This window comes from Centroberyx affinis, unplaced genomic scaffold (assembly GCF_046629955.1).
Source record: "Centroberyx affinis isolate AG114_WGS23_722 - 3 ecotype Tasmania unplaced genomic scaffold, CSIRO-AGI_Caff_v1 ptg001273l_1, whole genome shotgun sequence".
Classification (NCBI taxonomy): domain Eukaryota; kingdom Metazoa; phylum Chordata; class Actinopteri; order Beryciformes; family Berycidae; genus Centroberyx; species Centroberyx affinis.
Window position 1 is genome coordinate 441,631 of NW_027279782.1, and position 121,242 is coordinate 562,872.

Here is a 121,242-nt window from a genome sequence, read left to right on the forward strand (position 1 = left end):
GGACTGAGCCTTATATGGTACGCACTCTACTCAGTGAGCCACCAGGGCGCCCCATCAGTTTAACTTTTTACACAAATGCCCATACTTTATCAAAATGTGTGCGCGCTTTTTAAAGTGTGCTCAATTTAGTTTGTTCAAAAAGTTTCAAATTGAATTCACTGAATTAGTTGAATTTACTTGATTGTACTTGATTTAGTTTAATTAGCCAGATATTTTGTTGAATAAAGATATATTTATTTGAATGAGGCTTTTGATAAAGTATAATGGATAGAGATTTGTTGATCAAGTTTTACTTAAAAAGTTAGGACAAGTTATCAAGGCATTAAGGCATTCCCCGCTTGTGATCTAAAGTGTCACTGTTATTAAGACACAATTGACAAGGACACTCAGAGCTAATGGGCTATACAGTCATCAATATGTAGACTTGAGGGATGTTATAGAAAGTTGATCAGTTGCAAGGATTTGTATTGGTCAGCAATTTGCAGTTCTCCATCTCCAGATCACAGAGAAGTGGTTGGTGCAGCTGGACTGACTCTATATATTAATGTATAACAACTACAACCCACTTCTGTTAGGTAGGTGAGGAGCAGATCAGGTACAATAATATCTCATTCGATTTCACTACAGTCAACAACTCATTTAACTTTTAATAACATCTAATTACACTTCAATAACATTCCATTTCACCTCAATATCATCTCAGTACATTGAAGATCAATATATATTTTAACCTGACCAAAATAGCATGCAACAACCATCACTGTTGTTGTCAATAACTTAGCTGAAGTCAGGCTAACCAGCAGCTATATAGCTACGACTGGTAAGACAGACGTTAACGCATGACATCCACACAGAACTGTACAGCTAGTGCAGCACAGATAGAGCTGGTAGGGATTATGTTTCCTGTTGAAAGACAGTTCAGCTGGGTTGAGAGGCTTGAACCTCGGTCCTCCAGTTACTCACTATTACCCCGACATGACACCTACTCTCACGCCTTTACCTAGTCCACAACATAACACACAATAACATCAGACCTCACCAAGCTCTCCAATAGGCAAATGGGACAGTTGACCCTTCTGGCTTGAGCAGTTCAAAGACTAAATTTTACCAACAATGAGCAAAAATAAACTGTAAAGAAAAAACAGACAATTGTTTTCCTCAGTGATCTCATCTGTCTTTTGAACCAGCACAGGAACTTAGTGACTGTTTAACACCTGAATGAAAGAAATGAAAGTATAAAATACAACTGTAGACGAGTTGCTATTTCTATACTTTTATTTGAACTGGGAATCAGCCTTTTTCATAATTAACCACTGTATAAAATCTCCTAGCTAAGCATTTTTGGCAGAAACATTCTTGCAAGTAATTTTGATGAGGGACAAAGACAAACTGACAAAAAATACCAAAACATTAACACAAAATATCAGAAAACCATTATAATTACAAAAGGTACATTCAATTTTCAAGACTTGAAACCTGCTTTCACTTCAAAAGGTGGGAGCAGCAGTGGGTCCCCCTGAGTTTAACTGTAAATGACCCACAGCGCCCCACCTTTGCAGCTGAAGCCATCTGAGCCTTAACAGAACATTATGTTACTGCAGAAGGGACAACAGAGCAAGTCAGCTCATACACAAACCAAGCTCTACATCTCATCCCTTTAAATTCACAGAAAGGAATATAATTCCAACATAACACCATTCATGAGATAAAACAGACACAGGTCAACTCACGGACATTGAGGACCCAAGTGTATTGCATCTGCATCTATCGTAATAAAAAAAAAATTAAAATAAAAACCTGAGGTAGCGATTATGTACCTGAATGGACTAGTAAAGTCCAGCGGTCACCTGTAGTAATATTATGACATGAAAACATGAACAGTTGCAGTTTTTATACAGTGGGAGGTCAGTATCTTGTCATTGCTCATGCTGCACATATTAACCGCTTCAAAACATCACTTGAATGCAGAGTTTTGGTTTCGAAGATTTTAATATAAAGCGAGCATGAGCGCAAAGAAAAGCGCTGGTTTCAGATTCTGGCACTACTGATACAGGATGGTCGACTCCCCCCTCAAATATTTAGCTGCACATCTGCAACAAATGGGACTTTCATGTCAAATATTAATATATTTTAGAATTCATGTTAAAATGAAAAGTTGGTACTATGGTAAAAGCAGGATGCATGTGATTCCACTGTGGTAATAATAACCCAATCTCTCAAGGTTAATAAAATGAAAAAAAAAAAAAAAGAAATCTAATTGAGTTTATGGGAAATAAATGATGATCAATCACAAGCACAGTGTACCATTTCCATCTTGGTTTGTCGTCTAGTAGAAACACATTACATGGTTATCAAATGACAAATAGTGTAGGTATGAGAACACTGAAAATGACAAAATATCACACAAAGATAGGATGCATTTTAACGGATCTCTTGCCAATATGCAACGGTGACCTCAAAAATCTTTGGTTTACATTGTTTGCTTTTGAAAAGAAAGTTAAACTGATTGTGTCGCTTTTCATGCCAACAGCCGCCCCAATAGTTCCCCTGATTGAATCCTCTCGAGAATCCTCTGATTGAAAATACAGCAATGTGCAAATGTTTACGCATCCACTGACTTTTTGCACTCCTTGAGAAGCTATTCTATTTTATTTCAGAACTATTTTAAATGGAACATGTTCAAAACCTACAACTACAATCTGAACATGAACTTAAATTAACAAATAAAATGAACAAATGTTTGCGAGTGTTTCATTTAATTTTATACCTTAACATACATTTCTAGAATTTGCTTTCCGTAAAAATCCCAAATACTTAAGTTTTAAATTATTTTGTTAATTATTTTTTACTCATTAACAAGACGAGTAAAAAAAAATCAAGGGATGCACATTTACACACGACTGCACTGTTGCAACAGATTGAGAATCAATATAATTTACTGTATATAACTCCATATAATTTTCACCTACAATGTACAGACCTATTTGCAACAGTCACATTTTTCGAGGACATCTACAACAGGATAATTTGGTTAGCGTGCATGAAACTGATTATAATTGTCACTTCTTTATCCATCATTAAGTGCCTGGGAATCCTGTGGGCACTTTTCTCTGAGTCAACCCGCATCACAACTCGTTTGGTCACGGGACAAGGCCACTAACGTGCAAGGCTTTGTTTCAGGAGCAGCATCTTAACTGATCTGCAAGGCCATGTTTCATCTTTGGTCTAATGCATAAGATTATCTCACATTCCTCATTCACCTTTTGCCAGAGATCAGTTGAGAAGTTAAAAGAAATCAGGGAGCAAACAACTCTTTGGATAATAGCATCAGTCACCGCTGCACATTGGCTGATAATACAAAACTACTTGACAGACAAGTGCTAATCTTTATCTACTCTACAGTAAAGCATAAACTACTTGGAACAAAAGTAACTACAATGTGTACTCAGTAGCACATATCTTCTAACAAAAATATAGATTTTTCAGAGGTAAAATGTCTTATGGTGTTCATTCAATTCTTCACTTTCGTCTCTGATTAAACACTTCCATTGCTTTTCAACAATCATACTTCATAAGTGTTGCATCCGTTGCATGTGGAGCTTCTCCCTCAGAAAGATTAGACTTTGGTATTAGCATCTGGGGGAAGCTTTCCACATTAAGACCAATCATAAAGCTTAAGGTTTTCTGTACCAACATGCCAATTCAAGCACTTTCGGGATGTATTCTTGCATGAATACAAAGGAAGAAGTCAACAAACAAAATAGAGCCTGTTGCACAACAGACATCATTTGAACTGAAATTAAACTAAAGAGGTTTTTTTCATCTAAGAGGAGGGCAGCACAAACATCTTAACCACTGGCACACAATTTCAGAGATACATTCATAGCATATCTACTAGGCAATTACGCACTAGAACAGTTTAGCACTGAGAAGATACCCTGTCAGTTTACCATGTAACATTACATGACTTTTCAATGTACTAAACCTTGTTCCCTGAGTTTAGGAAAATAATAACACAATAAAATAATTTGTTAAACGAGGTAGTATAAAACAGGAATTGCAAGGGCAGCTGCACATTGACATACAAAAAAAAGTAGACATTCACCATTTTCCAATACCATTACTCTATAATGGATAAAATGAAAAGTACAATCCTTAATAATACTGGCTCAATATTACCTCAGCAACATCTGAGGAGGAACATAACTGTTATGTGCATCTTGTATCCCTCAATCCACACAACTAGCTTTAAGTGAAAGCTGCAGCGCCCTTACAACCCAAATATTCAGAACAAAGGAGGAAAGACAAAAAAATGGGATGGCAATCAGAAAAAGCCATCAGGAAGTATCAAATGTTATGTAACTGAAACAACCCATCACATAACGTAGGTATAAGTAGTTATTAAATATACAGTGGAAGTTTACCCAGAGGCAAACCGAGGTAGATAATCAGCAAAAGGACTCACACTTCACTTTTGCTCCAGTGATAAACTCTCTTAAATAATGTCAGAAATGTAACAGTCACTTTTCACATTTTTGACAATCTTTTTAAACATTCATGGTGGGTGAGATTTTTTTTTTTTTTCAAAAACATACACACAAATAAAGAGGAAAAAAAAACCCAGAAACAACATTCATTGAAAGAAGAAAGAAATCCTGTGAACCCCTGCCTGCGTCTGCTGGCGTCCTGTTCATTGTCTGTTAGAACAATAGAGGATAAAGGTGAAGACAGTCTCTCTCTCTGTTTCTTTCTCCCTTGCTTTCACACAGACTCTCACACTGACACTCAAGGCCACGGTATACTTGCTGCGGAAATGAATATCGGCAGGTTCGTATGGACAAAAGGACACTTTTGCGGAAAAAAACGAAGCTTATGTGCACAGGTTTACTGGCTGAACTCAAATTCTTCGTACTGCATGACCCTCGCAAATTGGTCTAAAATATCACGTGACTGGTCATGTTACCAGCTGGAAAAGTTTGGAAAAGTTTGGCAATGAGCCGGAAAATTTCCTTTTCCGGCTCATTGCCTTTGTTTACATCTCCACGCTAACATCTCATGGTCATGGACTCTTTCAAAAGGAATCGTTTGGAGGCTCGGATTGCTGAGTTTGTTAGAGGAAATCTGCACCTTTATCACTGACCAGCCATTGTTATTGTTGTTGTTGTTGTTATCTGAGTTTTTGTCACAACAACTTCCAGGTTCCCTAGGTTACGGTTACCTCTTAATCTTCATGTACCTTCACTGTAAATAAACAATACAAAGCTGCAGTGAGTAAACACAGATTTCTATGAGGTGATGTGTTCGACTGCATTTCTGTTTCGGGCAAGTTCAACTTCGGTGTAAGTATACCGGCATCTTTTTACACACACACACACACACACACACACACTCACGCACACTCACGCACACTCACGCACACTCACGCACACTCACGCACACTCACGCACACACACTTAGAGAGAAAGTGCAGACTGGGAACTGCTCTGGGCTTCGTGATGATGGCGTCCGTTCTCACTTTGCGACTTCAGCTCGCTTTCCTGTTCGTTCTCTTCAGCGGAGCCGCTGCAGTCCGAGCCCTCGCTGTCCTCCGCTCTCAGAGACGGGGGCCGGCTGCTGGGACCGGAGGACAGGTTGGTCATCTCCGTCTCGTCGTGAGAGTAGCGGCCCGAGTCGCCCGTCTCGTGGCTGCCCTCGCTGCTGGAAGAGCCCTCCGTGTCGCCGGGGGGCCGGAGCAGGACCTGCAGGGTGCCGGGCTGGCCCGGAGACGTGGACAGCTCCTCCTCATAACACAACACTGTGCTGCCCGGCGGGTAGGAGGCCGCTCCGTGTCTCATGCTCTGCACCACAGATAAAGTGTTCGTTCAGTTAATATTAACTTTTTAGCAGTATAATGACCGGTTTATTTAGCTGCAACCTAACTTGACGTCATTCCCACAGAACAAAGATCTTAATGTCAACATCCTCATTTGTCAGCGTGTGCCAGTTTGCAAATACTGGGTAAACAATGCATTGTGGGATAATTTCAAACCAACCAAATTATAAACTACTGATGACAATTCAGGAGGCTGAAGGACTCATCATTCTCAATCTTACCTGCATCATTTGAGCATTCCTTTTCTCCTCATTGCTGAAGGAAAACCACTTCTTTCTCTTCTCAGTGTTGGGGTGAACAGGTCCAAGACAATTGATCATTAGATTTGTTCCTCCCTACGAATGAAGAAGTATGAAAAGGTATGAGCCTTAAATAAAACTGACCACATTATACTTCATAACATATGGTGTCAAATGTACGTTTCTCTGTAAGATTGATAGTGGGGCTTTACTTGTCTTCTCTCTTTCTACATGGTTCTGATGTGCTTACATACTGTAGTAAGTGTTAAGGTTTAGTACCTTGGCGTCAATATAATGGTCTCTACTCATCATGGGCACCATCACATCAGCGTTCTCCGCCTGTCCCTCAGAGCCCAGATGACCTGCAGCGGTGGCGGAGGCGTTCGCTCCTCGTCTGTGCATTTTAACAGCTGAAAATTTCCTGGAGGGAAACAAGCATGACAACATTGAAGACAGAGGATACTCAAGAAAAAATTATACATTTTGTCTTGTCACCCCTATGAAGAACAGTGCGCACTACTATCACTGTGTGGACAGATAATTACCTGTTTTTGCCTCTACAGACAATGATGAAAGCGCAGATGATGATGCAGATCAGGGCGATGCAAACTCCCACGATGATCCCTGTCATTGACTTTTGGTCCAGGTGGTAGAAGCCATCAGAGAAGACTGCAAAGTATGAAGTCAATATTGTCAGATAAACCCATATTATTATTATATAACAGTCTATAGTGTATAGCAGTGAGTATTCTGACTCCCATCACAAGATGTCAAACAATGCTGGCATGATAATGTTGAATAACTATACTGTAAGTAAAAAACTTTAAAAAGTAAAAATTCCCCCATGTGATGGCTGTGAGCAGATACCCGGCCCTGGAGACTTGGTCGTCACTGACCTGTGGTGTGCAGGGAGCCGTGGGAGAGTCTGGGAACGTGACCCGAGGATAAACCATCATCTCGCATCGCCAGCTCCACCGTATGAGAAAACGGTCCGTCGCCCATCTCGTTGGATGCAGAAACTTTCACCAAGTAAACCTGGCCGGGCTTCAGGTTCTCCAGCAGCGCCATGGTGATGCCCCCTGTCAATGAGATTTAGCTGTGCTGTTGAACTACGCATTTTTCATATGCTTCTAAATAGGTTTTACATTTTTAAAACCTTATTTATTGTGTTTTTCAAACAAGATGACTGTGGCCATGAAGACACATGGAAAATAAACTCTTGCTCTAAATTACTCTGAGACACTCTGTAGTACATGGTTTGGGTAAATGAGAAAATAAACAAGAGTCATGAGTTAAATTAAGAGGTAGACACATATTAAAGATATAAGATCTGGTGATAGAGTGTGGTGATAGTTAGGGATTTTCTGGTGATATTTAAGATTGTGGAAGATTTGGCAACATACTAAAGTTGACAGCTGAACTGAATATAGTGACAATATGTCCAAATACTTTTAAACACCCTGAAACGGGGCATGATCATGAGTTCATTTAATATGGCTGAAAATCCCCTGGAACTGAAACTAACAATTGTGTCATTTCACATCCAAAATAATAAGAATATGTGTAAAAAAAAGTATGTTGCCGTCCAAACACTTACACACCTCTGACTTTTTTCATCCTAGCATAGTTAAGCTGACCATTGAAGAACAGGGTTTTGTAATGCGGTGAAAAAATAAACATAAAAACAATCCTCATGGGTGTGAGGGTCTATTTGTGACCAGCCTCTCAGGGCAGAGCAGGGGGTCAGGGATCAGAGCCATACACATTCCCCTGTCCAGTACCACCCAGCCTCCTCACCGCCGTGGCCCCAGCAGTAACTGTCAGAGGGGGGAAGCTCGATTTAAGTGATAGGGGGCTGGGGCAGGGCAGGGGGGGCTTTGTGAACAGCTTCACTTTTGACCCCTTCACCAGAGGCAAAGGAGGAAAGATTGGGTGTCCTGTGTTTCCTGGGGTCATCTGCTCTTAATAACACCTATGCTGCCTACAATCTGTGGCTACACATGAACAAGAAACCAACAACTGCTTTTTAGTTACTGCCACACATCGGCTTTTGAGGGGAAAACGTGCTTTACCAAGAAGTGGTTTGTTTTTTTGGCGGTGGGAAAGAACATCTGCTGCTACTTTTGGGCATTTTGATGTGTTGTTTTTGTGAGTGCTGTGCATTAACTTTTTTTCTAACTATTTAGCCTTAATCCCAGCAAACATAACACATCTACAATTTATGTCTCTGTGAGTCCATTCAGTTGTGTGGAGTAAGAGTAATACTATGCTTAAACTATAGAACAATACAATTCCCACTGATTATACAAACTCAGATTGGCCACTTCACACATCTTATAGTCTACATGCAGAGTAACCATTTGCAATTATGGTCTCAACTGTAGAAAGTCCTGCAGTAAAATCCACAGTGGAAACATATTCAAAAATATCTACCATCATTTTGGCCCTGTAGGAGATATAACCCAAGGGTTATTTCCAAACATGATTTAAGGTAAAACTCTTTTTACAACTAGATGACTATGATGAGCAGCTTGGTACACAACAGTAGAACATAAAGCTCAACTGTACTCGCTCTTCCAGGTAGAATAAGGTCAATAGAAAGTTAAATCAAACTCTTTCTTTTAACCACACAAGAAGTCCACACTGTTCTTTCATTAGTGAGACAAAAGGAGTGTGTTCGGCTTATCTAGCACCAGCCAGGAAACACAAAGAGTGCAGAACTGGAGGATGAAATGAGTGACTGATTTCCAATGGTCCATTTATCTGGGAGAGGGACAGCTGTTTTGGGCCTGGCCCCCTGTAGACCAGTAGCTTATAGCTTGCAGCTCCTCTTTCTGTATGCCTCTCTTTCCCCACTCCTCCTTACCTTCTCTTTGCAGGATTTGCCATTCGCCAGCGACCCAGGCCTTCCTGGAGGCGTACAGGATGGTGTAACGTGTCACAGCTAAGTTGGGCTCGTCCGGGAGCTTCCATGATACTAGTGCTGTGTCTTCTTCAATAAGAGTCACTTTCACACTGGAGGGGGGCAGTGTGGGGGCTGGGATGGAGTGGAGGAAAAGACCAAAATCAAATAAAAATAACCAAAAAAGATACATACCATAAACACCACAACAGAGTATAAGGTGCCTTTTCAAAACACTGAGGAGCTTAAGGGAAATTACTACTGGTACAACGTAATAGATTAAACTAAAGCAGTGGCTCTCAACCTTTATTAGCCAAGCTCCCCATTTAGCTAAATGTTATATAACCAAGTGAAATTTCACATACACTTAAAAATGCAGGTATCTTTTGATGCTGTATCTATCTATATAAAATACCAACATACAAATATCATCACTGTCAGATGAATACCTTGTCTCTCCAGAATTTTCAGTAACTAAGAAAAACAACCTTGTTTTCAGCTTGACAATCATGCATTTCTTGACATTATCCAATGGGTTTTGATAAGCCAAAGAGGTCAGAGAATTTTCTTAACTCATAGTAGAACATGTAAAGCTTCATTTGAGGTTCACACATGAAAATCATCTAAATTGGAGTTACGAGGTTTTTATGCAACAAAAGCAATATATGATGACATAATATCATCATTCTTCACTTCCAGCAAGAGTCTAAGTCCAAACTAAATTATCATTGTGTAGTTCAATCTTTGTATTTAACACATAGTCAAACACACTTCATACACAACATGTGAGATTGAAATCATATATTTAGACTATTTAGTACTTAGACTTATTTAGATTTAGAGATGCTCACCTTCAGGGAAAGTGTTCTGATACACCACAGGGCTCCAGGGGCTGGACAGCTGGTCGAGGTGGAGGCGGATGGCAAACTCATACCTGGTGTTTGGCTCCAGATCTCGCACCAGGAGGCTCTGCTCACTCCTGCAAGAGAAAGCAATAACAGAGGCTTAACCTCAAGGATTTGCCCAGCAGATGGAGTTGTGGAACCATGCTGACACTGAAAAAAAACATGCCACTGGTGATCTGAAAACTTTCCCCAACAACTGTTTGCTGCCAAGAGGTAACTTGTGCTATTCTTGTGACTGATTATGTTGTAAAGTGTGGGAAACAGTGTAGATGAGGCGATTGAAGAGGGTACAGCTGACTTTGGGCTGTATTAGACAACGTTGCTGCTTAAGTGTCAATATTACTGCTAATAATATATCACTGCATTAATATAATGGCTGAAATGCAGCATGAAAACTAGCCATCATACAGTAAGCTACACAACAAGCACAGTTGAATGAACACAAGGTAATAAATCTAACTTCCCTTCCCCTGCCCCCCTGCCTTGAAAAGGAAAGGAATTCAGACTCTGTGCAGTTAAAAAGTGAAAAGTGGCCACTGTAATTTGTCAAGAGGAAGCACTCACGTCTGCAGGTAGAGCACCAGGGACGCGTTCTGCAGGCCTACAGGGTTGCAGCGGATGGTGAAGTTGACCGTTTGGCTGGAAGTGAAAGCCGGTCGGCCCCAGTGGAGAAACACGGCGGTTGAGCTGTTGGTCTTGGCGTACACATGGTGAGGAGGCGGTGGAGGAGGCACCAGGCGATCTCTAACGGCTGAGAGATACAGAGAGAGTAATGTTCAAGTCACCGGATTTAGAAAGACAGAAATAACATTATGCCTCAGGTGCATACACTGTTGCTGGTGTACATTTTATTCCAAGAAATATGTCTTTTCAAGTGTTTTGTAGGACCTACAGACACATCCAGGGGTGCTGATAGTCTGGTCTGCTTGGTAGCCATCTCCGATCAAATTGTAAGCCAGGAGCTTCACATGGTACTTCTTCCTTGGGTCTACAATCAGAAAAAGAGAGGAGATTAAATGTTAATATAAATCACATCATAGACAAATGAAAAACCCCGCTTGCTGTAAAATTCAGTCTTTGTGGGGTCTCAGATCTAGACCTCAATAAATATAGACATAGACTTAAGTGGACCACCATTCTGTATTTAATGTAGTAATTCACTGTGGACCATAACACCAAGACAGATGCAATGTGATTTCTTCAACCAACAGGAGGTGGGGCTACTAGATAAAAGGGACCTGGACTGTGGCTGTGGGGTCAGTGAGGTTTGGGGTTTGACGGTGTGGTGGGAAAGAGAGGTAAGGCACTGCGGCAGATGCTCGGTGCTGCTGTGAGTCCTTTGGTCAGTTTCTGCTCCACTCAGGGCAGCAAGACAGAGGACCTCCACTATCCATCACCCTGTCACCCAGCCTTTTCATTGCAAATCAGATGGCCTTCCCCCTGCCCCAGTCAGGCTGCTGGTCAGTGGTCAGTGGCCACTCCTATTCAGCTCCAGAACCTGGGGGTTAAATCGACGGACAAAACCTCCTGGGAAGGACAGCGCTGTCGGTCAACAGCAGTTGCCAGCATCAGTGACCCTAAAGACCCCGTGTTGAACAAAAGCCATCTGAACAAATGTTCCTTTTTGCCTCTAAAAGAATTAGAATCAGGGTTCAAGTATTGCATACAGTATTGACTGAATATCTGTAGACTTTTCTGCGACTTCCTCACTCAATAATACAATTTCATGCCATGACATGAAAAGACAAGATACACTGAAACCTAGGCAAGACAGACAAACCCACTAGACATAATGGCCAGCAGAAAGGAGCTGATGTTTACCGGCTATAAAGCCTATCGATGGATTACGTTCCACCTCTGTAAAGGACACCCTGAAAGTCCTCATTATATAATAATAAGCTTTTGGGAACAGTATAGCTGTTAGTTACTGGGGTTGGTGTGCTTCTCCACTCTGTAAGCTTATACAGCACAGCAGGACTGACACAGGGAAACAAATGCAAACCGTTTCTCCAACCGCTTTACTTTCTCTCATTCTTCAAGATGAAAATCATTTATGCACTTGAACCTATTATAACATTTGACTAATTTTTTGCGCCAAAAAGTTTAAGTGTGTTAGGAGGCAGAGGAAAGGTGAGCGGTTTTTGGATTTGGTAGTGGGGCCACTTTCAATTTTTGTTATTCTGATATGGAAATTACGTTTGATGCATGTTTCTGTTTATTAATATCTGAAATATAAGTTATTACGAGTGTTACCCCTAAACTGTTTGTGCTTACTAGCAAGCTAATGACAACTGTCAAGCTGTTTAACAAATTGCATCTGTAGACTCCTGGCTCTGGAAACACACAGAAATGGAAAACTCAAGTACCAGTATTTGTGTTTTGCACAACTGAACACAAAAGCAACCCTCTTAATATTATTATAGTACTATCTGGGCTCTAAAAACAGCTACTGAGGGGCTTGAGGGAAGTGGGAGACCACAGGAGGGGGGTCGGTAAGAGAAGATTAAGAGGGGTGGAGCTGAGCTGCGTGGACCCCCGGCCCCGAGGAGCTTCAGTGGAGCCAGTCCAGGCCAGCAGGTCAGGCCGAGATAAAACTCTGAAAGAATCTGAGGTCATGGGTGTGGAATATGAGATGAGCCCCTTTTTTCTGCTCAGGATCCTCCCTGTAGCCTAAACCTGAATGTTTATACACAATTACTACTAGGAGACTGGGAGAAAAACTGCATGTGGAAAAGTGTGCAATAATTAATTGATATAAATTTGAATTGCTGGAATTTAATTGCTGATAATATATGCAATTGTATGCAAATATGCAAAAGGAGGAAAATTTCTCTCGGCATAGTATTGATCGATGTCTAGCATCAGAATAAAGAGAAGTCATCATCTCTACTGATGAGACGCAAACAAAAACAGGTCTTTACATATAATGTCAACTTTATTCTCCACAGTCAAGCGGGTTCTGGACATTGCCTGGGCTTTTGTAATGCCTCAGTGTCCACCTCTAAAGAGGCGCAGGCAGAGTCCCTCAGTATGCACCTCTACCCAGCCCCACAACACAATGGGCCTGCCGTAATTATGCGGGAGAGGGGCTGTGAGAGGGGGGAAGCTGTGACATCTGGGCCACGACCTTTGACATGGAATCTGGGCAAGCTAAATCCTGCAAAAGGAGGGGTTATTGGCCTCTCTGTGAAGGGGGAGGGTCAAGCTGAGGAAGTGAGTGGAAAAACAGGGAAACACCAAGAGCCAAAATAAAATGGCACTTAATAGGTGATGACACAGCATGCTAATAAAAGAAAATGGAGAGTGAGAACTTAGGAGAATATTTCCATGGACAATTTTATACTCGGTATTACACTTCATTAGCAACGGACCACAGCGCTGCAGCTCTCTCAAACATACCTGAGGCTACTGCTACTAATTACTAACTAACTAATTTACTGCATTATATAAAGTGACCAAATAATATCTTCTGTGCGGTTTGTAAGCATCCATAAACAGTAACAACAACTTAAAAGAGATGTGTCCAGTCCATTGAACACCCAATCTCTATCAAAGATAAGAACATGGTGATTAACCACATTCAATAGTATGCAATAATCATTGGGTGTGGATACAACTGGCTAAATGTTATGAAATTACAGGAATACATGTTTCTATTAGACACTGATATAGCATTGGAATTAGACAGAGAAATAAAATATAAAAGTGTGCCACTATTACTTTTTAAACCTGCACTCTGCTTTAGTTGCCTTCAGTAAAGACATTTTCCTGTCATTCCCATAGGGATAAATCTTACAAGGCTTTGCTCCCATAAATAATGCCAGTTTGTATTAAAGGGAATTTTTTGAGCTGTTTGTGGTCACCTGATTTTTACAGCCAACATGCAGATCCTGTTGGCCCCCGAGGTTTTGTTCTCCCCTGTGAAAGGCCCCCCAGGCCGCGGCAGGCAGGGCCTGAACAGGGGCCATAAATGTCAACTCCCACTCTGACCCACACACCAGCATCTATCATCTCTCGCTCTTCCCCCTTCTTTCTCTGCCTCTCACTCACACAAAATCGGCACACAGACACAAACACACACAGGCAAGTAACCACAAAATGACCTTTCAAATGACGGCCAGAATACAAATCTAGTTTTCACACCAAGCAGGCTCTGCCCAGTGTTTAATCAGAGGAAACAGCGCTGGACGAGCCGCATGTCAGCCTACAGCTACAAGATAAATCTACAGTTGTGTGCACACAGCTCTGGTGCCAACAGGTATGAAAGGTATTTTGGCCCCGGCGACGACTACATGTTCTTCTAATGGGCCATGAGAAGAATACACATGCGTGGAAAGGTCACAGTATTTCAACACCATGTCATTTATACACACAACTGGAGCCCCTCGAACACATTCCTCTCTTTCAGGGTGTGCTTTCAATCTTGCGGATGGTCATAAGTGGTAATTTAACAGCCGGCTCGGAGCGAGTCTTTCTGCACCTTTACACAGAGATGAATCAGCAGCGTCCAGTTTTGTCACAGTCGGTACTTTAAAGATCAATGTTATTGGCAACAAAAATATAGGCTGGTGTGTGCAACATCAGGCAGAGTGAATCTAAGTAGATGAAATGTGTAAAGATCACCTGCTTAGGAATTATCTAGAAACAAGTGCAGGAGGATAGCAGCATGTACACAAATCACAAATTGACAGCTCTTTTCATAGGTTTAACTTTGATCCTCTTTCCTGCTCATTCATATCATATCATATCATTGTTGCTGGTGTTAAAACGAAGCTTGTGCAGTGAAAATCTTGTTAAGCTAATCCCCTTTCCACTGTCTTTCCATTCAGGTCATAGCAGACTAGGGATAGCTCATTTCTAAGTAAACATCAGCATTAGAAAACTCATTAATTGATGTGAACACCTAAATAAGAAGTCTTATTAGAGGCAATTACTGTTGAGTTTATTAGGCTTTAAACAGTCAAATGGTTCATATGACACCTCCTGTGAATTTCTTTACATCACTATTATATCAAGGAATATGAACCAGAACAAGGATTTGAGTAATTACAATATTTCTGACAATAATAGTAATACCGATTATTAATAATACAGCTCAGAGTCATCAGAAAGTAAGTAATTGGTAGAAAGCTTTAAAGCAGTTAAGTCAGATTCCTTGTAAACAGCAACGTTTCTCTGCCACATGGGAGGTCAGATGCTGCTCTACACACCTCTCTCCTCGTGGAGAGTGCTGCAGCTAACTCACCAGGAAAGATGGCAGAGCTGCAACATAGTGAGCCCACAAGAAACCCTCATTGTTTGGCCCCGGCTCAGTTGGTGAGAGGTTGCATTTCCTTTGACTCTTGGCTAATAAACTATCTTTGTGGCCCTCAAAGCCAAACACAATGAGAGTCTTTGATGTCAATGCTCCTCCAGCAACTCTGCTCAAAGCAGTCATAAAACACATAATAAATCTCCCTCCACAATAACAGCTTCCCTCTCTTCAAAACATGGCCCTGCAATGCTGCTTTATCAAAGAGGAACAAAAAGATCATTTAGTTTTGTTTTTTAACCCAAGCTGTATTTTTGATGCTTCTTGATTCCTTTACTTATTTTGTTGACTGGCTTCATATTTATCTGCTTACCGCACCTGTGATTGTTCCCTGCTACCATTCATTCAATATCCAATGCAATCTGATGAGGAACTAAGAGTGTGAACAAACTACTATAGATATGTTCTTTCCTGAACTACAGTATCACCATTCATGTCAATAAATTTTGGCCTCTAGCAAAATGAAAATGAATACAATTAAATAATAAAGGAAAAATAAAATTAATAAAACACAGATGCTACAAAACCTAATAGACATTTCTCAGTTAATCTAATTTTTTAACCGTCTTAAGACATCATTACACTGGAACCTCGAGCAGTTGTAAGTTATTATAATTTTACTATTGTTATCAGTAGTACTATTATTATTAGTAGTAGTAGTAATACTAGTAGTAGTGTTAGTAGCATTGGTAGTAGTGCCTCAAACGACTGAACTGAATAAAAAATGGCTGCAGAAGTGAGAGTAACACGTATAGTAATTTATACCGCCTCCTCTCCTTTCTTTCGGACTTTCTTTCTAATCCCGTTCTAGTCCCAAGCTTCCTGATTTACAAGTCAGCTGCTGACCACCTGGCCGACCTCCTCTGGCCACAGATGGTCAGTTGTCCACTGCGTTGGCCTGGGACTGCTTTCCACTCTCAAACATGGCAAAATGAATCTGACCTGAAGGCCAGAGGAGCCGCGATATACCCAACACCATCCAGCAGCTGTTGAATAGACACACACTGAAATCCTGCGCAAAGGTTGGGAGGTCATGGCAGTGGGTGGGGTGTTGGCTCGTCCCCGGCCTAATGAACCTCTGCATGCCACATGAAAAGACTTGAGCCAATTAATCACTCATGAGCTCGGCTGTCAATGGATGCTGCTGCTGGTTGTTATCTTATTTGCCCACCCCAAAGTTGTGAGCCAAACATTTTAGGCTAACCGGTGAAGATATCAGTTTTAAAAATAAATTCCTAGGGGTGTCTCACACTCATTTGTACAGACAGGTACATGTTCATTCATTCAAACTAGTATCAAACTGTTAAATGGTAGTTGCTATCGTTGAAATCATATTTTATTTTGGTTGACAAAAAGGAGGAAGTGAATCACAATATCTGTCCCAATCACTTTTGTTAAAGTGTGTAATTTCTCTGTTTGACTATTTTGCTAAAACCCAGCATTATGGCAAATCTCACCAGAAAAAGAAACAAAAAGCTCATTACATGTGGACTACTGTACTTGCCAGGTAAACTGTTTATACACTGTAATATTTGGGCTCAAATCCACCTATGTTTCCATATTTCTCTCTTTCTCCTCCTCCATAGCTTCTCTGCAACTAAATGTGAACTATATGGCACTTGACCCATAATCACCATGAGACCACCATTAAACATAACCAGCTATGCTAATGAGGTCATGAAGTAAGCTAATTAATGCATTAATTAGCAAATATTTCTAATTAATATGTACTTTGTATCTTAAAGCATGAAAGAGTTACAGTGGTTTCTTGAAATTCCTCATTAACATGCACATTTATGTAGCAAGGTTCTCCAAAAATCTACTCCGATCATCTACCCTGGTGTCTACACAGACAGACACACAGATGCCACCATAATAATAAAACCAAATGAGTACCCCAAATGAGCTGAAACAAAACTCACCAAGGCCTCCAATGGTGTGTCTGTTATCGAAGGCTCGCAGCTGGATCGCAGCGTTCTCAGGCTGGCTCTCCTCATGGTAGAAGAGTCTGTAGCCTTGGACGCTGGCTGAGTTTCTGACTGCCAGCTGCCAGCGGACGATGATGGTGGTGCAGTTTAAGGGCTCCAACTGCAGCTCAGGAGCCAGAGGAACTACAGAGAGGCAAAAGTCAGAAAAAGATTTGAGTTTGTCTGATGTTCAGATGGTGCATTATCCTACAGTGACATATATGAATATTTTCTAAATGTAATTCCATTAACTCCTCATTCGATTATGAGATACAGCAGAAATATAACACATACAACCTTTATCTGCACCCCTCTTAGTCAATTTAGAACCTTGGAGCAAAGCAAATCAGTATATAAAAAGTGAATAGAACAATGAAAACTACTCAAACAAGAGTTCAAAGATATTGTTCTGCTATCTGTACCATGTGATTTAAAGTCTGAATCAAATACAAGACAGTTAATCATCACTGCAGCACTAATTGCTGGCCTTGTTCTTAGAAAACAGGAATCTCTTCCCCAGGGTTGCAGGATTTATCTGATGGACATAAGAGGCTCCTGTCCAGGAGTTTCCCATCAGAGGTCCAACTTCCCTCAGATCTCTTACCAGCTGCTTCACACTCAGCATTAGGGACCAGATAGAGTCACTAGTGATGAAACAAATTCACAGGTTTTTAGTTTTACTGAGGGAATGAAGCTTAAATTCCTGTGTCCTTTTAAAATGGAGACAGAGAGCAATAGGGATAGGCAGGAAAAACGAATCCTCCCCTCCCCCACCCCAAAGCCTCAGATGTAGCTCTAAACAGCCATATTCTCCTTCCCACCCGGAGGCCTGGGTCCCCCTTTTTATGACCCATGACTGAAGCCATTCCAATGTTACTGACAGTGCAGGGCAAAGGTCGCGGAGTAACAAACGCAATGCCTTAACAAGATTATTAGAGCAAGCTCTTCTCCCGGCGCTCTCTCATGGTCCAAATAGAGCTGAGAAGAAGAAAGGTTCAGTGACAATTCAGCCTCCTGGGTCAACTGTGTCTCTGTGTAGAGGTTAATATGTTTTCTATGTTCCTGCAAGGCAGACTGATCTCACCTTGGACGGTTCGTTTAGTGGAAGATTGTGGACGGTTTGTTTTGTGGATTTACATGAATGCAGAGAGGGGCGGTATCTTCACTGCATTACAATACTGCTGACAACGGAACCATGTAGTCTTCATAGGCTACCAATGCCACTATGTGCTTGTATGTGTATTACTGTGACAAACATGATGAGACATGTCAGATACAACAGAGATACTCATTCTGAACCTGTGTGTGCCTTAAGGATTTTTCATAAAGAAGAGAGCCAATAACTAATTAAACACCACAACATCAGCTGAAAAAAACATAATTCAAGTAAGTTTGATTGTATCTTTGTGATTACATGCTTCACTTCTGTCTGAGAAATCATAAAGCTGACACTTTCCGGTGTTGTACCTTGAGCGCTGGAGGCCTTTGGAGTGCGGTGGGACGTCCAGACGGACTGTTCACCCCACCCCACGCTGGTGGCGGCGGCAATACGCAGCAGGTAGATTGTGTCGGGCTGCAGGTTTTCCAGGAGATGCTGGGTCTTCTCTCCAGGCAGCTCCATCTGCGTGACGGCATGCTCGGCGCTGGTGCGGTAGGACAGGCGGTATCCTGAGACCCGGCCGCGACTCAGCTTGTCCGGGAGCGGCTGCCAGGACACCTGGATGTTGGTGGGGCTGCGGCTGGTGAGGCTGAGCTCAGGGGCGCGGAGGGGAACTAAGGACGGACAGGACAGGACAGGACGGATAAGTCCAACAGAAATCCAGTATGATCATGTCGCCAGATTACACTCTGAAAAACTAAAAACTTCCCTGAGTCAAATAAAACAGAAAAGTTACCCTGAAGGTCCTGACTTGTGCTTGTAATAGATATCACCTCTCAAGGTACAACATGCAGGGGAGGCAAACTGTGGGGAGCCGGGGTGAGGGAGTATGGGACTGGGAGGCTACTACTTCTTTTTTATTTTTTTTAAAAGGTAACTTGGGTAAGATTTTTCTAAATGTCAAATACATAGTGATAACTCTCTATATCCAATAGGCCCTGCTTCAGCTGGTATATTCAGGGCTGTGATCAGGAACATAATAGTAAGGAAAAGCATGACAACAGTGATCTCCCATTAAAATGAATGGGAGTTGTGCATCTAAAAAACATGCTTGAGAAAAGCTTGAGAAAAGCCCTTAAAAATACAATCTGTGTATATTAATTTCTTCTGTCTCTGATGCTTTGGAAGAAGACAAACTGAGCCTGACAACTCCAGGATTTGGCCAAATGCCGGACACAAAGCAGATCATGGGGGCTTCTGTTTGTATTGCCAACAGTCTTGGATTTTACTAGCATCAGACTGTGCTACAACTATTTAAAGTGACATATTCATATGATAATCTGACATGTAGTATCTTTAACATTCAGCTAATCAAAAGACATTCCATTCAGTTCCCCCTTATTAGATTTTGTCTCAAGCTTCTTTAGCACACGTATTAAAGCTGACCCCAAGTCTGCCCTGTGAGCACAACAGCACATGTAATATTGTTTAATAACTTGAGTCACAGAGAACAGACATGGCAGCCTTTGACCCACAAGCCAAGACCATGGGCAAATGAGGTTTCTCTGAAATTCAAAAACACACACCATGCGCACAAATTCTTTCATAATCCATTCCGTACTCAGTAACACACGAGGAATGATTCGGCAGAGCAGAACGCAGAGCAATCAGACAGCCAGCAGACACCTGAAGGAGGTTTTATAGAAGGGAAACCTCCACCAGATCCACTTAAGTCAACAACGCAGCTCATTCACTGCAGTTAAAACACGCTGTAAACAAAGTCCGCTGAGCCTCCATTAGGGCAATATATGGTCTAACAAGAGTGTTTAAAGATCAATATAAGCCCCATTCCCCCTTTACTTATCCATCTCAAACTCTACTTATGATCTTTTTCAGATTATTGTTCATGGTGGGACGGATGACAATATTGTTGTTTATGGCCTGTGTTGGGTGCGTGGCTCACCGTCCTCGAGCGTGTGCTGGAACACATGGTCCGACATGCGACTGGCTCCCATGGGCATGTAGGCCACGATGTAGAAGGTGTAGTTGCGAGCGGGCTCCAAGTCATCAATAATGTAGCGAGTGGTATCGTTGCCAATGACAACTTGATATTCCTCGTTGTTCAAGCCTGGACAAACAACAAAAAAAAGGAGTTAAAATAGTCAGAGCATGAATCTTGTGTTCATGGGCTGCTGTTACATATCAAAATAAGCCAAACCAACAGTACTTGTTGCTGAGTAATTACTATTTTCTACATCATATCTGATGGATTGTGATATGAATTAAATTCAGGTTCGTTTATATTCTGACCTTTTCCACCTTTAGAGAGAAATTAGAGCATATTCTGGTGTAATTGCCAGTTTGGGGCCATAAAAATACTGAAACTGGGAGATTAATATCCTGCCTGTGATACTGTCAAGGAAAGAAAATCAATGTTTATACTGTTGTTGTTGCATAAAATTTCTTTTAGTGTGAATGTTTTTTTTAATTGAATATGTACGCTGCCCGTTATATGATTGATGCTGGTGGCCAAATTCATCCAAGTGTAGAAACAATTTTCACCAAATCAGACGAGGTAAAGGGAGATGTGGACATATTTTGAAAAACGCCATAAAATTCACCTCAGGTCAAATACAATTTTGCCTTCAGTCCAAAATATTATTAATACAAAATCATGTCATTACATGGTTTTACACAGCTTCTGTCTTCACCTACTGTAGCTGTGTGGGGTGCATAGAAATGGCAGAAATGTTTATATTTGTTCAAACAAACTGAAATACACTTTCTCCAGTTGACATTTTAATCTCCAAGCCAAATCTCACAGCAATTTCTCACATCGCCTACTGGCTGATGGTTCTCTAATTAGTGCAGATTAGGAAAGTCGCACAAAAGATGTAATTGTATCCCGGGTACAAAGAATTGCGCAGGCTGATTTCTGACCTGGTAAACAAGATCCTTGAGGGTAAACAGAAAAGCTTTGTCCCTGGTCTGAATGCCTCAGTAAGCCTCCCTGAAAAGTGTAACAAAGCCTGCCTTCCTGTCCAGCTCACACTCTCCCACTGCCCTCACAGAATATACACGTTTGGATTAGCACACTCCATCACACAGGCTAATTAGTTCCTCCTTTCATTACAGCCTCCATTTAGTGCCAAGCTTCCCTGTCTGCGTCCTCAGGTGCAGAATGTACTGCCTGTGACTCCTGTCAATGTCAATGAACAGCCATTCTCTCAGACTGGGACCAGGGAGAATGTGTCACTACATCTTAATCAAAAGCAGAAAATCCTTGACAGATGCCAGTCATTCAAGGACAAAACAGAGAGAATTTGTTGAACTTGTTCTCCTTTTTTGTCTGCTTCCTTATCCCTACAAAATCCAGCAGGTGTTCCTTTTGCTGCTTGAATTCTGTACATGTCGCCTCCCCAACAGAGGTCATTGGCATTATAATGAAGCACAGTGCTTGAACGCACAGGTTGAAATTGTTTCTGTTTGTTCGAATGTGACTCTTGTTGTCAACAGCAAAAGTTCCCAGGAAAGCTGAAAGGCTTAAAGGCTTTTTTGCTGCTACACTACATCCCTTGTGCTTTGGTGAATAGTTTGCCCTGCATCCTGCATTTTATCAATTAAAGGGGATCCTGCATATTAAAACTCCCTCCATGGGGCTTCGGTCTGTGGAGGACCATTCCTGTTTGTAGAGAGAAAGCCCTGTTCTTATTTTGGTGGAGTAATCACTTTTTTCCCTTGACCTCTGCCCACCAGCACACTATTGACAACAGATGGTCAGATTCCCACATTCCACTTTCGGGGCAAGAAGGAAGTGGGAGCAAAAAAAAAAAAGTTCCTGAGGCCAAAAAGTCCATTAACATAAAATGTCTCAATATATTAATTATTTCCTGCCACTAGAGATAAAACCGTCCGTGTGTCATAAAAGGACAAATGAAGGTGTTGCTTTTGTCGGGTGAAAACCTTGTATCTCCAAAATATCAACTTTTCAGGAGCTAAAAGAGCCTTGTTTTTAGCCTAACGACTATGTATTTTTCAGGTTATCCAATGAGTTTCGAAAGAGTTTCATAAGCCCAAGGGTCGCAGAAATGTCTTAATCGAAAGAGGGGCATGTAATCCAACTGAAGTTAAAACAAAAATCACAACAACGAAAACCGAGTTACCAAGTTTTCATCCAACATCGACAATATGATCTCTGTGTTTGTTCCCATATCGCTCACCTTCAGCCTTCATGTAGTGCACCGAGTAGGCGATGACTTTATCCGAGTTGTAGAGCGGCCTCTCCCAGGCCAGCAGGATGGCGGAGCTGGACACGGTGTCGGCCCGGATGTTCCTGGGTGCGCTGGGCCGGTCCTCTGACATCACCACGATGAGCCGCGCCATGGACAGCACCGATCCCTGCTCGTTCTCCGCCTGGCACTGATAGATGGCATCATCTTCAGGGATGATCTGGTTGATGACCAGTTTGCTGTGGGACACACACACACACACACACAGATGATGAGTACACACACAGATGGCTTCACCTTGAGGCTCCTTTACTGGTGCTTAGTCGTTTAGATCCATCATTGCGTTTAACAAGCGTAGAGAGTTGGATGAGAATTGCGAGCAAATTACAGGGAAACCAACTGAAACTCCATTTGCACTGTTGTAAATTATTCAGTTTCCTTTCTACTGTGGGGAGAGGCTGATGCATTATTTATTGAAATCGTTTTACATTGGCAAATTAAGACTATTAAACTTGTGTCTAACGGGTAAACGAGTTAGGTTTCCTGTTTTAATTATCTCTCCGCATATAGAAGTGTATAGGCTTGAGAGCAAGGGATTTATGGATCAACAAAAGTAAGAGAAAGACACAGTATTGACTTAAGACTTCAGACCTGTTGTACATCTTGATTCGGCCGTTGGAATGAACTTTCTCTCCGTTCTTCAGCCAAGTGATTTGGGGAACGGGAACTCCTTCAGCCTGGCACACAAAGCGGGCGGTGCCGGCCCGTGGGCGGGTCAGGCTCTCTGGCCACTCCACCAAGGAAGGAGGAGCTTGAGAAAGAAGCATCAAAACCATGAGAAACACATACAATAGTGTCATTACGGACTAAATGATGACTCATAACTGGTAATCCATAAACAGAACATATAAATCCAAGCGACTGTATGTTTTTACCAAGCACAGTGATGTTAGCCGAAGCGATGGTATAGTTTCGAGTGCCAGGAGTAGTGGCTCTACACATATAAACTCCTCCATGCTGCGGCTTGATGTCCGTGATGATGAGGTTGCCATTTCCCAGCACTTTGGTGTTGTAAACGTCAATAGACTTGCTGTCGGCTCGGCTCCAGGAGATGAGCGGGCGGGGATTCCCCGTGGCCATGCACTCCAGGACGGCGCTCTGGTGCAGCGACACTGTGATGTTCTGCGGCCCGGCGATGATGCGCGGCCTCTGGGGGAGTTTGGGGATGGGAGCTGCAGCAGGAGAGGAGCGGGGGATGGCTTTAATGCATGTGACATGATGTGACCACAATTATATATTCAAGTGAAAATTCATGCTAAACACAAATCATTCTGCTGCTGTCGCTTCACCCAACAAACTAACTTTTCAACAGACTATCAGCAAAATATCTACCACTGCTTCGGAGATACAGACTGGTTCATTACTTTACTGTAATACTGTAATATCAACTGTCATGGGGAAATACAAAACAAGATCTCATGATACAAGTGACAGAATGCTCATAATGTCCTCCGCACATTCTGATGTAAACAACCAAATCCAACAGGGAGTTTGTGATAGAATTAGGAAAAAGCTTGTTGATATGGGACGCAGTCGCTCATTTATAATGTTAGCTACACTGCTAAACTGTGTGTTGATGCTCTCTAAAAGGTATATTCATTGACGGGGAGCTAGGTGACACACCTGGGGTGACGGTGAGGGTGGCTTCAGTGCTCCGGCGGCGGTTGGCGATGTTGGTGGCCGTGCAGCGGTAATTCCCTGCGTCCGCCTGCTGCACCCCTTGGATCTGAAGAACGCCACTGGGCAGGACTGTGATTCTGGACAACACAATAACAAAAAAATATATGAAGCAACTTTTATCACCGGCATTATAAATACAAATCAAATGTTTCTAACAACTGATAAAACTGCGTATTTTAAAACAGAAACACACAATGTACTGTATGTTTACAGCTCTGAAATAGTTGATAGAGTTGTCAGTTGAAATCAACAGAGTGCATACCTTTCAGTGGCGAGAGGTAATGTGACCCGGTTGAACTCCCAAGTGATGATGGGAGGAGGGTGTGCTGTAATTTTGCAGGAAAACCTGGCGACTGAGCCTTCTGTCACCACTATGGACGTTGGCTGGATTGTAAAGGAGGAGATACCTGCGGCAAACAGGACAGAGTCAATTTTAGAACAAACAATATGGATATTTCATGTTTTGTATAACTACAGCGAAAATGGCATGATTTTCTAATATTTCTGTTTTGCAATGTTTTTCTGATATCTGAATGTTTTTCCATCCAGCTGTATCTGCAGTACATCTCATATCGTGTTACATACTGTAGCCCAATAAATCCATTTTGATTATCATTACTATTAATGGTAAAATTTACTACATTTCTGTTCATGCACATGATCCTGTTTTTAATGTTAGGACTTGAAGAGTTCAAACTTTATAAGGTATTTTTCTGAACTGACAAACACATAATCACAAAAATACTCAGTTTCCCATCAACAGGAAATCAAACCTCTTACTAAAGACCATACTAACAATAGCAGACCATTACCTTACCTGAGTAGTAATGAATGTTTTATTATTACTTAACTCATTTGTAAACAAAGATGTATAAATTCCACTGTCGAAACAAACTCTCTCTCTCTCTCTCTTAGCTACTTACAACCAAGACAGGATTACTATTTTTATCCTTCAGATGTTGTCAGTTTAAGATAGAGTGAAAGGAGAAAGGAGACTCCTTTCACGTGAGATGTCCCTTTGTTTTGAAAGCTGGTGTTGTGTTTCTCTCAACGTGACCCGACTCCGACTACAACACATTAAAGTCTGAGCCAAGACATGAAATCAGTAGAAAGCCCCTCAAATCTGCCACAAAGTCAGAGTTAGAGAGACATCTCATCAATCAGCAAGGCAACATGTTTGAGGATAAGATGAACCATATTTATGCTATTATATCATTAATATCAAAACATATGAATAACATTCAAGCAAAATACATTTTATTGAATGTAGAGCAGCAGTTCAGTCCATGCAAGCAAAGGAGAAAAAACAAATTCCTTGCTTTGGAAATTATTGATGAGAAAATAATATGTGGCTAATTCTGAGTGAGCCATCCAATGGATGATAACGCTAATTTCTTACAGATGACGTTTCTGAATTATCTCTACGCCTCTGCACATACATTGATGTATTTCATAATGTCATCCATCTCAGTCAGATCCAGTGGCTCTCAGAAAACAGAGATGCCTGTTACCTAAAGCTACAGAGCTGCTGAGAGCTGCAGGAAGGTGATGATTGGAGCGGAGGAGCAACATCCTGCAAGGATAGAGAGGATAGAGTTTCCCTGAAACTGACCGGGCGTCAGTGACCAGCTGAACGGCAAGCAAACTAAGCCCAGCATGAATAATAATAAGGCCTGTTATGGTGAGACAAATAGCCAACACTGCTGCCAACACTGCCTACTTTTTAGAATGGTTTAAGTTGTTTTTCTCTTTAGTAAATGCCCTCTACAACAACGTTTCCCCCCCAGGCAGTAAAATTCCTAAAAGCCATTAAGGTCGCCCACTGCTGGACCATCCCCCATCTCAGCTAAAGAAGCTTCAGGTCAATAATTTGTTAAAAGAAATCAATTGCACTGCTGCTCTTGATACAAACCAAATACTGAGAAAAACAAAATATTAACAAAAAGCCCCAGAGCTAGATGACATCGAATTACTTATCATACATCAACAAATCAAATCATCCCTGGCACAATATGGGGCAAACAAACAGTATTCTGGGTTTTCCAGTCAATCAGAAAAAAAGTTATATAACATTATTCAAGCGAATTACATTATTCCTAGTTTTTGTTCTCAAGATACAAAGTCACTGCTTGTTTTCAGGATGAAACTATCACCTCTTAAGCAATGGATGAACAAACAGACTGTGTTGCTCTTTGACCTCCATGCACACATCCAGTGCTCTTCTGCTGCGATGAGCCTTCAGCACTCAGCAGTGAAGAAACGGAAAGGAAGTGGGACATCAAGGTGAAACCAACCTACTGCCAGCTGTCTGCCAACATATTCAAGGTGTCGAAATAGTAAAAAGCAGAATGTAAAGCTAATAAGCCAGCGAGTTTAAATATTTCCTGACTGAGCAGCTAAAAACACACAAAAAAAGCCAATAAAATGTGTTTTACCAGAAATGCCCTTCTGGTATAAATCAATTTTAAGAAAAATTTAAGGAATTTCACAAACCCTAAGTAAAAAAAACATCAGCCAAGGCAGACTACCTCTGATTTCTTCAAACAGATCATATTTCACACAGCGTTCAGCCAGGATATCTCACAACATTATAGTCTCCACACTCCAACTACAAAAGACAACATGCAGCGTTAATCTCTGCTTTCGAGAAACGGCTAGAGGAAATCCCAGCCCCGTCATAAACACACAGCGGTGTCTATGAGAGCCTTGATGGATGGCTGCATGTAAATTGTGTTGCCAGGTGTTGTGGTGCTAAACAGCAGGAAAGTGCTGACTGCCAAGCAAAACATTCAGTGAATCATCACCGCTGCACACTGACAGCACTTCGCCTCCTCGAAGGTGGAGAGCTGAATTCTCTCTTACAAATGAAGCTGCACACTGATGTTTCTGGAGGAAAAGCGTCCTCATTTTTCCAGTGGCCAAGAAGGGAAAGATGGTTTCAGATGCTGAGATAAAATTAAAAAAGATGAAATTGGAATTCTTAACCTACATGCTACATATGACACTGATAGCTCTCCTAACCGATTTGAAAAGCCTTTCTTGTCTCACGTATTAAACTTAAGATATTGATCAATTATAATGGACTAGATGGCTATAGAAGTCTATTTTATAACAGCTGCTGGACCACTTTCTTTTTCTTGTTATTGGGGAACATGGGACCTGATCAGGCGGTGGCTAGATGAGACGAATAGGAATGACGACCCTGTTTATTAATACTTATCATCAATGTTGTTAACTGTAGCTGTTTGCTACAATGCGAGGAAAAACCCACCATCTCACTTCTTGCATTTAGACAAATTGTCTTCGGGGCCAAATCCTTTGGCTGAGTCCCTTTGCTATGGATGTGTTTAATCAAATTAGTTTTGAGCTGTTAGGCCTCTTGTGTTGCAGGCCCAGTCCACCGCTGTACTGTGGACGTTTGATGTGAAGAGAGAAGTGGGGGTGGGCCTGCACCCCCCACCCCCCACCCCAGGGTTCACACAGGCTCTTAAAAAAATGCCACTAATGTGCTGAAGTGATATGGCTAGAAGGTACAAGAGATGAGCTGCACTGATCCTCTGCTGCTCTACTTTGCCTTTCCATTCAGTCAAATGATGCTGGATTGACAAACAGCGAGATCATCATTGATTATTGATAAACTACTAAGACTAGGTTGAAAATCTATAACTGCATGGGTTTGTCAAGCATTGGCCAGAGCACTCACAGCTGAAAATAGATGGAGATTGACCTTCTGCTTTGAGTGATGATGTTTGCCAAGGGGCATCTAATGTTCCTTTATGAAATAATCAAGACGAACACTTCAAGGAGAAAAGCTCTTTGATCTGTATAGTCATCTGTATTCACCCACTGTCCATATCTTATGAATTAAAAAATAAAAATTTGAACTTTCACCATCAGTTTGTGTTTTCCTTTCCCTTTCTTCTACCAAATACACACACTTAACATTATATAACAGGCCATTTTGGCCAGTTTGTTTCCAGTGAGGGGTAAATACCTCAGCCTATATTTTCCCAAAGAGCATGAAAAAACAGTTCCGACCATCTGCCCTTCCCAGCAACCTCACCTCTCACCTCTGACCTCCACAAATCCTGGCTAGCACACAACTCAGGCAGAGTCCTGCATGACCACCCCAGAATGCACTGCAGCTCGCTGCTCCCCAGCAAACTGCCAATCAATCACTCAGGACCTTCTCCAACTGGGAGCAGAGCGCTGACTTTCTACTGCATTTAGATGCCGTTCTGCAAACCTCTCCAACATATTTTTTCTCCTGCTGCATCTCAGACATCTGCCAGTTGTTGATACAAGAAACAAAACTGATGTGTTTTTATACATGCAGTCCAGCTGCTGCAAAGCATTATACCACTGCTACAAAGGACTGTAAACATAATAAAGCTGTAAGCTGCCCTGATTGTCTACAAATGGCACAGGCTTTCCCCCTCTCTCCCAGTCTGTTAGACAGCAGAAGCAAGGGAAGCATCAACCTTTTCTCAAAGCATAACAGCTGAAGGTTGAATCCCAATATTAAAGGTCCTGCATGCTTGGCTTATGCATTTTTGTCCAGCCAAGTCCATCAGGCAGATCCCAGAGTTCACTGTGCAAACTACAGAAATACAAACGTGATTATCATGTCCATCCCATTTTGCCTATACTAAGTGAGCATAATCCCACAGAATCAACATAAATTTACCATCAGCATAAACAGATGAGCTGACCCTAGAGTCCCAGCAGAACCAGAGGAGTTTGACTTCTCGCCCCTCCAGCAGCAGATGTGCCTGCTGCTGCCAGCAGCTCGACAAGCTGAAGGTCAGTGGACAGGTCACGGCTCAACAAAGGTTCCCTTACAAATATCAGGAGGCAGTTCAGCCCCCTTTCCTCCTGTTACTCCGGCCACTTACTCGCCCACTACCGAAAGATTGACTCTTGTTGATTTTTTTTTAGATACTGTGCTCCACTAAACAGGTGTGTTGCACTGTAACTGAGACTCTTGCTTTGTAAGACTGCTTCAATTGGTAAAAAAACATACATTACATTGGCTTAAGTTGTGGCATGTGATAGCACAATACAGTCAGTGTAAAGTTTTTTCTTCATCTCAATTGCCCATTTAGTAGGGCTGGGCGATATGGACCAAAAATCAAATCTCGGTATTTTTAGGCTGAATGGCGATACACAATATATATCTCGGTATTTTCTAGAAGTGGGCTAAATGTTCAGTTGTAAGTAGGGCTGGGCGATATGGACAAAATCAAATATCACAATATTTTTGACCAAATACCTCGATATCGATATTGCGACAATACTGTAGGGATGACTATTGGTGCTTTCACAAAATATTTACACAATGAGATTTTTGATAAATAATCATCAGTAATGTGGATATAATGACTAAGTGGGTAAAGGCAAATAATAGAACAGCTTGAACAGTCTGGTAAGTTCAGAAAATGACATCACTTTACTGTAATGCAGCCTTTAAAACCAGGAAAAGACAACACTTATGCCATATCACGATATTACGATATCCAAAATCTAAGACGATATCTAGTCTCATATCACGATATCGATATAATATTGATATATTGCCCAGCCCTACCATTTAGCTTGTTAACTCACATCTCCAAGTCTGTATTTTGGTATTAGTTTGAGCTGACAATTCAGCTCCCATTGATTCCAATGCACAATAATTTAAAGTTTTTCTGTGCATGGGCATTCAATCAGTCCAGATACTTGTGTTTCTGCCATTGAAAATAACACTGTATGAGGAAAAATGCACCTCATTGCAAATCTCATATAATCTTCTACAGCATGATCCCACAAAACACATCAACTCTCCCATCAAACATTCGCATCCCTGTCATAGCACATCTTACAAACCCTTCTGAAATGTCTAAGATAAGACCCATAGCCCCAAATATATCCTCAGTGCCAGAAAACTGCCAGGACATTCTCCTCTAGCAAATTAATCAGTTCTTTTTTCAAGCTAACGTCAGGAGTTGTGAGTCCCTGCTGAGCTGCAGCCAACATCACACTGCACTGCACTTGGACCATCCGAAGTCATGCTTGGCATGGGGCAGCTGGTCTCCACCTCATCATAACTGCAGTCAGTATCATCCAGAGTCGAAGGCACGCTCACCTCAACCTTGTTTCAACACTCTGGATGATAGGAGCCATTTGTGTTCAGTTGGTAAGCTGTCTGGATGGCAGTGAGGGCCCCCAAGGGTCCAATCTTTTTGGGGAGACATTAAGATTGATCATCTTCTACTGATCCCGCAGGCTGCATGCTACATTGATGGCATTCAGCATTGACAGGCCCGTGCAAAACCTTGTTCATCCTTTTATTCGTTGCACATTATGTAAACATATCTGATTATGTGAAATGAGTCTCTATATGAGAAACAACGCTTTCCAACTGCATTTATGAAAAATATTGACACTGAAAAGTTTTACAAATATACACTTTGCAAGACGAATATGGTCTTTATTTTCTCCATTTATCAACTTATACATTTTCACCTTATGACAGATCCTTCTCCTCTAAACTGGAATGCATTAGGGCTGCAACTAACGATTATTTTCATTGTCGATTAATCTGACGATTATTTTCTCGATTAATCGATTAGTTGTTTGGTCTATAAAATGTCAGAAAATTGTGAAAAATGTGGATCAGTGTTTCCCAAAGCCCAAGATGACGTCCTCAAACGTCTTGTTTTGTCCACAACCCAAAGATATTCAGTTTACTGTCATAGAGGAGTAAAGAAACCAGAAAATATTCACATTTAAGAAGCTGGAATCAGAGAATATTGACTTATTTTTCTTAAAAAATTACTCAAACCGATTAATCGATTATCAAAATAGTTGGCGATTAATTTAATAGTTGACAACTAAACGATTAATCGATTAATCGTTGCAGCTCTAGAATGCATCACATCCCAAAATCAGTTTCATTTGCATGCGCTCTTAAAGCACTTTGCAGAGTTCCTAATTAATGGAATAGAGGCAACAGAGCACAAATTAGCTGAGTGATGAGTCCTTTAAAATGTTCAGTGACCCCACCAACATTAATAAGGGGTTCTGAAAAAAAAGAAGGCTGATAAGCAAGAAGAAGAATGTGAAGCTGAAAAGCCCCACAAATCAATCACTGGCCGGGTGGCAGATGTACTGCAGCTCCACACAGGCTGCAGGACAGTCAAGTGACCACTGGCCTGGCTAAACAAAGAGCTATTCCCATGAGCAGCGTGACCTCTCGCAGCACCGGGCGGTGGGGGAGTGGGGTTAGAAGGGGGCATTCATCCCCTCCTCCAATCCCTTATCTTCCAACAAAGTTTTCCAATCATTCAGCAGCAGTCCTCCACTCACCAGAGACAGTGGCTTCATTGTTTCTAATCTCTGTATCAGAACATCGGGCTGAAGAAGTCAATCTGCAAATAGGTACATTCTGCTCTATAATTAGCATTTCATTCTTTGCTACTCCATATGAGCGAAACAATTTGATTGGGGAGAACAAAATAAAACTTGTTATAGTAGTACAACATGCCTATTAAGAGATGCTCATGAAAACAAAGTAGACATACTGATTGGAACCATTAAAGTGACTGATAAAAATAGAGGAATGTCCAGCATTATTGTAGGGAAGATTTAAGCCCTGCGCTCTGTCTCAGAGCCGTCCATCTATTGAACAGTTTAAAGAAACCTTTGACCTCTGGGACTGCCGTTCAAGGGAACCATGGTAACCTTTCGTGTCCAGCAGAGGCGAAAAACAAGATTCCAGGCCTTGAGTTATTTCACTTAAGGGTATTTCATTCATTCACGTCACATCTCATACTGTGCTAAGTTTGCTTTCTTCTTATTGTGGCTTCTAATTGTGCCGAGCCACTGCAACTCAGATGCATTCCTTAGCAACCTAAAATAACGCTGTGGTCCTGTCTTGGCTGCATATGGACAGAGTTAATAGCAACAGCTTATTCAAATAACTCCTTCAAGGCTCTTTATGCTCTTTGGTTAATATTTCTACTATTACAGTGAAAGAGCACTCAGTGTAACAATAATACTACAGCCTAGGACAGTCAAGTCAGTGTCTGTGAGAATGACCAACTCCCTCCCAAACTAGAAACAAGCAAAACAAGATGCTAATCTGTTAAGCCATTACAAAGTACAGCCTGCAGGTCTTCCATTGACATTCAATGGGATGTTACTTGCTATCTCAAAGTTATCTTTTCTACTCTCTGTAGATTGTAGGTTGTAGGACAAACTATTTATTCCATTTTTGTCTACGTAAGACAGTGGTGAATGTTCACTAATACTAAGACACAAATTACATATGCCGACATGCAACGCTCTCTGTAACATCCAACCATTTTATACAGTATATGTGGGTCACATGTCATATTATCTTTGTCAGATGAAAACCTCGTTTGGTGATTTTCATGTCTTAACTTCAACTGAAGGATTAACAACGTTACGCCCCCTTGGGTGTTTGAAACCCTTTCAAAACCCCACTGGACAAACTGAAAAACAGATAACTGTCAAGCTAAAAACAAGGCTGTGTTTCTTAGCTCCTGAAAAGTTGACATTTTGGAGATACAAAGTTTCCACCCGACACCAGCAATGTCTTACTTTGAGAAGAGTTAATGGTTAGAGCATTGGTCAACATATTTTTTTCATTTTATTGGGTAGCCATTTTGCACCGATTCATCTCAACTATAGGCTTTTACTGCACCATAACAAATACACTGTACATCCCACCGCATCTGATTGAAATGCCACGCTAAACTTTCAGTTCATTTTCAGTGGTTGATGACAAAGCCACTGGTCAGAAACAGATTGGTCTAGAAGATGACGGCTTCAAAGTAAGTGTTCACCACAAAACAAGCACTTGGTTAAACTGCCGAAATGCAGCAATAACACACAGCAAGAGTAAGCTTACCATTCCATTATGTTAGCACCAAGCTAGCTTATGTAGCTAATGCTAGGCAAAATACAATCGCAAATACAGTCTGCTGCACCAATGGGAACGCACCTCAAATCATTAAGTCACACTGGTGCGCTGTAAATGAAGCCAAGGCTGGGCTGTACTTCAACGCAGGCAGAGCATCAACTTCCTTATAGAGTGACCACACTTCCTGGTTTTCCAGGGACAGTCCCCAGAATTGGTGTTTTTTCCCAGACTGATATGTCTTTCTTATTTCCTCCTATTCACTGCATTAGTATTACCAATGGAGGTCTGGTGGTTGGTCATTTTTACCTCAGGACCATGGGAATTTTATCCCGTCTGGGACAAACATGTGAGTGATTTTCTCTGGCTACACCGGCAGCAATTCTGTCTGAAATTACCTACTGTACTGTATGAGTTAACTCTGACATCCTGGGGTCATTTTAATTTAATGTTCAATAGCTTATAGTGCCTCAGGTTGTTGAACAGTCAGGGTCAGGTTACACCATTAGCGAACCCAAGATTGAGCCATAACTCTGTTGGTATAGAAGAGGTATAAGTTGATGGAAAAGACATTGATATAGCTTCACGATTCCTCCTGTATGTTCATGCTAGGGTTGGGCGATATGTTAAAATTTTCCAACCGGCCACTGTCAGCCCATCAACCGGCGATTGCTGATATATTTGCGCAGGTGTGTGCGCACCTGCGTATTTGAAAAAGAGTCCGATGGCGTGAGATGGAGGACGCCTCCCTCCGCTTGCAGCCTCCAAATGAACAAACAGGTGGGGATAACATATTATGCTATTAAATGATCAGGGTGCACAACTGCACATACAGCTTTTGGTCTCGTTCTCAAATATGATTTATGAATTGATGTTGCTTTTCAGCACCAATTGATCGGACAGCAACCACTAAAGACGACTTAATTGTCATTTAGTCACTCACTGCCCTGTTTTGTGAAAGACTTGTCGGAAATCAGTGCAACAAGAACGTGCATAATATGGCCCAACTCCAACCAGTTCCTATTCGTGCACGCATTGAATTGCGCTTTACAGGTTAATTATTTACCATTAAATTAGACCATTAAATTAGCAAAATAAAATGTCAAAAATCGCCCAAAAAAATCAAATCGCCAATAGCCGATATATTTGTCCGATCACCCAACCCTAGTTCATGCCTTGTGTACCTGTGATCGCATGGGTCAAGAGGCCTGAAAGGAGCCAGCTCAGGAGGCAATCTTTCTATTGAAATCCCCATCAATCTGAAGACTATTGACAGAGTTCACGTGATGAGGCTCATGTGTCACATGCCTATTCAAGGCCAAATCCCCTCTCACCTTTGTGCTTTAGCAACCCAGTGTTTAAGGTTACCCATCACATTCATTAAAGACTCACTAGCAGCTTCAACATACAACCATCTGCACTTAAGACCGAAAGACAGTACAACTCATAAAAGGTGCAATTCCTACATTTGAGACAAAAAACAACAAATCAATTGCCATTCCCTTTCTTTCCCTTAATCGTGTTTTATAAAGAACTGAGCCAAAGGAAAGGACTTGGTAGCATGAGTGATAGTGAGGGATCTCTAACAGGGCCAGAGGTGAGAAGAGGCTGTGGACAGGAGGCACTAAAGTTCCCCACATATTGCTCTATCAATCTCCCTGCTGAGGGATTTAACACGTGAAAACATCTTGGGCCAGAAAAACAGAGCTCCATATGAAGTCTTTCCTCAAACCCACCTAAGACAAATGACCATACATCATCAAAAGTACAGGGCAGATTTACATACAATAGGTTATAAAAGACAAACATGAAGATAGGTGTTGTGGCTTTTACATCAATATTAAACTTAGAGTCACTCTCTGATCTACCGTGTAGCATTAACATAATTAGCCTTGCAGTAGTGAATAGGCCCAGCTGTTCTGTCCACTGATATCTGGACCAACAATTGCCCCCAAAGAAACCCTTTTTCTTCTGGGGCATGGGGGGCAAAGTGGACAAAAAGGGTCAGAGTGAAAAGCTTTTCACTCTTTCGCCAGAGTAGTGAAGCAGAAAACAATTGTGCAGAGCCTCCAGCCCCTACTACACTGGTAAGACCTGCAATAAAGTTTGGTCATTTAGACACTCAGGGTAAGGCTGTGGTATTAGGTAACGGCAATTCACATTTGTGTGTGTGTGTGTTTGTGTGTGTGTGTGTGTGTGTGTGCATGCTATTCTCAGCAACCCCCACTGCTACCTTTGTTTCCTTCAACTGAGCATTTCTCAGGTATGTGCAAATTTTATGAGCTTCCAGATAGACCCTCAAGCAGGTCTAAGTGCCATTTTAAAACAAACTAGTAAACTCTACTGGCAGCCTTTATCACCTCTTAAGTTCAAACTATAAAGCTGGTAAACCACTCAATTAATAAAACTACGCACACTTACAACGTCCAGTAAATATCTGACGTGGATCACAGCAGAAATGCATGTCAATAAGTGGTGAAAGTGTAATTTTAGAATAATTCAGATTATTCTGAATTCAGTTATTTCAAGTATCTCGCCAACTGTTATAAAACCTGTGTGTTTTATGCCATTATGTTTCATAAAGCCAAACCTCCCTGACAATTATTTGAAAAGAGCTGGCAACACTATGTATTCTGCTCCTGTTCCTGACTCTGTGGGGTTTCAGAGGCAACCATTTATTTATATAAAAGCAGTGTTTTTCTACTAATTTAATCAAAGTGCACATGGGTAGAATCCATCCTGGGGAAAAGCAGACAATCTCATCTCTCAACATCTACTTGGATCTACTCAACATCAGGATCACATCAGAGGAGGAATGCATTCCAAGTAAGGCAATCACCCACGAGGCTATTAGGGAGCATTTGCTGTGATCAGTGACGTTTTTACACAGCGCGGATCACAGAACAGGACATGGAAAATAGTTACAATATTTCTGGTGCATTAAATTAAGAGGAAATTTCACCATCCTGCAGGGAATGTTAAAAACTTGTAGGTGGGAATGGATGGGGGGAGGGGAGCAGAATAGGGTAACATCTTTTCTGCAAAAGTGGCACAGAAAGAAGCACGGCCTGGGGGGAGGTGGGGGGTGACACTCAGGAATAAGGTCCCAAAAGACCAACTCTGCCTGAAGCGACCCTACTCCCCCGTAAGAGAATAGGCCAACTCTCACTGCACTGGAGGAAAAAGCATTCCAAAAGAACAATTATAATAATAGAACCTCCAACAATCAGGGAGCAATAACATGAAAGCCCGGGCCGGTGAATAGGGGTCATCTGTTCTTTAGCGTCGGAGAACTGCTATCCTGGCCAGCTCCTGACCTTTCAGATCTGCAGCTCCTTCATTAACACACCAATGGGCATATTCTCCGTCCAAATAGTATCTTTTTTTTTTGGGCTCTAACTTTGAAGACTTTATCCCCCTTCCCCCACTGCTACCACTAAAGCCTTGAAAAGCTTCTCTTCCTCCCCCATTAGCTGGATTAAAGAAGCTAAGATGCCCAAAATGCAACACTGAGCAGTGAAAAAAAAACAAAAAAACGAGGATGATCCATCCAGGGAGATTTGAAACTTGATACACACACCCAACACACACAGCTTTAGACTGTTAAATGTCCACTTCCGCTGATTACTGCGTCAACAAACGTTAGCGCAGACAACTAGAATACAAGACATTTAACTCTACCTGAACACAAGTAGAGCTACTCATCATCTCACATCACACTTCATCCTCCATACTGTTACTTTCCCAACATGATTCCAGCATGCTACTCACTTGCGATTGTAAGACGGGCTTTCTGGCTCAGGATTGCTCCATACTTGTTCTGAGCGAGGCACTGATAAAACCCTTCATCTGATTTGTCTCCTCTTCTGCTCTCCACCTCCGAAATATAAAGGGAGCCATTGGAGAGAAGGTAGACTCGATCGTTCTCCGCTAGGTTTACTCCATTCTTGAGCCATCTGACGTCGATGGGCGCCTCTCCATGCGCCTGACAGTCCAAGACAACGGCGTCTTTCCGCATGACGGTGATATCATGGGGCTCCTTGATAAAAAATAACTCACTAAAACAAAAAACACCTGTGGAAAGAGAGAGGATAACAGTCAGAGTCGAGAACGTGAGGTGTTTGGTTATCAGCATGGGGCCGACTGTGAGGCTAGAGGAATATTGAACTGATGGGACTCCAGCAAAGCCCATATCCACATTGGTCTAATTACAGGCTTAAAAGTGATTTAAAAAGTGAGTTCATGAACAGTCATCAGCAATATACAGTAAGCTGATACAGGAATGAGCAGTCGCTTTCTTCTGACAGTCAAATCACTTGCAAATAGTCCTGCTGAACAACACTGGTGGGTATGGCTGCTCCAGGGCGGCTAATATCAGTGGTTTAGTGTTTCTAAACTCAAATGGGTGCAAGTGTGACACAAATTAAATGGCTCTACTATGGTGAAATAGGCTTGGTGCCCTGCCAGCAGGAGGTCTACTGTCCTGAGCTACAGTAATCACATTGGAGCTCCCAAATGTCTTTCTACTGCACTTTAATCCAATTACTTATGGCTAATAAAGTCACAGGCTGAAGGTGAAACAGCTGATCCCATTACTCCCTTTAAACAGAAATGTATTACTGAACTCTCAGCATGACATTTATGTAATGCTTCATTAATGCGACCTTTGTGGAGTGAATAGAGAACTGGTATGTCATTCCTAACTGGCTACACTTAGAGATATCATCAGAATACATTAAGCTGCTTGATTTCTGATTCAACAGCCTGACAGCCTAAAACTGTATGCAATGTTTTCATAAGGATGCAATGTTTTCTTAACCAGGGTTTGCTGCCCCAAAAGCAAGGCATGGGTCCATCCTAAAAGGTCGTGGAAACATGTGTCCTATGGGCGCCATGCAGCACCTACACCAACTCTATGGTGATATGTATTGATAATGTATACATGAATATCGATAGGCTATATTTGGTTTTGTTGGAATGATACACTACTTATCTCTCATGCAAAGCCTTTTACACTGCAGTTAGACGACCAGAGGAAACTGTAGCTCTTAGAAAAGACTGTCCCCTTTCTTCCTCTTACTTCAATTTACTCGACTCTACTCTACTCTAGTCTACCCCTCATCTTTTTTGGCCTTACCATGGCCGTTAGCAATGCCATATACAAAAACACTCAACCTTGGATACTTGCAGCACCTTAATATCACATCAGCTATAACACTTAACCGATACCTGATTTCTGTTATAGGAGCGTGGGAAATACTGCTAGTTAGTGCAGGAGGACGCGTCTTTTTAGACTTTTTAAACTGGGAAAACCACTGCTGAAAAATATACGACAGTAGCCTACGGTAAGAATTTGGGGGAAAGCAGCTATTTTGCTTGGTTTAAGAGTTAAGTCACAGTAGGCTACAATAAAAATAGTATACATGATGCGCAGCATATTGCTGAGTTAAGTCCACCTGCAAAGACATCAGCGCATTTCATGGGGAAAAAAATCCACTTCAATGAGTTGCGCTGAATAAGGTTTACTGTATTATTATAAAACTCAAAGGAGGTTCTTCAATAATGATACTTTGTAGGCTACTACAGTCTGTTGAGGTCCGTATTCATGCTGTAAAAATGTAGGCTATAAGATGATTTCCAGTAGCACACGAGCATCTATGACAGTGCCTGGTTCAGTTCATTTATACAGAAAACGTAATAAAACTACACAGCACAGATAAGTTTTGCATTGAACTCACTGGCTACAAATCTGGAGGCAGCTAGTCCCACAGTCATGCACACTGATGTGGCTGCTAGTGTTTTAACTTCCTCACAAAATTGAGTGAAAACGCTCCTTACCTGAGATTGGAAGAAAAACCACAAAAAACAGCAAACGCTGATATAATTTCCTTTTGACAGGCGCCATTTATATGAATTGTCCGTGCATGCTAGTCTCTCATGGTTGTCTCCTGCAGATGAACTGCACCGCTCTGCTGACCGCGACTGACGCTCACAGCAGCAGGGATTAGAGTTTTCCGGTGCCTGGACTTTCATCACCAATCAAACTGCGCGTGTCGGCTCGTTACTTTGAAGAAGGGAAACGCAGTTTTTGGACCCTCGCGCCACCTAGCTGCAAGTCAGCGAAGGAGGCGCTCAGTTATTCTGCTGTGTGCAATAGGTGTGTGTGTGAACTGGTCATTTCCATTGATGCAGAGGAGGGCGAGCCCACCTGAACTCAGTCTACACAGCTTTTCATTTGCAGAATACAGTTTACACAACTATTTAGGCTGTCATGAAACTTTAAGACATACATAGTAGTGTCAAACTGATGTAAATTATGTGAATATATGGGTCTTTTGAGAAAAATAATGAATAAATGCTTTTCTTAAAATATTGTTAGTTGTGTTTCTTGAAATGATCACTGGCTGGAGGTGATAGTTACATGTCTGGTATAAATAAACTTGAGTAATCAATGTCACAGTAGTGGTTGAACAATCTTTTGCAAACTTTTAGTCTATTTTGAAAATAAAAAACAGTCATCAACAATTCTAAGGTTTCACTGTTCATTCATAAGTTCAGTTCACTTACTGTCTCAGTGGTATCAGAGGATGAACTTTGCTGCATTTTAATCAGGGAGGTTATGATGTCAGTAAATCTAGATGCCTCAGTCTGTGAACATGGTGCAAAAGCTTGAAAATCAGTTCAATTTAGGAATAAATTAAAATAATGAAGTTCCTCCAAAAAAGAACATATACATTTACTGCATGATAGATACTGTAACTCATTATCCTGGGTGAATGAGGGATACAATGTATATTGAAAGCAGGTGTTTCTGTGCTGCTGATGAATGTGTGGCTCCAGAGTATCCCATCATGCTTAGAGTCATGCAGCCACATTCCTGTTAGTGACTGCTTTGATGGGAACTGCTCAAGGTCCTGATGGGAATCATCGACAAGGGGGTAGCTGCAGTTGAAATGTGACGACCCTCTGTTGGTCTGAGTTACAAGTCAAAACAGACACGCTATTCTGTGTCAGTTGATATCAAATAACAAAGAGCAGACAGTTTCATTGATAGTACACTGAAAACCTCACAGACACGGATACAGTGGTCAGGGTGCAGTGAGTGAACTTAAGACGATACATTCAATCAGCAAATGTCCAGTCATGCTGACAATTGTTTCTTAGTTGAATCCAGTGTTTATTATCCAGTGTTTTGCTTGTGAGAAGGTTTCTAGTTTCTTTTTTCCATGTTTCACAAAACAAAAAGTTAGCAGAACCGTTTAATGCACAAGAAGTGGTTACTGCTAGATGTGCCAAACTTTCACCTTTACTGTGTTTCTAATGTAAAGTACTGAAGGAACGGATTGAGCTGGAATCTAACTTTCATCATGGTATTCATTATTTTCATTTTCATCAGAAATAGACCTATGATTCACCTAACATACATACATAAAAGTCTCTAACCTGTAACTTTATTCAAACAACATGAAGGCTTTCTAAAGAGATAACTCAAATGCAGTGCATGCTGGGAAGTCTGCTAATAAGCTAACAATGTTTCTGATATGATCAGTTTAGTAAATGCTTGGTAAGATGTTCCTTCAACTCGTAATTTTAAGTCACAAGTCATTAACTTGTGATTATTAGTTCTGAAGCAATTGTAAGTTTAAACTGAAAGACAAATCTATATACACTGTGTTAATGATTAAAGATGAATTGGTTTCCCAAAATGCACTATTAGTTTCTACAGTTTATGGATGTGGCTTCTACTAGGACTACAGTGACTCCATCCACACAACATTACTGAATGGAGTTACTGAATAGTTTAATGAGCATGAAAACAATGCAAATCATACAGTATGCTCTTCTCAGTCATCGGCTCTGAACCCAAATTAACTGGAGACTCGGGACATCACTGATCACATCACTCATTGTAAGTCACTCTAAAAGCATCAGTGAAATACCTAAAATGTAAATGTACTTAGCTTTACTCTGACACTGTGTTTTTACCAAACTGCTATCTACTTCACAATGGAAGAAGTTAAATTACATAAAAAAATCTACCTTGCCAAACTACAATACCACTGTAGAAATGAGTTCAGCTCTCCCCAAACAACATTGTGAAAAATGATTGTGACTGGACACGGAATATCAAAACTCTCATTATCTGTAGCTGAACATTCACATATTCACTAATAGTGGGACCTCAGAATTAATAAGAACTGCATGACAGTGCAGGTGTCCTTATACAGTGACATTATCCTCTTGCTATTCTAGCAATGAGTTTTCACTTTTAAAACAGTAGTTATATTGATAAAGGGAGATCCATTTGAATCAGTTTGAACATATGTGGCCTGATCAAAATGTCTCCCCCACTGTCATAGAGCGACTGCATACCAAATGGTGCTATGGATTGAAAAAAATAAATAAATAATGGAAATGAGTTAGTCTCTTGTCCTTTGAACAGGGGCCTGCAATTACAAGGAAGCACTGATGGGAGCAGGACAGCTGCTGTGTAAATGTAGATATTGATCCAATGTCCATCTCTTATTGTGGAGAGAGAGACCCCCCCCCCCCCCCCCCCCCCCCCCTCTGGACCCTTATTCAGCAGCAGGACCGAGGTCCAGCTGTGATGTCCATCCGGTCAAAAAAAACACACACAAAAAAAAAAAACCCACACACACACACAACGCTGATATGGCCATGGGAAAAGGAGTAAACTTCAATACAGGTTATCCATGCAATGGAGAAAAAAAATACTCATGAGCTTGGTGGATGTATCACTGTTTTTGAGGTTGTTAACAGTCAACATTATAATATATAATGTGTTTATATTCAAAATACTATACATACATTTTGGAAAATAATTATTATCTGATGTTCAACATTAAATATTTCTAAAATATAGAGGATTCAATGCTCAAAAGCTTGAACTACCTAAAATGCTTAACCATGATTTTATTTTAAATGTTGGACTATCAATCTCTTTGTAAGAGTAGGTGTAACTTTGTCAAATTGTGGGAATCTCATTTTCAAACAAACCAGGTTCAATTATCCAGTCAAATTTCATGTAGGATCTTACAGTATCAGTGGGATTGAGTATTGACTCGCCTGTGTTCGACTGGTATCTAATTGAAAAAGATTTCAGTATGAATGCAAATGTTAAATCTTTATCGGCTCTCAAATTTTGAACACCTTCCCACATTAATCCCATGTAAGAACTGCCTCAAGATATTTTGATTGATGAAAAAAGTCAAACCTCTTGTAATACATGCTATTACAGCGACTACATTGTCTGCCATAGTAACCTTTTACACAAGCAACATTGATTGGCCATTGTCTAATTAAGTTTCCTGTAAAATAATTGCTTTTCGAAGCCAGATAATTGAATGCAGCCTTGGCTTATGTCATGGTTTCTGGTCTTACATAACGTGAGAAAGTGAGTGCCTGGCCTCCTTTATGGGGCCTGCTCACTGGTGGAGGGGGCGCTCTCCAGGGTGTTTTTATCAGGACTTCAGTTTCGGCACCTGCCAATATGGCACAGTTTGTGGGTGGAGTGATGATCTGCCTGCAGATGAACTCGGGTCAAGCTCCGAGGCCAGATCAATGGAGTAAAAGTCATTATCAGGTTATGAATGTTGGGAAGGCTGTGGGCAAAGGAGGTCCGGCTCCCCCAGGACCTTCTGCCATTGGCTGAGGCTCGTGTCGTCCAGCTACCACACATGCCCATCCCCGCTGACCCCAACAGTGTCCAAAAGGCCGGCCTGGACCGTGCGTAACCTTTCCACTGACCCCTGTGGAGGGGGGGGGGGGGGGGGGTCTTTAGCCGGCACAGTGGGGGGTTGGGGGAAACATCAGGACGGTGGCTGTTCAGCTGAATCATGGAAAAGGTCCAACACAGAGAAGAGACCTCAAACACGATGATGACCCTCCTCTTGTTAGCAGTCAACACTGCATTTACAAGTATGCCCCATCTTGTAGGTTAAAAAGTACTCAAAAAAACATAGATTATTATTGGGCGACGCTAGGACTAGGAAACTAGGACTAGGAGACAAGTCCTAGTTTCTAGGGAATCAGATTAGCCCAAAATAAAACAGGCTAATTGACTTCCTAGTTCTTCAAAATATTACGCAATCCAGACATCTATAATTTAACATTAATGCCATGATGACACCTATGAATAAAGTAGACAATGGTTGTAAGTAAAAATGTTAAATAATATAATAAGTAAAATAATACAATATCACAAGAATCAATGTAGCTACATTACACAAATTAATTATTTCTTCAGTTGTTAGATGAAATATTGGATAATTCCCTTGTGGGCAGGAGGGATTTGATGACTCAGTGTTTCATCTCCCCCCTCTGGAACAGTTTAGTATTACAAAGATCTGTGTTAGTGCAAGCCATGAGAAATTGCTTGATCCTACAGTGCTAATGGAAAGGGGAAAAACCCCTACATTGAATCTAACAAGCTCAACCTGAAATGCTGGAAACAAGATGTAAATATAAATTTTCACACAAAAAAAGTGTAAACCGTTGTTTATCACAAATAACATAATAATCCTGAATTCAGACAAACTAAAAAGAAACAAAAACAGTGACAGAACAAATACACTTCATGAACAAGTGAATACAACAATAGCAGTATAACTGTAATAGATGAAGACACTGGGGATATTTGTTTTTCCATCTTTATTTTTCTAAATATACTGATTCAATTTGGTGTGCAATTAGGACATCAAACTGGGATTTCACAACTTAGGTTTATTCCATCCTTTAAATTGTATGTATGTTGCATGTATGTTGTTGTAATGCACTTATAGGTGTCATAATTCAGTTCTACAATAACAAAATTTGATATATCACAAATTAAGTGTTGATCTATCCATTATTCTTCAGTGGACAATATTACATATATAACAGTACTTCCATTCAAAGATTAGGACATCTGAAAAGGTTATTATGCGACACAATCAAATTCTACAATACATTACAAATGAAGGCCTCATTATTTAATTTTAAATATAAATGAAAGGAGAGAATGTGCTTATTTTCAGCAATGTTCACATGTAAACATTTAAACAAATGTGCACTTGAAGCAGAGGATCTTTTCTTTAAACAGCCATTTAAGCAGTCTGCAGTTGATAGATTTAGACAAAGTAAGACTTATCTATATTAACAAAGTGCTTCACTTTATAAAAGCATTAGTATAAAATTGTGTTCTTAGTGACAAGAAACAGCCCATAATATTTTCCTTCGTCAACAACCTGTAAACATGGCAGGTAGTGTAAACATATGTTTTACCATTCGTAAAATAAGAAATTAATTCTTAAAACACTACTGCTTAAGTACAGTTAATTTCCTACAAAGGTATTAGGCAAAAATCGATTACTAAAGAAGACTAATTTTGAAAACAGAGATGATTCATTTGTACACAATTTGAGCTACCACCAATAGAGCAACTTTAAAGGTGCGCTCTTAAAAACAGAGCACTGTACTGCAATTAGACACCCATGATGAGTAGAACAAAACAAAATGATTTCACTCACTGAAAAAAGATCCATAATATTCAGCATGTGCCAACTGTAGGTTTGGGTCAGTCTGCCTGATAATAGGTTTTTCTGTAAGCTACTGAACAGGAGATATACTATATAGTCCATTCCTCTGATACATATACAGTTAATATTGTACTTACTTATGATATGAGTATGAGTAGCTACTGATCCTAGCTGAACAATAAAAATAACTCTATAATGTAGAGGTGCACCAACAACCATTTTCGCCAATTTGACTACTTTCAGTGACAACAATTTTGACAACAATGCTTTACCATTTTCTAGAATAGTGAAACAATATTTGCATGTGCAATAAAGTTGTGTAATTACTGAGAACCTCAATAATCAAGTGATATCCATCTCATTTCAATATATACAATAATGCATAGTTCATCAGTATTTCAGCACAATCAAATAACACTGAGCATGTAGTCACTTCTTCATATCTGTGGACTGCACAGATGTGAAGTATAATTAGTTTAGCCTTGTACTGGTCCTGGTATTGGTACATCACTACTATAATGTATTGATACACTTGGTTAAAGTATCATCACTCAAAATGTATACAATGTGCACACATCATGCTACGAAATGCTTTCAGTGTGCATTTATTTGCGTTTTCTTGCATCAGGACTATTTTCTAACATATTGGAATGGAAAATGTAAATTTATGAAGGTATAAAATTTAAATAACAGAAAGAAAACTCAATTTAAATGTCAGAAGAAAAAAAAAATCTCCCCACTTGTTTCATTAAGGTTGAACTGCCAACCTGCCATTCATATTTTGCTGCTTAAAACAATGAACTTCATATATAACGTGGACTTCATCTTTTGATTCTTGTTATCTTTGAACAACACTTCCTTGCAAAATTGTTCCAATTGTAAGGACGATAATTCATTTTTTCCTTTCAATCTTCAAGCACTGAGCTCATACTATGAAAAAGTTCACTGTGTGCTTTAGTATTTAGTCTTCACTCTGTAGTGAAGGGACTTGTTGATGGCTTTGTACCCCAACTACAATGTAAAGAGGAAATCTCTGAAATACCTGATATGAGAAGCACAATTTTTCCCTGAAGCGATCCAGCCCAAATTAAACGGGGAAGATTTTTTTTTAAATTAGATGTTTGTTATATATATTTTGTGAATTCACATACATTTCTATAATCTTTTCATTTGATAGAATAGACTTCTTCATATAGACTTCAGGCTAAAAACACACAACTGCATCTTGAAACTAGTTTTAGCAGGACAAGGAGTAAATACATTTTTGAGCGACTTAACATAAAGGATCATACAACGCGGCGTAAGAAAACCTGATTTGTAAACTTGAGAAAACAAGGAGAGATTAGATATCTCAATCACTCCAGATTCAGTTTGTCCATGTGTGCCGAAGAGTAGAGCAAAGGGAAGGCTGTGTGACGGTCCTTCATCTGTCACATGGCTGGCAGGTAAGGCCTGTGTCTGATGCACAGCTTTTCTCTCGACAGCTTCGCCGCATCATTCTGCTCGGCTTCACTTTGATAGCAGTCAGGTCAACTCAAACCCTGATGTCGCACCCGCACTAATCCACCCCGTCAAAGCCTTGCGCGTTCTCTATGGCAATGTGAAGTTTCTCCCTCAGCTCTTCAAAGGACTCATAAGGGGGCAGGTCCAGCCGATTGAAGCTTTAGGAGGTGAAAGGAAAGACAGCGAGTGAATTCAGGTCAAAAATCACATCTAGAGAAGGGATTTGCACATTTGCAGGGATATTTTACGGAGATTGTCCGTAAAATATTGAAATGTGCCATTGAAATAATTGCAGTTGGAACTAAATATGTGGTGCTCAAATGGCAGAGTAAGAGCTATAACTTATTATAACTGTAGAGCAGCCACTAGAGGGCTTCAACCCTCCACACTCTCTGGCGTCGTTTTGTGCTCATCCTCAGGTAGCTGCTTTTGGTAGCAATTATGTCATTATCAAAGCCACACAAAAACCCAGCGTGAACAAACTTCAATAAAGTAAAAGACAATCTTGTTTAGTGTAAGGTATGTGGAGCAGAGTTGTTGTACGATGGGTTCACCTCAACAATGCTGAATCATCTCAGAAAGCAAGTGATTGTTTTTGTCCATAATCTGCTTTAGTCTTTTAAAATTTCAGCACACGCTGAATAGCTGACTGAGAAAATGCACTTGTGCACAATCCCAACTGTGAGGAATATTCAGGAAAAGTCCCTTAAGTGCTCACCATGTGTGGGCTCGGGGCAGTTTGTCGCGTGTTCCCCACTGCTCGATGGTGAACAGCTGCGGCCCGTTAGACCCTGGAACAACAAACAAGATGAGAGTGGGAAAAAAAAAAAATCATAGTGTTTGATTTAAACTGTAATAAATTTGCATGGATCCAAAAAAAAGCAGTTAAAGCCAAGTGTCCCATACTGTGACGTATAGAGGAAAATGATCTGATGTACAGTGGATAGTGAACTCATACAGAAATAAGATAACTCATTTGGACATAAAATGTAATGGACCAGGCTGAACATACTCTCATTATTGATGCAGTACTTGGGATGATTGGTTAATGGCTGACTTGCATATCTGGACCCAAAAATAGAAGTAATATGAAACACAAAAACACACAATTTGCCCATGTGCTTTATGTTACACTTTCCAACAATAAACCCTACATATAGGTCATAATATCAATTAGCCGAACCTCTCTGCAAAGCTAGAAACTATTGAGAAAAACTCACCATAGAGTTCAGCAAAGCCATTCATGGGCACCCTGGATGTTCCCGTCACAAACTGTAGAAGCCGGATTCGCTTTTCGGCGTCCATCAGCAGCACAGTCTATGACAAAAACAAACAAACAAAAACACACACACAAGCACATTAAAGCCCTTCTTAATGGAACAGAAAACACTTTAAAGTTTACAGCCCAATTGATTCCACACCACAGATTAGCTTGTTGGCTCCTGAAATGGAAAGTTGTCTTACTTTCCAGAACCACTGGATGACTGGCTGGTTGGAGCAGTAGCCGTTCTTATACTTGGTGTTCTCCCTCCAGTCGTTCACATCCACGTCTCCAAGACCGCACATTAGCAGCTGGGGGGGGGGAGGGCAGACAGACAGATCATCAACATCACTCATCTCAATGGAAAGAATCTGATCCAGCTCCAGTTAGGAGTGATGGGGCTGAAAACTCACCTCGAGCTCATTCTCATCAAAGATCTTGACAAGATCCTGGGGTATCAACTCATAGAAACCCTAAGACACAAGAGAAAAGTGTGCCAGATTTTTATATTCATTCTTTAAATTCAGATTACAACTATGTTACACACAAAAATAAATTAAGAAATTATTTACCTCCTTGAAGGCTGTCATCTGCTTCTGTATCCGGTTCACAAACCTCCACTGCATGACCAGACTGCCAAGCAAAAACAACAGATTAGTGTACAAACTGTTACATTTGATTAAAATGTGCATTCTCTTTGTTTGAGCTAGGAACGCTGCTGCTGCTTACTGGATATATTCCTTCTTGTTTTCGTCAGTGACAACAATCTCCGTGCCGCCCGGCTTCAGTTCATGCTGGTGTGTCTGAACGGGAAGCATGGGATACGTCATATTAATGACACAGATAACCACGTAGCATCGAGCTGAAAGGCGACGAGGTAAAGAAAAGACGTTGAGCGAACCTGTCCAAACAGCTCCTCGTCAATGGTGAACCTCAAATCCAAGTCTGTCGGGTCATTTTCCAAAATCCACATCAAAGAGTTGAAATACTCGCTGTCCTGGAAAGACGATTGTTAAACACCATTAATATTTATAGGTACCAGAATAGCTGTAATTTGTAGTGTTTGATTGACAGTGACACCTATATTATTTTACATGAGAGTGTAACCCAGACACTCACCACAGACTCCATGTCCTGCAGAGTGATGGGCTTCTGCAGCATCATCTTGTAGAAAGGCCGAATGAAGAAGGCTTTGAGGGAAGCAAACAGATGTCAGAATCTATAAAATCCCACAATCCAATCTGATCCCCCTGCCCTTCCCACTGCACTTCAAAAATATTTTATTAACAGCAATTATAAATACATTTAATGAGTGGAATGTGATCAGTAAGCACTCACCGTCGAGCAGCTTGCCGTGATATACAGCCATGCCTGCCACACGGCCAATGAACTTGAAGTAGGACAGGTGGTCCTCGTTACATAAACCTGAGTTAGGGTTGATCTGCAATGTGTAGTTGTCCCTGAAACACATACATCATATCATATGGTAATTATGGTAGAGGCACAAGTATAAACCTTTTGCTTCCTGCCCATAGATGCTTAGCACGTTTTTAGGTGGATTTAAATCGCAACCATTATAAGACAACATACACCACTGAATTCTGTGGTTGTGAACTAGCTAAGAAAGATTAGCAAATAAATGACTTAAATCTGTACTTCCATTCATGTTTATCACAAATTAGGCAGCATTATTTGCACCATGGAGAAAAGGATTCCTCTTTTTGAGATGGCAATGGGTCAACATCTACATAAAATAGGCAGTAATATGTGTATCTGGACTTAATGTTTATCTTTCCAGACCTGTATAGGAACCCTGCAGGCAGAGTGTCAGTCCTGAATGTCTTGAATGGGAATGTTTTTATATATTGTTTCACAATTAATTAGAGCACCAAGACGTTTTCCTCTAAACGTTTATGTCAATGAAGAGAAGGAGGAACATCTGGGCAAAACAAAGCTGTTCTGGATCTCTGATCTTACACAACTCTGTGTGATCCATTCCAGACTCCCTCTGATTGCTTCCATGATGTTTAACACTGTTAGAGGAGGTTAAAAACAAACAAAAACAAAACTATTTGGACTCACGTGGCAGAATACTCAAACAGTCCATAGTAAGGGTTGAACATCTCCTTGGAGATGAGGAAGAACCACTCCCTGGCCACACCTCCATAGTCCAGGCCTTTCTCTCCCTCAAACTCCACCCACAGCCGCGCCTTGAGGAAGTCGGCCCTCTTAACGGACAGGATGCGTCGGTACGAATCCTCCAGCACCGCGTTCCGCCTCAGCTTCATCTCAAAGCGGTTGGGGATGTCGGCCTGGGGAAAAATGCATTACTGAGATTCATGTAGAAAAGTTTTATGATCACCTACAGATTAAATGAATATGGCATGCTTGAGGTATGAGAGGTTTTAGCACTGTCTAGAGAAACACACTGTAACAACGTGACACCAGAGGTAAAAGCAACACTATCCAGTCCTAGTGATTCAAGAATAGTTCTAAGAATAGTTCTGTCAAAATATTTGCAAGTTTAGAGGTAGTTATAAACATTTCATCCTTATTTATAGCCTTCTTTTGAAGGCGTTCAGCTCACCGGTTTCTTCAGCTTCTTCCGGAAGTAGTCATACTTCTGTTTATAATCTCTGGAATAAGGCACTGCCTGTAATTGACAGGGGATAGTTTCCAGTGACCACAAATCAATTTCAACCATGTGACCTATGGTCAATTATGCATATTTATGGGAAACTTCAATACAATCTATACTCACTGGTCCAGTTATAGCCGAGTTCTGTAATCTGGGATCATCCCATTGTGTGGTCCTGGTGTCTAAGAAATACAGGACAACATAAGTTATTCATTAATAATGAAAGCCATTCATTACCACACATGTGTCCAAGATGTATTTTCAGTATTATATGTCATACGCACTGTGATCTATGTAGAATATCCTCCCATCACTGTGGACCCTCTCCTCCCAGCCAGGCTAGGGAAATTACAAATACTGTATGTCACCAGAGTAAGATGCTGTAGGTTTCTCCTCTGTAACAGTGCAATAGTTGTCCAATTCTTCAATGGGTTGGCTTTTCATATCAAATATGATTTACTATCATCATTTATGCTATATTACAGCATACATAAATAAAATAACCACAGCCATTTTGCCTGATGTCTTAGACATTAGTGTTGATAAATGCTTTTCAATTGATTTTTGTTCCAGGAAATAATATAATTGATGGATTTACCGGCAAAGGGCCAAGATCAGCTGGGTCGAGTGAGGGTCTCCTCCTCATGTGCACAGGAATCTTTAACCTGGGATCTTCCTGTTTAGAGGCAGGCAAACAGGAAGTGTTTCAGACAAACAGGACACGTTTAAATTGATGACACAGAGAACGGTGGTGAAGCAAGTGAATGGTAAAGACTATGCTTTTCAATAATAATTATGAGCAAAGCGAGCAACAACCAAGCCACCATATGTAAACTACCTTCCCACTAAAATATTAAAAGGCAAATAAAGGACTATTGTAGAGGTCTTCATGGGTCACCCAAATAAAGTTTCCACATTGTTCTGAAAAATACTTTTCTATCTCGGAAAAAAGAACGTCAACCAGGACCAGAGCAGATTAGGGAATCACAAGACCCGAACGCAGTAACCAGACTGGGTCTACTCTGTCCTGGACAGTTCCTAATGCAGACACAAGACAAAAAGGCTTTGCATGCCTCAGTGTCTAAAGCTAAGCTGCCAATGTACTGCATAGCTACTGGCCAGCAACACAACAACTTATTTTGCTTAGAGGTTAGATCCTTGGTGTTTGGGAGGAGAGAATAAACCTGGAGACCTTGAGTCTGTTGCTTTCTCACCCAGGTAGTAGTCTTTGTGTTGTGGTCGATGAAAAAGGGTCTTCCGCTGGGAGAGCTGCGAACCTCCCAACCAGCAGGCATAAAGCCACATTCGTATGTTGGCTCTGGGCATGGGGAGTGCTGGGGAGACTCCTCGGGGGACATGGGGGGGTGGTACACTGTGGGGCTCTGGGACAAAACACTCTGCGCTGCTGCCTCTGAGGTCGTCTGTCCAACGGAAAAATATATGACCAGGCAATACTGGTTTGGACCAACTGACTGGATTGCATACAGATGCATAATGGATAGATTTGGATAGAAGAATGTGAATAATAGTGCCATAACTAAACATGTTCTGGAAGAATTCACTTTAAGAATTGCCATGCAGAGAGTGCATACCGCTTGCCCCCGTCAACTAGAGTGAAAAAGACACCGCTGTCTACCTGAACGAGGGGTCGTGTCCATGTAGTGGTTTGGCTGTTGTGGTTGACATAGTAACGTCTTCCTTTACTGTCCTGCTTCTCCTCCCAGCCTGGAGGGAGCCCAACTGAGGTTGGTAGCAGCTATTGAATAGTAGAAAAAGGAAATAAAGTAATCAATACTGAAAACCTCAAGCTCTTTAAGTTACATTATAGCCCACAAAGGGCTATTGTGGGCTATAATGTTTCTGACAAAGGGCTATGTCAGAAAGTAAAGCTACTGCCTTACTTTCTGACAACAGGAATTGATGGAAACTGTGATGCCTACATGATAAAAGATAAGCTGAAGAATCTTGAACGTGGAGAAGAGTATACTGTAACAATAAGAAGCTCCGAGACAGGGCTGGTGAAAGCTAGTTGGGAAGGGTTTCATCAGGGAGTGAGATACACACCACAGGATTAACAGGATGTTCCTCTCCTGTAGAGGTCTGCGCACTTCCTCTGTGACTGGAATGGCTTGAATTACTAGCATGATCCTGCAGCAGAGGGGAAGGATATGTCAAACACAACAATCATTACCGGGCCATCTCTTACTGATGGCTGGTTCATGTTAATCTCATTATGTATTATATAATCACAGCAGGAAATTATTCACCGTCTGGGAGGTGCGTTGCTCGCCAGGTGTGGCCCCTGATACTTGGATGTTTCCCAGGTCCTCGCAGAAAGCGTGGAACTCCAGCGGTGGAGGAGATGAGAGCTGGTTACTGCTGTGGTAGAAGGTGGAGTCATCTTCTGTTATGATCTCCCAGCTCTACAGGGCAAGACAGAAAAGACTCATGAAGCACACTTGGTGGGATCTCGCGATGGCAGGATAGAAGTTTGATGTAAAAACAACACTTCTGCCAAATTACTCAGCTTAACTAAACATCTTGACCGGGGTAGAAAGTGCACTTAAAAAAGATATCATTTTTAAAAATCTGTTTGTCTCCTTTGGGACAATGCAAATTTGTGTTACTTTCCAACACAGCATATGTTAATGACAATACATTTTTAACATATTCAAATATTTAAACGCTGAGAACACACATCCAAGGAAAGTGCAGGTCAACAGGTCCAGTTAAATACAAAAGAAATCTAGCAGACCGAACACTTATCTCTTGCAAAAGAATTAAACAATTTATTGGACAAGACTATCAACATTTATTCATACAACGTTTCAGCCTCTGTTCTCATCAGGGTGCAGGTGAATGCATTTTAATTGAACATATGTTGTTTTTAACATATGTGAGGTATGTTAATCCAGCAAGTCAGAATTACCTCAGGAGACTCTCGCCTGTCGTTCTCATCGTGGTCTGAGATCTGTCTGCGAGTAATGAACGCATGCTGGGCCTCCATGTTAATGTCCTGTCTTCTTTGTGTCTCCACCTCACTGTCTCTGTGCAGGGGACACAGACACACACACACACACACACACACACACACACACACACAGACAAATATTTAACCAAAAGCAAGAGGCCCTCCCCATGTGCTCACATATTATAATGACACACTGCTTAATGAAGGTAAATATTGAAACTGCACTGCAGAGTGGGAAGCGGTCTTACTGTATGGTGGGTCTGTGCCACTGTGTGGTTCTGCTCTCATGGTTGACGTAGTAGGTTCTCCCCAGGTTGTCCTGCCGCTCCTCCCAGCCAGGGGGCAGGGCAGGCAGCTGGTGGTTGTGCCTGGGACCTGACATGTCCTGGCCCTCCAGAAACTCCCAACCAGGCTGTAGAACATAAGACAAATGTTTCACAACCCAGCACAGGCAGCGTGGACACAATATCCTATTGCCTTAAGTCAAAGGAGACTTGGCTGCTGGTTAGAAAACTCACTGGCTATCATGCGGACTAGAGCTCTGAGTCGGCTCCAGATCATTCTAAAGAGGTTGTCAGCATATTCCTCAAAGGCCATGGGACCACAGTGGGACAAATATAGGCTGGCCTTATGGACATGGTGTTTTAAGCCAAGGCTTACATTAAAAATCCATGCTCAGAAAGAACTCATGTTATTCCTATGATCTTGAATAGTTGAAACTGTTGCTATTGGTGAAAACAAGTGACACTAAAGCTCAAATACATTTTATAAGACAATCTCTAATTACTTCAGCGTAGCAACTCCAGGAAGTGTCTCTTGATACCATCACAGATTTGACTCTTGGTTCTCTGGAGTGCTGATGATTTTCATACTGACTGAACTGTCTAAGGTCATAACACATGTGAATTGAACATGTGTATTTTCTAAATTTTCTCTTGAGGTTTGTTGGAAAACTGTGACTAGTAGGTGTTTATTAATCATTAGCCTCCATCAGGACAGCTTAACACCCTTTAGGCTGTTGGACTTGACAATATTAACGTCTGGTAGAACAAGCCTGGCTTCTTTTCCTTCAGACTGTTATCATAAATACACTGAACTTTTTCATGCTACTGGATGATGGCTGAGCACCAACCGAATTAGGGGGAACAGAAACAGTATAATGAACGGATGAGAAGGATCATTGTACAGGCAAATGCAACAGAAGAGGGAAGAGGAGCTGTGATGATAAGAAGAAGGGAGTTAACTGATTGCTGTAAAAGGATGAGCTGGACTTACATCCGTGTCCTCGGTCTGATCTGCAGCGTCCTCATCTGAGGCAGAGTCTTTTGGCAGATAAGTCATTTTGAGACGCAGATGACCCTTGACTCTGGACTTGTGGCTGCGTGGGAACGACAAACATATCAAAGGTAACGTTTCTGAGAAGTAATAATGCAGGGGAATTCATCAGGGAAGCTTAGAAATAAAGTGTACACTGTGACCATATAATTTCTCCTGCAAAATTAGAAAGAATGTGCTAAAATGTGTAAGAATGGAATGTATAACAAGGAAAGAGAAAGGATTAAATAACCATGAAATAATGCCAACCTTCTTGGGTGAAGCAGAAAATCCTTGAATGTGTATGGCCTTTCAGTATTAGGATTTTCTGTCTGAAAAAAAATAAAAATAAAAAAACCCCAATAAAACCAATAAAAGGGAACGCTTTAATTCTTCAAACACTTTGACAGCTGCACAAAATAAAATAGATGTACTGTACGGCATCATAAAACATACTGTACTATATCAACAGTAAAAGTACCATCATGTGAAAGGATGGTGAAACTGTACTATGGGGCCAACCTGTGGGTGTTCTATTTATAATAAAACATCAGCAGGAACATAACAAACATGATGGACTGTATTTCCAAAACTATAGACAGCGATGTGGAACAGACACTCGAATGAGGGTGCGCATGTTTACATTCACATGCTGACATGGGTGAGATTAAGGTCAAGCACTCGCAAATGCTACAGCAAAACAAATTAGATTCAGTTGATTCAGTTAACGTGATCTAAAATAAGGCGATGATGTAGTTGTACAACAGCAAACTACTTTCCACTCACAAACATTCATATAAGAAAGTAGCGAGGATTTCAAGCAACCATCCACAAACGAGTCAGGGCTCACCGGTATCTGGTGTAAAGGTACGTCCACCTGGCCCAGAAAGTCATCACGAGTCTGCCAGAGAGAGAGAGAGAGAGAGAGAGAGAGAGAGAGAGAGAGAGAGAGAGAGAGGGAGAGAGAGAGAGAGGGAGAGGGAATGACTTATGTAATTATCCTGAAATCACTTTTAAATGAGAAGCTGCTGACTGAGTATTATTTTGTCCTCAAACACACACACACACACACATACACACGACTGGTCTAGATATTCAGGTGCCATTATTCAGCCATACTGTATTCAATCATCTTTAGAGTACCCAATGAAAAATCACTATAATATGTTCCTATATATTCCTTATAGTGACCTTATCATTCTTATGGTATTTTCTTTATCTCCTATTATATCACTGTAATAGCCCCAACAGGGCGTTAAACAGTTTTTCTGTGAAAACTGTATAGCGCCCTTTAAAAATGTATTATACTACAGTTCTTTCTCTGCAGGCCGACTCCTCTAGCAGACTGTTAGATCTTTAATCATGAAGATCATCAGGAATTATGATTATCTTTATTAATCAATGCAGTAGAAGTACCAAACAGCACACAAAGCTGCTCTATGTTCCTATTTGAAATGATGACCATTTCCAAATATATTTCAGTATATGTGGCCTACTTAGCAATCTGTTTCTCAGATTTCAATGAATGGTCGCATTGTGTTATTGCTACAGAGGGATTCAGACAGATGCAGCATTTGTCAGATTCATATTCTCTGCTCTGAACATTTCTTTTGCTGCATGCCTTGATCACACGGCCTTTACAACCTTGAAGGCAGAAGGCAGAAGGCTGAAGGCTGAAGGCAAACACACAACAGTGTCAGAGTCAGCTTTGTGACCAAATTAACACCCCCAGCATGTCAAACTGGCTGACAGCAGTATGGAGTGTTTACATGAACAAATATAGATGAAACCCTCCTTCGCACTTCCAATGGTGGGGCAGAGACAAACAGATAAGCCCAGGTTCAAGGACAGGCTGCATGTAGACCAGCGATGACTAGCCTCAACAAGCCTTAAATCCACTGCCATATGAATCTCTCTCTCCTACATGTACAGTAATTTGCGCCAGCCCATTAAAGACTTTAACCACAACGTCGAGACCGTTATGAATCTTTAATGCTCGTGTCTTTGGTATTGTTGGAAAAGATTTATGTTCTTGACTTTTACAATTAATTACAAGCTGTAGATGGACACAGTCATCACTGGATGTCTTGGAAGGGTATTTTTCCTTGTTACATTGCCTATTTTTTGGAATGAGCACCAATGGAGATACTGACATGTCTTGTGTGTGTGTGTGTGTGTGTGCCAGTCGGAGTACATGCACTTGGTCATATTTCTCTTGTGTAAAGTGTTAAGCAATAGGTGACTGCTGGTTCTTTCTCTAGTTTGCCTAGTTGTGTTTACCTGTGTTCACTTAGTTAGCTGCTGTTGTGTTTATGCCACATTAACAAAGACCACACACACACTTTTTTTGCATGCATACACACACACACACACACACACACACACACACACACACACACACACACACACACACACACACACACACACACACACGCAAGATATACTGCATTTATTATGTTCTTACCAGTTTCTCACCAGCATATCAGTCTGGTGGTTTAGGTGTATTGGGCCCAATTCTTGTACAGTTAGTTTTTATACATTACTCTCTGTATGTTTTTTCCTCTTTTCCAAGTTTTATTGATACTGTGGTTCTGAGTATTGGTGAAATGATCATCCACTTGAGAAGGATGTTGAATCCTCTACATATCCTTTACATATCTTTTGGTAATAATTACATATTGTCCATACACAACAGACATAGTGTATTACATCTCCAGTAAACTGGCTAATAGATGAGTTTATGTATTATTAGGGTTTCAAAGAGTTCAACAAAAAGGAGTCGCTGCACACTCGTAGCTCTGACTGCATAGATTTTACTAAGACAAGGTTAAGACTTAACCCCGATGAAGGCAGCATGAATTGCTGAAACATTGGTTTATTGTGATGTCTTCATAAATTTATGCATCAGAGCTAAGAGTGTGCGCAGACTCTTTTGTTTAAGTTTGTTGAGACCTGTTGGCTTGCACCTCGCCAATACAGGTGCACGCTTCTTATTTTGAAGGGTTCATAGAGAAGCACATCCTCCTAAGCGTATGAAAAGAGGAGATTTCTAAAGATCAACATTCTGTTCCTAAAACTTTCTGTCCCACACGTCTGTATAGATTATCCAATATCATGGCATCCTTTATCAGGTCTCATTCAGGTCAATGTGTGGCCTTCAAATGGAGTGCGCATCTTGGGGTCACAAGCTTCAGTTAAAAATCCAACAGCGCTGAATTATACGAACGACATCTAGAAGGCTAAAAAGGTCTCACAAGTGTCTACTGTCACTTCCGTTTTAGCACTGATCAGATCTCCATTCACCTAATTCCACTTCCACTATGCCTACATTTAGGCTTACACTTTACCCAGAACATGTCATCCACTAATTTTGAACCTCCCATAACTCCCAGCAACAATATGTCAATATGCTGACCTTCCTAAGTTTAAACAGCCTGCTCAGATTTTCAGAAGTTGCATTGCACCAACAATCACAGACTAATGGGCCAACTGACCCCTCTGTCTTGAAACAGCCCAGATGTATTGTGGTTCATAAACTACAATACATCAGCAATCACAGACCCAAAACGACACCTGTCCCTGCCGGTTTCAAAAGGTCACCGAGTTCACCTTTATGTCAATAAAAAACAGATTACAGCATTTGCTGTAAAATGAAAAACGGTCTCTTCCCTTTGGTACCTCCCTGGATATAAAGGTGAGGTGAAGTGATGCCTAAGTTTGACAAAGAAGAACTGGGTGTTCTTTTGTGCATTTGAAAAAATTGCCCAGTGAAAAGATGAGCCTACAAATAAATGGCCATTACTCATCAGTTCAGTGTGTTCCTGATGGTCAGACATAGAAGGCTTACAAAACCAAATGCTACTCGCTGCATCATCTGGCATGACAAACAAGATTGTGCCAAACATCTATAGACAGATGTTAAGTCTCTGTGAATCAAGCCTGGTGAAATCTATCTTGATGTAGCTAGGCAACAACAAACTGCCTCTGACAAGTGGACAGCAGCCTGTGAAACTACTCATTTCAATGTTATTGGAGCAGGATGTATAGAGCCGCACCATCGTAATCAGGAGGTTAAGGGTCTAAGAAAGGATTCCATAAAATGAGATAAAACATTAATATATTTGTTGACAAAGAAGGTCAGGGAGTTAGGGACACAGGCTGGCTGGTGAGAGTGCAGAACCTGCAGGGGCTGTGCTTCACTGTAATCCCCAAGTTCAGTCAAACCTGTAAAAAGGTTTGAGAAGCCCTTGTTATCCTCACCTGAGATCTTTTGACATTACTGCAAAAGAGACCAGCTTCATACAGACTATGCACTATTAAGGAGGGAAAAGCATCTTGTATCTTGATTTCTATCTTGCATTCAGTTATATAATAATGCATATATCTTTATAGATATATATGTATATATACACACACACAACAAATGTTTGTCGCATACTGTTCAGGTATTTTCACCTTATCGGCTCTGCCTATTTTGAAGGGTGTGTTATTTCTTTCTGGCATTCACGTTACTCTTCATTTCTTCAGTTCTACGTTTGTCTTGTATAGGTTATTGTGAAACAGCGTCCTGATCCATCCTGTCCAGTAGGCAGAAGGCCAACCAATCCTCAGCTGCCAACTTTTTCAAACAATGAGCCTGTTTGTTTGCCAGGTGATTCTGATAGAGGCTGTACAACCAAAACATGTTTGTTGTAACTGCTAAATAGCGACAAATATCACAAATGTTTCATGTATGCTGGCTATTTTTCAGTTTTTGAGCAGTTCAAGGGCTAAAAGTTAAAGCTCAATAGTCTGCACATGGGAAAAAGGACAGTTTTCTGCATGATAGGTGTGACTGGCAATAAAACTCAAAACCAGGGCCTACATGTGAAGTCAAACTTTAACTATGAAATAAAGCCACCCCCCCCCCCCCACTACACACACACACACACACACACTGTAGCAGCTACAAAACACTGATTGGACTATAAAATTGGGACAGTCCATGATGGCAGGTGGGTCATTTTCAACCTGATAACCTGGACTTCATTTGGGCCTCTGAAAATGGAATTGTTTATTTTTTCCCCCCAATTCATTCTATACATTCTTGGTTCATTATCATATGAATGCAAGATGAGCCTAGATCATATGATGACTACTGGAGTACAGTTTAATTGCTACGGAGATCCCCTGTTTGGAATATTATCCATTTCATCACCTTCCCTCTGTAGTGCGTCTGGACCTGGCTGATCATTAACCTGAGAGATGAGGCCTGCAAGGTCACTACAGATAAGAACAACAGAGCGGAAAGTTTCATGAAATTTGTACTGTGGTATTTTTAACAACATAGCCAGCAACCATCATCAAAATGGACTGCTTCACCAACACAGCTCTCACTGCTTGACTGAACTGCTACAAAAGAAAAACACAACCCTGGGAGCATGGTTTTCTCTTCAAGCTTCACTTAAGAGCTGCACAGATTTTTTTTGCAGTCATCTTTTGGAAAACCTGAGTACATCTGAGTGAAGCAACAGCAGTCTCTCTCTTTACTCTGGGATGACAACTGGAGAAAAATGACATAGGACTAGATTTTGATTTTTTTAATTTGAATATCAAATATGCCATTTCACAAACATTATTACATTCGCAGGGTTATAGCTGTCTTTTTTTTGGTTCCCAGTCTCTGGGAGCTACATTAAAATATTTTTTGACGACATCAGATTTTTTGTTGGACTGTTTGCATCCCCAGGGTAATTTTCTGAGGATGTGTGGACATTTTTGCATTCAGGGCCTTCATCATTGCTATGAAATGAAGCTCATTTGTCAGTATAAAACTCAAAAAACATTGTATTACTCAAAATCTGTGCCCAATTTGGTGTTAATGGGGCTGCTCTCTCTTTGGGAGAGGGATATTCATTTTCAAAAATGTTTTGTGTGTTTTACATACGTTTATAAGTTATTTAGATTATGAGGAACTTGTTGCTTAACATTTCAAAATGTTGCTCACGTTACTCTGTGAATCATCAATTCATTTGGGGTTGCCAAGTGTTAGTAGGCATGGCCAGAATGTAAACAAAGGTGTGTGATATTTGAGTGATGCAGACTTCTGAGAGAGAGAGATGTGTCTAAATTCTGCTAAATAACCATGAAGATAACTAAGTAGATCAAGATGAAATGCAAAATAAATACACTTGGTCCTTGATAATGCTTTTACTAGTCACCAGGATTAGTATCTAGAGGACATTTAAAGATATTTTAAGAAAATAAAATTTAGATCTGCATAAGCAGACTTAAAGGTAAGGGCACCAGCTAATTACTGGCGCGGGCCTTCTTTCTTGACAACCTGCTAAATGCAGAGCGGGGGGGGGGGCTGACACCTGATACTTTACAAACACTGCCTGGCAGGGGGACCCATAGGGAAGGGAACACACCACCCTATTACTGGGAAAGGCTCACGCTCCCACCCTGCCTACATTACACGACCCCCCCATCTCCACAGATGGCTGGCATGACTGAGCGCTGCTCTAGTATCATGCTGTTAAATTTGAATCCACAGGACTGGGCAGAGCTACAGCCCACCAGACTATCTGGAGTCAGGGGGAATATTTCAGAGGCGCTTTATTTATATCAGGAAGGGGCTCTGCTTTTCCCACAACTAAAATTAGCCCGGGTAAATACTTAAGCTGATTACTCAAAGCGTTAACAGAATAATAAAAATGAAGAACTATTCTAAAATTAAGCATGTGTGTATTCACATTCTAACAACCCAACACACTTACAAGCCAAAAGGACGCTGAATTTTTCCTTCCCTTTCAGCATTTTCTTGGAAACCAATATGTAAATGGCTTACTGTAATGTAACCAAACGCTTTTGAATGTTTGTCCACATTGGGCTTGTTAATTGCATGACTTAGCTGTAGCCATCTTCTCAGTTACTGAACGTAGCTGTTTCTTGCAGAGAGCCTAATGGCTGACCCTGAGTAAACAGAGCTTCACGGATTTGAATGGTGATATCAGAGAAGGAGAGCAGCATTATCACAGCATTATTATATTGCGCATAAACATAGGCCTGTCTTATAATTATTCACGTCTCTGGTAGTGCACACCTGTGTGTTAGAAACATAATGCACTGAAACTTTCCTCTGGCAACAATAAGCCCAATAAGTAAAATACATAGTGCAGCCACTTTACCAACACCATGGTTATTTGTCATTCACAGTGCTCATTTACATCCAACTTCTGTACATTCTGTACATGAATGCAGAACTCGAAGTTGTTACACTTGAGCTGGCACAGCAAAACAGTTTATGGTATAATGTGAATTCAGGGAGGTCTGTAAGTACTAATTTGACTTGAGAACTGTTTGCCTCTCAAGTCATGGAGAAATGTATAGCCATTTCACCTGAACAATGATTCTCCTTTTCTTAGAAGCTTGAGACATTTGGGCCCTGCTTAGTTGCAGCTCTGCTGAGCAGGGAGCAGCAGTTAATTCCGGTGTAGAAACGTATCACTCACCTTGGGGTTTTGGCCGGGGTTCTTTGGAATATAATCCCCTTTGTGGCTTGTGTTTACATCAGCGACAGAGCTAGACACCTTAGCTGGAGAGCAAGGGGACAGATGGATGTGCACATGTGGAGAGCAAGGACTAGTGAGCTTTGGGTTCGAAACGTGACATGAAATTCCAGTGTTGGGGTAGGGTACTTCCAGGGAAAAGCTCCTTTGTATGGCACGATGACAATGGGTTTCCTCGGGCCTTTCCTGTCCTCTTCCTCCTGGAGAGACTTTGTGGTTCTTTTCTGATGGCTTAGCTGAGGAGAACAAACAAGCTGAGGTACTTCGGTACAGCTTTTTGTGAGGGTCCTGTTCACCCTCGGGCTGTGGCGCTGGGTAAGAAGCCTCAGGATGTTCCACACTGACTGTAGCCCTGGCTGTAGCTCCCTTCCCAGATATCACTGGTCTCTGGTGGGCAAAGTGAAGCAGCACACTGCTAGAGTGCCGGTTTGATCGGTCTAACATCGCTGACCGCTCCATTATTTTGCTCCTGTCCTCCATTTTACATTTTGGTTCATCCTGTAAAGGAACGTTAAATTGCACCATGTGTTTGCCGTCCCTGCACTCAGCTGAGGAACAGCTGCCTTTGGAGAGGCGACGGCCATTTAGTGCTGTGGCGGTGGACCCTTTGCAAGTGACTTCCTCATCGTCCTGTGAGGATTCGCTGGCAGATGTCTGGAGAGATGTCTGATGAGAACCCCTCGCTGGAGGGAGAGCAGGCAGAGCCACTGGGCTGACTGGGGAGGCAGGTGGGGTGCTACAGGGGCTCTTTGGAAATATAACCAAGGAGGAGCACCGTCTCAAAGGGACCTTGGACTTGCAGCAGGGTAGACTCCTCTCCTGGACAGTCCTGTGCTGTTCTGGAGCCTCTGGCTCAAAGATGCTGTTGCTGCTACAGTATCCTGCATCGCTGGCCATGCTGCTGCTGCATGAGCCTCCGTCAGAGCCACTACCTGCTCCTCCTTCACAGCCACCTGGCTCTCCATCCTCTGCACTGCCCTCCAACTCTCCACTGAGCTTACCACAGGGCTGAAGCGAGATCTGCAAAATGCTCTTCTTGCTACATCCTCCAGTGTTAACCTTGGGTATGAATACTGAAGAGTAACGCTGTAAATTACCGTAGTCTGGTGACAGGGGAGTCACCTTCAGGTGGACAGAGCTGTGCGCCAGGCTCTCTGTGGGGCTCCGAGCTGACGCACTGACTCCACTTTCCTCACCATGACTGCTCAGGCTCTCTGACAGAGGGTCCGTGTTGCTTCTCCTCGACGCGAAATGCAAGCGGAGCCGGCGTGCCATTCGTTTAACTCTCTAATCCCTGCAATGCTGGTGAGTGTGGCATGATAAAACTTGCTAGCAGGAAAAAAGAACAGCAAAGCAACTGCTCCGAGTTCTCTCTGTGATTACAATCATTAGCGGCTGTACATTGCTAAAATAGCTCCGGTGACAACCTACATTCCTCTCAAGGCTGATCTCAGCTATTAGTCAGAGGAGGTCAGTCGTTCTGTTTGGAGGAATGACCCAAACACACGACCCTTGAAACTAAAGCAATCCCGGAGGTCCTCCTCTTTAAGGGGCTTAAACCCTACTCAGAAAACAAAATGTTACACTGGATCCTGAAGGGCAGAGCTCCCACTGCCGACTTGCGTTAGAGCCCAGCTTCAGCTTTGTTGCAATTGTACCTCTTGAATTCCAGCCAGATTAGTAAAGTATCTAACACCCTGTGCCTTTTCCAGCCGCCACACTCGTGGTTACCCCTTTGAAAAAAACAACAACATGGTAGTCCTCCACTTTGCATCTTAGACTGAAGCTCTGGTAAACTGTTATGTCTGCCTCAGGCCGCTCACTCAAGACTCCACTTCCCGCTGCAGCTATGCTTCTAAAGTTTCTGCTGCTCTGTGCCCCCACAAATATTTTTACCCACTGGTATTGAATTACAGGAAATCAAAGGGAATGACTTTCGGCATAATTCTATATCAAACTGAGGACTGGGTTGCCAAACAGCATTCAAACATGAAACCACCACAGACTGTGGAAACATGCAGGAAAGTGATTGGTAGTAAAAAGCAAAAGTCATCAAATAGTTCAAATGTTGGAGTTAATGCAAAAATAAAGTCATGAAAGATTTAGCTGATGGCCTGCAAGAAACTGGAAATTTGTAATACATGACCTACAGAGAAGAAGGAATGTGCTACATTTGATCTCTCCATTAAACACAAAATAGTGGGTGGACAAGACAGACATGTGACTGCTTTGAGAGTGGCATGGCACCTGTGATATGACACCTCATGTAACAGTCAGTGCTGGTTTGATTTCCACTCTCTGGCTGTTGACAGTCCTCTTTATTAATGACAGCCTATTGTGAGTGAGGCCGGGCTATTTCAGGGGATTACTCTGCAACCAAGTCAGTTTCAGCACAATGCGTAATGGTAAGTGGCTCAGCCAGGATACAGACATGACTCAGAGGGCACTTTGATGCAGTGAAGCTCACTCCCTATTCTTTACACTAACTCCGATGTGACTACTGTCAGGAAACCTCATGACAGGCTGTAAATCAACGATCTAGGCGAAAGCAGGTGCTGGTGGCTGAGCCAGAGGATGTAAGTGGCTGATGCGCACTGTGCTGAAACACGTTTATGCCGCGTCATACGGTGTAGTAAGCCTAGAATAAATAGAAAAATACAGACCTGTGATAGAGACAATAGACATTAACTTGGTACCAAAAGCAACATTTTAGAAAAAACGGGATATGCTTACTCAACCCTTTAGGGAATGTTTCAGTGTCATTACATATAAAGCAGTAACAGCAAACCTTTGGACAATAAATAGCAGTGTTACTATTTTTTATTAAATTATGTTACTCTTGGTCAGCATATGGGCAAATATCATATTCATGAGTTAACTTCTTCTCTGTGGACAGAATAATAGGTAATTCACATAGGAACAATTTGAGTGAAGTTGACCAGAGGATTCCTAAGTATTGGGAGTTTTATAATACCTACAGATCTTGCAGATCACACCACAGTGACAGGCCTCATCTCCAACAATGAGCTGGAGATGAACAGCGGAGAGATGTGCACTAGTGTCATGGATAGGGTTGCAAAATTCCGGGAATTTTCAAAGTTGGAAACTTTCCATGGGAATTAACGGGAATTTATGGGAATTAACGGGAATTTATGGGAATAAACGGGAATAAACCAGGAATTTACTAAATTGAAGGTATGCTCTTAATAGGGAACTTAAATATAGTTGGGGAAAATATATTTTAGCATAATCCTGACTAAAACAACCAGATATCATGCAAGTACAGTTGAATATCTGTGCTATTCCTCAATCACATGCACACATAGCACACTGCTTACTGCAGGGCTATTGAGACCACGCCCCCTACATGCAACTCAACATTCATGTTTTTGTTCTTCAATGAAAGAATTGATTGTTCAATAAAAAATTTAACACTTGATAAAGTTCTACTTACAAATAAATCTGTTTTAATTGTATTATTTTGGATGGATGTCTGCTTATAACAAAACAAATATTTATGCTTGGATATGATACCTTTCCATTAAATTACCCTCAATTCCCAGTTAATTCCCATAAATTCCCATAAATTCCCATAAATTCCCGTTAATTCCCATAATTCCCATGGAAAGTTTCCAATTTGGAATATTTCCAAAATTCCCCAGCTTAACTTCCCATGGAAATTTACCGGAAACTTTCCGGAAATTTACCGGAAATTTTCCACCCCTTTGCAACCCTAGTCATGGAGCATTAACAAGTTGGAACCGACTTCCCTTAGAACTGGGGAAATGACGAACAAAGAAAACCACTTCCACCCTTCGAAGTGAGAGGTTCAGCGCTCAGCAGGGTACAGTCATTCAAATTTCTGTGAACTACCATCTCTCAGGAAGTGTGATGATTAAAACATCACTTCCAAGTAAGCTTGGCAGGAGATGTACTTACTTTGCCCACCAACTGAAGAAGTTCAACATCTCTTGGGCAGGCTTTGCATAACCAAAACACAATAAATCATCATTTCCTGCTTAACTGTCTGGTTCAGTGCTGCATCTGCACAATCCAAGGGCAAACTGCTTACAATCGTCCAGCAAGCAGAGAGATTTAACTTCCGTCACCTCCCCTGCATCTAGCATCTGCATAATTCTAACCATTTGTTAGTCAGAACCCACAGGCTAGGAAACAGTCAATCATGACCAAAGCAGCATGCCTTCAGAGCATTTTCTTGCTCTCACCAACTGACGACCAGCCGGACGGCCATTCTGCCCAAGTACTACCCCTTTCACCTATCAGTCGCCTCTACAGTATCACTTCTCTTTGAGTCTGCTACTGATCAGAACATTTTCCCACTGTCATGTTGTGACAGCTTTCTACCATTCCTGATTTCTTAAAATATGTTTGTGTTCATCCAATCTGTGAATACTGTCACCATGAATAATCTCTCACCATCTACATGATGTCTGTATATGACAATGTTTACATGCTGTTGGACAGTAACTGGCTGTTGCACCATACTCCAATTAGGGTATTATTTGGGTTAAGCAGTTTACATGAACTTTTGATACCCTGTGACTGAGTCTCCCCTGTTTCCATGAATAAATCAGTTAACAGAATATTCCTGTCCACCTGTAGTGTCTCATCCACAGATAAAACAGTCCGCCGGCCAAAAAAAAAGTATGAAAGATGTAGCTGCCGGCTCCCCTCTCCCCATCTGACTGAGGTTACTTCTAATACAGGGGAAACAAATGATAAACCCAATGGTAAGTCGTGCTCACCGCCATGTTTTCTGTTGACATGAAAATGTACCCATAACAATGTGTGAGCCTGAGTTTGAGTTTGCCCAGATGGCAAAAACAAGAAGTGAAAGGAGTAAGATGTTTACATGCCACTGTGACCCGTTTAATATGGCAGTGAGCCAGGCATCTGAACTGAGTATGAGCTCAACTGGGTAACTGAGATATTATGTTTTCATGCATCAACCTAAAGCCTGATTCACCAATCATTCACCAATTAATGAGGATTTCTAGAAAAATAAAATGTCTCTTGTACTCTTAAGCCTAATGGGAACTTGTTCCAGTACCACTATGTGTGAAAGGTAACAGTTACACTCTGGACTGACAAAGAGTGTAGCATTGTAGCTGAGCAACAAAGTATGCAGACTTAGAGTCACTAAAACATAATCACCAACATTTACTTTTCAAATATTATATTATGCTAAGGGTGCATTTATTTTAGATTATGTGTGTACGTAAGCAAAGTACTCAATTTCATCAAACTCAAAATATCCCAGAACCTTATGTGAGGGTGTATATTTCAAATAAGAGTATGACTTACTTGCAAAAATTACTTGCAACTTCTGTTACTCAGACTTCATCTTTAGGTTGTAATTAGATATTAGAAACCATGTAACAAACCCTAAGCTGACATATTGAACTCTGCATAAATGAAGGACAAGTTTTGTAGTTTCCAGCATACACAGACCAGGACAAGCAGGAAGAATCCTGCTGGGCCAGTGAGTGTGTGGGCCGGTCGGACTGGTCGGCATGTAACGATTTGTGAATATTTGTTGTCTTGTTGTGAACCGACCAGCGACGGTCTGTATGGTTTTATCGGCCCTCTCTCTCTCTCTCTCTCTTTCTCTATTTCTTTCCATGTCAGACTGGCAGTGGTGCATACACACACACACACAACTACTACTGACGCGCCCCTCCAAATCACAACAGAATGTACTTGAACGATGACAAAGCAGATTAGAATCGGTCAAACCCAGGCTTGTTTTACCACGTGACGGGGAAACTGATGAAGTAATGACAAGTTCTAGAAAGAAGCCTTAGATCAAACTGTAAACAAAATGGCAGAAAGAGAAAAGGAGGAGCTGAGGAAGCACAGATATTTAAAAAAGCTGCAAAATGTGCCAAACAGACCAACATGTTTCAACAACAACAACAAGCTCACAGTCGATGGCCCCATAAGATAATTAGGATAACAAAGATAATAAGGCAGAGGTAGCAGCAGAGAAGGAGTGGGCCACAAACAGGCATATGATATGACATGCATTACACAGCAGTATTAAGTACAAAATGGTTATAATATGGCCATCTAAGTGACATACAACAGTGCATTGACTTAGTCATTAATGATCTACTGTATGTCTTCCTCTGTAAGAATTGTGTTTTTTGCTGTCACTGAGCAGAGTCTGCCAGTAAGACAAGTTATTGAGGAGGCAGCGCCCAGTTAGAAGCCCAGGAGGATCATTGACGACAGGGCATGTAGAGATATGCCCAATGTCATTGTAAGTGCAATAAAGTAAGCAAACTCTGTTAAACATGTGTAAACTACTACTACTGTACTATACTAAAACTAAAATATATTCAAAGTGCAGATAGAAAAAAGTTAATACTAATGCAAGAGGCTAACTAATGCTCAAAGAGAAAGTTTAGATATAGTTTACAGCTTAGTTAACACACTATTTATCTGGCAGTTGACTGCTTCACTTTTAACATTTACAGTTGTTATGATTGGATTATTGTGGAGAAATGCCTTTACAACTGCTGCTACAATGTTGCATAAAAATCTGCTGATACATTGCAATATGCAAATCATTGACTATATGACAATATACATTTGCAATACGGCTGTGTAGGGGTGTGGTTATATTTAGTTGATATAACTGTTGCTTAAGGTTAAGTGTCTAAATGTGTCTGAGGTCAAACTCAGGACTTTGGGGGCACTAATGCTGGCTAATTGCTAGACTGTTTTTATATTACATATAATTAGCACAGTTAGCTCCAAGTATCAGACAGTAGTAGTGCTGTCACTTGAGTCGAGGAGGGTGGGGCTTGAGTCTAGGGCTTGAGTCTGGGTGCTTAGAGCCGCCATCATCAGGTGTCCCAGGACTTACATCAGGCAGGCAGGAAACTGGGTCAGCAGCTGTACTGATCCAGCATCATGCTGCAGCCTGCCACGTATTTCTCACTCCTCACTGCTTTTACGATGCTGTGCACTAAATGCAAAATAACATTGGACACTAGTATCTAGGCTACATTCACAACAATCTCCTGTCTGCAGTTCAACATCTTATCCAGCAACACACAATAACTAAAACGTGGGTTCTCACAGTTTGGCTACCAACCATAAGACCCATATGCATGTGTTTCATAATCAGTTAGCAACATATCTCTTCACATAATATAACCACCTAAGTGATAAACAACACCCTATGTGATATGCAACTGCCTTTGAACTCGGTCTACGCCTGTACAACGACAGGCGTTAGGATGTCATTAGTGTAGCCAGGCTTTGCCCATATTTACATCTCTCGATAATAAGGTATCCCATGTTTCAAACAATATCAAATACGTCATGGCAAAATAAGGGCAGCTGTATCTTTGACAGGCAGATAAACCATGTTAGCCTGGCACTGACTGGAAGATGCCTTTATTTACAGAAATATGACACAATCCCTTGCATTTATTTGAGACAGACTATCATTCGGGACTTGGCATTCACAAAAAGTTTTATGGTCTGCACACATGTCAAGTTAAATAGGATGACATGTCTTGACTTTGAATATTTGTTTACATGAGCAAAGGTCGTCTTTATTAAAACACATGAGATTTTCCTTGATGCCAAAGATCAATTAAGCCATATCCCTGTATAGCTGAAGATTCTTTAATTCTTAATTTCCAGTACTTTTCAATACTTTTTTCATGTTCATTCAAGATTTTCCAGACCTGCCCATCTAGAGCCTATGCATTGGCCAGAGCTTTTAACATATGACCCCATATTCCCGGCAAACTGATATCTACCACGAGAGCTGCCGGAGAGCAGCAACTTGATCCAGCGGAAACTCTGGTCCTATCCACCTTTGGGTGCTACTTAAACAGATTTTGTAACAAGAAACACAGAACTAGAACAATCTAAAAAGGGAAAAAAAACACCCCAACACACCTAGCTACAACCTAAATTTGAAATCTGACAAACAAATCACATAAAATGCTGAACATATCTGAGTAACTTAGAACATATCTGAAAAACTTACCAGACGATTCTCATCGAACACCTCCAACAGCAGACGATGCTTTCTGGGATCAACCTGAAAGATAATACATAATCACAAAGTCAAAACTGTTGAATCAATGGGTTGGAAGCACTTTACTGTGTGAAAGTAAAAATGAGCCAAGGTCTAAGAAGCCCACCTGATAAGTAATACAATTTAATTTCTGCTCTAGTCAAATATAGGTTAATCCAATTTCCTGTTATGAGATGCCAAATCTGCTCTGTGTCCTACAGCACAGCAAAGGCACATAACTGCACTTTGTGAGAAAAGTGGGAGATTAATAGAAGCATTTTAAGCTGTAGAGCTATTGCAGATTTGACATTTTCTTTCCCCCAGATCCTGTCACACCCAACCCAATTATCGCCATGGAGCCACAGTGAACTGCATATCAATGATCATAGCTAAATCACACAAGAGGATTAAGTCAATGATGGCTTAAAATTTTTGCTTCTGATGCCTTTTCACTTACTCGGAAATAGAATTCTTCGTTCCATTTTGGGTGCAATGTCTTCAGGTTAAAAGAGATGCAAAAGAAAAATGAATTAATAATAATAAGATATGACCTCACTAATAAACCACAGTTGTATTTGCATTATTCTGACTTTCGGTTACTCACCTTTTTTATTGTTTTGGTCTGAAGACTTGTTAGTTCTCCATTGACAGGGTCATAGAGGGACAGTCTTGTATATGGATCACTGTAACAAAAAAGAGTGAGAAACAGAGCTTTGAACTAGAGCTGCAACAATTAATCAATTAATCGATTAGTTGTCAACTATTAAATTAATCGCCAACTATTTTGATAATCGATTAATCGGTTTGAGTAATTTTTTAAGAAAAATATGTCAAAATTCTCTGATTCCAGCTTCTTAAATGTGAATACTTTCTGGTTTCTTTACTCCTCTATGACAGTAAACTGAATATCTTTGGGTTGTGGACAAAACAAGACATTTGAGGACGTCATCTTGGGCTTTGGGAAACACTGATCCACATTTTTCACCATTTTGTGACATTTCATAGACCAAACAACTAATCGATTAATTGAGAAAATAATCGTCAGATTAATCGACAATGAAAATAATCGTTAGTTGCAGCCCTTCTTTGAACAGCTATTCTAAATTAAAACTATGGCGTGAAGATCCGTCTATAAAGAATAAAACACTCTCTTTGCAACTATCAATGTATTAATGGCTTGTACAAACATTCTGGCATTACTGAGTCTTTTCTTCCACTCCAAAGGCTAAAGATCACTTCAAAGTCTTTTCAAAGTCTGATCAGAGGAGGCATCACCTTCGGACATGAGAAAGGTTAACATGATGCTTCCAGCTATGGTCAACATAAATGGACTGTAGTTTGATTAGGGCTGGGCAATATGGACAAAATCAAATATTATGATATTTTTGACCAAATACCTCGATATCAATATTGCGACAATATTGTAGGGATGACTATTGGTGCTTTCACAAAAAATTTACACAATGAGATTTTTGATAAATAATCATCAGTAATGTGGATATAATGACTAAGTGGGTAAAGGCAAATAATAGAACAGCTAGAACAGTCTGGTAAGTTCAGAAAATTACATCACTTCACTGTAATGCAGCCTTTAAAACCAGGAAAAGACAACACTTTTGCCATATCACGATATTACGATATCCAAAATCTAAGACGATATCTAGTCTCATATCACGATATCGATATAATATCGATATATTCCCCAGCCCTAAGTTTGATTCTGAGATGAAGAACGGCATGGGTTGAGGCACTGTGACACACAATAAAACCACATCTTACACCCAAGTTCACTGGTTTTACCATCACAGGTATTATAATGTTAGTGACTGCAGCAATGTTTTGTTATCGGCAATGTATCGAATCATTGGTGTTACCGGTTCATTGCTGATATGGCAATTTTGGAGCCAAATCACTAATATTATGCATACAGTTGCTATAAAAGTATGGACTCTCTTGACTTTCTGCACATTTTCTTAAGCACAATATGCAATATGCAAAATGCACTCTATTAGATTTTTTTTTGGTCAGAGTTGTATGCACACTGCTCCTTCCTATGAAAAAATAAGAGCATTTTTTATGTGTTTCAATCAAGGTTATTATACTAAAACAAAGCCAAAACCAGGTGTTAAAAATCATTGCTGTAGACTTTCTGACTAAAACTATCTTGTCCACTTGTAAAACAAAAACATGCATGAAATGTTTTCATCTTTTGGTTGATGTGCAGGGTAAAAAGGAATGAATTTTGGGCGGAGAATTTTTATTGAATGCTAACTACAGCATGAGATGGCAATATCCTCTAGACCGACATGTTCAAACCCCATGATCCCCTTTGGCTCTCAGAGGAAGTGTCAGCATCATCGTCTGCACAACACGTGTGGAAAATTGTTGGGAGAATGGGATTATTATATTATCTATATTATATTATATTATCTGGGATCATTTTGAGCTAAATGGTCTGAATTCAGATTGCTGTTACATTTGTGCAGCACGAAACCAAGCTGTCCCAACTTTAAATCATTTTTAAACAGGATTTATGATGTAGTTTGAATTACACAATATCTGTTGCAAACATATTCAAAATCCGTGTTCTGAACTTCTATCATTATACCTTTAAAAAAAATACCACCCCTCACAAAAATACTAAAACTAGAAATGAGACTAAATAAAAACTATGCAAAAACTAAACATTGAAAAAAATATATAACTAAATAAAACTACCAATCTATGCATAACAATATGAAAATAATGAAAAAGTAATAAATAATGAAAACTCCCAAACTATAATAGCCCTGGTTTTGATTGAGTCTTGATAATCTTGATAATGCTGATAGTAGGTCCCATGAACACATCAGTTTAGGACTTAATGGGATTTTGGAGAGAGTGGTAGACTAATCAAGCACAACATTGCATATGGTTCACTTACAGTTGGCTCTAGTAGAGTCACTGAGATTTCAGAAAAAATAAATAAAAATAGAAATCACCACCCTCCTGCTACTCTATGCAAAAGTACACAGGATGCAAATTCCATGTTTTTCTTTTCCAGCTTTACTAGATAATGGGCAGGACACTGGACAGGAAAAGGCCTCTAAAATTACATCCTCTGTATGGCAGAAAGTGAAAAAGTACATACTAATATGAAATTACATGAAATGTACTGAGGCACTATATAGACTAACCCTAACACTAACCCTTCTTAAGATATGTAAGTATTTAATATCAACAATTTACCTGGCTCCAAGTATATCCTTTTTGGCCAGCCCAACTCCAGCAACAACTTTCACTCTTAGGATCCTGGATTCCTCCTGAAATAACAACAAAAGTTCTATTACTCAATTTCATTATGACATTTACAAAGTTGACCCAACTGATAAAGCATATTAATCACGGGGATCATCATCTGGGGAGAAGATAAATGTGTCTTTGTATTAATCACGTACTAATAACCAGAGCCATGTGATAGCTACAATCACTTTTTAACCTGTGTCACATGACATTTGGACACTACTTTGTAAATTTTCCATATCAGTCCCATTCATGCTTTTATTGTAGCTCCTGACTCATCATGATATTTCGCAATAAATCACGTGGCTTAGTGTAAGGAAAGTACTTGGGCCCTACGCTGTACCTAAACTGACAGGTCTAACATGATTGGAACTGATTAGGCATTTGATAATGTTGTCGATTTGAATGATAAATCTGTGTAATGTTATGTGCAGGACGGGAAACAGCAGCTGGCCAATGCAAAGACGAAGTAATACGAGCCTGTGGGTTTCCTGGCGAAAAAGTAGAGATGGCTCTCCAATTAGGAAGTAACGTTAATGGATAGCATTAGCTGGAAAGTAGTTTTAACGTCAAAAATGGCGATCAATCATACTGACAATTTATCGACCAGTGACACGTTTTAACACATGGCATCAGTTACGTTACTATAACTAGGTTAATGAGCTAGCTCGCTAGCGTTATCTTCACAGCATAGTAACATATTATTGTTTTCCGTCGTTACGTTAACGCTAACGCTAGCTATGTTAGCCAGCTGGCTAACAGGAGCACATGAACAATTTCATTTCAACGCTAGCAAATGTTTTGGTAACGTCACCTCATCTGCCTGAAGTCCTCGGATCTGGGGGGAAAGTGCAGCCATATCCTCTGTCTTCTCCCAACAGGCGACAATAACAAGGACACACTGATCGAGGTAACAGTAGACTCTTTCGGTGTTTAGTTACCACTCTGCCTTGCTGTGATCAGGCTGGTAGTTACCTAGAATCGGACCTAACGTTAGTAGCTAGCTGTTAAAACAAACAACTTTAGTTTAGTTGCGTCGTCGCGCATTTTAGTATCCATCCTCCTCCTCCCTTTTCTCCTCCTCCTCCTTTTCTTCCTCCTCCTCCCCCTGTTTCCCTTTGCCTACCACTCCTCTAGCCTGAGCAGGCCCGGTCAGTGTACAAAATCACTGAGAGGGCATCTGTATTGTTATTTCTTCATTGACTAGAATTGACATTGTATCAGCGTAACGTTACACAGTTTGTCTGATAAAATAGGTCTACATCACATGCTATGACTATTGGCAGCGAGGTGGTGGAGGTGGACAGGCCAAAATCAGTTCACCATACAGCAGTGGTCCCCAACTCCGGTCCTCAAAAAAAACTCCTGGTTTTCTTTGTAGCAGTCTAATAGGGACTGATTCAGAAATGTGATGCCAGGTGAGTGAATGCAATTAACTACCTGGTAGGGTAGAAAACCAGGACAGGAGTTAGGAACCACTGCCTTGGAGTAAAAAGTAGTCATGACCATGTCTGGCAAGCATGCGACTGTAACTAATCTCGTGTATTGATTGAAAATTTTCATTCCTTTTTATCTTGTTTAATTTACCCAAAGTGTTTATATTAACTTAAATTTACTCAGCAAAGTTGCAATTGTTGTAGCTAAGCTAACGATGGAAACTTAAGTTTTTATCCTACATTGTATGATGAGAATTTCTTCAGACCTCCATCCATGTGTCAGAGGTGTAGGTGTGTGAGATTACTGAAACTATTTCTCAAATACAGGAATACTCAAGAAGTCGCTGCAATTTGTTTGCATTTTCTGTGATCTTGTGCCCGAACAGAACCCATTTTCGACAATGGAGGAAATCTTGACCACCTGCCATGCGACAAAAAGCAGCTTGTCAAAGATTCTGACTCAAGTGTATATAAAACAGATAGGCCTATGTGAGAAACTCACTGTACACTCAAAATATTAAAGAGTAACTAAACCCCAAACACAAATCTGTGTAAAGCCTGACATCTAAAGGTACAAAGCATGCTACTGAAATTGCTATCTGCTATTGGCTGATCTTTGGTACCAGGTGATGTCACCACCTGTTGGAGGGCTTTCTCTATCAGTTGTATTCTCTTTTGTCTGTCATTGTGGTCCTCAGCCATTGCAAAATTATTTTATTAGGCTAGCTAACGTTGGATTAATACCTGGTCGACCCAGTGTCGTAGTGGATTTTCTACTCTCTTCCACTTCAGGTTCGAGGAGCTGAACACAGAACGAATGAGACAAACTCGGACTCTTTTTCCTTTGGCTTTATTCTTCAGATAACAGAGTACATGATACAACTGATATGTGAAGGGTCTGACCAAGAATTCTCATCTTCAGGTTCTTTTCTATCTTCTAACCCCCCTTCACACAATGTTCCACCTAGAAGGATAGTCTGCTTCCAAACTTTACCTAATGTGGCTCTCTAATTGGTCTAACTGTCAGAATATGGTCAGTGCGTCAATCCCGCTATTGCAGACGGAAAGCACCTGCTGTTTTGTACCTCAAGGCCGAAACTAGGAGTCTTCCTCCCTAATTCCTGGATCATTCTATCCTTGATATGAATGCTCATCTGCGTGCAATATTGAATACAACTTCTCTTTCTGGCAATAACAATCCCATTATTCTCGCTTGTCTGTGAGAAACTTACTGGCATAAGCTGGTATCAAAGGCCTCTTTCTCTCTACACTCTTCTTACTGTGCATAGTACATGTATGTGTGCTGTCTGATAAAAGGAATGTGCAAATATATATTAATCTTTGATTATATTGATGAAGTATAGATTATGCATTGACTATGAAAATAACATAATTTCCTTCAACACCAGGTAGAAAAATAAGGTGCCTCAAGCCTGCATGTAAACGTAGTCACAGAAATATACTGTGTGTGACAATGACAACACATTTTATTATAGGCTTCATTGACATCCAAAATATGTGATCATAGACTCATCAGCGGTGACGGAAAGTGGGCTTCTCAACATTACTTGCATTGATTTTTGAAGCAAACAAGTCCAGTGAGAGACGACCCCACTATCACCCTCTACTGGCTGCAGAATAACTTGAAACTCCGCTCACCTCAATCAAACTCAATGGGACCATGGCCTTCTACGTATATGGAAGAGGATTAGGGCCACATGAAAGATTTATTTGATGTCTAAGACTGATCTCAGAATTCTGAGAATAAAGTCAGAATTCTGAGAATAAAGTCAGAATCCTGAGATTTTGAGAATAAAGTCAGAAATTTGAGAATAAAGTCAGAATTCTGAGAATAAAGTCAGAATTCTGAGAATAAAGTCAGAATCCTGAGATTTTGAGAATAAAGTCAGAAATTTGAGAATAAAGTCAGAATTCTGAGAATAAAGTCAGAATCCTGAGATTTTGAGAATAAAGTCAGAAATTTGAGAATAAAGTCAGAATTCTGAGAATAAAGTCAGAATTCTGAGAATAAAGTCAGAATCCTGAGATTTTGAGAATAAAGTCAGAAATTTGAGAATAAAGTCAGAATTCTGAGAATAAAGTCAGAATTCCGAGATTAAAATCAGAATTATGAGAATAAAGTCAGAATTATGACATTTTGAGTAAAAAAAAAATCAGAATTCGATTTTCGATTCGATCTAATTTTAGAATTCTGATTTTACTCTCAGAATTATATTAGAACTTGAATAAATTCTTCACAAGTGGCCCTAATCCACTTCCATACCTTTATGTACATATATAAAGTCACTAAATGTTTTGGTGTATACCTTATAACCCCTGAATGTCAACCTCAAAATGTCAAGAAACTGGTAGCATTGCTTACCTTCCAAGCTGTCCTAAATGTCTTATTCTTCATATAATAAAATAATGTTTATGTATTTTGTCATCAGTACGCCAGCCAAGTATGCTTGTCTCAATGTGACGCCTATGCCAATAGAAATGCAAAACTGGTTTAATTCATATGGGCCAACTAAATTATTTTCCTGGGTGTCTATCAGTGGAATGAGAGGCCTTTTACTGTTTTCTTGTCTGGCCTGGCCTCTTAACGTGTATTCATAGGAAATCCAGATATTACAAAAACACAGACTCTAAGATGTTGATGTACTTAAAAAATGTTTATTGATTTTTACAAAAGACTTCAAAACCAGTATCAATGAGCACTTCCCCTTAAAAAAACAACCATATTTGCTGAAATGCAAAAAATCCCCTGTACACTGACCACAGCAACAACAACATTACAGCGGAGGGTCATTCTACAACTCTGAACTACCATACCAGTCATCAGTAAGTCTACCAAGTCCTACACACAAGTAGAGGAAGGGTAATATCTTCATTTGAGCACAAACATCAGTGCTTATTTTAATGGATTTTGAAAAAGAAAAATGCAAACTTTTTCACAGACACATATTAAAACTTAAAACATCAAAATGAGAGAACTGATTCATAAACTAAACATGAATTATAAATATTTATCTAACATACTCAACATTGAATAATGCTACAAACATGTGATTATATATTACCATATGGCACAACCTGCCCTCTTACAGAAGTTACAAATTCTGTAGTGTGTACAAAACAACGTTGCCAATTTATGAACATATTGAGAGATATTCCTTTGATATTCTGTGTTTGGTAATCTCATGCATGAGATTGAGGTTTAACCAAAACCTAAACTAGTAAAAAAAAACTATATTATGAGATTACTGTAATATTACACCAGATAATTAGGCATCATTTTGACTATCTCATTTCCCCATTTTAAAACATGTGCAAAAACATTTTGGGGAGATTTAAATGAATTTGCCAAAATCCAGTTCATGACAGGTTTAGGACAAGATGAATCTTGAGAGTTTGGGGAAATTTTCTCATTATCCATCACAACATATTGGACAAATTATCTGTCAGAGAATAGAGGATATGATGCCATCTGGTAATATGTTATGACACTTAAAAACTATACTATTTCAACACTCAAAACAATTTGTAACCATGTAAGTCAGATGATTTCACAAGATCATGTGGTTTGCCAGGTTACGTCTTCTGAACAAACAGTGCACTCTAAATAATTGTAAGTAAAAAACAAAAAAACAAGCTGAGCTGGACAAATGCCCAAACCCCTCCAGCATAATCTGTACAAGAAATGATGTTGGTGTGACCAACCATACACACACTAAGTGATGTAATGCTAACATATAGGCATATAGATTTTACATCACTGAACAAGTATCAGTTAACTAATAACACACAGTGTCTTTTACCTCCTTAAAACCATTATTTACCAACTGGGTCTACAAAAGGATGAACCATAGTAAACAAAGTAATCTCCAATATTTTCCTGATACATTGGTTTTAGAAACCAAAAATATGCTTTTCAGCACATTTTCCAGTACTATAAAGACATTGCTAATTTCACTTATTTTTCAATGCATTGTTATTTTTCTTCCTCATATGAAAGAATACTTTAATTTCTTAAATATGTCCATCATGTGGGAAATTTGCATTAGATGCCCAAGATCTTACTGCATGCTGTTCTGGTTGACATTTAAATGTTTTTCTTTGGTATGGACATAAGGCTCAGGAAGCTAAAACTCCATAATAACTACTAGGACAATAAAACCAGATAAGCACCTTTAACTGTCATCTCTCATCAGGGAGTTACATGCCTTCTTCACACACTGCTCTTCACCAATGTAAAACAAGGTTTTCACCTTTTGATCAGTGAGTCACACTTAATTGTCTTGCATGTTTGAATGCCAACAGATTCTTGGTGAAAACTTTCCTTCATCATCCAAACCAAATACAGTGCATTGTTGTAAAGAAACAAAGGGTGATAAAAACAGGAACTATATTACAGATTGTCATTGCAATATGATGGGTGCTACAGAAGGAGCCAAACTTGCTGAAGTTGTGCACTTAAATCACAGAATTAACTCACAAAATGATCACATCAATGCATTGTTATCAGTAAACTGCATGCTACTCAGAAATAAAGAAACTTATTTGACCAACCGTTTTCGTATATAAGCACATGACTCCAGAGACCTCCACTGTTGTGAAATAATCTGTCAGGGATGCCGTCATAGTGCAAGATCTTTAATCCAGAATGAAAGCAACTACCTATTTCCATCGCTTTTAAGTAATGATTGTCATACTCTTGCAAGGTTCCTCTAACATTTACTGTTAATATTCTGCCTCATTATTTTACATATACAGTAACAATTATTGATCTGGAGAACATCCTTTTCAACATGTTTTTTTTTTCTTTTTTTGCTCTTTGGGGGTTGTGTTGTGAAAAAATGCATAGTTCAGAAGATTGCTGAGCTAATGAGCTTAGTATACAATATCCTTTCCAAATGACTGATCCTCTAGTGTACTTTGGTAATAAGAGTCTTAATTAATTTCAATTAATTTCAAAACCAAATCATTTTCAAATAAAGATTTATGCCTTCAAATCAAAACTTAATAAACACCTCAATTTACCATAAGATAAATTGAGGTTTAAGAGGTCAGTAGAAGAGTTCTCTGCACAAGCAAGTACATTTTCCTCTATTCTAAGGAAAATTATTTCCATTTCTTCAGCCATAATTCTTTTTACATACTCATACTCTGAAAGTGCGGGAGCTCCCCATGTTGGGGTGGATTCCATTCTCAGTTAAATGTTTTCTTCTTGCAATTTATTTCCCTTTGGTAGAGGTCCCTGAAATACCCAGATGACTAATGGCAACTAAATGAAGTGAGGTTAAATGGTTAATGTCCTGATGTCAGTGACTGGTATAAAATGTAGCATTCCAACATGAAGGGTATCCCGTAAACCAATGCTCCATGTGACATGCCTACCTAAAATAGTTCCAAAAATAAACTGTGACACATCAGCTATATTGATATGAAATAATATTTCATTTTTTTTAATTTAGGAATCTACAGGCCACATAAACAAGTGTGCTAGCGGTTTTTAGGCAGCAAATGATTTACTGGGAACCCATGGATGACTTTGGTGTCTATGTTCTCAACACTTAATCACAGTAAGTTGACCAACAGACCATCCAACAGATCCTCCTAAAACTTGGTGCATTTCTTTAAAGATGTCATGTATTTACTATGGCAGTCTTTGAGCTAAAGAAAATGCATTGAAACCACTCTGACACTTAATGCTCCCTGACATTTAACTTCAAGTCATGTTACTAGTTGCTCAGGCTGGTAAGCTTCTTCATACTGAGTGCCAAAGTAGTCTGTCACTACTAGCAATACCTCCAGTTGCTTTCAGTGAGCCTACATTACGCCAACCCACACTTTCTAGTTATTAGATATTATTGTGTAAGCTGAGCATGTATTTTAATTTGTCTTAAATTTTCCACCTTATGCCTTAATTAGACTCCTATAAAATATACAATGATGGGGGAAATATTGCTGCAAATGGCGTATTAATGGTTTCATGTTTCATAAAACTGTTCATTAGTATTGAAATTCCAAATATTACAGTAAATGATGCATGGCCCTGTTTAGACAAACATAAAAAATAAATAAAAAATGAATCATGCAAACACATACATATGTTTAGGATTAGGTTTCTGTGTTTTTCTAAAAGTAAAGTACCTTTGTCTACTTGTTTAAAATGCTCTTGAATAAACAATATGAGGTTATGTTCTCTGAAGAAAGGGAAATGACCAGCATTTGAATCAGAGTGTTTCAGCATATTTGAAAAGCAATCATTTCAGTTCAGCCTGGCACTTAGACTGGACAAATTTCATAGTGTCCAGTGTTGCATTATAAAATACAATGTGAATGCTTGAAAATAAATTAACAAAAACAACAAATTAAACAAAACGCAACCACACATGAACACAATACACATAACTAAATAAAGTAAGCACTATGTTCAACCCATCAATCCCACAGTGGGATGATCTTTGCTTTCTAGCCAATCAAGTCCACTTGAATGGGCCGTCTCGCTACATATCTGTTGAAACAGTGGATCATTCATCAGCTCCTCTGGTGTAGTATCTTGATATTGCCCTTGCTGCTGATTGGGGTCAAACAGAAGGTTTGTGTCCAAAGTGTTCAGGTCATTGATGCTACTGGAGAGCTCAGATGTCATTCTGATTTCACCAGGGAACTCTGCCACCCCAGTATTTAGTTCTGACACCTGTCCCATGAGTTGGCTGCCAGGAGTAAGGCTGCTGTCAGTTAGAAGCTCTTTAACAGTGGTGCTGAAATCCAACTGTTGATGTTGCTGCTGCTGCTGCTGGGGGTTCAGAGCTAGCAACATAGTCTGGCCCTGCTGTTGATGCTGCTCTCCAGAAGCGGATTGTGCTTGGCTGTCACCTGCAGAAAGAATCATTTGTTCATTCATAGCATTTTCCATGAGGTAATTTGGCCTCTGGAAATTGAATGTGCTGGCAGTGTCAGTAGAAGTCACCATGGTGTGGTGGTTGTCGCCACTGGGGAGGTTGGGGTCAGACTCTAGGATCTGGGTGAGGTTCATACGTGCAGTGTAGCTGGAGGGTAAATTATTGATGCCCAGACCCCGCACAGTGTCATCACGGTCGCCATCCATCTTGCTCAGGAGTACACTGGTGATTTTTTGGTTGTTGCATTGTGGGCCCTGCATGGGTAGTACCTCAGTCTGCATCATGATGTTGAGCGGCACAGAGCGGCTCCTCTGGGCCATGCTGTTCACACCAAGATTTGTCTGGCTGTTGGCAAAGATGTTCAACACCTCAGGGGTCACAGGAGAGTTAAAGGGAGACACCACTGTCCGGGGGACATTGGAAAGGGCAGCGTTTCCTGTGTTGCCACTCAAGTTTCGCTGACGCACAGCAGGGCTTACGCTGCGGCATCGGAAAGCTGCACTTGTAGTGGGAGTGCTGCTGGCTCTGTTATCCAGAGGGGCAGGCACAGCAAAACCCTCTTGCCTCGTCATGTTAGCCATGCCGGCTACCTGCTGCTGCACAGGGGAGATGGGGGTCAGGCGACCAAAATGGTTGTCGTGGTGCCTTGCATAAGAATGGTAGGATTGCCCAGGGATGGCGAAGGCATGGGGCTTTTGGAAGTGGTCATCAATCAGGCCTTGATAGCTGGGGAGGATTCCCATTCCATTGTTTGATCTGTTGGAGCTCCCACAGCTACTGTTATAACTGTTATTCATCCACTCCAGCTTGGTCTTATCTGGATGGGTGGCCATTGGCCTCTGCATGGGCTTGACAGGGCTGCTAGAGACAGTATTGCTGTCATGGTAACCAGTGATACTGGAGCTAATGGGTGTAAATGCAAAGGGGTTCCTGCACTCCACTGGACTGGGAGGTACAGTGCTGCTGCAGTTGGAGTGCGGGGTACCGATGGGGGTGTGACGACTGCTTCCCAGGGCGCTGTCCACTGGGGTTGTGGAGGCCATGCGGGAGCAGGGGCTCTCTCTGGTCAGGCCTTGGAGTCCACCCATCATTTCAGAGGTGGGTGTGGGGGTGGGTGTTGGGGTGGGGGTTGGAGTTTGAATTGGGTTGCTGCTGCTGTTTGCAGAGTGGTAAAAGGTAGCCATGGTCTGATTGGAGGACATTATGTTGCCCTGCATTACAGCCTGCTGGCCTTGCAGTGTGACACAGTTGCCAGATTCCTGCAGGTGTTTAAGTTTCATCTGTTCTTCCATCTGCACCAGCTCCTCCACAATGCTGTCCTGAGTTACATCATCATCAAAGGAAAAGTAGTCCATATCTGTCTGCATAGGGAGCTGGCTGGAGGACGGAGCTTGACCAATCAAATCCAGAGGTTCTATGACTGGAGTGGATGATGTTTGCTTATGGTCTGCTTGCTCTACCAAGTGAGTGTAGATCTGTTGATGAGATCTTTCCAGTTCCCCTTTGGTTGAGATCGAACTCCTAAAGTCACTCACAACCAAATGTTTCTGGAGGTCAGGGTTATTAGGTATGGCTTGCACGTTACCCATTGTGTGCTGCTGCTGTTGTTGCATTAGTGCATGACTGACTGAGGTGCTAGTTTCCATAACACTGGATGTGTTTTTCCTCTGCATCAAGCTCTGTGTTTTGGCAACAGTGTGAAAGCCACTGGGTCTAAATGAAGAATTAGAGAGTGCAAGGACTTGACTGGACACAACAGAGTTCATTTTCACCGCATCTTTCCCAATGGCTGGTGCACTTTCAGGTCTAACTGGAGCTCCTGGCCTACGGAGGTTACTCGCTGTGGTACTTATCCCATATCCAAGGCCATCAGAGCCCCCTACTGGCTGCTGGGGGATGAAAACCCTCTTGACTGGAGAGAGGTGAGACTCTGGGCTGAGGCCTGAGCGTTTCCTGAGGTTTTGAGTGGACAAGAAACCTTCCCTGGGTAATGCTCCATTGCTGCTTCCCCTAAATGCGGGTGCCATGCTGGCAATCAGATTTGAGACAGTGCTGGTTTTCTGAGTGGAGGCAATCAAGTGCAAAGTGCTTTCATTATTTGTGCTATTATTGCTGCTGTCTGTAGCTGCCACAGTGTTAGTACTTGAGGAGGGGTTTCCACTGCCTTTAGTACAAGATGTTTCCTCCAGTCCTAGGGAGCCTTTAGTTTGAGGTATGGGCACACTGGCAGCCCTAGGTATAACCCCTCCAGCCCTATTTGCTACTGTTCCACCTTGAGTCAAAGTGAGACTGCTAGGACTTCGGACTTGGCTGTTCTTATGTATAGCTTCAACTTCCATTTCAACGTCGATGGGATGGATGTTGGTAGCCCGCCCTGGCCTGGCCACAGGGGCCAGAATGGGGGCAGCAGACCCACTCCTCATCTTTGGGCTGGGCCCGATGTCCTCTGCAGCTCCAGAACTGGTAATGCCTGCAGAGGCCGGGCGTAAAATAGTGTTGGTGAGGGAGGTGGTGGTATTGCTGCTGTTGGGTGCAAGCGATATGGCTGTCATCTTGACCACATTGACAGAGCTGACATGACATGCAGGCATCACAGTCTTAATGGGGCTGTTGGCGATGATCATGGTGGAGGGTGAGCGCAAAGTGATGGCACTTGTGGCCGAGGGTTTGGGCAAAATTTGGGTATAGCGCTGCCGAGCTGCGCGGTCCCCCACTGGACTGGCTAGAATATTTTGTGGGGTTTTGGGTTTCACAGGCTGGGTCACCACCTGGAAGTTAATGGGCAACATTTTGCCCTCTGCTGCTCCCACTGGACTGGGGGACATCAGCTGCCTGCTCCTCTGCACCTGCATAAATGGAAGATCAAAAAATAAGGACAGCTGCAAGTTAGATTAAAATCACAAGGCCTCAGACAAGATGCTTTGCTTATGTGAACTGTTGAGGTCATTTTAATACAGTAAATTTCAAACTTTGCACACAAGTTTAACATTCCAACTGAGGTCTTCAATGTGCATGTCTTCTTTTTTTTTTTGATCAGGGTCTTTTTATTGTAATTTTTCACATTATATCATATGTGCATGTCTTCTATTGTATAATTTGATTGTTGCTGCCTATAAGGTGAGTATTGATAGCTGTTACATAAAGTTTTATTGCTTTTCACAAATGAAATTATGTAGTTTATCATTTTAATTCAAATCTAAATATGTTAATCTAAACATTTCTCACTCAGTATTACCTTTTGAGTGACCCACTGAATGGATAGCACAAAAGAGCAAGTGTAATAATGTAATCTACTTTTGAGGAAAGGCAGCCCTTTCTGAAAACTGAAAAGCTCTGCTTGCTTACCGTGATGGGGCTAGGGACAGCAGCTACCACGATGCCTATGGTTGGCTGGGGTGAGTGAAGGGTGGGGCTAGCACATGGGATGGAGCTGGCTCCAGGCACACACTCATCTACCCGCTTGGCCTGGCCCTCTCCAGGTAAGGGGGAGTGTAGCTTCTGTTCTTGTTGTTTCCTCTGGATCTTTCGCTGGAGCTGCTGCTTTGCGTCCACCGAAGGTGAGGACAGGGTCGTCACTTGGGGCTGGAAGGAATGGGCCTCCGCAGTAGGGACAAATGCTGAGATTGGCTGTGGAGACTTAACCCCTGAAGAAAGAAAGCAGGGTGATTCAAATATATAATCATATGCTGCTGCTAATTATTAAGTTATACAATCAGTTCTGCATTAACAAAGCAACAACTCATTGGACAATCAATTCAGTTAGAGTAGTAAGAAGCAACTGCCACCAGATGCCACCATTTACCTCTTTATCACACAAGAGGCACAAAGATGAAGAGGAATGTCTCTTACCTGTTGCTGTGCCAGTCATGATGGTGAGAGCTGCCACAGACTTGTTGCTGATGTAGTGGCTGTTGACCAAGAAGCGAGCCAGGTCTTCCACAGCATCAAACTGGCGACTCAGCACCTTTTGGGCCCACTCACAAACCAGACCGCAAGCTGCAAATCGCACTTCTTCCTTTATGCTATTAAGTTGGCCTGGTGACTCTGGTACCTCACACTGGTGCTACACAACACAGATATGTGGTTAAATATATGACACATTGCATCACAGAACAATGACAAATTTGAAGAAAATGGGATCAGAATACAAACAAATGTTACTTCAACATAATTGTTAGATAATTTTGAAATGGTAACATGGAAGGTGTAGAAAAAACTTACTCCATCCCCTGTTTTATGTAGATCCAGACTGGGTAATGATGGCATGTGAACAAAGGCCCTCTTCCTTAGTCCACTATAGCAATATGTAAGGTGGGGTTAAGGTCAAAAACACTTTATTCCAGTATGTTAATGTATGTTGGCAGTGTAACATATGGATGGTTTGCCAAGTGTGACGCACAAAAGACCAAAAATGCCCCAGAAAGTATCACTGCACTCTGAGGCTATCAACAAGACAGGGTGGAGGGCAAAAAAAATCTGTCACAACCTTTGCAGCTCTTCTTAAGTGCATGAATAAAAAAAATGAACCAAAGGAATGAAAATAATTAGCTATTCTTGGAGAAGAATGGACAGAGCTTAATATTAAATACCACTGTGTTAGACCAATCAGAAACCAGTATTAAAAAAAAAAAAAGACATATATCTCGATCTTGACATGTTGGTGATTGACTAACACTTGGTTAAACTCAATGTCGTTGAACTGTGAATGTCTGACTTGACTGTGGATACTGTGTTTGATCCATGTATCCCTCAGGTGCTTGAACCTATGGTGGTAACCTCTACTGGCCTGTAGATGGAGATGATAGATTGCTTGGGCATTAAATACTATGACAGAGAGAGATAGCACCTCATAGTGCTGTATAATATGGATATATAAAGTTTACACACACACCCCTCTCTGTAGAAGAATCAGTTTCAAGGGTGTTAAGATGAACATGCATGTAACTAGCATGTAACTAGCACTAAGATAGTTTTCACTTCAGTTTTTAAAAAACTGGCATCTGATTGGTCTATGGATCCTGAGGTGGTCGTTGAGGATGTCACTGAATATATTTATTACAAAGGCTATTGTAGACAAAATGTGTAGGTTTGGATAATAAAGCTTAGTCAATTGTTCTCCATGAGTAGCTAAATGTTTTCATTCAGCAGCACAAGGTAAGATGAGGATAAACTGTCACAACGGGATGAGAGAAAGAAGCTTCTGACTAGAAGGCGACATAGCACCTAAATCTCCAACACAACAGTTAATCTCATCTCACTCTTGAACCTTTTAAGTTGAGACCAACACTGCTCAAAATAATTCAGTGTGGCTTTGTGTTAATGGTTGTTTATCAAATGCCTGTTACGTTAGAGTGTGACAGCAGGTGAAGCCTGTAAAATAATTCCAGCCAATTCTAGAGGGTGGCTTCTCATGCAACGGCTGTCACACAGCCATCAATGTAAAAATAAATATAACGATTTTTTAAGCAATCTGAAAAACCAGCAACACAAAACCATCTAATGCTTAGAGTTGCTCCAACTGTAAATGGCAATTCAAGAGTAAATATAAAAAATAATGTTTACTTGCCTCTAAAATAAAAGTTTCTTTGAAAGTACAAGTCAAATCATTTTACCAGTAGTGTAAAGTGTTTCATAAACTTTTGAGTTAGATGGGATTCCAGTAATGGAGAAAAAGGCACTTAATACTACTTAGAGTACATGACTTTTGTGGGTACTGTGATACTCAATCTATTACAATCCCTGTCACCCCGACACCTTGCTGGAGTGCAACTAAGATTAGAAATTTCAAATGAGTTCAGAACCAACTCTTCTTCTGGATAACAATTTCACAAAAAGTTGGCCTGATCAGTTTTATGAGTATGAACGAATAGGGGCACGATATGTAAAATCAAAGAATTATATACCTCTCATAATAATCTGAAACAGATGGTTGCAGGAGGGAGAGATGTTCTGACTTCAACTGGTTTTGCATAGACACTCATATCGAGTTTCAGTTGCCCTCGCAACAAGGATAAACAGTTCAAGATAAAAAGTTCAGCCTATTTTTGAAAAGAATCACATTTAAAACAAAAATAAAACAAGCATACATGTAACCATTTTCAAATGCTCTTTTTAAAACACCCTAACTCATTAAAATAAATAAGCCATGACCTCACTTCATGTTATAATAGTTTCAGTAATCTCACTGAAGGCCATGGATATGCTAAGTCTAGCGCTGCGACGTCAGCGAAAAAACCTCTGATTCACAAATGCATCGTGAAGGTCAAGATCACAGCGACTCCCCTAAGGGGCTCTGTACTATGCCGCTGCTCCCGAGGCAGAGGGGGACTTCATTTGATTTCATTTCACATCTATATTTAGACAGTTTATGAACTGCAACAGCAGATGGTCCGTGACCAGAGTCCAGAGAGAGGCCAGATTGTTACAATCCATTCCAGTAAAGGATATTTTGATTTGCCCCTCATGCCAAGTCGACGCGCCTTCATGTTCGGAAAGACATTTTTCATCATCTTTCCAAAGTCTGCAGCACTCAGTGGGTGGTAATTGAGATTGTCACAGTAGCTCCTGAAAGACATAATGAATAAACAGAACAAACCATTAGATCAGGAATATAGCATGAATAACACAAAAACCATTTCATTTTTCAAACAAACCACTTTATATGACTTGAATCGTGTAACTAAACCATATCAAAGTAGCTAACTATTATCAGAATTTGAATTATTACAGAATCACTGGCAACCCTAGTAAAGGTGAGGCTGTATAAGTCTTTAAAACTATTTTTCTATTCTACCAACTTGTATGTTTCGGGTTTATTTCGGGATGTAATCAAAATCAAAAGAAACACACACACAAAGACAAACACGTCCAAAAGATAGGTGATGGATCAAATAAAATACCAAGTGAAAATACAACAGAAGATCTGCACACAAAAATGCTGCCGTACTAAGAATTTAATATTAACATCAACACACAAACAAAAATGGAGAAAAAAAAACTTAAGTCCTCCTAATTTTGCTGCCTGGTAAAATTACACTTATATTATATTATATTATATTTTATTATATTATATTATATCTGCTTCAAGTAACCTCTTGCAATGCACTTTTCGGGTATGATTCAGCTTTGGCTATTATTTACTCTGGTTTAGTGTAGAGCACACTGCTGAATAATGTGAAGGTACTGAAATGTGGAGGGAGGAAATTAAACTAAAACTTAAGCTGCATCTCATTCATATTATTTCAAGCCCCATGGCCCACAGGGAGATCCCCATCGAGACTGGATTTTGTTTTTTCATCATGAAGTGGAAGCAAGGTAATGGAGCATATCGATTTTGACTGTCCTGGTGGCTAAGGTGCAATATCATGGGATCAAGTTCAGCACACACCACAGTAGCGGCATCCCCCTCCCCCCTTCCCCTCATTAATTTTTGTCATTTTGCTCCACTCCAGACTTGATATGCCTGTTTCAAGTAAGAGTAAAGAACCTAGATCAAATTTTACTCAATACCAATTTTACAAAGACTTGAGTAGGTTTTATACCAAAGTATGAAACGCATTGTGAAAACTGCTTATTAACTTTTGAATAAAAAATATGATTTTATAAATATAGGAGTAGAGCACATTATTGGAGTACAGCACATTACTTTTCTTTAAAGCCTTTTCCCCTGTCAATCATAAGGGCGCCAGTATTTCTGGAGGGCACTGTATTTCTGTTCGCTAGTAGAGTTAAAAAGACAGTTGCATAACAGTGCCACAGCATTTCAATGACTGTCTCAGACTTTCCATTCTAATATTACCAACACATGGTGCACAGTGATTCCCATGCTTGCAGCATCTATTTATACTGATGCTTTAGCTGGCAGTAATTTAAAGGAGAAAGAAACTCAAAACATAAACTGATGTTATATATTCAAAACTGAATGAACAAATCACCTCAACAAATTAAATTTAAAAAAATAAAAATTCTGCTGTGTGTATATGTATGTGTGCAGATCTGTTTCATAAAGAACCAGTGGCGTTAATATAGAAAAGTCTCAGTTCAAAAGTGTCTAGTTCAGGTTATTAGAGCTGAAATTCGTGATTTCCTTTATTTTCCCACGTTGTCTCCCCATCTGGCGGCGAAAAGTATTTGAAATGATGTTCGGACTTCAACCAACCAACCACGGTACCATTATCAAAGAAGATGTAGCAGCCAGTGTGGCTTGTGCACCGTCAGCTCACCAGTAAACAGTTCCCACCCAGTAAAAATGGCTTCCCCAGACCAGGTCATTTGACTTTCAATGATTGTAACTATTGTAATGACTGCAATAACATTGCTTATGATGGTGTAAAATATTGCCACTTGACAGTAACAGCAGCCTACAGTGTGGGCCACTAGCATATCAGTCAGGTTGGCCAAAAATAATTTTCAATGTAAGCTCTTTGGGTCGGCTAGTATGCTAAGTAGCTATCAGCTCTCCACTACCCGGCGCAGTTAAGCTGTGTTGGCTAACGTTAGTTGGATAGTTAGCAAATTTTCATCCTGCCCTGTCAAAAATTTCAATTGCGCTCTACAGAGAGCGTCTCCAACCATGGTAATACTGCCAGTTCGTATTCTGACTGTAACCTGACTCCACGGTCCAGATGGATAAAATAACTATTTATCACTGGACAAAAGTCCCAGATTCCAGCTTTAAAACAATTTGCTATAAAGACAATAGAAAATGTATGTTCAAAAACGTTATTGTAATTGTAATTATAACTGCTCTAAACTTCACTCTATCGGCTCACTGTTTATACCTACTTGTACTCATCGTAGACCTCCTGTTTGGGTAGCGAGGTCTCTGGGTGTTCCTCTAAATGATTGCGGATCCAGCTGAATGCATGCATCTGCTGTGTGCGGCTTGATGACATGGCACACTGGTCACTGAGGAAAGATGTGGATTATAGATTAACGTTTGACCACTGAAAGAACAACAGTACGGCACTTGACAGACTCATGTCCTTGTAACCCCGGCACCTTAGAAATCATCCTCAGCAACGCTTCTTCTAAGCTGTGTGTGTATGTGTGTGTGTGTGTGTGTGTGTGTGTGTGTGTGTGTGTGTGTGTGTGTGGCCACACACAGCAAGTTGGAGAACCATGCTCAAGAAAATGTTTTGCTGCATGGTGTGTGCATAGACAGATATTGTATGCGCAAACATGAATGATCTAGTCTTAAGTGCCCAGATTTCTCTCCTTCCTTTGTTTCAGTTTGATTTACCACACCAGTGCCAGGAGAACGGTCTGCCTGAAGATGTTGACCGAGGTGGTAAAATAAATATTACATCATCTGTCCATGGGTATACATACACATTATATCTTATAAATGTTGGCTAAAGAGCAAGTGCATCTTTACCTTTTATCGGTGGTACTGCTGGGCCCAGAAGGCAACTTAAGGTAGAGGTAGAGCTTTTCAATGTCCGAGAACTTCTCGACATCTTGCTATAGAAATAAGACAGGGAACAAAAAAAGGAATTTTAATAATTGATGGGCTTCGAATTCATCAGCACAATAATGATAATGTCCCTTCATTATTCTAATGGCAGAGGTATGCCTGTTGTAACTGCAGAGCTCAAACATAACTAGGAGGGATTCTAGGCTATAGTCTATGAATAAGACTGGGCATCTCTTTGTGCAGATGGTCTAATTATTCGTTTTCAGTGATGAGTTTATATGGAGGAGAAAATACTGCATTAATACAGATGTATAGTCACAGGCACCCGAGCATGTGCACACATACAAATGGATGCAGACAGATACTCAGAGCCAGACAGGTTTTGGCAGGACTGGGGAATGGACAGCAGCCTGTGAGGTGAACTCAAATCCCCTGCTGTTAACCCTTTTCCCAGGACCGGCCTCTGCATGGTGAGTGTACAGACAGCCCGTCATGTGGAATGTACATACAAACACTGCCAACACACGCCCTCACTCGGAGCTCTTCACCCCTTTCAATTTGTTTCTAAGAATAGGCTAAATGTTCTTCCCTCCATCTTTTCTATTCACTTCTTTGTTGCCAGGGAACCACAGATCACCAATGGCTAAAGTTAACATTCACCGAGCAGCCATAGCCGTGGGGAAGAGAGGTAAATACAAATGGTTCACAACAATAACAATTGTCCTTTTTTAAAATTATGGGGCAATAAGTCTGGGCAATTCATTTGTGTCTGTGGGCTGCATGTCAAGGCCATGCATGCAATCCTGGGCAATCCACACTTAAAGCTCAACAGACTTCACCTCTGCTGACTTGGATGGTCAATTCCTGTATGTTTTTGTATTCTCAGTTATGCACAATGAACTCCTGTTTTCACATTTAAATCAGTTTTTTTATTTTGCTTTGACACATTGGTGGTGTTAACAGTGTTTTACATAATGCAGTGTGGATTTTGAAGTCTGTTGTAGATAGCTAACACTTGCTTGCTTGGTACAACTGCTTGGCACTGCTAGGTATCTAACTGACAAGTTTCTAGGACTGTGGGAGCTCCTATGAAGAAGAGTAGCATGATGTTTGGAGTTGAGTATTATTGCTCAGCCCCGCTGTACACATCCCCTGCAAATAGGTGTTAGTTATTTTGAAGCAATGCTAAGCTACAGGCTAAGAAGGCTGTGAATATTTGTAGGGGTATATTTACCGTGACTATTATTCCAAGCTGTGTAGGAGACACTTCCTGACACAAGATGTGACAGAAACGCCCAGTGGGCTTTGTCATCAAAGGCAGTGATTCCCTCAGAATTGTTCAAACATGATGAAAATGAATAATATTGAGTGATATCATTGTGTTTCATGGATGCAGGTAGTTACATTGACCTAGGGTTTTGTGTGGTGATGGGGGTTAAAGACTCAGACCAAACATAAGGTTACAGGGACACATTCATAGGCTCTTTGCAAAACACCTATTGAAACTCATTCAGATATCATATACTAGAAAAAGAAAAATGAAAAAATGTGGGTATGTGTATCAGTGACTTGGCTGCACACACAGTACACCTCGCTCCACTCCGGACCTCTCATGTTCTTCTCCCATCTCTACAGAATATTCAAGGCCTGAAACAAATCTACTAGAATAACAAACCTTGCACTATTGTTGGTTACTGGTGTGTCTGTGTTTAATTGCAGTATTTTGCCCCTTGTTAAAACACTGTTGCTCCACTTATGACTTTGTTTACCAAGTGATTCACTGACTGAATACATTTTTCACTGAAGTTCACTGACAGGTTTTGACAAAAGGACAGCCATTATGTGACAACTTATGAGTTTTCCATGTATTTTTCATAGCTGTTTTGTTTGCATTAGTATGTTTGTAAATACTTAAGTAAAATAGACCGATATTATGAGTTATGATGGGCTATTAAAGTTGCAAAAAAGGTTATTTTCTTAAGTCAAACTCTAAGCTGAATGTAACATGTTATGGACTGGGGCAAAATTGTTATGGATTGGGGCTTTCAACTGTGATATGAAGACATTAAACACTTTTCCCTGTTGTCCAAAAATGTGAAGGGTAAATAAAACAAGCTTAATGGAAAAGAAATTTTCGACATCTCTGTGATTGGTACTTAAAAGTGCATGAGACATAACCTCAACTGCTGGAGCTGAGACATGTCAGTCAGTCTGAATGACAAATCTCCTCATATGCTATCTTGACAAAGATAATAAGCTACAGAAATCACTCAGGACTCAGGATTTCCCCTGAGTTATGAAAATGGTAATTTATAGATTAAAAATACTGTTAAGAATACTCACCAAAATGTTTTCCACTTTTGATTGTACAGATTTGCTGGAAAAAGAGAGACATAATATAAATTAGTATGAAGCTAGTGTAATATGAGCACTGTGTCTAAACTGTATTTATTTATAAAGCAGTGGAATGTTCGGTATGGGACAAGCCTCCCATCAGCATCTCTCAGGTCATGTATCCCACGACCAAGAACACATGTTGTCATATGTAAAGAGACAGACAGGCACTGCATTAACTTTAGACAAAAGGCCTTTTTCATATCAGTAATTCCTTGGCAGTCACTAAGGAAAAGTATAGGTATGAATCACTATCTGATCCACTTCAAGGACAGTTATACTTTTAAGTTTAAGCACAATGCTTCAGTTTCATCCAATTTGGATTTCATATCAAAGGATGAATATGATGAAACTTTAGACTTTCACCTTATACTCATGGGTGTTTTTAGCCACCATATTAAATCATATTTATTATTTTAATTAAAAAAAATGTTGTGATCCCTTTTTTTGTGATCCCTGGTGGAAGGGGGAGAGCAAATGCATTGCACTTACACCAATCATTACCATGACAGCAAGACAGAGAAAAAAATGGGGGGAAAACTATAAGACACTAAGCACGGGCAGTTATTCAGACAAAAATAAGTTAGTTGGCATGCATCTTGTATCTCTGCGTAGATTCAAAGCAACACGATGTTAAAAACAGTCAAACCAGATAAGTGAATAACCTCTCCAGTCAGGTCTAATTCCTAATCTGTAATCTGCAGACAAGTCGGGTTGTTGTTACTCTGAGACAGAAGGTAGGTCACACTAAAAGACTCTTACTAGGCGATGCTGGGTAGGTCAGACTCGGGAGACCTCTCTAAGCCACGACGAGAGCAGCTCACTTTAATTGACTGTTACTAGGGGGCCCAAGGATTTCCCAGTGTCGATAGGCCATCATTAAGCTCTTTATAAAACAGTTTTGGCAGGTGCAGTGAATGACACCTGAGGCCATTTTTGAGGGGAAATACATGGGAAAAGATATAGCCTAAAGAATTTGGGGTAGATTATCTCAACAGATTCTTCAAAGCTTATTATTATGGCCTCAGTTTAGTGGATAGAGCGCTGGATGGATATCTTTCTGTCCACCCAGAGAGAAGTCTTGCCTGTACATTACTTGACAAGCTGAGTCAATAACCACATACACCATGTTATAAATTTACTTAGCAGAGTTGACACTACATATTGGTGGATCTCATAAACTCTCCACAAATAATCTAATCTATTATTTACTTTTCATTAAACTCTTTAAAGATAGTTTAGATGCTTCTGAGGTGAAAACATGCTGCTTTTGATATTGTCTTTATGTGATTACCAAAAGAGTGGTCTGGATCAAAGATAGCAGCAAGAGTTTTGACAGATTCCTTTACAGGAACAAACAGAAATGATTTTACTATCAGTTTGTTCTGAGCATAACCAGTTTCTCATTTGGGTTCCAACATTCTAACCTATAAAAACTGTTTATAACATTCCACATTCATTGTTCAAAATGTTTTGATTAATCAAAATGTTCTGCATGTAAATCCTAGTGGCTAGAATGAGCCACAGGTTACTGTTTTATCCAAAGAATGGCTTACTTTTGAGATATTAACTTTCATTCTCTGTGTCTGCACATTTATAAGCATGGCATTAAGGACTGTAAATAAATTTTAAACAACGTGGAATGAGAGCAAATTGAGGGAGAGCTGAACGAGCTACCATCATGGTCTCATGGTTAGTAGGCAGCGGCCACCTTGGTTAGCTCACACAGCCAGGCAGAGAGGCAGCAGCAGAACAGCAAGTCAAGACTGGAGGAGAAGGCAGGGGACAGAAAGAGACATTGATACGCTTACTGGGGTTTCTGTTCTGATGCCTTTCTCAGGGATCATTCACAACTAAACCTGTAATAACCGCCAAATGTAAAAGAACGTTATCAACTCATTTCTTGGCATTCAGAATGATGGTAACGTCAAGGAACAGAAGAAATGACTTTTGTTTCCAGTTATGTTTCCCATCCTCCAAAAGTATTGTTCTCTTATGGTTTTCGTGTTCACCCCCTCACCTGGTTCCTGCCCTTGATCTTCTCATATTTCATTGTATTTCAGGTGTTGCTTTGCATGCAGGAATTCACCTACTGTATGTAGCTATTGCTTTTAGCAATGTTTTTTCCCAATCTAATAGAGCGAATACAAATTTTTGAGTGCTTGTTGCAGTCGGCGGCGGTTCCACCTGACTTTGAAAACAAAGCAGCGAGGGCGACGTCATGACTTGCTGCACGGCATAACTGATGATGTGACTCAGGCTTAGGGACTCAAAACCAAATTCACGAGTCCCACTCAGAGCGCCCACATGACACACACACACTTTGTAAATGCAATCACTAGATGTACAGATTACACTCTTAGGTACTGATATCAGAATTCAAAGTTGCTGTTTGTTTATATCCAGGCCTAACTGTATAGGAGTCAACTAATTTCTGGCCTTGACTATGTACGTCAATTCACTGAGAGCTTTAGACTGTTATAATCTCCAACACTGTTAAATACGACCTCATGTGACACTGCAAACCCCAGCTAGCTAGAATATATATTTTTTTAATTTTCAGTTTCATTTTGTATGCTGTTATTCATAGTAAGTTGTTGCTTTTCCAGAGATGTATATGTAGATGATTAATTTATGTCTTTACTTTTTGGCAATATTGATATTGTAACTATGACATTTTAATCCAGTTTTATATTCACAGATGGAAGTGTGTGAAAAAATTAAAGCAAAATTAATGCATTTATTTCTATACAAATTAGTCCTGCTTAAGTCAATTTCAGTCATTAGAAATTATCTGCACAAAATATTGGTCAAAATGTGCTGCCAACAGACAGATAAAGTGACCAATAGACAGTGCATTTTTAATTACATCTAAATAGCACCGCTCTGTAACAGTGTTTACAGAGAGTATGCTATCCGTGCTCATGTCCCGTTCCAGCTCTGATCCAGCAGTGCAAATGAACTTGTTGACCCCGATTAAGACCGCCTCATTCTGCCTTAAACAACTCAGCAGCGGGTCACTGAGGTGAAATTCAATATTTCTGTTCTAATCCTCTTGACTGTTATGCATAGTGTTGTATATTATTATACTCTTAGGTTTTCCTCTTTTCTCAAATATCCACACACCCACAAATGACTGTTCCAGCCCCGCCGCCCCCCACCCCACAGAAAGTAAACAAGTGTCAAAACAGACCTAAAAGTACAGACCTAATGTCTGTCTCTCTGTGTCTGTGTGTGTGTGTGTGTGTGTGTGTGTGTATGTGTATGTAAAAGGATTGCTTGCCATTCACCTAAACCATAGTAACCACAGACACGAACACTGGCGACGGCTAGAGAACTAGAGATGGGTTTATTTTTTATGAAGGGACTGGGAGACACACTGTCAACACTTCTCTCTCTCATCCCATAACAGACAGATACTCAACCCTAATTATGTTCAAGTATGGCCAGACAGATATATTAGAATACCAATTATATAAGCCAATGTTTGCTTAATTATTTAATCAGTTTTATCTTCAAATTGGCAAATATCCAGAAGAATTTATTCTGCTTTTCAATTACGAAAAATGCACGTTTTATCTTCAGCTGAGGAAGCTCTCAGTGTGGTACCAACAACCACTAGGCTTCCTCTCTGCCACATGCCAGACTGCAAAGGGCTCTTAGAGGGATTTTCAGTGAACTGTACTGCTCTTTGCATTCTGCTTTTGTCTTATTACATTTCATGTACACTTGGCCATAAGTCAGTGTTTTTGGTTTTTATGTGAATGGCTATTGGCACCGTTTCCCTTCATTTCACATTGTTAATCTCATCCTTTATGGTCCTGTTTGCTCATGTGACAAAACTTTTGCCTGGTTTGTATTAAAGAATACACCAATTGTCAAGAACCACAGAACTCTGAGCTCTGTAAAATAAATTGGCTTGAAAATGTTTGGGCAACGTTGTGGACATATTTGGGTGTCTGCAAACAATTAAGATATATAATTCATCTATTTTTTTTATTATTATTATTATTTTTTTTAGGTAACCTTAACTTTGTGTTGCAAGTTTCCAAAACAGCAGCACTCAACGTGGTGCTATGTGGGCAAGAGTATTGATAGCTAAACTTGAAACAAATGACAAATACATCCTGCACTCTGAAAAAGGAAAAAAAAACACTTGCACAACATAAAGGCGATTATTTGTCAAAATGGAACAGCTGTGCAGATGGCAGGAACAGGGTTTGAAGGTGCCAGACTGTAAATGCAACAGAGACATGCCTGTGGTGTCCAACGCGCCATGGAGAGGGAGTCAACTTCATGGTTAAAAAAAAATCAAAAAATGAAATGAAAACAGCTCTACTCTGCGCATCTGATATAAACAATTTAAATGGATAAAAACAATTTGACACTGAAACAATGTCTTCAAATATATCAAACTGTAAACAAGCCAGTGACGGGGAGGCGGGGGAGGAGAGGAGGACTCCAGTTCCCGATAGTAGTATCTGGTTAGGGACTTATTTCTTTTTAACATTATCGTGGCTTTAAATTCACAAGCTCTCTCGTGCGCAGACACCACTGTAGTGTCAGTCCCGCAAAAATAAACACTCACTCTCCGACCTGATCTACAGATTTTGATCACCCGACGACATTTTAGATCACGGTGTCAGCATCAACAGCAGGCACGCTGTTTACGCCGTTGTTATGGGCGGGTAGCAACCGCTGCAAGCAAGCTAGCTCGTGACATAGCTAGGCTTTTCACACCGTGACAGTTAAGCATCAAACCGTGCTAGCTAGCATAACTAATCTGGTTCCCGACACATCTCACACATCGTCTCTCCTCACTCCTCCTTACCAGATTGAGTTCTTGATCCTGAGCTGCAGCGCACTGGCTTCAGCGCCCTGCAGTCCGGGACCCAGGGCCGGCAGGGTCCCGGGTCCGGGGTCCGACTTCTGGTGCTGATCCTCGGCCATCACGGTGCGGTTCGGGACGGGAGGTGGGGGTGAAGGGGTGGAGGGGGGTGTTTTCCAACAGGCAGGGTCAAACAACATGGACCGGAGGACGCTGTGCTAACGGGATAGCACGCCCTGTTACCACCCACTCCTTCGACATTTCTGGCTTCAACTCCCAACACTTGTGCGTCCTTAAGAGAGTGTCCAACAAAACTACGACGCTGTCAACCGCGAAACTGTGCCGTGATGTAAATAAAAGCGCGCGTGAATAGAAAACAAGAGCGTAAAGAACATAAAAAGTAGGTTCACTCCGGTCTACTCTGCTGCCTTCACGTTATGGGATTTCTTTGCATGTGCATGGTGAGAACTAGTAGCTGTGGGGCAAGCGCATGCGCATTAGCAACCTCCAAACTTAAAAACAGAAGATAGCCATAAAGCCAGAAGACACTACTTCATGTATTATTATTATTATTAGTAGTAGTAGTATTATTAGTAGTAGTTGTTACGTTGTTGTTGTTGTAAATACCCCCCCCCCCCCCCCCCCCCCCACACACACACACACACACACACAAAACAGATGATAGTTATATAACCAGAAGACATTACTTAATGTATTATTATTAGTAGTAGTATTGTTGTTGTCAACATCACCCCCCCACCCCCCCCCACCCCACACACACACACACACACACACACACACACACACACACACACACACAAGACAACATCTAAACGGCCAACATTAGTTTATGAAATTATGATTATTATTCTCATAATTATTTCTATTCACATATATCAGTTGCTGTTGTGGCACCTGAATTTCCCCAAGGGGATTAATAAAGTGCTATCTTATCTTATCTTATCTTATCTTATCTTATCTTATCTTATCTTATCTTGTCTTATCTTATGAGGCAGGTCCACCTCTCACTGGTCATTTCAACACGAGTTGGTGATTGAATAGTAACTGGCTAAACCCATGTCTGTTTGTAAATGGTATGAAAATATTCCAAATGTGAACATTAGGGTGTAATGAGTGGGGTCGTCATGACTTACTCGGCATCTAAATGCCAAAGATATTGTGCTTTGAAGGTAACAGCTTGGTGTATCTTTTCTGTTTTAAATAGCAGGATGCCTTTTCAACAGCCGTTCGAGACCCTGCATGGCAGACTCTCTCTCTCTCCTTCCCTTTAATGCCTAGACCAGAAAGTTGTCTTCATGTTAACTGGGCAGCCACACTAAGTGGATAAACCCAGACCCTTCTCCTCTTCTCACCAACTCTACTTGGTATGGGAGTCTTTTGAGCTCTCTGTATGTGTGAGCAACATGTCAAAGTGAGGCCCCTCTTTGGGAGCTGTTGTGTGTCATAGGCAGATCTGTAAGTCTAATTTTAAGACCCTGTGTAATGGAAATCAAAGCTCAATTGACTGATTAAAAGTATAATATGGGTGGGTGTTTCAATGTTAGCCAATGGCTCAATGGCAGCAGCTAATTACAGTGATTATATATAATTGTTGTTAAACGAGTTTTATCACTATACTTGCTGTAACTTGGTAGGAATGATTCTCCTATTTTGAAATTGCAAGCATACTAAAAATGAACTATTAGAGCTGTTTGAAAACAAGCTCCCAGCACAGCATCTCTATCTCTCATAAGATGCCAATGAAAATGATACAGTCATGAATGCAGGTTGAGTCTCTACTACAGAGAGAATAGAGAAAATAATTCTTGTGTTTTAAGTGGAAATTTTTGTGTATGTGTGTTTTTTGGCTGTCGTTGCCAGAGTACTTTGTGGTTGTCTACATCTCTACACAATTCAGAACAGTCATTTGCAACACTGTGTGTCAGACAGAGTGGTCAGCAACACTGGGGCCCCGCAGGGGACAGTCCTATCTCCCTTCCTCTTCACCCTCTACACCACAGACTTCAACTACAACACAGAGTCCTGCCATCTTCAGAAGTTCTCTGATGACTCTGCTATAGTTGGATGTATCAGCAAGGGTGAGGAGGCTGAGTATAGGGCTGTGGTGGGAAACTTTGTCACATGGTGTGAGCAGAACCATCTGCAGCTCAACGTGGCAAAGACTAAGGAGCTGGTTGTGGATCTGAGGAGGGCCAAGACACCGGTGACCCCTGTTTCCATCGAGGGGGTCAGTGTGGACATTGTGGAGGACTACAAGTACCTGGGAGTGTACATTGATAATAAACTGAACTGGGCTAAGAACACTGAAGCTCTCTACAAGAAGGGCCAGAGCCGTCTCTACTTTCTGAGGAGGCTGAGGTCCTTCAACATCTGCCGGACAATGCTGAGGATGTTTTATGAGTCTGTGGTGGCCAGTGCTCTCCTGTTTGCTGTGGTGTGCTGGGGCAGCAGGTTGAGGGCAGCAGACGCCAACAGACTCAACAAACTGATCTGCAAGGCCAGTGACGTTGTGGGGGTGGAGCTGGACTCTCTGGTGGCAGTGTCACAGAGGAGGATGCTATCCAAGTTACATGGCATCTTGGACAATGTCTCCCACCCGCTCCATGACTTGCTGGTCAAGCACAGGAGCACATTCAGTGCAAGACTCATTCCACCGAGATGCACCACAGAGCGCCACAGGAACTCATTCCTGCCTGTGGCCATCAAACTTTTCAACTCCTCCCTCAGAGTGTCAGACACTCTGAGTCAGTAGACTGGCTCTTGAACTTATTTCACCCTGTCAGCAGTTATAACCCATAACTTATAACTTATATCTAACTGTGCAATACCAATTTTTTTGTGCAATAATTCAACTGCAATAATTCAACTGTGCAATACTTATTAATTATTTAATTATTAACACTGGTGTATGTATATATTGGAGTATGATGCATATTGTACAGAATTCTTATTTCTCGTATTTCTATATTATTATTATTATTTTTATTCTCATTGTTATATATTGTAGTATAATGCACATATTTTACATATTTCTTACTTTCGTATTTCTATTTTTCTTATAATTTCTTATAATTTCTCTACGCTTGTATATATTCACTTCTACAATGTGAGCAGCTGCAATGTAACCCAATTTCCCCTCGGGGATCAATAAAGTATTTCTGATTCTGATTCTGATTCATTTCATGGGGTTAATTTTAACAGTCTAGCAGACAACTTTGCTGCAGCTGCCTCAGACTGTCTCACAGGTAGGTACATTAGTGCCTTTTTATAGAATGCACAGTATAGGCTCATCAGCATGAGAAGTAATTTAACTGTTCCCAGATAATCCTATTGCAACTGCTGCCAAAGTTGATTTAGAGTTGTTCACTCAAACAGTGCAATAGACTCTACCTTGAGACAGAAAAGTGACCACCCCCTGTCGGTTATAATCATTCATCAGAAAATGCCCATTCTGACAAAAACTGACAAAAACAAAATATCATGAATAATCCTTTGCATAATATTTACCAGAAACCTCTTTTTTTTTACTTGATTATTTGAAGATATAAAATGTTTTAAAATGTAATGTCGTCCAATTTCGCAAGTAGTTACAATCTAAAGAAAGACTGAAACAGAATCCTTGTCATATATCATGCAATGTTCGCGATATTTTCTACAGTGAAAATTCCTACAGAGAAATCAAGCCTTTCTCACCAAGGTTGGACTGCAACCACCAGAGGGCGCCCCTTCCCCACTTGCTTTTCCCTACAGGTCCCCATTCAGGACAAACTTTACCTGTGCGCACAATGTGGACACGTTACTATGCAACCACAACCGCGTCGCCAGCGACTTGACTTAACCTAACCTAATGGCTGAAACAAGTTTTCAGAAAAAGTCCCTACCCAGAGTCTTGGAGGTATGTAGTTTTATTTTGTTTGCCTGTTTGAGCGTGACGTTAGCTCACACGTTTAAATCGAGGTGTTTGTGTGCCAATAACACTTCGCAAAACGTGATTTTTGATACAGCTGAGATGATCGTGACATCGTTATCAACAGCTAACGTCGCAAACAAAAAAGCTAAACTCAGGTTAGCTAACGTTAAAGTGCTTCATAAATAACGTTACCCAGGTTAATAAACATAAGTAATAAGTAAGCAATCGATAAAACACAATTGGAAAATGCTATTACCATTCAGATACTATGCAATACTGCCACCCAGCTTAATATACACATCAATATCTAGCCGAACGTTATATAAAATAACAAATACAATAGTTGCAAAGGCAAATGTATCGATCGTAACTGATCGTTTCTAACTTTTATTAGTTTATAATCAAATGTACAATCTGATGCAGTGTGCATGTAAACACACTCATGGTTGGCAGGTGGTGCCCTGTCACAAGAAATGCTTCCAATGTCCATTATGTTGGTGGAGACGTTGTGCAAGTACATGGCCTATACTAGTAACCTGCATCTGATCATGCATATCTAATGATGTCTTCACTTTCTTACTGACCCCATGAAATATGAAAATTATCCCCTAAAGCATTATTGTTACAGCGTCTACTGTCCTAAAGCATTATTGTTACAGTGTACTGTTTTGTTTTGTTGTTGACTAGCCCAAGAGACCTCTATCCTCTGGGAGCATGGACTCTAAGGCTGACAGGTCCAAGAGGTCAGAGGTCAGACCGATGGGAAAACCTGCCTCCGGTCCACCAAAGAAAGCTACTGTAGACCTTTTTGCTAAGGAGGAGCAATACAAGTAAGACGACTTGTTCAAATATCTGTTTACTTTGTTTTGAATCCAACTGGAAAGGGCCTTCAGATGACCCCCCCATGAAAATTGTATTAATTTTTCAACAAGAGCAGCACTGTTATTTGTGGGACGTTTTCTTGGTCTAACACACCCAGTCACTGAACCAACCCGACCAAATCTGAATAATTTAATAAACTCTACCTCAGTTGACCTAATCTTATCAAGCAGACCATAAAACGATTGCAAATGATGTCTTTGATCCTGGAATTAGCGAGCACTGCCGTGTTGCATGTGTCAGAGATGTAAGAATGAAAAAATCCCAACATATGCCTTAGACAGTTTGACAAATTTGTTTTTGTGAACAAATGCGACTCATATATGAGTCAGTATTCATTTGGTATGCAATGTTGCATCCTAATGTGTAACAATGTTGTGTTTAGTGGACAGAATGAGCTAGAGTTTCATTTTATCAAAGGTGCCTTAGGGCACTAAATACTGAATATACAGGTAAAACTTACCACTCTTCTTGTCCCACAACAGTGTTGGTCACAGAGCTTGCCAAAAATGCGGTGGATTGGCATTCACTTGAGCTATATCCCTTGCAGCCCTGCAGTACAAAAATATTGATGTCAAAACTAGAAATATAACATTGTTTCACACAATTGTATTTCCATTAGACTCATGAATGCAGAGTTGGAGGCCAAAACAGCTGATCTAGTAAGACAGGCAGAACAAGTTATGGTAAGTAATTTAGATGTTTAAATTTTATTTTAGAAATAATTAATTGCCCTTCTAGTGAAAAAAAAATGTCTTAGACTAGGGGCACTAAACCAAGATTACTTCTCAAAGACTGAGAGGAGGGAAAACTGAACCTAGAGAGCAGTCTTTTCAGTGCTTTAAAATCCTTAATGAAGTGGTGTTTATTGGATTCCAGAGAGAACAGAATCTAGTCTTGTCAAAACCAATATCCACCCACCTGCTTACTGACATTGAAGATGAAGAGGACTACTCCAGGTAATAAATACTTTTTCAGACATGTTATTCAAAGCAGAAAGCATAAGAGAATGAACATCATCAATGAAAATCAACTAATTTTTATCCATCCATCTATCCATCTATCTATCTATCTATAGGATCATAACGCCTCAACAAACTACAACACAGGATCCTGGAGTAAAGGTATCAGTTTAGAAGTCAGTCAGGGGATCTGGATGTCTGAAACCTGCAGATATCCTGTTCAGTGCAACTTAAAGTTACATTTTTAGAAACTATAGATATAGTGTATGCAACTACTGTAGGCCTATTGTACAAATTATTGTATGATGATGCTACATGTTTGCTATCTACTTGCTTAGGTAGTGACCAAAAAAAGGGTCACACCAACATCTGCATCACGAAACACGCACAGTGGAAAACAAAGAAAAGAGCAAGTTTCCCATAAAACAGCGTGAGTTTATATATATATTTTTTTTAAAATGTTAAGATAAACTCTGACAAAGTTTTATTGGGAAGAAATTATATTGTGTAGACTGAAGGATTTGTAAAATATATTATGCATCAAAGTTCTTCAAATGAGCCCTAAAAGGTTTCATATTTGCTTTGTTTCAGAACACCAAAGTTATGTCATGTTGATGATATGGCAGCTGTTGAAGACTCAGCAGATTTTTCCCTGGTAAAGACCATACGCAGCATGGAGGAGAAGCTGAACGATCCCAGCAGTCATGAAAATGTTGTGGATGATGATTCCAGTGCTGGAGACACTGTGGGATCAGGTAACAAATAAGTTAACAAATCATTTTGCAAATGTTTTTTGGGGGATTGAAAACTACCTTCCAGGCACTTTATATCTGATTTTACTCATTGTTGTGTTTTTTTTGTCATTTCAGATGCTCAGATACGCGTTCTGAAGGCAAAACTACGGATTATGCAAGAGGAACTGGATCGAATATCATATGAATGTTGTACGAAGGTATTGTAAATTTACAGATAACAATGACTAAACTAAAACTATCAGTCTGGCTGAGTGTGACCATGTACTCACAATAGGTTTGAATCTGGACAATGACCTTTGATGCAGGTTATCCCCCTTCTTCCCCTGTATTCCCTATCACATATCACTCTGTACTATCTAATAAGGCAGAAGCTCCATAAAAATTATATCAAACCAAGTAATATGATGCAGATGGCAGATGGTGTAGAGAGGTGGCTTAGTTGGATAAAGCAGTAGTCCAGTAAACAGGAGATACTGGGTTCAAGTCATGTCAGCAAGCATGCATGAGTAAGATACCTCAAAACTAATCAGTAAGCAAGCTCCTGTAAGAAGCTCCTGTGTATCAGCAGAGGGGGACAGAGTGTCACTCTCAGCTCTGTTGACTGAAAAAACTAAAGGCAACTACCCAACCAACAAGTGCAGCACACAGGGTGGAAACAAATTTGACACATATCTGTTTGAGAAAACCAGTTAGAGCTTGTGGAAAATCATTCTAAAGACAGGTGTGTTAAGAGTTCCTTAACACACCAGGATCTAAATTTGTCCCCTCTTCCCCCAATCTAATCCATGCTTGGAAACAAGCACCAAATCAAGAGCAGGACTTTACATTGGTGGTTGCATTATCTTTTGCATATTCTGTAGATCCATGTTTCTAATCTATAATTTTAAGATCATATGTTGAAGGAGCAGATCACTTTTAAGGATATTGTATGTACTTAAGATCATGTCTCTGTTGTTGCAGGATGATGAAAACGCTAAGCTTAGCACAAAAATAAAGGAGATTGCGGAGGACCGAGCCAGACTGCAGAAGACCACAAACATTCAGCAAGCACAGATAGAGAAGCACAGAGCTTTAGCGGAGGAGTCTGGCAGAAAATGTGATGGTCTCCAACTGCAAGTGGCTGGTTTACAAAAGGTTTGTGTCAGTGACAGATTACCGTCTGAGGTACAGTGTAAAGTGTCAAGGATTTTTAAAGGATATTATGTTAAGATTGACAATATGATAGACTGCAAAACAGGTAAGATTCATTTTCAGTGAAAGATGGTAAAATCTGATATTCATCCAATACTTGTGATGTACAAAATCAAAAAATTTACACGCCTGATGCACTTACACAACTTGTGTAAGTGCATCAGGTAAGTGCAGTGCTTGTTAATAGTTGCTTATGTTCTCTGTAGGAAATAGACAGTTTGAACAGATTCCACAAACAAGCAGCAGGCAACCACAACACTGTAGAGGTCCGTCTGAACAGAGCCTTGGAGGAGGTGGAGAGGTTAAAGGCTCAGCTGAATAAGATGAAGCAGATGAATAAGGTAAGTAAGTTACCAGATAAACACACACTATGTTTAAAATATATTTTCTTTTTCATATATTGGATCTGACAGATTTAGCTCTTTATAAGTGAATGCATTTGGCCACAGCTGCAGTTGAGCTTGTTCACATGCGTTGGAAGTTTAGTTAGTTTGTGCTTTATATGACACATACATAAGCCTGAGGTACGTGTATGTAACCTTAAATAAGTGCAGTTCATCTCATAAATAATGCATACGCATGTTTTTCAGAAATCCCCTTGATCATTATGAAGATGTAATTCAAGTACACTTTGGTAATTGCGGCCCCAGAATGCAGATTTTCAGTTCTGCTAATCTTGTACTAATTTCAGTCTCTTTTTCTATCTAAATAGGACAAGATAAATGAGGAGCATCAGAACAAAGAAAATCTACTTGCTGAAAACAAAATGCTAAAAAAGCAGAAAGCAGAACTCATTGTGGGTTTTAAGAAACAGCTCAAGTTGATTGACATTCTGAAAAGACAAAAAGTAAGTTTCTGTACCCAAGAGAGTTAACAGTGTATCAAAGCTAATTACTTTTTAATCAGAGTCTAATTGTGAGTCTTTTCTTACTCGGAGCAGATGCACTTTGAAGCTGCCAAGCTGTTGTCGTTCACAGAAGAGGAATTCATGACAGCTCTTGACTGGGGGAAGTCATAGAGCAGTGGAAGATTCAGCATTTCATTTCTTGGACAAAGAAAGCAACCCTGTTAGATATGCATGTTGATGGATATTTATAGATGTGTGTGTGTGTAGTGGAGTACAGGAGGGTAGTCCACTCTCCTGCATTTGAATAGTGTGACAGCATAACAAGGCAAGATTGGATCTTAATCCCTTTCCATTATCACATTCAGCCACCAGAAAACCTCAGAAAAGCTGTGAATTTTATTTTGGTAATTGTTTGGAGTGATGTTGATGCCTGTCCAATAGTATCCTAATAAAGACAAGTTTGTTACAAAATAAGATGAAATAATTTTATTGTTACTGAATCCACAACTGCAACATATGCTATGATATCTTGAGGGCTTTGCTGTCACTAAAAATTGGAACTTAATTTTTTCACTTCAAGCTTAGACTGCCATCTAGTGGTATAGCATAAAACTTTTAAAATTAAAGTTATTCATCGCCTCCCCAGCCTTCCTCAGAGAAGATATTCGCCTGACGTTTCTGAAAGTTGCTCCTGAAGTCCTCATCAAAGTGCTCAAGGTCATCCTCACGGAGCAAGCCCTGAAAACAGTTACACTGACAGTCACACACATGCATATACTGTACATGCATGCTTCAACTACAGAACATATGAACCTGTATAGAATTATTCATGCAGCCTCATACCTTAGGTAAATATCCAAGGAGTTTAGTTGCATGGTGTTTAAGAAGTCGTTGCCTCTCCTCTTCAATTATCTGTCGACGCAGCGCCTCCCTCTCCTGTTCAATCGCTCTCTCTTTAGCCTCGAGCTCCTTGGGGGAAAGTGATCAAATTGCCATTCATCAGAGCAAGCTATTTAAAAGTGACATTAAAATTAAAAGACGACAACACTGGAGGTGCACCATACTGGTAGGATTATTTCTCTTGATATTGACCCATGTTCATTCAATAAAACATATTCTTTGCATAAGTTTAGTCTTGCCCATGAGGTCAGGCAAATGAAAATACTAGTTCTCTTGTCATGTTGGGATCCATCAGAAATAGATTAATGACCCATTTTTGTCTCATGAGGAAGCTACATTGCTATGGAAACTGACAACAGCACCACATTATTCTTAATGTAGAATATTTCCGATCATGCATACAGAGAGCAAGGCTTGTAACCAACTGTACCTTGTCAGCCTCATGCTGCCGTCTTCTGTCCTCTATTAGTTTCTCCACCTCCCGTCTGTGCTCAAGTTGCTTCATGCGTCGTTTTTGGGCATTCATCTGCTCTATGCGATCGTCCTCCGCAAACTTGGCCATCATCATTTGGCGGAAAGCCTCTTCTTCCTCTTTCTCTGCCTGCTTCCGCATCTGTTTGAATGCCATTTGGTCCTGGCAGGTCTGCTGCAACATCAGCCTTTGTCTGATTTTCTTCTCCATCTCCTCCTGTTAGAAGAAATTCCAGAATAAATGCACATGATTCAGGTGCAAATAAGATAAATTAACAGGAATTCATGGAGTGTCAGATATCATAAGGATACTCTTGAAAAGACATTTGAAAACGTGGCTAAAAATGTGGTTTGGATTTTTGAAAGCTGAGGTAGTAAAATAAACATCCTCACAATTTCCTTCTGCCTGGTAGCTTCTGCTTGTTCCTCCAAACAAAGTTCCTCCCGGACTCGCTCCATCTCTTCACGCTGCTGCCTGTCCATCTCAATCTTCTCAGTGAGCTATGAGGAGGGAAGAAAACAGTTTGATTTTTGTCTGGTGGCAAACCAAGGAATAAATCATTCTTGGATGGATGGATGGGAGTTGGAGAGAATTGTTCGCTTACCACTTTATGAAGCTGTTGTTTTGCTTGCTCTCTCTCTCTCATCTTGGACATCCTGCTCTCTTCCATCTGCTGCTGATAGCTTGCAAACTCCTTGATGCGTCTGTTCTCAGCTTCCATCTTCGCTCGCTCCATGCGTCTCCACTCAGCCTGCTGTCTCTTGAACTCCTCAATGTACTGCTGAGTGGCTTTCACCTTTTCCAGTTTCAGCTGTCTCTCCCTGCAAGAAAAGACATTCATTTTGCAACAAGTCCATTACACTACAGCAATTATTTCTGACACCGTTCCAACACTCTAGTATAGGAAAGAGATTAGTGCCAGCAGAGATTGGATTTGAATTGCATGAATCTAAATTTGTCATGCTCATATTGAACTGTTGAATTTTTAAAGGCATGGATTTGTTGAATAAATGAATTCAATAACTGAATCTGTAAAGGACAATTTGAAATTAAATGCAATGGCGTGAATGTGAATGGGACAAATGGCAAGATTTGCAAATTTAAATTCAATGATAATCCCATTTATCAAGCCACTGCATTCAATTTCAAGTCGTGCCTTCTAAATTAAATGATTGAATTAACTTATTTCCATTTTTTTTAATTCACCAGTTCAATATGGGCATAACAAATTCAGATTCATGCAAATCTTCATCATTCAAACCAAATCTCTGCTGGCACTAATCTCTTTCCAGTTATCCCTTGACTGTAATGATTAGCAAGAAAAATGCGTGTGTGGGCGTGGCTGCGTGCTCACATCTGATCCTCCTCGTAAATCTTCCTGACAATTTCATCAACCATGAGCTTCTCCTTGAGGAACTCCTCGTAAACCTCTTGTCTCTTGCGCTCCTGCTCCACGAGCTGCTGCTCCAGCTCCCTCTGGTACTGCAGCAGCTCCTCATGGTGCTTCTGCTCCAGCTTCTGCTGCTCAGTGGCCGCTCGCTCATGTTCACTCTTCATCTTGCGAGCAAAGTCTGCCTCCTGACGCTAATGTCAGAGGAAAAGAGGTACAGTCAGTAAGCCACAAAACAAAAAAATATATACTTGTGGTCAATACTAGAGTCAGGATTCCAACTATTCCCATCCAGTTTCTATCAATCTTTATACCCATGATACATGTTGGGTGCAAGGGAATGTATTTATATTTAACAGGGAATTTTTTTTACTAAGCAATTGTTTTTTGGCCTAGTCTTATTCGCGCAGCACAGAATGTTCAACCTGCCAAACTCATAAATATGTCTGGTCTATAGCTGACAGGCACACAGTCGCCCTCTACAGGACAGACCGGCTGCAGGGGCCAGATCGGCTGACATGACATAATGGTTCCTTGCCACTTCCTTGTAGCATTTATCACCCTTGTATTAAAACAATTCAGGTAAAAAGCAGGAAGCAGAAAACTATCACAGCCATTATAAAGAACAAAGCCTCCTGACACGTGCATGATGAAGAGTAATCGTCGGTGCTGGTGCAGCCATATGCTTTGTGGAGAGATTCAACAGTGATGATGAATAGTGACTCCACAACAAGGTAGTACAGGCAGTAGTGCTAGGTAATACGTAATTTTTGAGCTGGGTTCAGTTTCAAGTAGGTTTTGCAAAATTGTAACTGTTTCTGATGTTTTGAAGTAACTGTCCATTGCATGTTTAGCAAATAATTCCATTAATCACATGAATAATATTTAAGTTTTCGTCTATGCAAATGGTTAAGCAGTAGTAGCCGGAGTCTCAATAAATAAATAAATAAATGAATAAGGTGTGCCGTAGTTAACTTGCTTCAGTAACAATAGGCGCCTATTATGCTCCAATCCTTAGTTTTGTGAAGCAGCTGCATAAAGCTGATCAAACAGGTACTTTCTCTCAAAAACATATCAAAACTTGAAACTGCCCAACATCTCTCAGTTAATGTTAGCTAGCTAAAGCATCATTGAATTGAATTGAATTGAATTGAATGTTAGTCATTGCAGTTCCTGATATTTTCTACACTTGTTGACCCTTAATCTCTGTCTTTTAAAAGCAACAATGTGAGGAAATTAGTCTGGCTTTATTGCAGACAAGAGATAGTTTGTCCTGAGGAGAGAATGTAATCCAAAGAATGGAATTGACGTTTGCCAATTGGCAGCTCAGAAAATGAAAAACAACCAAAATAAAGACAGATCTCACCATGGTCTCAAAACTCATAGCCTCCTTCTCAGCAATCTGTGCAGCTCTTTCCCTGTTCAGATATGCAGACTTGAGCTTTGCCTCCAATTCTCGAAGCTCAATGCTGAAAATAATAATAAATAAAAAAAAAACATAAAAAAATGTACATTTGGTGATGATAGGGATGAAAAAGACCAAAGCAGATAATGATTACACAGAAGCAAGGTCTTCCAATCAAAGAGCAGAGTTTGTACACTTACCCATAATGTAGGTCAAGGTAATGATAATGTAAGTGTGCATACCTGTTCTCTTTTATATACTGCCTCATTTTTTCATCTCTTTGCTTCTCATAGTTGATGCGGGCCAGCTCTTTTGCCATTCTCTCTTCTTGTTCAAGTTGCTTTTCCCTGTTCATTCTCTCCTCCTCTGCCTGCAAGTCAATCAGTTTTGACATGGATTATCTACATGTAATTCACAGTGTTGGGAAGTAACTGTAATCCTTAGGTTATGGAATCAGATTACAAAAGCGAAGTAACTAATCAGATTAACATGCATTTTAATCTCTGCACTACAATTACAGGTACTTTTTCAGGAATCATAATCATCATGCACTGTTGCAGCATTGGCTTCCATTTGCAAGATCGTAAGATTTTATTGAAAACAACAAAGCACAAAATACAATAAATGGCTTGGCAACACTCTATATTACAGAGTTTTAACTTCCTATCTACAGAAGAGCTGCCTTAGATCTACAGATAAAACTCCTTTTAACTGTTCCAAAGTTTAGATTAAAGACAAAAGGTGATTTGGCATTCATAGTCAGGGCTCCTACATTCTGGGACAACCTGTGGATATATAATGTACATACTATCTTTTTCAAAAGATTTTCATGAAATGGTATGTATGTATTTGCTCTGATTATGCAGATAGCAATTAGTGCTTTTATTTATTTGTTTGTCGGGAGTCCAATAAAGTTTCTGAAATTCATTGAGTGGGCCTTAACAAGCCCACAGTATCAGTTCTCCTCTTGGCTTCAATAGGATGGTATACTTGGCAGCCATTGAACTTTAAGCCTCTACTGCTGAATGGTAGTAAACTGGGTTGTCATACGCTGTCCACAGTTTTTAATCTAGCTCTTTTACATAGTTTAGTCTAGTCTTTGCTAGTGTAGTGTAGTTACTGAACTGCTGTGCAGACTAATTCAAGCCAAAAGAATAAGCCTGTGCGGTGTAGTGTAATATGTAACGTTAGAGGTGTGTCGTGTAAATGTGTGTCTGCCCAGTGCCAAGAGCTAATATAGAGATGGGTGGCTCTGGGATACCAAACGTATTGTTGGGCCTCCTGCAGGTGACAATGACTTCAGTCAAGAAAACAAAGATGAGGAGTGCCAAGTTGTTAACTAACTTATCTACGTGTTTGTAGGTGAGCGCTCACCTATGTAGCATAACGCGTAGATAAATCAAATCCTACTGAGAAATGCCTTAAATAATGAATAAATACCTTTAGAAGAGCGCCCTCGATCTGCCTTTCCTGTAACTCGTCTTGAACCTTGCGCAGATGTCTCTTCCTCTCAGACCTCTCTTCATTCATCACACTGGCTTCCAGCTGCTTCTCTCTGTCAATGCGTTTAGTCTGCTGTAGTCTCTGCTCCTCCTGACACTGACGCTGAGACATTATTCTCTGCTGCTGGTTGCGCGTCCAGTTGCGCCTCTGGCTCATTGAAGCCTGGGAGAGAGACAAAGAAAAAAGTCAAGCGACCAAACAAACCAAACGCTAAGTCGTGACTGCTCTGTTCACAGCTAACGAAAAACAGAGTCAAGCTAACTCTGACTTCAGTTTGGCCGCGCAAATTTACCATGTTCGTTGCGCAGTTCGCTACGCAGCTCTCTAGTCCTTATATTCGTGAATAAGTTTAGCTATATTAACTGATTCATTTAAACTTGCTTTGTTCGACAGACGCGAATTAGCCGCCATGCACACTTGATGCTTTCCTCAGGTGTTTTGTTTTTTGTTGTCTTAGCAACACCGCGCAAGGACGTCAGGGCCGTGTTGTATTCTGGGAAACTTACGTTTAGAGTTCCTGGTCTGAGGAGTGTTTATAAATTTGTATGCAAGTAATTAGTTTAGTGGTAGTGAGTATTTGCACAAAAAATTATGAAACATACAATGGCAGGAAAAATTAAATAGCCTACTGCATCATATAAATACAGATTAAATAAGATGAACAAAAAAAGTTTAACTGGATAATATAAACTAAATGACAACAAACTCAGAAAGGAGAAACAATCTATTATGGAGGACCATATTAGTCCTAATTAAATTAATAAATGTGTCAGTAAAATGAATAATTACATAAATAAATACATAAATATATAATATATAATCATAATACATTAATAATTTATTGATTTTATTCTTTAATTTCAAAAAATTACATAATATTATTTCATAATAATTGTTTTCAAAATAACATGACTATATTAAGTTGTATTTTCATTTCATAAACACTTTTTTAATTTTTCAAATGGTTTTTATTTTCAATTACATGATGATATTATTCAGAATTACATTTTTCAGAGTGGTTCTGAGGCTGGTCTTGCTCCCATGGGCCAAATGACGTTAGTTAGTTGGATGTTGAAGGGTATAGTCCAGAGCTATCATCTCTGTTGATCCTTAAGAAACTCCTTAAGCTTTATTTTTACATTTGGAAAGACATGTACACTGTTTATTGCCTATTTTGGTCTTGGCTTTGACTTGGTCTCAATGCCCTTTGGACCTGGTCTTGACTTGAACTCAAGTGGACCTGGTCTTGGAATTGACTTGGACTCGATTAAGGTGGTGTTGACTACAGCGCTAAATTTGAATGCCCTGTTCTTTTCCACAGCTGTAGGTCCCATTGTTGACATCCTGCAGCAGGCCCTCCTGCCTGTGGGCAGCCACTCCAACTGCACCGAGCCTGACTGGTAGGGCAGCCTGGTCACCAAGAACATGATCTGTGCTGGAGGAGATGGACAGCTGGCCAGCTGCAACGTGAGTCACATTCATTTCCCACAACCCCTAAATTTTATTCTACAGTCTCATGTAATATAGAAATGGAGTTCCTGTGAAAATATACCAGCCTTACAGTTTAGAATAGTTTTACACAGTGCCATAATGATTATTATATACATATGTACAATTTCTAAAGGTTTTCGGTATCCTTTGCCTGAACATCACGCCTGGCTCTGTTGCCCCTCAGGGAGACTCTGGTGGCCCCCTGAACTGCCAGAACCCTGACGGCTCCTGGGACGTCCACGGTGTGGGGAGCTTCGGCTCCAGCATGGGTTGCAACTACCCCAAGAAGCCCACCGCCTTCACCCGCGTCAGCGCCTACATCTCCTGGATCAACAATGTGAGTGGAAATGGGATTGGCTTGTACAATATTTGTTAATATAACATGTGTCTTTTAGTGGATGCTTCTGTCCAAAGCATCTTACAGTACAGTGCATAGATTGTTTTTTTGGCTCCACTTGACAATGTTAGTGCAGTGCTGTCTCTGTTGCTTACAGCTCTGCAGATAGAGTCAGCGTACTTACGGGTTACTGTCTTTGTGACTATGTGGCTCTTAAAGTTGGGCTGAAATAAAAGCAGGAAAATGGTTTTACTTAAAAGGAAATCATTGAGTGTTAAAATGCAAATGTTCATGATATTCCAAGTTTCGTACTCAACTCGTACTCAAGTGACAGATAGTTACACTTAAAATTTGTAGGAGTGTGCCACCTGCCGTACAGGTGTAGAATATCTATCATTGAAGTGTCATTCAAGTGACATTAGACAGCATGCTTTGAAAACCAATTGTCAGTGGTAGGAGTGCACAGAAATCCCTATTATGTATTCTTTACATGAATATTCATGTTGCAAATAAAATCCTCCTTTCAAACTTAGCATAGGAAATGCAGTCATTTACCAAAACGCAGTCATTTACCAAAATGAAATACATTGCAAAAAGCACATATCACAAATTATATGCACAAGAATGATATAATCTAAATCTCACTTTTAGACCTTTAAGTATGTGTGGCTTTAAGTATGTGTGGCTCAGATGAGTGTGGATTAGATATACTGTGATTAAGAAGCCAGTCCTAGCCTGGTTCCAGACACCTGACCCGCCCACTCTTCAGATTTGGTCGAGCGATTCAGAGTCTGGTGTTGCTCTATTCAACAGCGATTTCTCGATCGGGAAAACGATGGGGCCAATGGCATTAGACATTAGTTTTACATCTCTAACAGATGTAAAACTACCTGTCAACTGAAGGAAGTAAAGCATAACCACTATTTCCTTACATGATTTTGAAAGTCTACCAACACATTTAGAAAGCTGAGAGATTTCAGTTCTAAAACTCGAAAACTCTTGGCCTTGGACTCTATCACTGGTGTATGCTAAAGTGCCAATCTACCAGGAACACATGCATGATTTGAGTGTCTATGTATATCTAGAGGCACTAGTTTCAGCCATAATCCCTGACCAGCAGTTCTCAGGTGAGTTGGTGCCCTTGCAACATGCAAATGACGAGAGTAGCCTATTAGCACCAAAATCATCTCTGGGCCTCCGGTAGATAGCTCTGTCTGGTGCACATGCTAATGCTTTAGGATACAGTATGTTAAGTAATTATAGGCGACTAGCATTATCCTAAAAGTGAGGAAATGAGAACTTGTGTCAGCTCTAATGCTGGCTAATTTTAATGGCACACATGTAAACCTGCCAGGCTTGTTCAGGGGATTGGTAAAATAGGCCTAACATTCTATTAATAGAATGAACTTTCAGTGGCAGAAGATCTCTCTTCCTGTGAGACTTCAAGCATAACTTGATTTGTTTACCTACTGAAGTTAGCCAGAACGCTAAAGTGATAAAGATTGAGATTTTGTTTTTATAAGTTATGAACCTACAGGCCTAGCATAACAAGACTAAGAGTCTAACAGCCCTGTGCTGCTGAATTTTGAGGAAGCGTCTGCTGAGATTTTACTTAAGCAGAAGGAAAATCACTGGTGTAAACACCTACTCAATTAAAAAGAAAAGTAGCTCATTTAAAATATAGTAAAAGTAAAAGTTACTTTATAATAAATGAATTCAGTGTAATGTGTTAGAGGGAGGAATATGGGCCATGATACATGGGAAGTGTTGTGAAGCAATGTAAAGTAAGTAAGTATTTTTTCATTATTCTCCTATAACCAGTGTGGATTCTACATTAATTTTGTCCTGCTTGCCAATCCCATCCCTGTTGTAAGCAATACTTCCCTTCTCCACAGCTTCAAAATGTTGCTTGTGCATCTTGGACCTAAAGCTTGTGATACAACAAGCAACATTTTGGAGAGGATGACAAGGAAACGTGTAGGTCAACAGGAATTGAAGTCAGACAAACATAATACCATAGCATTACAAGTTGCCATGTAGACAATGTGAGAGTGTTTATCCTTCTACTTGGGCTGTGTAATCCTGCAATGTTGACCAAAATGTTACACAGTGTGCGTATCAAGGATATGAAAGTGCTGACACACCTGGCAGTTTTTTAGGGCAATGTAGGCTACACTCCCAATACCAACCAACGAACCAAGTCAAAACACAGGATTAGCATCTATTCAAGTGTTGTCTTGCAAAAAGACATTCATGTGTGATTAAATAAAAAATGTAAAGGCAACTTATTGATTGATCTTGATCATCATAATTGCCCAGACATGTATTTTCCCTGGTCATCTCTGCCTGAACAGCTGAACCAAAACAGAATCTGTCTGTCATAAAGAGCTGAATTCTACTCCCAGTGACTCAACAATAAGTCCATTCCATCTCCCACAGAAACTTTCTCCCTGAACACCCTCAGTTCATTTCAGCCACCAGTATTCAAATTCAATACTTTATTGCCATGTCAACACAGTTGATAGGAATTTGTCTCAGTGCAGCTCTTAAGAACAGACACAAAAACACACACGCAAGTAAATAAAATATATAAAATAAGCAGCAAAAACAGTCATCACATTTATGATCAAACTTTTTATTCTTTTTTTTTTACAATCAACAATTCAACCAATCATACTGCCACATATATACATACATGAAAAACAAAAAGAGAAAAAAACAAAACAAAAAACATAGACATATCTGCATGTGCGTTTGTAAGTACCCTGCAGTAATTTTAATAAATCAAATAGTATACTAGAATAATTGGGAAGACAGACAAAATATACAGGAAAGGCAAAACTAAAAACAAAAAAAAACAGGGCTTATTATACACAGTCAAAAAGACTTGGCACAGGCCTGGATTGCATTTGACACTATGAGTCACACAGACATGCATGAAGAAAAATGGGGAATTGGCTAGAACTTACATCACAAACATAAAACCCACAGTAATCTCTATATAGTAGTCATTTAATTCAAGACATGCAGGACTATTTGTCATGCCACTGAAAAGAAAGCACCCATCTAAATATCTTGGCGTCATGGCCCTGTTACAAAGTCGATGTATTTACCCCATTTAGAATAGTATGTGTGTAAACGGTTTAGCAGCCTGTAGGACAATTCTTCATAAGCTGCCACTGATCCCAGTTGGGTGAACCATAGACTACTTGGAGGAAGATTGACAGATTTCCACTCTTTTACAATTATTTTTCTACCCAGCATGATAGCGGTGTGAACCCATTTTGCACCGGTTTAGGGATGTCAGTGAGAAAGGAGGGGTCGCTTAGTATGTATAGGCCGGCCAAGAATGGAATATCCTGACCCACAACAAGCTTTATGTTTTCATGAATTCCTGCCCACCAGTCTTGTGCTTTGGGACATGACCATAAGAGGTGGACCAAGGTACCATAAGCTTCCCCACATCTCCAGCATGATGGGTCATCCCTCGGTTTAGCTTTGTAAAGCCTTGTGGGGGTCCAATAAACTCTATTTAAAACTTTGAACTGGACCAATCTGGTCCTAAGCTCACGGGACATTTTCTTAATATTTTTCAGGATTGCAGACCATTATCACATTTATACATTCAAACATACATAATATGATAAAGTCCTAAAGTGCTACATTCTACATTTTAAAGTGCCTTGTTGCTTTGTGCTGCTACCTACCTACTTTTAAAGTGCATGGTATAGTGCATGTTGGCTAATGCTTGCTCTACTACTACAAGTGCTTGTGCGTCAGAGTTCAAGTAACGAACAGCCTCAGGATATGTACTGTTCCTGAGGTGAGATGTCCTACACCTAAAACTCTGTAATCTCCTTCCGGAGAGGAGGGGTTTGAAGAGGGAGCTAGCAGGGTGACAGGGGTCGCGATCACCTTCTACGTCTTGCGTCTAATACGTGAGGACACAGAGGGAAGGTCACAGCCAATGATCTTAGACGCTGTGCATAGAACTCTTTCTAACTGTCCCCTCTCAAGGGCGGTTGTGTTGCCATACCACACTGTGACTGAGAAGGCAAGGACACTCTCCACAGTAGCTCTGTAGAAGCGCAGCATCGCCTCCCCAGTCACGCCTAACTTTTTAAGCTGGTGCAGAAAGTGAAGCCTCTGGTGGGCCTTGTTAATTAGTATCAACTGTGTTTGAGTGCTTTTACATCTGTTCTGTAGTTGTGAGTTTGGCAGTCGGTTTTATTGTGTCGTCGTTTCTGCACTGTTGATTTGTCATCCAGTAACAAAACATCCATGGACTGGATTGAAGGAGAAAGGGTCATCTATAGACCCATCAAGGTATGTGAGCATTGTTTATTGCAGTTAAATTGTAAAGATTTTGAGCTGATGTGAGTATGTAGCATAGGAGGCTTTTGAGTGACATTATTGCATTTTCTTCAAAGGTATTGTTCAATGTACCGGTGTACAGAGACACTGTACAGCTCTGCTGGGAGTGGAAGTACTGTGAAGTACAAGTAAGAACCACTTTTGTTTCAGGCCCGCACAAAATAAAACACCTGACAAATTCTGGTAAAGTGTCTCCTATGATTATACATGAGAACATCTTATGTTTTCTATTGTCTTGTAGAAAAAATTATGCTTCAGCAACAAAAGCAGGTCCCATCTGAGCTGACAGCTGAGGAGATGACTGACTGGCTGGTGGCGCAGGGCAAGACATCTCTCAGGGAGCGGTGAGAAATGGAAATTCAGTCATTATCTACTCACCCCCATGCTAGAAGAAAATCGGTTTAATGTTTGATGTCCACTTTAGTCTCTGTTCTGTATGTATTCTGCACAGTGTAATACATGCAGCGTTTATATTTAAAAATGGCACATTTTATGGCATTTTTCATTATCATTTTGACATCAAATATTAATATGGGTGCTCACTTATTGAATTTGACAATTAAATACAGTATACATATACATGTAGTGGATGGAGCCGTGAACTCCACCCCCCTTGATGGAGATTTGAGCAAAGAGCCCAGCCTGGAAGAGGACACAACACCAAGCCCAGCAATGGACTCTGCTGTTGGTTCAGCTGCTCTGGTTCCTCTCCCTACTGAAGCTCCTCTGGTTCCTCTGAGCATCCCTACTGAAGCTCCTGTGGTTCCTGTGAGCCTCCCTGCTGAAGCTCCTCTGGTTCCTGTGAACCTCCCTACTGAAGCTCCTCTGGTTCCTCTGATCCTCCCTACTGAAGCTCCTCGGGTTCCTCTGAGCCTCCCTACTGAAGCTACTGTGGTTCCTCTGAGCCTCCTAACTGAAGCTCCTCTGGTTCCTCTGACCCTCACTACTGAAGCTCCCATGGTTCCTCTGACCCTCCCTACTGAAGCCCCTGGGGTTCCTCTGCACCTCCCTACTGAAGCTGCTCTGGTTCCTCTGAGCATCCCTACTGAAGCCCCTGGGGTTCCTCTGCACCTCCCTACTGAAGCTGCTCTGGTTCCTCTGAGCATCCCTACTGAAGCTCCTGTGGTTCCTGTGAGCCTCCCTGCTGAAGCTCCTCTGGTTCCTGTGAACCTCCCTGCTGAAGCTCCTGTGGTTCCTCTGAGCATCCCTACTGAAGCTCCTGTGGTTCCTGTGAGCCTCCCTGCTGAAGCTCCTCTGGTTCCTGTGAACCTCCCTACTGAAGCTCCTCGGGTTCCTCTGATCCTCCCTACTGAAGCTCCTCGGGTTCCTCTGAGCCGCCCTACTGCAGCTCCTCTGGTTCCTCTGACCCTCACTACTGAAGCTCCCATGGTTCCTCTGACCCTCCCTACTGAAGCCCCTGGGGTTCCTCTGACCCTCCCTACTGAAGCTCCTCTGGTTCCTCTGACCATCCTACTGAAGCTCCTGCCATTACTCCAGTCCAGGAGGAGTTTCAAAAGCTTTTTACAAGTCTGGAGATATTCCAGTGCATATTCATTCATGTTTAGGGCAGAGTGGATTTATCAACCATATGTAGACAGCTGTATGTGTAGCATAATCCTTTTCAAATCCATAGTGGTGAACATGCAGTATGAAATGAGTATTCAGATGCTATTCATTCAATTATGTGATACACCAACTTTTCTCAAACCACATGTGCAGCTTTGAGATCCTTTGTAATGATTTCAGTTAACAGTGATTTTTGAGTGTGTGTGTCAAGAGCTTGGTACTGAAGAACCCATACAGTCATACACACTTCTGAACTACAGATGTTCCCAAGGCTGCCAACTGCCATCATCTCTTTTCATTAAGTTTTCTCTTTGCTGTATATTGGTGGAGATGAAGAAGCTGCTTAAAGCATCTCCAAAAGCCTTCAGGAAGTAAATTAGTATTGTTTGTTGTGCCCAATCAAATGCTTTTCGACAGACAAGTGGTGAAGTGAAGGAGGAAGAAGCAGTAACAAAACACCTTGGTACACATCCAGGGCCAAACAAAAATAATTAAGGAAGGAAGAGTCAACAGGAATTATGAGCCTACAGAACATTTGCAGTTCTTCCTATATCTGTTACATCTTTATGCTTAACACTATTCACTCCATTCAAACTTTAACTCTGCAGATTCTTTGGGAAATTTGTGCCATCATTCTCTTCAATAGTTGATACTTATGTTTTGGTCTGATGACTGACTTGACAGAAGAACCAATCACAGCTCATATCGACCTATAGGATCATTCTCTATAGTGTGAATTTTTGTTAAAGGCTTTCTAGTCAGAGTAAAAAAAAATGGTCATAACTGCAATCTCTGTAGGTTCAAGTGGTACGGCTTGGAAAAACCACGAACGAAACATGGACAGCCACAAGATATAGCTTGCCCAACATAAGATGGCCTACTGTTCCCCATGCAACAGCCAACATTATGTCAATGATATTTGATGTGAGCTAGCTAGTTTGTACAAA

The 121,242-nt window shown here is 40.6% G+C and overlaps 5 protein-coding genes and 1 pseudogene across 5 annotated transcripts; 2 read left to right on the forward strand and 4 right to left on the reverse strand.

The window, feature by feature from the left end:
• Positions 1 to 5,453: 5,453 nt before the first annotated feature.
• On the reverse strand, positions 5,454 to 39,095 carry prtga (protogenin homolog a (Gallus gallus)). Its single transcript, XM_071525189.1, has 19 exons — positions 39,029 to 39,095; positions 36,962 to 37,264; positions 24,527 to 24,671; positions 24,208 to 24,341; positions 23,460 to 23,756; positions 23,176 to 23,335; positions 22,516 to 22,763; positions 20,259 to 20,423; positions 18,664 to 18,969; positions 17,152 to 17,340; positions 10,811 to 10,906; positions 10,483 to 10,669; positions 9,865 to 9,992; positions 8,978 to 9,148; positions 7,008 to 7,190; positions 6,657 to 6,780; positions 6,391 to 6,532; positions 6,094 to 6,207; positions 5,454 to 5,837 (listed from the first exon to the last, which is right to left on the reverse strand). The coding sequence occupies exons 1-19, from the start codon at positions 39,093 to 39,095 to the stop codon at positions 5,454 to 5,456; spliced, it is 3,543 nt and encodes a 1,180-aa protein (XP_071381290.1).
• Positions 39,096 to 43,861: 4,766 nt separating this feature from the next.
• Positions 43,862 to 74,356, reverse strand: nedd4a (NEDD4 E3 ubiquitin protein ligase a). Its single transcript, XM_071525183.1, has 29 exons — positions 74,123 to 74,356; positions 73,255 to 73,328; positions 70,631 to 70,709; positions 70,484 to 70,522; positions 69,997 to 70,050; positions 55,265 to 55,315; positions 54,685 to 54,746; positions 54,376 to 54,478; positions 53,349 to 53,512; positions 53,059 to 53,176; positions 52,397 to 52,552; positions 52,194 to 52,277; positions 51,766 to 51,885; positions 51,344 to 51,550; positions 50,728 to 50,805; positions 50,414 to 50,468; positions 50,253 to 50,311; positions 50,079 to 50,144; positions 49,574 to 49,803; positions 48,830 to 48,951; positions 48,611 to 48,681; positions 48,393 to 48,488; positions 48,221 to 48,294; positions 48,064 to 48,124; positions 47,905 to 47,964; positions 47,695 to 47,802; positions 47,451 to 47,547; positions 46,949 to 47,021; positions 43,862 to 46,388 (listed from the first exon to the last, which is right to left on the reverse strand). The coding sequence occupies exons 1-29, from the start codon at positions 74,165 to 74,167 to the stop codon at positions 46,286 to 46,288; spliced, it is 2,709 nt and encodes a 902-aa protein (XP_071381284.1). The 5' UTR covers positions 74,168 to 74,356; the 3' UTR covers positions 43,862 to 46,285.
• A 6,789-nt stretch (positions 74,357 to 81,145) lies between these two features.
• LOC139648948 (DNA-binding protein RFX7-like) lies at positions 81,146 to 90,562 on the reverse strand. Its single transcript, XM_071525223.1, has 6 exons — positions 90,440 to 90,562; positions 88,103 to 88,219; positions 85,877 to 85,961; positions 85,505 to 85,718; positions 85,001 to 85,299; positions 81,146 to 84,501 (listed from the first exon to the last, which is right to left on the reverse strand). Exons 1-6 carry the CDS (start codon positions 90,547 to 90,549, stop codon positions 81,184 to 81,186), a joined length of 4,143 nt encoding a protein of 1,380 aa, XP_071381324.1. The 5' UTR covers positions 90,550 to 90,562; the 3' UTR covers positions 81,146 to 81,183.
• Positions 90,563 to 104,971: 14,409 nt separating this feature from the next.
• Positions 104,972 to 107,028, forward strand: tex9 (testis expressed 9). The gene is made up of 5 exons (XM_071525226.1): positions 104,972 to 105,016; positions 105,780 to 105,953; positions 106,217 to 106,351; positions 106,723 to 106,857; positions 106,951 to 107,028. The coding sequence occupies exons 1-5, from the start codon at positions 104,972 to 104,974 to the stop codon at positions 107,026 to 107,028; spliced, it is 567 nt and encodes a 188-aa protein (XP_071381327.1).
• A 330-nt stretch (positions 107,029 to 107,358) lies between these two features.
• mns1 (meiosis-specific nuclear structural 1) lies at positions 107,359 to 112,958 on the reverse strand. Its single transcript, XM_071525225.1, has 10 exons — positions 112,820 to 112,958; positions 112,465 to 112,689; positions 111,267 to 111,394; positions 110,986 to 111,088; positions 109,584 to 109,813; positions 108,834 to 109,050; positions 108,622 to 108,729; positions 108,188 to 108,445; positions 107,701 to 107,826; positions 107,359 to 107,595 (listed from the first exon to the last, which is right to left on the reverse strand). The coding sequence occupies exons 1-10, from the start codon at positions 112,820 to 112,822 to the stop codon at positions 107,485 to 107,487; spliced, it is 1,509 nt and encodes a 502-aa protein (XP_071381326.1). The 5' UTR covers positions 112,823 to 112,958; the 3' UTR covers positions 107,359 to 107,484.
• Positions 112,959 to 113,727: 769 nt separating this feature from the next.
• LOC139648927 (chymotrypsin-like elastase family member 2A) lies at positions 113,728 to 114,394 on the forward strand (annotated as a pseudogene).
• Positions 114,395 to 121,242: the final 6,848 nt, after the last annotated feature.

Excerpts from the sequence above, each read along its gene's own strand:
- prtga (XM_071525189.1), bottom strand. The coding sequence starts at position 39,095 with ATGGCGCCTGTCAAAAGGAAATTATATCAGCGTTTGCTGTTTTTTGTG. Across the intron at positions 37,265-39,028 it reads GGTTTTTCTTCCAATCTCAG|GTGTTTTTTGTTTTAGTGAG; the intron begins GTAAGGAGCGTT and ends CTCTTTCCACAG. Across the intron at positions 6,533-6,656 it reads GTCTGTAGAGGCAAAAACAG|GAAATTTTCAGCTGTTAAAA; the intron begins GTAATTATCTGT and ends GTTTCCCTCCAG.
- nedd4a (XM_071525183.1), bottom strand. The coding sequence starts at position 74,167 with ATGGCTGCACTTTCCCCCCAGATCCGAGGACTTCAGGCAGATGAG. Across the intron at positions 55,316-69,996 it reads TGTTCGATGAGAATCGTCTG|ACTCGTGATGACTTTCTGGG; the intron begins GTAAGTTTTTCA and ends TCTCTCTGGCAG. Across the intron at positions 47,022-47,450 it reads TGGCTTTGCTGAACTCTATG|GGTCTAACGGGCCGCAGCTG; the intron begins GTGAGTTTTTCT and ends TTGTTGTTCCAG.
- LOC139648948 (XM_071525223.1), bottom strand. The coding sequence starts at position 90,549 with ATGTCATCAAGCCGCACACAGCAGATGCATGCATTCAGCTGGATCCGC. Across the intron at positions 88,220-90,439 it reads GAGGTCTACGATGAGTACAA|GAGCTACTGTGACAATCTCA; the intron begins GTAGGTATAAAC and ends TATGTCTTTCAG. Across the intron at positions 85,300-85,504 it reads CATGACTGGCACAGCAACAG|GGGTTAAGTCTCCACAGCCA; the intron begins GTAAGAGACATT and ends TTCTTTCTTCAG.
- tex9 (XM_071525226.1), top strand. The coding sequence starts at position 104,972 with ATGCAAGAGGAACTGGATCGAATATCATATGAATGTTGTACGAAG. Across the intron at positions 106,352-106,722 it reads AGATGAAGCAGATGAATAAG|GACAAGATAAATGAGGAGCA; the intron begins GTAAGTAAGTTA and ends CTATCTAAATAG. Across the intron at positions 106,858-106,950 it reads ACATTCTGAAAAGACAAAAA|ATGCACTTTGAAGCTGCCAA; the intron begins GTAAGTTTCTGT and ends TACTCGGAGCAG.
- mns1 (XM_071525225.1), bottom strand. Across the intron at positions 109,051-109,583 it reads ATTTACGAGGAGGATCAGAT|GGAGAGACAGCTGAAACTGG; the intron begins GTGAGCACGCAG and ends CTTTTCTTGCAG. Across the intron at positions 108,446-108,621 it reads CTACCAGGCAGAAGGAAATT|GAGGAGATGGAGAAGAAAAT; the intron begins GTGAGGATGTTT and ends TTCTTCTAACAG.